General features: G+C 45.7%; 1 protein-coding gene across 1 annotated transcript; it reads left to right on the top strand.

Annotated features, from left to right (window-relative positions):
- Positions 1-19,792: 19,792 nt before the first annotated feature.
- LOC146203007 (nose resistant to fluoxetine protein 6-like) lies at positions 19,793-85,237 on the top strand. The gene is made up of 14 exons (XM_084585282.1): positions 19,793-19,852; positions 27,511-27,622; positions 28,432-28,516; positions 28,610-28,701; positions 29,611-29,790; positions 33,996-34,089; positions 35,308-35,394; positions 41,970-42,141; positions 46,508-46,590; positions 49,862-49,984; positions 51,110-51,230; positions 59,777-59,966; positions 60,463-60,605; positions 84,726-85,237. Exons 1-14 carry the CDS (start codon positions 19,808-19,810, stop codon positions 85,017-85,019), a joined length of 1,821 nt encoding a protein of 606 aa, XP_084441408.1. The 5' UTR covers positions 19,793-19,807; the 3' UTR covers positions 85,020-85,237.
- The last annotated feature ends 58,942 nt before the right edge of the window (positions 85,238-144,179 follow it).

The following is a 144,179-nucleotide window of genomic DNA, read 5'->3' on the forward strand; positions in this document are numbered from 1 at the left end:
AGAAGAAGAAGAAGAAGAAGAAGAAGAAGAAGAAGAAGAAGAAGAGAAGAAGAAGTAGAAGAAGAAGAAGAAGAAGAAGAAGAAGAAGAAGAAGAAGAAGAAGAAGAAGAAGAAGAAGAAGAAGAAGAAGAAGAAGAAGAAGAAGAAGAAGAAGAAGAAGAAGAAGAAGAAGAAGAAGAAGAAGAAGAAGAAAACATAACCACCGGCAACTATAGTGGGAACAGAACCTATAGTGCCCACGTTCCGCGTGTAGGGCTCTATGATCAGAACAACGAATGCAGGTGTTTCCTTATCAGTAGTTCTGAAAGACGGGGGACCTTATTCACTCTGGCACGTTGTATGTCGACGCCACAGGGCCTAGCTGTCACAGGCAGAATGTCTAGACCGCCGTCTGCACTCGTTTGGGTGAACCGCAAAGAGCACATAACTATTCGAGTTAAAAATCCAACATATATACTCTAGGAGAGCGCCTATCGCACTGACAGTTGCTATCAATCTTGAGCCGGGATCTTCACGGACTCTCAAGATGTCTGCCTCAAAATCATACAGTGTTGCATAGGCCCTCAGGGCCACTCGATCGTCCTAAAACACCCAGTCAGTTGAGCCTTTATGATCTGGTTTCCTGACCACCAGTATATAACCGGATTGAACGACGCATTGCACCAGAACTCCCCCTCCCCTCCCCCTCGTGTTCCATAACAGTTTGCTACTCACAAATTCCGACCCACTGCCACCTCACCGGAAGAATACTGCCGCGACTGACTGTAACCTTTATTTGTGTGCAGCCTTATCAGTTTCCTTGTAGAGCGTGGGACAGTCCTATGCTCTGTTTGTTAACGCTCAGTTTTGCTGAGTCATGGGTTTATCGTTTTCTTTGTCACGCAAGAAGCGCCGACATGTGTCCTCAAAAGGTTGTATCCTCTCGCGTCTGCTCCCACATTGTTCGAGATTGTTTTCGTCACCAATAACCAGGTTATATAGATGTTTCTTCGCCGAGTTTAAGTGGGAGCGCTGCCGAACGCAGCGAGGAATCGTAGCTCGATGGCCGTCGAGCACGCTGGCTACTATTGCCGCCACCGATTTGCTTGGTTCGCTTGCGGGCCAGGGTTAGCCCAATAACCAGTTCATTTAGGCGCAATTCCAGTCTCTTTGTTTGCTGCCTTCACTATTGTCACGACCACGTGACAGCATATCCCCTACGTGCCAAATCTCCCTCTAAATCCGAGGAATGCACATCCCAACGACTCCAAACCATTGCCTTTCCCACCGCTTCCAAAAGTCAACACTGGTAACTATAACCCTATACTCCCCCCGTTACCCAAACAGCGGTGAAATAGCCAACTTATCTGATGTGTGCTTCCCAACAGGATACCACTTCTCCTCCTCCCTTGCCGATACGTTTCCCTCGAGCAGTGGGAGGGCCACCTTGCCCTGCGACGAACTTAATATATGGTTGAACGCCCTGGTCCCACCATTTTCGCTCTAAGATTCAAAATAATCGCTTTCTTGTTCCTCCTCTAAGTGTTGCATGCATACTTTGAACTAAAGGAGAAAGAAGTTTGACTGCAGTCAAGATGAAGTAGGTCATAGGAAGCAGTTGGTTTGATTTGGTCTGGCTTATGGGGTATACCGTCCCAAATTGACTCAGGCTATGAGAGACGCGCAGTGGGGGACTCCGTAAATTTCGACCACCTGAGGTTCTTTAACGTGCACTGACATCGCACAGCACACGGGCGCTTTGCTTTTCACCTTAATAGAAAAACGGCCGCCATGGCCCGGATTAGATCCCGCAGACTTGGGCACAGCAGTCGAATGCCCTAACCACTGCACCACTGCGGCGGGCGCAGGAAGCTCTTGATAGGTAAGAAGGAGTGGACTACTAACCCAACTCCGAGGTTTGAGAGTTAGCGTTTCTCGTACGATGGGCTCTTTTACATCCTCTTCAATATCTTTCCATCACTTGTGTCATCACCTCAAGGAACAAAACCGCAGAAACGGCTGCAGGATAGAGGCAGTACCACCCCGTGTTGTCGCCTTTCCTCTTTCCTGTCATTTCTTCGGTTTCTGGCGTGTACATTACTTTTAATTTCTGCCAGTGCGCTTTTACGCTGGTCAAGATGTATGAAAGCATTAACCTCCTGTCGTAATTAAAAGTCTTGTCTGCGGTTATTACTCGGTTGAGTGCTGGCAAAGAAGCGGGCTTCGTGAATGCGGATCTCATTATCAACGAGAGGCTGCGTTTTCTTCTGCTTTATTAAGCTATCTGCTTTATAGAATGGTCGCGCGCTGATATTTTCTTTTAATCGAACTCACCATAAAAAGGAGTACAACTCGTCTATGTTATCCTTAGTTTCCATGCATGCTCGCTTTTAATCTAGCAGTATTCATGCGTGCTATAACGCGTCCTTCACTTCTCTCAACTCGTCTGCTAAATATTTAGGAAGTTGATGAGCATTTGATATTTTCCGTATAAATTCAGAAAAAATTTTGAATGTGAATCGCTTATAGTTTCCGCTGTTGGCGCCTCATCAAAGAACTTGCCTCCAAAGCAAAGAAAAACACAAAAGCGAACCTAAAAAAAAGTTTCGAAGCTTCCTAGATCACCCCTTGAACCTGCATGTTGCGCCGCCGCGGAATCAGCGCATGTGGGAGCAAGTGTTTTCATAGCCCAGTGGTGAGCGAAGCCAGAGCGAAGCACGGAGGAGTCCACGCTCTGTCCTGGCACACGCGAGTGGCGCACGCGCTGTCCTCGTGACGTGTGAGCGAATCGGTAGCGGCCTGCTTGCTTCCGCAGGAATGCACGCTGGGAACAGGGCTCGTGCTGCTATCCTTCGAGTTCAAGGCGGAACCCGCTGTAAACAGAGTGGGTAGCGGTGGGTGAAGTGGATGGTAGTAGTCCTAGGCGTTCTACTCTGCCCCCTGAGTGACGCTGCGGACGATTGGTTGTTCTTGACTGAGTCGAGATCTTGCCTTCCAACGAGGTTCAGTTTCTGAAATATACAACGCCGGTACTAAAAACCATTTACTTACTCCTGCTCTCTGCCGCGGGAGTGCATTTTTTCTTCAACGGTTTCGAAAGAAGCTGTCTCAGGTAGCATGAGCCATGACTTAAGAAAGTGGTGCGTTGACGGTAATAAAACATTCAGCATCATATTCGCAGCCTCCAAGCGCGATCAGAAGCCTTCTCTATTGCTCTGTAAGTTAAGAAAAATTCCCCAGATTTTAACAAGCCTAGAGGAATGTCAGGAGAAGCGACAGACCGCGCCACTTAAAATGTAGAGCCTTGCCTTCTAAGTAGCTTTAGAGCACCGAGCGACACGTAGAAAATATCACAAGCCTGATAGATTCTTGACTGTTACACGCCGCACGAAAGTTACCCCAGCGCGCAAGTTTCTTTCTCCCTGTTGAGCACATTTTCAGCTCGAATCAATATATATATATATATATATATATATATATATATATATATATATATATATATATATATATTATAAAGAAGATAAAAAAACCGTGTAATAGAAGAAAAAAGAGTACCAAAAAAAAAGACGAAAGAAAACAAAAAAAAAAGATATAAAACCTTCGTATTTAAGCTATTCCTATTCAAGGTTGATTCGGATGCTCTCAACGTTTCAGACTCAAAATACATTCCTTCTCTCCAGTAATAAATTTAAAGGCTCACTTACCAGAGAAAGACGATGTGTAACCTTGGACCAAGGTCTTCCAGCTACAGAGCTTCACTTTGAGTTCTGCAGTGGGGCCCACACGGAAAAGCTAAATTCGAAACTGTCTTGAAAGGTGAGCACGAGGGTTTACCTTGCCTTGAACAGATTTTGAGCTTAAAAGGCGCCCAAGGCTTTAATGTGAACCATGTTACCTGAACACTCTAATATTGATTAAGCATAGTTCTGTAATCTCAGTATTGAAGCAAGATAAGACATTCCTTTCCAACAGACCAGCGTACCTTGAGTGGATATAAACAGTTCGCATAAAGGGTACACAAAAAATAGAAACAAATTTCAGTGTGTACAGGCAGCAAACCTGATGTAAATATGCACAAAAACGCTGAAATGTATGATTACGCCTGACGGGCTAAAAGGAAAAAAGAAGGGAAAAGAAAGATACGAATCTCTTCGGACAATTATTTCCTCGTTGCGTTTGCTACTTCGGCGTGTGGGTGCGTGTGTATGTGTGTGTGTGTGTGTGTGCTGCGGCTATGATGGACTTCAGGCGTTATTACAACACGTCGCGGAATGCCGATTCACCGCCAGCTGAGCTCGGATGCAGCCACGGCGGTAAAGTAACGTGAACGGCCTTGAGTGTTGGCTGCAGGGAGCTACTTTGAATGGACTCTTGCATCACTCTTGAATCTTGCAAATTTGCGTCAGAACCACAGTACAGTCAAAGTCACGTAAAATACGCAACCGCTCGTGTGGCACGTGCGCCGGTTAACTAAAGCCGCCTACATGGTACAGGAACCCCCTACGGCTGGCGAGCTGTATTTCTATACAGCTCTGGTACCATGTGTCACATAAACATATATTAAATCAATACGTGCCTCGCATTACTTGCTTTTGAGACCAAAGCGATACTTCATTGTGTCGTGTGACGTAGTAACATAGAGAAATTATTTCTGGTACCGTAGCTTGCCAGAATAAATTTTATTCACCCCCCCCCCCCCCCCCCCCATCCACATACACACTCGTTAATACTTCAGGCTGCTAGTTAGCGAGCTATATATGTCGCTTTCTCTGGAATCATATGAGGCCCTTACCACTTGTGAAGAAGCAAAACACTGACACGGAAAGAAATGGTAGAAAAATATATCCACTTCTTTTCAAGCAAATTCTGAACACGAAAGAAGCCCTCTGATTGCTGAAAAAAATAAATGAAAGGTAAAGGTATCGACTCTTCTGCAACCTTCTCTCTTCAAAGGAGAAGCTGCTTGAGGAGCAAGGAGCTCTGCTTGGACGTGATGATGGTAGGCTGATAAAGTGTGGTGTGCCAAATTTACACCCTCACCACACGCCAGTCCCTCTCCTTTCGGGCACCGCGTCGTCGATTACATTTAGCTGCTCAGTTCTTGGCATCGAAACATATGTCAGTCGTCTCGGGGAGTGAAGGGGCCAACATGAAACTGAGGTAATCTAAGAAGAAAATTGGCTGCGGCGTGAACAAATATCCGCCTTCCGAAGAAAAGAAATTCGTTCATCGCCGCATATTGGACCCAATCAAGACGGTGTTTCAAGGCCTCTACCATGAAATCGTTAGTGAGGACGAACTCGCTATCATTCACACTGTTCTTCTTTCTGGCGCTTTTTCTGTTCGCGCCACCATGCATTGCCGATGGCAGCGTCAGCTCCGATGCATCGACCGAGCAGCCCCAAGTAAACTACGTGGTTAAAGTCAAGGAATGGATCGCTAACGCTATGGACAGCGCTCCGAAGTCCTTGAAGCGCCAACTTCTGTCAGTGGAGCTGTCGACGCAGTGCAGCGTCGGACTTCTCATGTTTATGCGCGGGATCCGCAACCTGGAACCATGGGCCGTTAGACGTGAGTCCTTCTGCGTGCAGATTTCTTGTATCGGGCATGCGGTTTGTCGGCCACCCCACGCAGGGCTGTTTGAACTCGATGAATTCTTTCGCGGTTCACTCAATATATAATGGAATTCGGGCATTTGAATAAGAACTGGCACGCACATAAACCGCAATGAGATCCCTAATTTTGAATATTCCTATAGACGGTACTTCTCTTTCGGCACTTTCACTAACGGTGGGCTAGTTTTGCAGAGTGGGCGGATGAAGTTAAGAAGTTCGCAGGGGTCGAATGGATGTAGCTAGCACAAAATTGGGTTAATCGAAGGAACATGGGAGAGGCCTTCGCCCTGCAGTGGGTATAGTCCGGCTGACGGTGATGATGACGAGGATGATGATGACGTTTTTTTGCAGTGGTTGCTCTGTGTAGTACAGTGCGGGTTCAAGCTCATAGCTGTAACGTAAATCGCAATGTTATGCGAAATGAAAAAAAAAAAAAAAGTTGCATGCCAGACGAATATAAACCTCCGTTGGCGCACTGCATTGGGCCCAAACACGAAACATTGCCCGTCATTAATTATAACGTGGCGCTACTTTTGAGCATGTCCTTCGTTTTGCGTAATAAGGTAAGCCTAAAAATAAGAAGTGCTTGAGACTGGGCTAGTTAGAACATCTTCTCATAAATGCTGCGCTGCTTAGTTGTACACGGACAAAGGAACTGGACAAACGGTTTGTCCGTGTACACCTAAGCAGCGCAGCATTTATGAGAAGCCTAAAGAATCAACGTAAGGCTAAAAGACAAGAAAACTTCAACCACTTATAGAATTTGAATAAAAGTTTTATCATTGATGTATATTTACGTAATATGTATAGCTGAAAGGATATTTTTTTCTCGCGTGGTTTCATAAAAAGATAAATATAATTAAATAAAAGTGTAGATGCACTCCCTTAAAAGTGTTTAGCGGGAGAATAGGAGCGCGTGGCCTCATTGAATATCAGCGCATTCTGACGGTGCCGCGAGGAACCAGCGCATATGCGCAGTGCGCGTCTGACACGCGCTGCTCTAGGCGTCGGCACAAGCACTCGGGTTCCCGCTAGCAATGATTAAGTCGGTATTTAAGTAGAGAAACTCTGTTCCTAAAACTAGAAGGTATGCTCATATTTGTGTTCTAATAGATGAGTCTAGGAAGGCCTCAATATTCAACCGCAGAAAGAATTTACCCATTGTAATTAAACAAAACGTCCTATGAAATGTCCGGTTTGTTTTTGTTGTGTAACATCATTCTTTAAACGTAATTTTTAGTGACAAAAAAAAACAAACTGGAACTTACAGCAAGCTAGCTGCACAATTAATTCCCTCACGTAATTTGGTTGCACCCAGTAATCGCCCAAGAAACATGAAAGTTCCCCCAAGAACATGTTCCTTGTGTTGTATCAAGATGACAGATATCCTTTAAGACGATTCCGCGAAAACTGTGAGAAAGGATAAAAAAAAAAAGGACCTAATTTTCATATCAGGAAAGTGGATGTTCGAAAAAGCAGAATTTGATGGGCTAAACAATTTACATAGAGAAAATCTACTTTCGCGTATGCTTGATTCTTCGGAAGCGAGAAATGTGCTCTCCAGATCATCTGTTCATGTTGTAGGCTGTACGTGAAAATTGCGCTCGCGGGCAGTTTTCCGAAAGATGCTCAGCTCGTTATGGGGATTATTCACAACGTCGTAAAACTACTCGGCGTCTACTTTTGCAGGAGTATCCTTTAAGAAACATAAGCCGCTTATTTTTTAATTTTGCCCGAATATAAGACGCGTTGTTGCCGGCGCCGCTCTCGCCGTTGCTGCGCGCCTTTCGTCTTGCGACGTTGCTCAATCTTTATGCTCCGCAGACCGGCTTCTGGTTCGGCGACGAGCACAACGGAGTACTGAGGCCTTTCTACGCCGACGTCGAGCTTCGCGAGCGCGACTGTATAGCACGACACCTACTGCACCATCCGCTTGCGCTGATTGTTCAGTTCGTTATTTCGTTTCCCCGTCCGCACACAAAACGTGCATGGCTGAACTCCTTCCACGATGCACTTTCGCTTCCGCGCTGCGGCCGCTCGGCGGGAGAAAAATCACAGAACCAGTTACATTGGCTAACGCATCCGATCACCTTCGCGTCTCCGACTGCAAGCGTCCAGCGGCAGGCGCGGGGGCAGCTCGCAATCACTACTAGCGCGTGGAAGCTTTCACAGCCAGCCCAGCAGCTTCAGATCCAGATCACCTTTTGTTCCTCTTTTTAATAGATCTCCCACAGAAAAAGCGTCCCTTCATTTTCCCCCTTTATTGCTTTCTTTCTTCATTGGTCACCTTTCTTGCTTTCTTGTTTCTCTGCAGTTCTTTTCCTCCAGGGCCGAGTTTCCGCGACAGCATCCCTCATATCTTTATTTTTTTTTTTTTCACCCAAACTCTTTCCAGCGCATTGCAGCGAGGTGTCCCCTTCAATAGAAAGTTGCAAGCGCTGCGCAGAACTCTTTTTTAGCAAAAGAACTACTTACCTGTTTCTGTCTTCCCATCTATCTCGCCTCACCGCCGATCTCTTCGTTCTTTAATATTTCCTTATAGCTGCTTCGATCGCAGCCGTTGAAAGGACCTCATCCACGCGACGCCTCAGGGTCGGCTCCATATAACGGCTCACGCCGTAGAACTGTATATGATCAGTTAATTTAATGGGGCAAAGTATGCGCAACATTAGTGTCTCCCTCTACCCTCCTTCCTCACGGAGCAGCCGCTGTCGATGACGGGATAAGACATTAGAGAGATTTAGATTACCGTGATCCGCTATCCGCCACCGTGACCCTCTATCGCGCGTGGGCAGGTCTATGTGCCGACATCCTGTATGTGGCTCAATTTGTCCGGGTAAAAGGGGTTTGGGCATGCGTAGTGGAACGTGCGGTGGCGGATCACGGAAACTGTCACGGAAACAGTGAGCGGGTGGCGAGATCCGCTATGCTCTTCAGTCGCGATGTTATAGACCCTATTCGCTATCAAGTCTAGAAGGCGGCAGTTGTGGGAACCCTGTATTGCGGAGCCGCCATAACGTTGAGCGGTTGAAAACTCATCATCATCATCATCACCAGCCTGATTATACCCACTGCAGGGCGAAGGCCTCTCCCATATCTCTCCACTCAACCCGGTTCTGTGCTAGCTGCATCCACTTGACCCCTGCGAACTTCTTAATCTCATCCGCCCACCTAACTTTCTGCCGCCCCCTGCTACGCTTTCCTTCCCTTGGAATCCAGTTTGTTACCCTCAGCGACCATCGGTTATCCTCTCTTCGCACTACATGTCCTGCCCATGTCCATTTCTTCTTCTTAATTTCCACTAGAATGTCGTTAACTTGAGTTATTTCTCTGACCCACTCTGCACGCTTTCTATCTCTTAATGTTACCCCTACCATTTTTCGTTCCATAGCCCTCTGGGTTGTCCTCAACTTAAGTAGAACTCTCTTGGTTAGCCTCCACGTTTCAGCCCCATAGGTGAGTACAGGCAAGATGCAACTGTTGTATACCTTCCTCTTGAGCGATACCGGTAAGCTGCTAGTCATAATCTGCGAGTGCTTGCCAAATGCGCTCCATCCCAATCTTATTCTTCTTGTTATTTCCTTTTCATGGTCCAGATCTGCGGTTACTACCTGTCCTAAGTAGATATATTCGCCTACTACTTCCAGGATTTCGCTACCTAATGTAAACTCCTGTTCCTTCCCGAGGCTGTTAAACATTACCTTAGTCTTCTGCATATTGATTTTCAAGCCTACCTTTCTACTTTTCCTGTCTAGGTCATCAATCATTATTTGCAGTTCATCTCCCGAGTTGCTTAGCAAGGCAATGTCATCAGCAAATCGCAGATTACTGAGGTATTCTCCATCTAGCCTTATCCCTAACTGCTCCCATTCCAAGTCTCTGAATACTTCCTCTAAACAAGCTGTGAATAGTACTGGGGAGATTGTGTCTCCTTGCCTAACACCTTTCTTTATGGGAATTTTGTTACTTTCTTTATGCAGAACTATGGTTGCTGTGCAACCACTATATATATCTTCCAGCACTTTCACGTACGGCTCGTCTACCCCCTGATTTCGCAATGCCTGCATCACCGCCGAGGTTTCAACTGAGTCAAATGCTTTTTCGTAATCGATGAATGCTATGTATAAGGGCTGGTTATATTCCGCGCATTTTTCTATCACCTGATTGATGGTATGGATATGATCGATAGTAGAGTACCGTTTCCGAAACCCTGCTTGATCCTTTGCTTGATTGCAGTCTAAGGTTGTCCTGATTCTATTAGCGATTACCTTAGTAAATACCTTATACGTAACAGACAGTAAGCTGATTGGTCGGTAATTTTTAAGGTCCTTAGAGTCCCCTTTCTTGTGAACGAGGATAATGTTTGCATTCTTCCATGCTTCCGGTACCGTCGATGACACCAGGCACTGCGTATACAGGGTGGCCAGTTTTTCTAGCACGATATACCCCCCGTCCTTCAGCAAATCTGTAGTTATCTGATCCTCTCCAGCTGATTTCCCCCTTTTCATAGTTTCTAGTGCTTTCTTCACCTCGTCCTTCGTCACTGGTGGAACGTCTGGCTGTTTTTCCCTGACGCCAATCTCATTACGGTCCTGACTACTTTGGCTACTGTAGAGATCTGTATAGAACTCCTCGGCTACTTTGACTATCTTGTCCATATTAGTGATGACGTTGCCCGCCTTGTCCCTTATCGCATACATCTGGTTTTTGCCTATGCCCAATTTCTTCTTTACCGCTTTAAGGCTTCCCCCGTTCTTTACAGCATGCTCAATTTTCTCCATGTTATACTTCCTTATATCGGCCACCTTGCGCTTATTGATTAGCTTTGATATCTCGGCCAATTCGATCTGGTCTGTTGGATTGGAAGCTTTCATACTCTGCCGTTTCTTAATCAAATCTTTCGTCTCCTTAGACAGCTTAGCGGTATCCTCTCTAACTATCCTACCGCCTACTTCTACCGCGCACTCAGTAATGATATCTCTGAAATTATTATTCCTTGCCTCTAGGGTAATGTCGCCATCCTCAGTTAGAGCTGAATACCTATTCTGTAGCGAGATCCTGAACTCTTCTGCCCTCCCCCTCACCGCTAATTCGTTGATGGGTTTCTTTCTTACTAATCTATTGCGTTCCTTCTTCAGATTTAGGCTAATTCGGGACCTCACCATCCTGTGGTCACTGCATCGCACTTTCCCGATTACCTCTACATCTTGTATAATGGCGGGGGTTGAACACATTATGAAGTCGATTTCATTTTTAGTCTCTCCGTTAGGACTTTTCCATGTCCATTTTCGGTTCTTCCGTTTGCTGAAGAAGGTATTCATGATTCGTAAGTTATTGCGCTCTGCAAACTCAACTAGTAACTCCCCCCTGCTATTCCTAGAACCAATGCCATAGTCACCTACTGCCTTGCCTCCTGCCTGTTTTTTCCCTACCTTGGCATTGAAGTCACCCATTAGTACAGTATACTGCGTCTTTACTTTTCGCATTGCCGATTCTACATCTTCATAGAAGCTTTCAACTGCCTGGTCATCATAACTACATGTAGGTGCATAGGCCTGTACAACCTTCAGTTTATACCGCTTATTAAGCCTAATTACGATGCCTGCAACCCTCTCATTAATACTATAGAATTCATCTATATTACCCGCTATATACTTATTGACAAGGAAACCTACTCCTAGTTGTCGCCTCTCTGGTAAACCTCGATAACACAGTACATGCCCATCCTTCAGTACAGTATATGCCTCATTCGGCCTCCTAACCTCACTAAGCCCTATGACATCCCATTTCATGCCCTCTAGTTCCTCTAACAGCACTGCTAAATTAGCTTCACTAGCTAGGGTTCTAGCATTAAACGTTGCCAGGGTCAGTTTCCAATGGCGGCCTGTCCAGCGGAGCCAGGCTTTCTTAGCACCCCCTGCTGCGTCACAGGTCTGACCGCCGCCATGGTCAGTTGTTCCGCAGCCGCTGGTGACTGAGGGCCGAGGTTTTATGGAGCTTATCATAGGAGGTTGTGGCCAATTACTGCACCAGGGTGGCCAACTCCTGTTCTGGTGAGGGAGTGCGTTGCCGGAGGTGTTCACCGGCATCAGGTCGCACCCCAAACCTGTATTGCAATTCCATCGACACGCGGATTTTTTTTTTTTTTTTTTTTTTTTTTTTTTTGTCATCTGGTGGAGAATTGTGCGGCACCGGGATTTGAACCCCGGTCCTCTTGCATGCGAGGCGGATGTTCTACCGCTACGCCACCGCTGCTGAAAACTAAAACCACATAAAAACATCGTCGGCGCCGGTCTACTGGCCTTCTCCTTGCTGCGCGTCGCTCATTTGTCGGACACTTGAGACGCTATGCAACGCCGTCCAACCAGAGCTCGGATTTAACCGACGCCGTGTCATGATTCGCCATAGGCCCTCTCTCTCTCTCTCTCTCTCTCTCTCTCTCGCTCTCTCTCTCTCTCTCTCTTTCTTTCTCCTTCTCCGATGTTGCGTTGTTCGTTTCATGGTTGCCAGTAAAGCTGCAATGACGTCACGTGAATAAGCTCTACAGGGTCCTCCCCCTCTTCCTACCCTCGATTTCCCTACCCGATTCAACCCCTACAGTGTGACCCGCCGTAACAACTATCCTTTGCTTCCCCCTACCCCCCCCCCCCCCCAACCTGTTGTTGCCCGCCCTCTTTTTGTCGTCCGTATCCCTACTCTTCTCTTTCTCTCCTCTAACAGTACAGAAGAGAATTCTCTCTGTACTTTGCATCTGCCAACATAGGCGTCACACAGATGTGAGGAAGGTCAGATGATTAGGAAGGTTTTTCCAAGAGGGGGGTTCCAATATTGACGCATTAAAAGTTGCATATCGTAAGTTTCTTTGAACACGTGCGTCACATACCTAGCTAGCTTACCAGAATATGTTGACTGCAGTGTCGTAGTATAGCCTGGGTAGCGGACTGGGTAACCCAGACGGACGCTCGATTATTCAAACTTGCGACACGTGTGCGGTGCGTGCAGAATATACTCACTTCAACAAAGAAAAACGTTAAGATTCCATAGCGGTCACCAGCCTTTTTCGAGTATGTGTGTGGGATCGCTATGGCGCATTTGCTTGTGCCAAAAAAAAATATTTAATCCAATATAAAGACAACTATTTGTATTATTGGACGGAAGAATGCGTTATTAATAACAATTAATAAGTTTCTGAGATGTCGAGGCAAGTCGTCATAGCTATCGGGAAGACGAAGCTATGCGCTACTGCCCCCGGTGACTTACAAAACATGGGGTCCAAGCCGCTTATTGCAGTCCAAGTAACATGCTAGGTACGACAAAAAACTCAAAATATTAGTAATGCGAAAGCATTACTTAGCTATGTTCACAAATTACTGTCCGCAGACGGCGTCCGCAGAACGTGTCCGCAAATTCGTGCCCGCAAAATCATGCCCGCAGCAGTTAAGAGTAATCGAGAAGCGGTAGAGTTTGATGAGTGGTTTCAATCGATAGAGGGTGACATAATGTTGTGTCAAAAATAATTAGGACAATAAGTTAATTAGGTAATCGATTAGAGGCAAAAAATGTAAACATAAAGGCGAAAATGGTCTCACTAGCCAATGACGATGCCACATTTGAATGTATCAAATACTAAAATAGTTACTTAAATCAGTCAATTAAGGTGAATCACGCAACCTGAAGTCGAGCCAAAAAAGCGCATAGGAAAGGATTGGAGCGCAGTTTGAACTACCGAAGACTAAATTAGTTACTTAAGTCAGTCAATTAGGGTGAGGTAGAGGATGTGACGTCATGCAACTGGAAGTAAAGCCGGAAAAGGGCATAGGAAGTGATTGGCGCGCAATTTGAAAGTACCAAGGACTAAAATGGGTAAACAGGAAGTGAACTAAGCAACTAACTAGAAGCAACCAAAAGCAACCAACAGCAGCATCCGTGCTTTCGCATTGCTCCAATGCAGATTCTGGAGTGCTCTTTTACTTCTTTTTAACGCCTAGTATTGTCCTGCCAACAAAACCTTCGCACAGCTTTGCACTTCAAGATGCACGGCAAGCGGTCCCTCCAAGCTCTGGCGTTGCAGTTAGCTTGTATAAATTTTCAAAGCCTCTGAGCGGGCTGCTATACGCAGGCGATGCAGCCTGGTTGACGGCATTCTGTAGAGAGGAAAAAGGACGAAATTTAAAACTCGAAGGCGCGCATTTCCCCATCTGATTACAGTAGACATTTTTTTCTGGTTTCAAACAAAACACGGCAGATAATGACAATAGCAGCTTCCCGACATTCTTCCGGTAGAAGAACTTCCCATATCTTCGCAGCAGTGTTACAATGGGTGCAGGTGGAGAGGCTACAGCGTTTACGGAGTTCGTTTTTCCAAAGTTTAATTACCAGCATGAAACGCTGATTGAATGCTTCAAGGAGCCGGACGGCGCCAAACTCACCTCAGAGGCAGTAGCCAGACTATAAACAGAGTCATGTGATGTTCCTCGGCACAAATAAGATATTTCAACAAGCACGGAATACAGGCGACCGGTTTCCGTTTTTTGCAACTGCGCGCACTTGATGTCTATTCAAGAGAAGGCGAGGCTACATCCTTACGCGTTTAATTGCTCCCTGAAAAGACCTCCAGAGAAATCAACTGAGAGTGCAGCGCCTGACAGGGCATACAAGACTAAAACCAATAACAAGGTTACATTAGTAGCCTGCCGCAATGACAAAAAGGTGAATGAGATCAGGAAGTTTAAAGCGGACTTTTAAAGCATTTAAAGCATACAACTGGGCTAGTTGATGATCTTTACATTCAAGGCACATTCATTATGGAGGTTTATGGAAGGCACATTCATTATAGAAGTATGGAATTCATTAGGGAGTTTACGAGGATAAGGTTTTTCGCAGCTGCATAGAATCAGGTTAATTAGTAAAATATGGAGGAGGCCTTTGTCCTGCAGTGGGCGTAGTCAGTCTGATGATTATTATTATGATGATTATCAGTAGCCGTATTTATTCTATGAAACACACGCTACTTGCATGCAGCGTGGTTGTGTCCTCGCAAAAGAAGCGAATACAACATGCGTTCTTAATCCAGCCAATGGAATGAGCCCAAAGCAAGCCGGCCACCCAAAAACAGGAGTGCCTAAGACCTTTTCAGCCTGTTCAATGAAACATTGATCGCTGGACTGCTTTTCTCACCTTTTGCACTACCAATCGACTGCTGGCTTGGAGAAAAGGCCAATAATAGCAATGCGTATCTCTGACAACTTTCAGAGAAAGCAAAAAGAGACAGGCGGGCATACTTTAGCGGATGCTCGCACTGCGTATACTACGGGAGTTAGGATGTGGCAACGCCTTCGGACCTCGCAGCTGCGGCTAAGTCGTGTCTTTTACTTCCCGGAACGGATGCCAAGCGGCAGCCGTTACAATTGCGCTGATGTTTTCCTTTTCTTTTTGCGTATGCGATGCATTGATGGACGACGGTCGTAAAAAATTATGTAATAAGAGCCATGCAACAATTCAGCAACCACGCAGAGCTGCGAAAGGCTCTGCAGTTCGAGTGCTGTGCTGCATCTATAATCCTTATTTGTCAGAAACTCACGGAGCTCGCTATTGCGAAGAACATATTAGGCAAGAGATTTAAGAAGGTCGCTTGCCTAATATGTGGTCTCAGTTTTCTGACATAACAGCCTGTGGCCATGTGCCAGAAGATTCCGCTCTAACGATCCAAAAGCCGCCCAGTTTCGAGCGTGCCAGCGAGCTATTACGGAACCTTGCAAAATATGGTATCGTCTTTCACACTAAACATCCTGACCAGTAAGGGAAGCACGTCGGGAAAATTTTGAGCGTAGACCATTGATTAAGAATGGAACTAAGAGTATTAATATCTAGCAGCACGTGAAGACTGTTAGAAGCGCTAGTCGATATTCTGCACGGATATCCTTCATGAACACAGAATTGATCTTACGTTACCATTTAATTCCTTCAAAGCAGCATATAAAGCATTCCCAAAGACCACAGAATATATTTATTGAATACAGGTGCGCCAATCCGAATCCAAATTATCAGTTTTCGTTTTTCTTCATAATTTTTTTTCTTTCAGTCTATGTCGTCATGTTATTCCTGTCAAACACAGATCCATATTTTTATTGAATTTTGTTTCTCATCTTTGTGCTGTCACATATTCTTTTATATGTTTGTTTCACCGCAAAGCGGTGTTAATCTGTTCTCTGCATTGTGCGTTGATATGTATCCTATATATATATATATATATATATATATATATATATATATATATTTGAAGCTTATCGCTTCAAAAATCGAAGGAGCATAATGTTCCAAACTGCCCGTATGCATTGCACTTTTTAACATCGAAACAGCGTGAAGAAAGTGCGCACGTCGGGACATATAGGCAAGCCAAACTTGCCTTATATAAGCGAAATGTCTTTAATGCACAACCATTGTCATTATATTTTTACTATATATATATATATCATTGGCTGTTTTGTTAATCAGGAGAATTCCCTTTTTACTCATCTAAACGTGTTGCCTGCTGCGAGCTGCACATGGGAGACGAGGCCTTGTCAGGTTACATGCCTTTTGCCTCGTCTTCCATTTTCGCTTGAAAGGAAATAAAGTGAACTGAACTGAAGTTTACTGCCTTGATAGAGAGAGAGAGAGAAAAAAAAGAAAAGTGCTCAATATGTCTTGAAGAAGTTGCATGCGCTGAATGCAGTCGCAGTTTATATAAAAAAGAAAAAAACGATCTTGCAAATAGAATTGCTTAAACAGTGTGTTGCATAACGCGGTCACAGTTACTGATAACGAGAAGGAGAGGTTCCACTGCGCTAACAAAGATTAATTCACGAATAGACACGGACAGGAAAGGAGCTGCAACTCCAACCGGTCACATTTCGTCGAAAGAAAAAAGAATGAAACATTTTTTTTTTTTTTACAATATACATACTGTGGGCGATTCCTCTGCCCGAGGCATGCGCACGACAAAACACACAGTGGGCCGTGTAACAAACATTCTTTATCTCACGTTACGCGCGGGGGTCGTCGAGGCCGTCCGGGGTCGTCGTCCGGGTGGCTGCGGGTCGTTCTCGTGGAGAGACGGGAGGGAAGCGGGAGCGACGAGCCAGGGACCAGGAAGCGCCAGGGATCAAGAAGAGAGCGCGACGGCGGCGCGTGCCTTCTTTTATAGCCCCCTCGCGCGGGACCGGTTATCCCCGCGCGAGTGGGGAGAGGGAAACAGGCACGCGCGCAGGGAGCATTGGGAAGTGGCGCGGCCTTCGAATGCGCGGCGCGCCACGAGCCCAGCCAGGGACCAGGAAGCGCCAGGGATCAAGAAGAGAGCGCGACGGCGGCGCGTGCCTTCTTTTATAGCCCCCTCGCGCGGGACCGGTTATCCCCGCGCGAGTGGGGAGAGGGAAACAGGCACGCGCGCAGGGAGCATTGGGAAGTGGCGCGGCCTTCGAATGCGCGGCGCGCCACGAGCCCTACAATACAATACTGCAATACAAACATTTACAATATACTGCAGGACCTTTGGTGGGCCCGAGCAGGAGTGGCAACAATAATATTAATACATCATATATAAAGAAAAAATTATAGACAGCTAGAACACAATAATCATGGCAGCCAGGGGTAGAAAAATCGAACATTTGGTACAATAATCAAATGAAAAACGTCAGTGAAATCGGCAGTACAAGAGAAAACATTTTTTTTGTTATTTAAAGCACACACAAATATTTAAAGCAGCAACACAACAACAGGTTAGTTAAGGTAGTCAAGACTCAATTAGGTCAATCGAGTCGATGCTATTTGTTAGGTACAGAAAGATACAGAATACGCACAGAAAGTTGCGAAGTGAACGCCCACGAATGCCTCAACACCACCGGCAAGGACATGAATATCACGTTAGGCCATTCCTACCTAATTAAATTAAGAAGACGCCTTTCGCCACAAAAAAAAAAGTGATACCGAATGTGTCACTGATGCAGTATGATCCCAGCCTTTTGATATGAGACGCTTCGAGCAACTCACGGGCGAGTAGATGTAAATTTGGATTGTTTATTTCATAGAACGCTAATGTTCTGCAGCCTGATTATTCACACATCGGCCAGTTTGGCCGACGTATACCTTTCCTACCCTGTCATTTTAATTAAAAATGCACCAACTAGCCCAACAATCGGTTTTACTTTACAGTGCAAACTGAAAAGCGCTCTTCCTTTCCTTACCGCGGGCCACATATAGCTACCATATTCAAATACATGCAATATTTAGAGATGATTGCATAAAATTAGGCCAGAAGTCAATGGAGAATGCCCGTTTTGTGGGAATAAAAAGAAAATCTAGCAGCTTAAATTACGCATAATTTTCAATTATGAACCTGGCGCTGTAGAAAAGATGACAAAAAATGAAAATGGTTTAGCTCTGCATGCCTGGATATACGTAGCGAAAGCAGTGACTACCTCGGGATCAGAAGAAGTTAATTTCTCTAGTCGTCTGCGCCGTTCGCCAGCTGCTCAACTTTCCTTGGCTTCCATGTCGAGTGCGTCAAGTTCACCGGCGTTCTATAATTGTGTATAAAAGAAGGAAAGGCGCGGCATCTGTTACTCGTGGAAGGCAAGAAGCGCCGCACGGCGGCGTTGGAACGCACTCGTTCCCGCTTAGTCCTCATAGCTGACGGCAGATGGGTGACGTCACATCCTTGAGGTCACCCTAATTGAGTGACCTATTTTAGTCTTAGGTACTTTCAAATTGCGCGCCAATCGCAGTATCTATCACTCGCGAAATCTTGCTATCATCCTCACGGTAGACAAGCGGAATTATGAACCGTTTCATGACCCGGGGCGTGGCATAGGTGAAGCGCTCGACTGGGTATGCAAGGGATGGAGATTCGATACCCGGATGGAGACTAATTTTTGCTTTTTGTTTTAACGAGGAGGTGTCGCACACCTCTTCAACGCCGGCGGAGCTTTGCGAGGGGGCTGCGCAGCTGGCCTTGGCTGTGACGTCACTCGGTCGCGGCATACGGCATACGCGAAGCTCGGCTCCGACCCTTGCAGTGAAGCTTTTCGCTTCAAAAATCGAAGGAGCATAATGTTCCAAACTGCCCGTATGCATTGCACTTTTTAACATCGAAACAGCGTGAAGAAAGTGCGCACGTCGGGACATATAGGCAAACCAAACTTGCCTTATATTATTATAAGCGAAATGTCTTTAATGCACAACCATTGTCAATATATTTTTACTACTGTAGCCGCAGATGTCACAAGACAACGAAGATGTTTTGGGCGCTGGGTGGAAGAACGACGACGCTGAAGCGATTGTGTTGCTGTGCACAGGTGTCCCTGAGGCGCTCCTGACTTTTAAGGGAGACTCTTCGCTCGGGGACGCCCCGTATGAATATTACAATATGGAGCATCAAGTTTATTTTGTATTCCTTAATGCTCTAAGACATGCACTTGCTGCGAGGAGCTTTGTGCTTGCCTTTTTTTTTTTGCATTACTGATGTAAATGTGAACTCGTCTTGTCAAATTGTATAGCTTTTGGCTACCTATTATTGAAGTATTTTAACCCCATGGATAACTATTTTACTTGTCGGTGGCTTTTAAGTAAGCAGACTTGTGTGGGCCTTGAAATTTAAGTGCACATCCTGAACTTAATTTTCATTTTAAGATCGACAGGAGCTTAATTTTACTCTCTATAGATTCCACGTTTTCTTCACATCGTTTGGTGGATATGACGTGAAGCGTTAGCAAGATTTGTCCATCACGCCACAACCACGAATATGCAGTCCGTTGAGAAGGGAAGCCCTACTTCACTGGAGTAGCAACAGCTTACATATCCATTTATTCGTCTTCAAAAACACAAATTAGAAACTTGAAAATGTATCTGACATGCTGCACCTTCCCAACCACTAACCCTTTTCCAGGGGTGGATAAAGGACGGCTATAGATGCACCGGGATTGTAGCTCTAGGCCTTGCGTACGCTAGTAACGTAAGCCTTATGTCCGGCCTGGAGAAATCATTTGAACTTTAAAAGTTTATCTCACGCAGTGTTGGACGCTACCGGCAAGTTCCCCACCGGAGCTCTCCAGATGTCACGAGCAGACCTGGGTGCATTCGACGAGTGCGTCGAGACCGTGGTGCTGGACAGCTTCGGTCGCGAAAGTGCGCGCGGGCAGTACTGTAACTTGCACGTTTACGCCGGCAACGTCAGCAACATGGAAGAGTTCATCTCCGCCGCCATGGCTTTTACGCATCCTCGGGTAAAGTGACGCTTGCCCTCCCTCCAACGCCAATGCGTACAGTCGTGGTCTCGTTTAGAGAGAACATGGGTGCGTGTGGCTTTGCCCACAGTCAGCACATTCCGAGCGAAAGCATGTGACTCTAAGAAAAGGACCGGAGTATGGTTGATGATTTAAGTTTTTTGCAGTGTTTTCTAACTGTCTTTCTGTAGTGGCCATCGCTCGTTCCTATGTTGAAGGGCTTGGCCAAGATATCGCAGGAGCCCTGCAATCTCTTCAGCCCTGTGAACTCTTTGCAGTTTCATTCCCTCCCCCCTCCCATTTTTTTTTTTTTTTTGGCACTCGTATACGACGTTGCATCGACTATGCCCGCAGCCACGTTTATTGAAATTTGCGATGTAGGTACAAAGTTAAAAAAAGTTATGGGTGCGTATTTTATTTGTTTGCCTCTCTCTCAGTGTTCGGTCGGTTCTTTGTCTGGCAACCTTTTTCTTGGAATTACTGAGGTCGTGATTTGAACGCGTTTTACCAGGTATTTCAAAGAAGACTGCCTCTAACATCTAAATATAGGACTTTTGTGATATGAGGGCTTCTGCGGTACAACTGTAGCAGGGTTGGCGAACGTCACAATATAAAGAAAGAAATTTAGCTATTACACTTAGACTTCCAGTAGCAATTAGGAGCAGGAGGAAACACTTTTATTAGAAGAACGCCCAGACGGACCATGGCTCGCTGTACTTTCCCGTTGGCATTCGCCAACTAGGTGGGTCACGTGGGGAGAGGAGGTTGGGACAGTGTTAGGAGGTGAGGGAGACGGGGCAAAAGTAGAGACGGAGAGAGACTGTCCAATGCTGTACAAGCTTGCATTGGCACAGCCTAGCTGGGGCTAAGAGTAAGTTGAACTGAATTCTGCGGTATAAGCTAGTTTTTCGCGATCGTAAGGCACGGATGTAGTGGAGTAAGACTGAACAGGCGGGATGACATGATGCGCGGGTAGAGCACCTTGATGGCTTTCTTGATGACCACCCACTCGTCCACTGCCGATGGGCTTTAACATGAGACCACTGGCGTCTGGTGAAAAATTTCGCTAACGAGGGGAATAGCCAGCTGATTACCAGTGATCCCCATATGGGGCTCCCAACCTCAAGTTTCGAGACGCGGGAACAGCGCCACAGTAGCCCGAGGCGTAATTGCCGGGAGCCGACCGGCTACAAAATCGCGGAGTGCCGCAGGCGCGGCAACACGTTGAGCAACGCCGAAACGTGCGTCACTAATAATATTATTCAAATGTTCGCAATAACATATGTCCCCTTTTCTTCGCGAAAAACAGGAAGCCATTGCTGTTGTGTTTTGTATGGTCACAACAGTCTGCGCAACTCAAATAACCGGGATCGGCCTATGAAAATTACCGCTTCCCGGGCAAGTGGTATGAGTAGCAGAGGCACGAAGGCTTGATAGCTGCGCTCCACAGAACTAAGGAAGTGTCTCCTTTGCTATAGTGTCATTTTAATTCATATCGCTTAGCAGTACCATCGCTGCTGTGCCTCGGACTGATTCGAAGACTGGCTTAAAAAAAAATAATGTTTGCATGCCCTACATAAAAGCGACTCGCCCGCTGCTTTTCGCACGTTAGAAGGCTGCGCGCTTTGCCGGCAATGTTAAATGAATTCAACAGTGCCGCATGCAATTAGCAGGATGGAATTTTGGCCAATTTGCTTTGGCCCACTCTGAACTGGCGCCATAATAACGCGAAACGCTGATTGACAAGGGGCACTCTTCCGGCGCTTGTGTGCATCGCTTCCCATGTTTTCCGCCGTGGTTTTACTCATTAAGACTCTTAGCGACTGTTTTCGGCTATAGTTAGAGGGCGTAGCATCCCCGGTTTCTGGTTTGCTTGAGAAATTCACAGACAAAACGACGGTTTTTGTGCAAACTATTGCATAGTTTGCAGGTGCGATGACTCTAAACTTACAATTTACCATTAAGAGCAGTTGATCTATATTTGACAGTTTAAAAATAAATTTCACTAAACGTGCGTCTATCCAAGCGCGCATATGTACACGTGCGGACAAAAATAGAGCGGCCGGCGTCTTACATCTGCGCGGTGCATTCGTGTGTAATCTATATTAGGAATCGACTCTGGGATACAATGTCAGTGATTTGCAGCGCGTTTACACATGTACGTGTGAACTGGAATGTCACAGCGAGCTGAACCGCGCGCATATATGATCACGAGCCAAACGTAAACGTATGTAATAGGTCCGGAACCACATGCGCGAGAAACGGGTACTTAGGCGATTAATCCTCGTGCCGAGCCTACAAAATTCGAGAAAGCATCATGCGAAGGAACCTGAACAGTTTCCCACTAGCCATGCGAGTCTGTCTGTAACGTTAAAAATGCTGAGAATTGTGTACTGACCTAGAGATGTACGTTGTAGGTGTCGTTGTCGCTCACCTGTGACACACACTTCGTTTCCGCAAAAGCATTGCTGCCTTGTATGACTTGTTCCACACTGTACACGTTAGAAAGCAGTCTTTCCCCTTTTCTAAGATTTCCACACCGAAAATGTCCTTCAACCCGGTCGGAAAAAACTACAGAAAATTTATTGATATTACGAGAGAATTTCTGTGCGGTTTTTAACTGGAAACCTGTTGTGACGACAGAACATTCTGTAGTAACATCAGAAATTTCTGTAGTTACAACAGAAAAGTATAACAGAACTACAGACAACAGAAATATACTACAGAAAAACTACAGAACTACAGAAATATTTGATGGCAACGACAGAACTACAGTATATTTTGTCGTATTTTCGACACAGTTCTGTAGTTTTTTTCGACTAGGAAGGTTTCGTATTTTTTAAAAACCGCACTTAAGCCGACACATTTTTAAAAGAGGCGCGCGAGCTGCCCGCCTCCCGCGTAATGAAATTCCCGCCGAAGAGGGCGCTGATCGCTGGCTCTTGGTAGCTCTTGGTAGAGTCACTGGAAAATTTTCATAGTACCGCAAAGGTGTCCGCGGGCGCCATGTTCCTTTCAGATCGCCGGACCTAGCCACCGTCTGAACGGCGAGTGACCGTATTCGTAGACTTCTAACATGTTTTGAAGGTAGCAAAACTGAAATATTTTGGTATGTTTATTCAGAACAGTACCACCAGGGATTGTGTGGTCAATAACTTTATTACTTTAGTCCGCAATCGATGGGAAAAGATGAAGGATGTGGGTGAACCGGCGAACACTTCAGGACGCCTGCTCTTGTAAATCGCCGACCATTTGCATCAACTCGTGTTGTAGGCGTAGTGCAGTGGTATTACAACATTATCATGTGAAATAGCATATCTGCGAAGATAAGATCGCAGGAACGTGTGCATATATTATAAAGTAGTTGAGAATGCCCTTCGCTGGCGACGCTGTGCCAGACGCGGTAAAGACACGGAGGGCGAGGTGCAGAGTTTATTACGCTCTGACATGATGAATCATTTGTATAAGCAACACAAAGTGAAGCAGCAGGCTCGCTGAGACAGCGTGACAGACTAACATGCAATTTAGTATCGCCGTCGCTGCTCCAAGAACGCCAAGCAGGCTTTGTTGAAGCATATTGTTTTGCGTGAACTTAATTCTTTTGCGGCGCCGTCATTAAGTGAAGGAAAAGTAACGCGCTGGTAGCACAGATTTTCACCCTGAAAAAAAAAAAAAAAAAAAAAAAAAACATGGCGTACTATATCATGGCTATCACCGCGCGGTTGTGGATATTTACTTTTCATTGTGTAATGGCATCTCTTTATGTTGTTCCATCGGCATACGCCTCGTGCTGTCAATTTGCTAGAACGGCGCTCATTAACTGCCGTCAAAATTTCAAATGACATCGCACGTTGATGACATATCTGGTTGACACACATTTGCCAAATGTTTCCAGCTGCAAACACACAACTATGGTTGGCTGGTTTAGTTAATGGGGTTTAACATGCCGGGGCGGCTCATACATACAATGAGATACCGTAGGGGATAGCTCCGGAAATTTTCAACACCTGAGTTTATTTAACGTACAACTAAGAATATATAACTAATAAATTTGTGCATAGAGTTTTGGACGTTGCATATTGCTGCGCATGTGAGGCACGCGGCGTTGGAAGGTAAACACATGCTGCCATTAGGCGAACCATGTTCACGCTGAATATTTCGTGCACTTCTTTCGCGGCTAAACTAACAAAATTTCAAACCAATGAACCAGTATATTTCGCGCAAGGTGTTCCTTGATGGCACGAGTTTTTCCTGGTCGGTTCTGTGAGGCCACACCTACCGCTGCTGCAGATCACTCATTTCATTCAGGCAAAGAAAAAAACACATTTCTAGACTCAGGTCTAGCGTCACGTAGGAGGCACAGCAGAATCTCTCGCGTGTACTCTACGAGAAACGACCGGAAAAAGAGGAGCTGCAGAGCAAGACACATATTCCACGCACGCGCTTGGAAGGGATATGGCGACGTGAAGTCACGTGACGCGGATCAGCCAGTAGGCGAGTAGGTGGCGCGGGGAAAAGGAATGCAGTACTCTGAAATTTTTCTAGTTGCTCTAGCTCTTGGAGCGCCGCCTGGCCCCGGCCTATGGCCAAGAATCCACCTAATTACTGCAGAGTAGAATTGCAATTGCATTAGTGTATCATATAGGGCTGTGCGGAGATAAAACGGAAGGGTTCTGCGATGGAAAGTTCTGAGGGGCCCCTGAGAGTCCTTGTAAGCTACATAAGTACAGGAAGGAAGAAATGGTAGAAAATATAAAATACCATGAATAAATGTCAAAGTGTTTCAGGTAGAGGATACCAGGAGTTTCTGAGAACGGGCCACTAGTGAAGTTGATAGATTCAGGTGATAATGGGTGGAATAAATGATTGCTGCCGCAGATTCGCTGGATTTTGCGTGGAATGCATTATTGTAAGCCACCAATGGTTTTCCCAGCGACCTGCGAAGATTGTATGCCGCCCGATGACAGTTAAGGGTGGTCGAAGACGTGTTACGCGGAATCGAGGCAAAGCGCTAGTTGGATGTATGTCGGAAGAAGGGGAACTGCATGGGAAGGTCGATTGGTTTATGAGAGGCGTGCGGTAGTATTCACCTGCCTTGATAGGCGGTGAAAGTCGACCTGTCGGGCTGTCTATATGTACTATCGCGATGAAAAACAATGGGAACAATGGAGCGCCATTTACCTTGCACAGTCATCACAGCGAAGCGTCTGCCAGCCACTTTTACTTCAGTAAGCTCTGGCTGTAGCTATGCAAACTGCTGCTTTCTGTGGGAGCCGCCGTAGCGGCTCATGCTGGCTTGCGCTATCTCTCCGCGCACGTGTTCAAAGCGTCACAATTGGCCAATGTAGTACGATAAGCGTCCTCACACTGGCAGCATAATTTTCACTCCGAACTAAAACAAAATCTGAGCCGATAGCTCCGCTCTTATACCATGGGCGAATAAACAACACACGCTGAACGCCCGTTCTAATCACCTATATTTCTTTAATCTCTTGTTTTTCTTTCTTATGCATGCCTACAAACTCGCGACGACCGGACACGAACTAACTTAACGCGGTCGTCCCATAATACAAGCAGATCACGGCGCTGTTTCCAAGCGACCCGAACTGCTTATCTTGCGCTGGCTAGAGCTAAATCTTAGAATACGTACCTGATGGAATAGTGCCAGCCAGAACTGAAGCCCTTCGTAGCCAGGACGAGATTTCAGCGCCATCGGAGGCGACACGGGTCCGCGGACTGGCACACGCTAGACTAAGCTGACTGAGCGGAAAACTGCGCACTCCGCTGTTTGCTTTTCTTTTCATCGCGATAGTACATTCAGAAGTGTGGTCAAAGAATGAGAGACCGGCGTAGAATAAAGGTTGAGTAGACGATTGTAGATCGAGAGGAGATTGTACAAAGTGTGCAGAGAGGACCTGCTTTTAATGTTGGATTCGGTATGTAACACATGTAGTAGATAAACTTATTCAAACCGAGAGCCTGAGCGAGTTGTCCGGCGTGATTTTCAGTCTCGATCGAGTGTTTGGACACTACTCTGCGCATTAGGAGACTAGCTGAGTGGAAGATTGATATTTCAAATGAACGGCCAGTGCCGATGTGGAGGAACGGAGGAACAGACCAGCGATATTGCAGGAGGTAACTGCAGGTATAGGATGGTTGTCCAGAGTGAACGTAACGTAATCATTGCGCAAACATTGGTATGGTGTTTTCGTTAGCAGTAACAGTTACAAGTTTTCTGGCGCTGAGGAGATGTTTGCTTGTCGAACATGCACATGTGGACCGCCTTCATGGCTACCCGAAGAGCCGCAGCTACCTACGTCCGCAGGCAGGTGAACCTTGCGTCTTTGTATATGGTGCAATGAAGGTTGGATATCGAATCCATGGCCTGTGCTAAAAGAGACCACGCCCGAAAGCTACGGTACTCGTTGATGCTGACTGCCCCTGCCCGAACGAAACGGGGGAGGCGACGTCGCACTTGTAGCTATGATTGATGGCGGCAAGGGCTCAGAGAGCTGCTTTTTTTTTAAAGCGCGCGTTTCTTTGGGGTGGCCGCGCTAAAATTTGTTGAATCACATTTCCAAGGTTAATCGCGTTTGCGAACTCTTTTTAAGAAAATTTTAATGAACTGATGCGGTTATAGCAATGACCAGCATCAAATTGTAATGGCAACTAGAGGCCTGACTGTTATAACAAAATGATAATTATAAGAAACTATCTAACCAGCTCCCTAGTTAAAATATTAAATTAAATTGGTTTATAAGGAAGGATATGCACAGTATCTGTCACACTTGAGAATGAACACTTCAACTACGCCATAAGAGAAGGGAGGAAGATTTGATTGAAAGAAATAAGAGAGAAAGAGGTGTCCGATAGTGAAGAGCCTTACGTGATAATTTCCACCACCAGAGGATCTTTAACGTGCACTCACATCGCACAGCACACATTCTCTTTTGTGTTTCGCCTCCATCAAAACACAACCGTCGCGTTCAGGTTCGAACATTTTCTTTTTATTTTTTGATTTCCGTCAAAACTAGTACAATTGTGCCACAGAATCCTATTCATATTTCAAAAAGCCTATTTTTAGTCATTTATCGTGGGCTTCCTTTAAACACCTGGAGAAACACATTGTGTCAGGGTGACAAGGCAGTCGTTCCCATTGCCACGGCACCTCATAGCGTAAATGCTTGAGGAGTCCACTACCCTTTTCCCTTTTTGAAAGTAGACAGCAGTGTTCCAATCCTGCGCGCAGAACGATATGAATAGGTCTTTGTTCTGCACTAAGCAGCTCGACAACAAGGGAATATTTGTCTAAGAAGGCATCGATAATAAATGTTTCTTTGCGAAAACCGGTTGCTCTGAAATATTAAACAGCTAGCTGTGAGATGAGCCGCTACCAGCCACTACCAGCCGCTACCAGTATTCTAACAGCGCACTCACGCTGGAGAGTTGCGGACTTTGAGCGACAGTTGTAATTGATTCTTCGCGTTCTCGCAGACTCAGATAAGCCGCGAGCGACCCAATCGAATGAATTAGCTTTTTTCGCACAACCTCGTTGACTTGCTGCACAAAACAAAGTTTTCGATTCTACCGAAAGCCATGCAGGATGGAGAATACGAGCCTTCGGCTGGAATATAAAAGCAATTTGTGTCTTCACACAGATAAAAAAATTCAGCGATCATATTAAGGAGCCAGGAATGCCATTCCTACGCATCGGAATCTGTGGGCTGGATGCCTGCAGTGGGCAGGAAATTCAATCGCTGATAAAGGCGGGTAAGTTATTTATTTACTTGCATATTTATTTATTGGATGAGTATTATTTTTGTATTCGACTGTTTTGGGTTAAACCAATGATCAGTGTTGGTTTGTACCCAAATGGGTCAGCAGCTGTGGGCTAAAGGCGGGTACGACGAGTACATGACAATAAATGTGCGCGCATATGTTACCCACCTATTAATAGTTCATCGCTTCGAACTGGCGCTTTAGTTGAAATATTTAGGGCGGGCTTTCATTCCTTTCAATTTACTTTCCTTTCTTGAAAATTTTCATGTTTGCTGATCATCCACCCCTTTGCCAACAGAAAAATTTCCTAAATCGACTCGGACAAGGAAGGACCGTGAAAAATCGTAGTTTGGCCCCTCAGAACTAATTCTTTCCTTACATATTATTCAGCTTTATTTTGGGATCTTGTTTGTTTTCGTATGTTAGCCTAATTTAAATATGTTTCTACGATTTCAACAGCTTCATGAAAGAGGCCTTTCTGTTTTACTTTAGCTTTGACTCGCTAGTATACTCACAATGCTGTTAGTGACAATAATCGCATAGAATGATAATGCTAGGAGAGAGAGAGAGAGAGAGTCTGTGTAGAACTTATATTCACACAAGCGGATGAAGGAGAAACAGGAAATTCGTTTTCCCGGAACGGCAAGTCCAGGCAGGCGTCATATCTAGCTGTTTACGGCCTTTGCGAATAAATGCCTCTGCTGGTATTTATATGTTTAAATTAAATATTTTTTTTATTTAATGACACAAAATATTTAAGCTCTTCCTTTACGCAACTCATGTTTCGGCTTTCTTTCCAGTGCTTCCACCTATTGTAGATATCACTGTCTCGAACTGTGTCACCGGGATTCCTCCTGGATGGACAAAGGCACAGCTCCTCATTGCGTGAGTTCGCACAATATAGCATGCAAAAATAAATTCATAAAACTAGAATTGCGCCGTTCGAAACACTCCTTATATATCTTTGTTTCTTTGCAGTGCTTTTATAGCCACCCTGACCATCATGATTGCGCTCGGCACTTACGTGGATGTTAGACATTCACGAGCGGATTGCAAAAGCAGTAATAATGGTAAGTCGTCACGCAATTCGCCTTAGCAAGATTTACAACTTTCGTATATAATAATTTTCCGCAAAAACTCCTTCAATCTTCAACATACGTTTTTCTTACATTACGAAAACCGTGAACAATAAGATGTGGGTGAGTTGGGTGAAAGAAGTTTTTACCACGCAAAATGGCCTTTTGTCGCGAGCATTGACAATGCATCTAATTAAGAAGCCGTCTAAATATAGGCGATGCTAGTATATCTGACACAGAACAATTAATGAAGCTAGACGAAGAAATCTAAAAGGGTCGAAAAGCAATATAAGAGAAAAAGCTTTTTCTGTGAGCAGAACATACAAATTAAAATGGTATTCAAAGTATACATCGTTTCGCGGTATTTTCGGTGTTTCATATTTGGGAAAAAAAAAAAAGAAAAGGAATACTTTCGATATCTTCGTTTATAAAATAAAATTGTTTTTATTCAGGTAAAAGTAATTTTATGGTCATGAGCGAAATATTTGTTTAAAAATTATTTGTAGTGTAGGCTTTGTCGCATTGGTGAAGTACGACATGAAAAATAGGTTTGATCAAAAACCGTCTGCCAGCGTCTTCAAAGTGCTGGAATTTTTTTCACAGAAAACGAAGTTGATCGAGTGCAAATTCTGGGTCCTTCGTGACCCTTCTGTGTCTTTCTTGAGTCCGTGGTGTTCTTAGTGAGCCATTTCAAGATTAGAGACTGGTCTTGCAAACATTTCTAACGACATGTGTCCCCAATCTTCACAACTGCTTTCTCATCCAGCTTCAGCAGTAGCTCAGGCTGGTTTTGATTGCGGGGGCAACTGCTTGACAGAGCAACCGACACTTGAAGCAGTGCGGCTCAACGCAAAGTTGGCTTCTCATTCTTTTCTGTTGTTCCTCTTTTCCTTTCTCTTTTAGGTGGCCTGTTACCCTTCTTGGCTTTATTTTCTGTGGTTTCAAATACCAAGATGATTCTACACTCGTCGATAGACGACAGCACTGAAGCCCACGGCCTGAGGTTTCTGCACGGTATCCGATTCTTGAGCCTCACCTGGATAGTCATCGGGGGATGCTACGTCTCGACCTCGGATGTATGGTGTACGCATTTTGCCGTCCTCGCTTTCTGCAAAAGCAAACAACACAGCTACTCAAGCTGGATGAGGAATAAGAGGACCCGCAGCAACCGGTGCAGGGCCTATAACACTATATGCAGCTAGAGGCGAGTAATCCGCGTAGTTTATGTGTGATGCACGGCAATATATAGTGACCACGTAGGCAGCGTTTACTGCTCTGCTCGCATCTAAGTTGCCTCAATCACCGGCTGCTCTTTGGCTCGGAGTGCCTCGAGTGGCGCTATCATTCGCCACTTGTTGACTACCCGACCAGAGGGCTGGCACGCTTCCTGCCCGACCTGATCGTATAGCGCATTAAGTCGGCTCAGAATGACGCCAGGGGCCACGACTTCGAGCCGCTGCATGTTGCGAACCGTACGAAAGGCGCTTATTTATAGTCCCGTCTTTCCTCTACGCGCGTCGGTTTTTGCGGCATTTGCAATTCTTTTTGTTCCCGACTATTTTTACTTGGAGTGTGACAGAGTGCTGCCTTATTACTTAGGAGTTTGGATCTATGCCACGTTCTTAAATTACGCTGCACCAAAAGATAAGGAAAAAGAGCCGCGGTGCATACTGGACGGCTGTAAAAAATTCAAAAACGACTTATAAAAAATACCGCTATCTAGGGCCAAGTGCATCAGGTATATGCAGCAAGCAAAAATATTCTTCTTTTTATTCTTTTCGGAAGAGCATAATCCTCTTTCTACGCGTTACATATACTTTAATGTTTCAGAAGCTATTTTTTTTTTTTACGATACGATTCCAACTTGGTGCCGCATAAATGAAAGATTCATTTCATCGTGTTTTTTTGTTGTTGTTTTTTTATTCTCACGGGGGCTGTTACTGGTGCGAATTTGGCCCAGCCATTAAAAAACAGCAAACGGGTTTATCGATTACCCTGGTGCTTAACAGCTTGTATACCCCCTGACGTGCTGTAATAGCAAGCATTAGCCATTTCGATGGCAGGGAATTAATGAGTTCTGCGGCCTCTCAGGTGCACCAGTGGCGTCGCTTTTTTTTTTTTTTTTTTGCCTAAGCAGGAAATTAGAGCGTAAATATCGGCGAGGAAATTTAGCCCTAGAGAAGGCAAGAAAGTTCGAATATGACGCACAATAAGTTCACAAATAAATATCATATAATACGTGGCGGCCCGAAGGCTACGGTGTTTGACTGCTGAGCACGAGTTTATGGATTCGACACTCCGTCCCTAAAATTACAATTCTCCAAGCGTGAGACAGAGAAGTACTTTCCTACGAATATTACGGCATACGTATATTACGGATGGATGCCACTTTCTCAACTACGGCACCCCACAGTTAGGCCCATTTTAGTCTCGAAAAGTAAGTGTACTTTTATTGCTCGAAGGTGTAAAAATTTAAAAATCGTTTTTCTACGCTGAACACAAGGACGCCCACGAGGTCGTAAACAGAACCACAAGTGATGAGGTGCACACAGCATCGCTCGTGGCTACGGCTATCTACCTTACGCTGTTTTCTCGAATACGCGGCACACTGCCCTTTTCACTGGCGTGAGTCCTGTGCCAGAGTACTTAGTCAAACATGTTTAGGCGAATTCCCCAAGGTGAAGCTGTTTTTTAATGAGGGAGGAATTCATCATTAGCGTCTACACAAGCGCAGTCATGGTGTAATAAATTGCAGCGACCTCTACAGTTGGGCACAGCTTTCGTAAGAGGTCCTTGAAGATTGAGAGTAGCTATAAACAACGCCCGAGTAAGAATTAGCCCCTCATTAGTGTGATGCAAACAAAGCTGTTCACTTCCCTGAGGTTTACTGAAGGTTCACTGTCCGACAAAAAAGCAGCACTTTCCCTCACCGGTTCCTATAGTGTGACCGATTTGTCGCCATGAATAGGGAAAATTATTTTGTAAAATCTTCGATACATATCATTACATCTGGATTATGTTCCCCCCCTACGTAACGCCCCCCGCGGGCCTTTAGGGTATCTGAATAAATAAAACAAATAAAAATAAATAAATTGCTTGCAGCCAACGATAACAATAAATCTGTTGCAGTGCATTATGGTTAGCAAAGACGGCTCCCGGGAAAACGTGACGCACGAAAACAAGATAGGCAGTGAATGATTTGAAATACGTGTAGTGAATTTCTCAAAAGCATTTTATCGTCATTATTATGGCTCGCGCGCCAGAGCGACGCGCGGCTTTTAGGGCGTTCAGAGACGGAGATCTCCGAAGCTATTTTGACCGCCTGCCACTTTTAAGTGGGTATTGCGCCAAAATGGTGGCGCATCAGTTATTGATCTCTGAGAAAGTTGCACCTTACACAGTTCCATAATAACACAGAGAGAAAGCGCAAAGTAATTTATAGTCCCCTTTTTCTTCAACCTGTTTACCTGTTTAAATCTTTACGCTTTTCTTTGGGGGCTCCGACGTCACTCATACCAGAAGCCTGCTTGCGTCAGTGCCACACGACATGCAGTATTCAGACATCAGTGAAGCTTGATTTTATCACTAGCTGCTCGAGTGTTTACGTCAATTCTAATACGGCTATATATAGCGGGCTGTAAAGAAGGGTGCCCAAATACTTTTCGATTCAAGGCTGTAAAAGCAATGCAGCCCCGAGTGACACATTTCGTCATACTGTTTCACTACCCAACCGCATCGTTTTTTTTTTTTCTTTTTTCTTTTTTTGTAGTCTTCTCCGATTCACCCCCTTTCATTATTTCAGTAGCACATCTAACTTTTGCACGTGCTAAACTAGAATAGAAAAACTATCACGTGCACATGAATCGAGCATTCTCGTGCCATGATTGTGATATTCTCAAGCGTGGCTTGAGGAAACAATATTGCAGCTGCGTCTGTGGCACGACGGCCCAGTTCCAGCGGTATACCGATAAGTTGATGGTTGCAGCGAGCTCGCCGCGCTCGCTGCAACTTGCACCGTCATATGCGCCGACTGGCTCACGGGGGCGTAGAAAGAGTCGCAAACATATCGGCCTGCCGCTTCAACGGTGCATACGGCCACGGCCGCAGCTGATTTCGTTCACTCAAACCACGGTTGAAAGCAGTGCAATCGTTGAGCGCGAATGCGCTATTCCCGGGATTATTTTTTATTTCGCGGTTTTCATTGAACCTCGGAAATAAGATACCCGTGAGGCTTTCTTTATTTCAAATAAATAGAATGGGTGCGCTCCAACTTTGCAAATGACATTTATTGTCGAAAGTGAATATTGAGTAATTTATAAAGATACGTTAATGACTAATTAATTGCAAAATAAAATACGCCTTTGGTGCACAGAACAGCTGACAGCTCTATGCAGCTCGTTTCACTGGCCTAAATGTTTCATCCTTTAACCCTTGGCTAAAGATTAGCTGGGACATCCTACACGCAGAAATGCGGCCTCATTGGCCAGGCCACCCTTGAATCGCGCTGTGCACAGGAACGCCACTGAGCCGCCACGACAGATATTTCCGAAATAGTATGAAAGATCCAGCCTACTTGCAAGCCACATGCGCCGTGTAGATGCAAATAACAAATGAAAACAAGAAACTAATTCCCAGACTTACGAAACGTGGACACCAGTCGTCGAGCCTCGATTTGGTGGTCGAAGTGGACGCATCGGAGAAGGACTAACGATGAGCAGACAGTACTGGTTTGGTTTAACTTTTGTGGGGGGGTTTAACGTCCCAAAGCGTCTCATGCTATGAGACGCCGTAGTGGAGGGCTCCTGAGATTTCGACTATCTGGGGATCTTTAACGTGCACTGGAATCGCAAAGCACACGGACGGCTCGCTTTTTGCCTCCGGCAGGCCGTACTGACACCGCCGTTGCTTCCTTGCTTTCGTGACTAGTGCGCTTCTTCCTTCACAGCCTTCGTAGGCGGCGTTTTCCCACGCCGTCAATGCGTGCACGTTCGTTTTTTGTTTTTGTGTTTTACCTCACGCTTTGTCGTTATTTTTTCTCCCCATTGCTTCCAGCATTATTGGTGAAAAAATTACCTACTTTACAAACCAGGAAAGCAATTGAGAAAGCTATACAACCTGACTTATTTGCCTCTAACAGTGTGTGAAGGGAAGAGAGCAAACTCAGTGCTTCACATATTTGTCTGTCTTTCTGCAGCTCAGAATATTGTGTACGAACAAAATAGACGCAAAGAACCAACATAGAACCTAATAGAAACCATTTGAGCTGTATTTTCCTTTTGTGCTTGCAGCTCGCATGGTGAACACAATAATATATGCTGACAAGTGGGAAAACATACTCGCAGGACTGGGATACGCTGGCTTGGACACGTTCTTCTTTCTGAGGTGCGTACGAGTATTGATTGTGAATTAGAACTCTAGAAGCAAGCCGCAAATTCCTGCTCAAATAAGGCTCTCCTCTCAATGAGGCCTGCCGATATTCGCCTCGTCGTGATACCGTGACGTCCCAGGAGACTAACAAGTGGAAAGGGATTGACCTGGGAATAATACGATAGAAGCTTCATGACTGTTGATCGAGCCCAATGGCTGGGGTTCCTGCTCTGAGGGAGATATATGCCCTTTCTTTCTCGAGTTGTATCCGGCTATAGGAGCATTACCATGAACTAGCAGAAACGGCAGAACTTATGGGGCGCCAAAATTACGGACAGCAATAAGTTAGCCCTCGACAAAACTGCATAGGCTTAACGTTGCTTCTTCGCGGCAACCTCTGTACATGCTCAGTACTTCGCATTTCACAATCCTGAAAATACGTCAAGTTTCTCACCGTTTACAGTGGCGAGCCCGCATAAGATCCCGCCGCCAAACGAAAGACAACGGAAGAGAGGGATGCTTTTTTGTTTGATAGAGCTTGCAAAGGCCTGCCAATCGAGCTCATAATAGATCACTAGACGACAGCGTACCCATCGGTCCACAAGAAAAGGAAGTTTCAACGAGATTCCTGAGACAAGCATTCTATTATGCGAAGCGTACTGGCACAGGCCCAAGGTGGGGACATCCTGTCAAAGGGTCGTTTAATACGTGCCCGATGATTACCCTTTTCAGAGGGGTGAAACGAAGCATGCACGCTAGGCGCCTTAAGAAAATGCTGGGCGCTTTGGTTGAGGCGCTGCCTTTAGCAACACGCCTTGCTGCAAGCACGAGGGTTCTGCGCTGCACCTCACAATATGGCATTTTTGACGTCGGCGGTGGACATTTTGCTTCTTCGCGGTGAGCCTTTCCTCACCGGTCAGCTTAATGCGGCGATGTGTGGCGGAACGTTCGTTCATGCCCAGAATGAAGGCTTCCAACGCGTCGTAATGAGGGTTCTGAAGACTATCGTGCCTTTTTTTTTTTTCTCTCTCTCTCTTTGTCCTTCGACCGCATCGGAAAGCAGGGTGCAAGCACAAGGGTTAGAAGTAAGAGCACCATTTGATTGGCAATTTGGCCACCATGACTGGCAGGCCAGTCATGGTGGCCAAATTGTTTCCGGCTAACCAAGCTCTAGTCTTAGGCCTATAGCTAATCTTTATAGTTACGATATTCCCTTTGACGCTTTCATTGCAGCGGATTCCTCCTGGCTGTCTCTGTGTGCAACCAAAAAGGGGCCAGTGGTTATGCCTTTCTTGCTGCGGTGGTGAAAAGATATATCAGGTTCGTTGTTCGTTAACATAATGCTTCCAAGTCCCAAGTTTTGGGGTTAACAGTGTCTATTAGCATTGCCAATGTTTATAAAGTTTGCGTTATTTACATGAGTAAAAGTGACCGTGTGATATAGGAGGGAACGCGTGGTTCTCAAGCCCGTAAGATGTGGGAATACCGTCGTTCGTCCCCAAAAAAAGAAAGAAAATGCGTGATATTAAAACAAAGGTTTAAAGCGTGCGGCTCGTTCTAATTTGGAATGGCGATGAAATAGCTGCTTGTTTAAGAATTGTGTTAGCAATAAGAAGAGTCTAAAAGAAAGAACGTGGAAAAGGATTACGCGCACGGGGACGTACACGCGCTCATAAAATATTTTCGAAACTTGGAAACCACAAAAAGAATGCCTAATTTCCTGACAGCTTTACTGGCAGCTTAAGAAAACCCGTTGGATGTGCATTTGACTTTCCAACGCAAATTGCGCAGTGTACTTCTCCTTGTTAGGCTGTACCACTAGGCAGCTGGCGATATTCGAATTTTCCTCGGTCACCTTGTTCCGAACATTTTTGTGGGCCTCGGTACATCAAATAGTTGCTGCGAACGTCGGGTGCCGAAAAAAAAAAACACAATTGGAGTTTTGTATGCTATCATAAGGCTATTCATTGTTCCTCTTCCGGCTGCAGCGCTTGAGAAATGAACTGAGCTAAGTCATGATTAATCAGTTGGTGTGTGCTATTCGATGATTCATTGTAGAAAGAGGCAGCGCAAAAGAAACGGGGACCCAGCAATAGACAGATAGACGACAGGATAAACGCTTGTTCTGTCGTCTATGTGTCTTCTCTTGTGTCTTCGTTTCTTTCGCGCTGCCCCTTTCTGGACAGCTATGTCTGACCGCATCCCCGGGCATTGAGCCACGGTTTCAGTTGTGAACATAAGAGAGAATTCAGCATAGCCAGGTGTGTTTGATGCCTTCATTTGCTTTCCAAAATGTTTTCTGCATAGACACTTTCTTGACAGTGGCAATCATGATGATAAACACGTTTATTTTCGAAGGTTACGACCGTTTTCGTTCATCCCAAAGCTTCGGTCACTTATGTGAAGAACGGAGCAGTGGAAGGCTATGATTAACCCCAACCACGAAAATCTCCGGCGCATAAAAAACTCTATTCATTTCGCGCCTTTCCCTCTCCACTCTTTTTTTTTTTTCTTTTTGGACGCCGCAGCCACCTGCTGCCCAGCTGGGGAGTAAAACACGAAACATTATTTTGGATTATTCCTACAAGAAAGTGCGAATGTTCATGTTATTTGCGTGAATAAGTCACTACACATACTGCCATCATATTGAGTTCCGTGAACTTGAAGTACACCTGAAGAATTTCAATTATATCGAAATAAACGCTAAATGATCATATTTATGCAGTATATTTGAAATTTCTCTGATGGATAAAGCGAGAACCGTAATTGATACCGTATTCACTTATCGCAGTAAGGTGAAGGCGGAGACCAAACTGCATTTACACGTCGTGATTTCAAAAAGAACTAAATGAGGCAGCCTACATGGATGTTTAAAGTGAATCCTTTCCATGGGCGCCTGAAACGTGACAAGCCTCTCTTTATTTTCGTCGTTTTTTTTCTTCTTTATGTCTTAATATTTTATTTGCCTGGAGCCAAGTTCTCATCGATAACATCTCCCATCACTCGGCGCGTGCCTTGTATACCTCTAAACTTTTTAGTTAGAGACAAACAACTCTAACATTGGTTAAGAACGGCAAATCGCCCTGGCTATATATGGTAGCAGGTAGCATGCAGAGCTCGCAGCTTAACAAGGTTTCTGGAATACATCAAACATTCCCTGGCAAGGTAGAAAACAGAGCAAGCTACGAGGACAAGAAGACAAAGACGAGACACGTACAGCGCTGACTAACTACTGATGATCTATATTTCTGACAGTTAGGTAAATATACAGAAGCATTAAGAAAACAAGGAGAACAACAAAACCTGATAAACACTCATCGGCAGCAGAAATCTCACAGGAGAACCAAGATCACACAGCTCTCGATAAGAATCGTAATTGTTTGTCTGTAAGGGAGGCGTGCCGACACAAAGCTCTTCAAGGCTCGCAATGTTTTCGATTTCTGAGATCTTTTGCGGGATTTTATCAAGACGTACCTGCGCAGCACGCTCGTGTTACTCGACTCAGGAGTGTATTTACAATCTCGGCTGAAGGTCAAGACGGCCTCAAATCCTTTGTGTCACACTGTAGCTGTGTTCAGATTATCTCTTATTAAGGCATCTGGCGGTTCGGCTGGCGTATGCATGGCCACAAGACAAGGGAATCGAATACACGATGCCCTCAGCACAGGAAGCGAAACGGCCGCGATTATTTAACGTACATCCGACGAGCCTGCGACCCGATTTACGCGTTTGCAGAGACATGACAAGTGATCCAGATCTGAAAATATAACGCCTATTCCAAATCGTCCTACTATTTTCCTCAAGTTCAGTGAAATCTCGTCTGCTTAAGTATTGACCGCTATTTTCTTATTTCTGTCACTTCTTCTGATGCTCTTATAATGTTCTTAGTAATTTTTCAAGCATTATGAACTTTTTGGTTACCACGCGCGAACTTCCCACTATTGGCTTCATGTGGTTTTTAAACTTAGGACTATATATTGAGCAGACTCATGCGTGTTGGGCCTTTGAGCCTAGGGCCAACAAACATCTACGTTCTGCTTCAGCGCACTCGAAACTGGTTAAGCGTAGCATCATCAATTCATGGTTCAAATGCACTCCAGAAATCCTGCAACCACAATCTGAAAGGGATCTTTTTGATCCATATGTACTGACAAGTGCAGGATGGATACTCGCTCACGCTCTATCTTCAGTGGCTGCGGCCTCATTTAGAAAAAAAGAGAAGAGAAAAAGCGATAACGATAACAGGATAGCAGTCAGCACGCACGCACGCGCAACCCACACACACACGCACACTCAAAGCGTTGATTATAAACTGAATTTTAAGGCGGAAGCCTTTAATGCCTCATCGTTGCCACAGAAGGTTGTCAGTGGAGGTGTTACACTTTCGAGAGCGAGAGTTAGAAATAAATTAAACCTTGTCTCCAACGGAAATCGAACCTCCATCCCTTGGATCTCCAGCCCAAAGCTTTACCAACTGCGCCACGCCCCGGATCGTGAAATGCTCTTCATAATTCCCCTCGTCTACCGTGAGGATGATAGCGGGATTCTACGAGTGATAGATACTGCGCCTTTAATTTCCTATAAACGAATTATAAAACACCGGTGTACTTTGGTGCCTTCAATGAAATGCTGGTCGTGTTCGACAAGGGGCGCGCGATGTACCGTCACGACAGGTCATGACGTCACCGGGCGATTCATGCATATACGAAGCTGACCCCGCTGGCGTCCGATCGAGGCGTCCGTGCGGCGCCTTTCATTTGCCGCTTATTGGAACGCCACACCACACAGTAAACAGAAGGAGACCCAAATGTCTAGGAGGCGTTAGTAGAGCAGGTATCAGCAGCCTATGAAATTAATGTACAGGACAGCAAAAGCGCAGTATCTGCCACAATTCTTCGCGGACACGTGTACCACGCCGTAAAGTAAGAAAGGAAGGTGGGGGTGAAAGAGAGGGAGATATAGGTGCCATAGTGGAGGGCTGCGACCCACTTCGCTATAATGGCTTTCGCCTCATCGCACTTCAATGGTCCTAAGTGCCCTCTAGAATTTTTATTATTAAATACTCGTGCTTTAAAAAAACTTCAAACGCAGCCTCGTGCAGCCTCACAAAGCAAGAAAAAGTAAAAAAGTGATAAACAAAATTGGAACTACTAAATCACTACCTCATTGCATTGGTAGGGAACCGTGAAGATAATCCACTTCTATCTACTGTAACGACGACGAAGGTTCTGCAACGCATTAGCTGCGGGATATAGTCATCAGATTTGCTTCCCTTATTTCGCGGCACAATTGATCCCTGGGTCAGAAGACGTTGGTACGTCCAAAATCCGGTGCACATACGATATAATTTTTTTTTTTTTTGCTGCAGTCCCGATAATATCTACGTATAGCAAGATTTGAAGAGGTGGCCGGGGCCCCCAGTGACAGGACACTGAGGCCCTTTTCAGTCTGCCATAATAAACTTTTCCGCGCGAGGCAGCCTATACACAACCCGCTGTTGCGCAGCACGTATCTTTTGGCGTATCAGACAACGCAGGCCCTGCAATGGCCCTCCACGGATCGAGATTCTACTTAACCGCACCGCAAACCTCGTAGACGTTGTTCTCGACAGCAAAGGCCGCCTGTATACCTAACCTACCAGCAAATTTTGTGAGACGGTGGGAGACGCCATGTAGGCCCACAACTTTGTCCAGCTGCACTTTGTTGAGCTTTCGGGCGACCCCCTTCATTTTTACCAACAGCCTCTCCGTCAGACGGGGAAGGCTCTGTTAGAGCAATCCAGCTCCTTAGGCCTTTTAGCCTGTGCGTAGAAGCTGTCCTCTACCAAGTGCAGGCACGAATTACTCTGTGACGACCCAATGCATGGCATGGGTCGTCACTGCCATCTTTAAAAAGCCTCGATTGACCAGAACTATGGCTCAAAAGGGGTTTCTGCGATCGTGGTGCACAATTCCAACGCACGCGATCTTCTTTAATTAACAATTTTTAATGCCTAGGCACTGGATTTGACGATTATCGGCCGACTCAATATAAATTTCAAGCCATTTCTCTTTTCCTTGAAAAGTTTCAACAGGTCTACCGGGGTCCTCACGTTACTTCCTGCTCTAGTGAACACCAGCCTAGTCGTCTACATACCGGAACACTCTAGTTGCTAGAATCTTGATGTCGACTTCGAGCGCCTTGCCCATCATCCCAAGGAATATGTCGCTGAGGATTGTGACCACCATTGTACCTATACACACCCCTGACCGTTGAACGTAGGACAGGTCGCCCTATTTCATGAAGGGTGAAGCACAGTGACACCACTGGCATTCACAAACGCAGATTCGTCGTTGTCTTCGGTTCTGTAATGGCAGCGTTTGGGCGAGTTGGTTAGACATGTTAAACCTGGAAAGCGCATAAAAAACACACGGACAACAGCAAGAGACTCGTGTGTCTGTCTCTTGCTGTTGCCCGTGTGTTTTTTATGCGCTTTTCAGGTTTAAAAATTCGGTTCTGTACTGTTTCACTGTCCTCTGCCCTCTTTTAGCTGCCCCATTTCACTAGATTGCTTGCCAAGTCTGTGCAAGCACGTAAATAGAATGGGTCGAAGGCACGTCGGATGTACTAAAAATAAGCGCGGCCGGTTTGATTCCTGTGCTGAGGGCGTCGTGTATTCAATTCCCTTCTCTAGTGACCATGCATACGTAGGACGAACCGGCAGATGTCCTAATAAGAAATTGTTTGAACACCAATTTTACATTGTGACAAAGCGGATTTCAGGCCATCTTGGCCTTGATCACTGCTAAGATTGTGAATACACATCTGAGTTGAGCAACACGAGCGGGCTGCGCAGGTACGCGGCGGAAAGACCACGCGAGAGATCACTGAAGCCGAAAGCATCGTGAGTTAAAAGAGCTTTTCGTTGGCACACCTTCCATAGCCCTTATAGATAAACAGTTGCGCTTCTTATCGGAAGCTGGGTGATCTTGGTTCTCCTGCGAGATTTCTTCTGCCGACGAGTGTTTGTCAGGTTTTGTTGTTGACCTTGCTTTTTTGTTGCGTCACTGTCATAAATATAAATCGTCGGTTGTTAGTAAGCGATGTACGGGTGTCTCGTCTTAGTTTTCCTGTCCTTGTGTAGCTTGCACTTTTTCAGTCATAATGAGCCAAATAGCTCGAGATGGGTTGAAGTTTAAAGTTTATAAGGGAGTCGAAAGTTGTAAGCATATACAGCGAGAGCTCCCATGGTACAAGACCGCAGGTGGTACCCCCCAGAAAAATAAACTTCAATAAGCAACAGCGTATTATTAAGCCACACAGGGAATAAATAGATACATAGTGCAATACGAGTTGCAGAAAGGTTTAAATACAAACAATATAATGCAGGAGAATTTAAAATAAAACGCTTACGGATGTCGCGATACATAGAATCAGTAACATGAAAATCCCATATTAAGAAGGAAAACCTTTAACTTCAACTGGAACAAAGAAAGTGCATTAGATTACTTGATGCCTAAGTTTAAAGAATTCCAAAGTTATATGGAAGAAAAATGAAGACATTGTTTCCCGTAGTTAGTTCTGACCTTAGGTAGTAAAACGTTATTGTATAGCGCAAAGCAAGTGACCCTGTTGCTTATGATCGTGCCGGGAGCAAATAGGCATAGCTGGAGCAGATGATGAAGAATCTTAAAAATCTTATTCATCCTTTGTCGTCACAACTACCCTACTCGGGGTCAGAGGCACTACTTCAGTGGACTTGAGGGGGACTAAAGGCTGAGCCTGCAACTTTTGCTCGCGCGCACTGAAGCCCCACGGCGAATTCGGAATTTGCAGTTAACTTGAATTTACCCTGTTACATATGTGAGTCTTCGCATACACTATAGCACGTATCACTGAAAGACGCATCGTTTCAGGACCACGGTGCCGCTGTTCTTCGTTATAATGTGCCTGTACCTGCTGCCTCTTCTCACTTCCGGACCGGACGCAATGGGCTACTTCGTGAAGCTCCATAACGACTTCTTATCGCAGTGGCCGCTGCTACTCTTTCAAGTCCAAAATTATGGCCTCACCGTGAACGTGAGAACCGTAAGCATTCCGTCGCATCTTCCTGCATGAGGTTTCTACAGTTTACTTCTGACCAAGGGTACTGACTTATGAAGTACACACCGGAAGGGCAACTAGCCTGCACGACATTCTGTGCGCCCACAATATTCGCTCTTCCTGCGGAACAACGTGTGCGCCGCAATTTTGATATGCGTAATGTGTTTGCAATTCCGGAGTTATTTAAGTCAGCTGCTCAGTCATCAGGGAAGAACAGTGCGTAATGCTGCCTAAAGAAATGTTAGTGGAGTGCATAAGCTCCACCTTAATGGTATATGAAGCAACAACGGCCTGTGGTCCACTTTAATTACTCAAATACTTAGAAGACCACATGACATTTGCGTAAGCCCCGCTTGTCCCGCAGCAGGACAGGCGTGCCTTGCGCAGCTTACTCGGTAGCGTATGTGGCTGGCAGCACGAAGGTGGTGGGTTCGAATCCCACCCGCAACCAAAAAGTCCGTCATTTATAAAGTTCAATAACTTCAGACGTGCGGCGACGTTTAATTCGCATTATATACCGTGTTTCAATCATTTTCTTTCCACGTATGACGCCACGCTTAATACAAGCGTCATGAGGTGTTTCGAAATCCTGCGCCAGGTGAAGTGGTTGGGACGTCAGCACCCTGTCGCCCAAACAGGTGTTTGTTCAGTCACGGCCACCGACGCCGATGCAGACGATGGGGACGCCGGCTGTTGTGAGCCACGGCAAGATCGTCGTTATTCTCAAGGCCCAATTCACCACCAACCTCAATACCTGTTTTTCAGAAGAGAAGCTGCAGCCACTGGGAGTAAAGAACAAAAAATCTTAGCAAGGAATAACAACATAGGCTGACATTTCATAGTATTATGCCGAATAATTACGTGTCAAATGAGGCGTTTTCTTCCACATCCGCCCTGTTGTACGTATCTCTTGGACAAGCGCTATAAATATAGTTCGGAGCAGTCCAAATGAAAATGAGAGAATTGCGTTGACTGCTTAGGTCTAGACCTGTTAATCCTTTCCTTATCTTCTTTTTTTTCTCTGTTTAGAAATATTGCATACTTTAAAAAAAAAAAATTGCAATACAGGGATATTGATGTATATAGCTTCGTTCTACAATTCTTATATCAAATTAGGTCACGCATTAAATACATGTGATGCGCAAACTGTTTGCAATAATACCATAGGGTGCTTGTAAGTTGCTGGCGCTAAATGATTCCTGCCCTTGTCACCTGATCGGTAGAATAATGGGTTTGGCTTAGGCACGACCATATTATTGAGTGTTTCGCCTCAAATATCAGACCAGTTGCCTGCAAGAAATGTCAGACATGATATGCCTTTCTTGAAGCTACCCCCACCTGATGCTTCACTCAAGTGTACCGCGAGTTAAGCAAAGGTGCACTCAGAATATGTCCAGCAGCTTTTGCCGAAGCAGCGTCAATTCGGTTTTGCCGAACTGAAGCTATACGGTTGACGAAAGACGCAACAATGTTTGTTTTCTTCGATAATTTCTCTTGTTGTTCGCCTCTGTAAGGTACAAATTCCCTTGTCTTGCTTTACTGCGGCGATAAATAATGCTAAGTATGGCGCTTGTTTCCCTGACTTAATTTTCCCTAATAGCCAACCTCTCTTACACAGCATACGCATTGTGAAATCTGCCAAAATAGAAGTCTGGGCGAGTTGGTATGTATACATTCTAAAACAGCGCAAAAGAACAGGGACGAGAGAACGAAACGTACAACACGAGCGCTCACTTACAACTGATTTATTGAAAATAGGTGAGCAATATATAAGAAGAAAACTGGGTGATAAAACCAGAAGTAGTCGACGTCAAACATGGTGTAGGGGGCCGTAAAAGCGATAAGAGCGTGGTAGGTTGATGAGGGTAAAACACGATATAATCTAAAAAGAGATGATTGAAGTGAACAGATACATTCGAAAGATGGGAAGCAGTTAATGTGACAAGGTGTAAAGAGCCATAAAAACGATAAAAGCGAAGCATCGAAACATGATAAAATTGATAAAATGTACAAAAGGAGTGGAATGTGCAAAAGGAGTACAGAATCTTATGAATCTTATGAATCTTTCACTTCAGCTATGTTTCCTCTTGTCTTGACACATGAGTTGCCTGAGGAACATACTATCAGATTTCTTGACATCAAGCTGGATTTCCAAGACCACCACATATGTTGGACCTATGAGCCACGCAATAAGAAACCAGTTGTCCCTTACCATTCAGCTCATTCAAAATTGGTGAAGCGAGCCATTGCTGGCCTGTGCTTGTCTAATGCGCTCAAAAAATCATGCCCACACAGCATGCTTTCAAGTTATGAAAAACAATGCAGTAGATTATCTCAGGCAGGCTATCCCACGCACCTTATTATATCTGTCTCCCAGAAGCTTCTAAAGCAGATAAATATACAAGGCAGGCAATGTGAAGGAGTTCGTGATAATAAGGATAATCAGAAACAGAAGGTCGCAGTCATTCCGTACTGCCACGCCTTGCCCCATAAGCTCAAAAGGATTATGAATCGGGCTAAAGTAAAAGTAGTGTTTTCTGCACCAGAAAAGTTGGCTAACATTTGCCATCGTGTCAACCATCCTACCAAGACCCTAAGAACCTGCAGGACCAATCATAAAAAGCAATTCATCCCATGTGAAAACGAAGTCATCTATTCAATCCCCTTAACATGTGGTGACAAATACATCGGACAGACAGGAAGATGCATCAATGATCGTTTGCGAGAACACAACATAGATGTGCAAAAAGGTGACAAAGGACATATCGCAGACCATATCAAAAACTGCAGCGAATGTCTAACAGAATTTCAACAATGCAGAATCATAGGACATCACGCTGATCAACTGACTAGGGAAGTGATTGAGGCTTTTAACATAAAAACTAATAAATACACCTGTGTCAGTGCTCCGTCTGTGCTTCTGTCCGACAAAGAAATAAGGTTTCTATCTGCAGAACATTGACCGTCATCGTTTAACTCGCCGTTAAAGTTTAAGCAGTTTTTAGCAGTAACCTGTCAGTTTTATGCATTCCACTCCTTATGTACATTTTATCAATTTTATCATGTTTCGATGCTTCGCTTTTATTGTTTTTATGGCTCTTTACACCTTGTCACATTAACTGCTTCCCATCTTTCGAATGTATCTGTTCACTTCAATCATCTCTTTTTAGATTATATCGTCTTTTACCCTTATCAACCTACCACGCTCTTATCGCTTTTACGGCCCCCTACACCACGTTTGAAGTCGACTACTTCTGGTTTTATCACCCAGTTTTCTTCTTATATATTGCTCACCTATGTTCAATAAATCAGTTGTAAGTCAGCGCTCGTGTTGTACGTTTCGTTCTCTCGTCCCTGTTCTTTTGCGCTGTTTTAGAATGCATTGTGAAAGCGTCGCAATGGGAAATTTATGACAAACGTTCTTGCATACTTCTCGCTTTTTTCTAGGGGCCATTTCACATACAGAAAAGTGCTTCCGGACGGGAAGCCACAGGCGAAGCATTGTCGCCGCTTGAAACAACCTTCACCGCTAGCCAACTTTCATGCATTACGAGCACGCTCTTTCGTGTGTTTGCTTTGTCAGAGCGCACATGGAAACACTGCGCAGCACAGCTCCACCCAATTTGTCTTCTTAGTGCACATGCATGCCGCAACGTACATATCGACCAAGAAGGCAAGAGTTGTTCTCAGCGTCCATTTAAGGGTTGCGAGTGCAATAGGTCTTAATGCGTCCAAGCATGTCAGCTTTGACCGGAACAGAGCGTAAGCTAGCGAAAGGCGCTTGGTTGACAGTGCAACGTATTTGATAATGGATAATGATAGCCATAACTTTATTTGTGCAAACGTTTAGATGACGCAGCCTGAGTGGCGTTCTCCATTGGAAGCTGCTTATATTTTAGTCCGGACGACCAGGTTCCTCTGGTGGCCGAGATTCGGGTAGATAGCGCCTCCTCCAACTGCTCGTTTTGGTATTTTCGGTATTGCTGTACATTTTTTTCTGGAGTGCCCAACCCGTGTATGTAAAAGAATGGTTCGATTAAAATTTACCCGCTTTCCTCAAATTACTGTTCTTGGCAGTAAAAGAAATATCAACACTCTTTCAGCTATGCCCTATAATATGATTAACTGCCAACTTTTTAACTAAGAAAAACGACGAATAAAATGGGAGAAATGTATACGGCTTAGAATCGCAGGCATGTCCAATTTATTTTGTCTGCAGTTCGAACTGATCGTTATTGGTAAACCAGCTCCAAAAACATATTTTCAACACCCGTTGCAATCGCTCGACAGCAGTATAGGAATAAATAGCAATCTGGTCCAATTAGTTATTCATTTTCCTTTTCTGTCACAGTCAGCCTTAGCCCACGTCTGGTACCTGTCCCTGGATTTCCAGTTCTTCCTTCTGTGCTTGCCGATGCTCATCCTCTTGAAAAAGTAAGTGACATTCAGGTCTGAGGGATGAGGCGAAGTACACAACTCTAACTGGCATTTTATCTGGTTGCTCTGATATCTTATTCACACGGACAAACAATTTATCGCGTTAACTGCAATATTACGCAACATTTATGCACGATTCTCGGGATAACTGAAATGCGAGCCGCGTGTAGCCCGCTCGGAGAGCTCATGAATCCGTTTGCAATGGCGAACAACCTCATACTGCTTTGTTTTCATAAACAGCTTGCGAGAATTATAAACCCTGAGTAGCTTTCGGACGCTAAACCCCATAAATCAAACCAACACCAAACCAATTATAAACCAGGATCCTTATTTCGTAGCCTTTCAATTTTTTCGTCTGTCATTAGTCGCTACAGCCGATGACTTCGGTCGCAGCTGAAACATCGCCAATTTCTTACATAAACGACTGTCCGGCCATACCCTTCAGGCGGAACGGCTGCCACGCCGACGAACGGCGACGCACAACGACAGCGTTCGACACGGCTGGCGAGCTTTTACGGAATGCTTTCGTCTCGGAAAGAAAATCACGCGGTGGTTGTACGCCGAAACACAAAGCATGGTCCTTGTGATTCGGCCAGACCAGATGTAGCGGGAGTAGATTCGCTAGCAGCTGCGTCGCATCCAAGCAAGCCGTGCCCGTGATTGGTCGTTTGCTTCCCAGCCTATCGCTGCTATAACGTCATGGCCGACTGCAACATGAATGAAATGAAACGCTACAAACTACTGTCCAAAGAGAAATTTATTTTTGCTAAAACAGTCATCGAGGATTTCAGAGTAATGCAAAGAATAGAAGAAAATGGCAAAATATTGCAAGCGGCTTGCAGCCGACAGACGTCTGTGGTCGATATGAAGAACGAAGGCAAGCCCCCTTCACAGGAACGCCTCTGATGTCACACTAAGGGATTAACCGCGACGTCATGGCAAACGGTCGAGGCCATTGGCTGGAGGGCCTCCTCTGAGGGGTATTTGTGGCTGCATTTTTAACTCATATCCGACTGCAGCCATTTACACGCGTGTTTTGCTACAGAATCCTGAAATTACATTAATTAGGGTGGAAATTTCTTTTTTCCATTACACTGTCATTATTACTAATTGTTGTATTCATTTCCAAGTAGCCCGGGCAACATTCTTTTCTAAAATCACTCCTTTGCATTTTTTTTATTGCACTTTTAAAATGAAAACTGTTTGGCGTTTGCATTTCGCTCAACAGGTTTCGGCCGATTGGTTTTGGTTCCTCGTGTCTTCCCTACTGCTCCGGAACTCTAACTGTTCGACTGAAATCGGTTACGCAACGACCGATACTCGCAGGTGTGAATGCGACCTTATAGAGAGATTCCTGTCTAAAAGAAATTTTGGAAGAATTTTTAAAACGCGCTGTGGTTAATCCAGGCTTTGTACCCCATGTTTTGCCAACTCAAGAACAAAACAGAGAGAAAGAAAGAGAGACATATATCTAGATGAGGAGAGAGAGGGAGAGAAATAGAATTAGGAAATTGGCATGTACTGCCAAACTTTTAAAGGAAAGGCGAAAAAATACCTCTAAAATGTATTATTGGAGAGAATACCATGATATGTAACCAGTTATAAATCATAGTAACTTTTTTTTTCTCAAGGAGGATAATCCAGCCGCAGGAGGTTCTGCTGAGCACGAACGTAATTTGAAATTAGCTGTGCTCTCTTTGCTAGTATAACGTTAGTTTGCTTGATGGTTAGTTAGTGCACTAATTCATATATCTTCTTTCTCAATTATCAATAATTTATTTACTACTAAATTATTCGCTTTGGAACGGCTCGAGATAGGCCGAACGTAATAATCGGGCATATTTAGCGGAAGAAGAAAACTAAATGGAGACATTTCGAAAATAATTAGGCAGCTACCTTTCTGGGGTCTTTTTTTTCGGTACATTCAACTAAGCCTGTGAAACTCACCGTTTAAGAGCGCAGTAAATTTTCGTCGCGCGTTGCGGGAGCGCCAGGGGGCGGTTACGCATGATATTGTGAGATTTGCGCTTGTACTTCTAATTGTTTTGGGAAGATTTGAAATAAGCTGCATTTGCCAAAATGAACCAATTGGAGATTTCTTGCGAGGCTCTAGAGTTTAAAATTTCTTCTTGAAGTCTTTGCACACAGAAATCATTCAATTTTTCAAAATGAAAAGCTTTTAAGATATGTTTAAAAAGCATGACTGAAAACAGATCGACATTTATTTCAAGGCTTCTAAGAATTTGGTAGTATGCTATTTCGTAACCGCGAAAAATGTTCGTTGTTTTAACTGCTTCCACTAAATGATGGCAGCTGTGTCGTTTTTTTTATATTGCTGTAACTTGCAAGAGTTTCAGCTGCATTTACATCCTTGCATTGTACAAGTACGTGATGCATGAGCTTCACTTTACTCGGAACGGTTATTGTTACCAAAGGTGATGCATTGAAAATAACAGCTTTGAAAAATGCTGCTTTCATTTTTGCGGACGATAGTATCACGAAAGCAGACTAATGACAGTTTAATCATAGTTTTGCAACCGCATTTATATAAGTTTATAAGTAATAGTAAGGATAGGGACAATTTGCTTATTTATTTGCGCATCGATTTCTAGGGTGCACTAGACGGCAAGGGTTATTGTTCAAAGGTTATTGTGAGGGTAGATTGATATACTGTCCGCATGAAACCCGTAAGCACATCTATGAGCGAAAATGAGTATTGTAAGGGGATAGTACAGCAATTGAGGGCTGAATTTTCCTTTCGAAACTTTTCTTCGAGCGTAAACTGTAGTGAATTTGAGCGGCTGTCGGAGTGCGAAAGGCAACCAGTCTTTCGGCATCGCAGTGACAACTGGAGAACAGGTGAACAATGTCGCTAAATGCGCAACGTTATTGCAGGTAAGAGCGCAGAGAGCTTTGGACAGAGGCGTCAAAAATCCCGTATACTGCCGTCAAGTGAGCCTCTCAATTAAGGAATACCATTGAAGACATCGGGTCCGTTTAAATAGAAACTTTGCCGTGCACATGCGCTGCAGCCCCCAGATAGTGTCATGCATATAATTTACGAAGCAAAAAAAAAAAAAAACTTTCTCAGTTTTTTTGCGCAAAAAGCAAGTGTAGTACTTGCTAAATGACGAACTTGAATTTTGAGCCCATTTTGACTCGTTTTATCAAAAGTTCACGAGGTCGGATGACGGTTGGATGACGTTTGTCTATCTGCGCTTCACCCAACATCCATAATTAACGCGGAAACTTGTTTGTTTTTTTACAGGCGTCCAAGGCTTGCCGTTTCCATGTTCCTTCTTCTGTCTGTTGTCGGCTGTTCCGTGGCAGCGTGGCAGGTGGCCAGTCATGATATGACACCCTTCCTTGTGCCTCTGACCGAATCACCATTGTAAGCGAAATCATTTCACTCTATGAGGTCCGTCTGTAGTAGTAGTAGTAGTAGTAATAGCAGTGATGCCAGTAGTGGATGTGGTGGTGGTGATTGTAGTAAGAGTAGTAAGTAGTCTGAGTAGTAGGGGTGTTAGCGGAAATAAGAAGATACTTTATTCGCTCAGTATAATTTTAGCGTCTAGCAGGTTGGTGGCTTGACGGACCAAGGGCAATTTACTTTTCAGTGCGGAATATTCCAGCCATTCCAAGAGACAAGGAATGACAGGTGCATGTGCTGAAACGACAGCAACGTGTTTTGATGGCTCCAGCTCTCTTTTTTAACATTTCCACACTTTGTGATAAGGGCCACCGTGACGTAGTTCAACAGCGAGAGGAACGCTTCTGCCTAGCTACGTTTTCCAAAAAGGTAAAAACGGTATAAACGTATAGCTACAGCTGACTTGCAGTGATTCGCGCAAATTTGGACATGCAAAGTTGAAAAATTTTGCAAGCTCGCGCCACAATATGCACTCGAAATCCGCGCCAAAGTAAACTTTTTCTTCGTGAAGCATCTTGCGATAATGGTTCGGTCTCACGCTGGGAAAGACGAATTTCGCTGCGCCAATAATTGCTCTAAAATATCGCTGGCACGGCCATCTTGTGCGAAGAGCTGCTCAGCGGAGCTGCTTCCTCACAGCAGCTGTTAGTCACGGCTCATAGAAAATGAATCACTTAGTGGTTGTGCGCATAGACGGTGTTTTTTTGTTTTGTTTTTTTTTTTCGTACCTTTTGTTTCGTATGTTCTTGCATTTCAGAACAGGCTTTCTAAATTTGTTTTGTGCTCAATTATTATTCATTGCCTGTGTAGAAGCTTCTATGACACCCTAAAAGATAAACAATGTTCTGTCAATCAAGGTCGCGCAACTGCATCGATGGGAAAAGCGTATTCGGCACTATAAATGTATACATAATATAAAGCATTTGTGTCATAATATAGTAATATGTAATTACACTACAGGTGCACACACCCTTTAAATGAATGCTGCCCACAATTGTTTAACACTTCTTCAGTGAATAGAACCAGCATGGTGACAAAAAGTGTCAGCGCGTTTTACTTGTGTATTTATTATTTTTTTTTTTTCAGCACGTTCCTGGCCACTCGTTCCTACTACTTCTTTTACCCCCACTATCACGCCGTTTGCTACTTCGCGGGATGCATTACATTTTTCTTCGCCAGGAGGTACAAAGAAAGAAAGATATCTGAGGTGAGTACATTTGCTGTTTACATTCGCACTACTTGAACTGACGAATTGTTTCAAATAAATGAAGACACATGCAGTGTGTCCGAATTTTGTTTCGAATTGAATATATCGTGCTCCGAAATATTTTGGTAATATTAGGCCAGTTTATAGCTCTTGTGTAATAAATAATAGAGAAAATAAACTTTTCTCCATTCCTTGCATGAAGGACTGCTGCCGTTTGATTAGAAAATTCACCTTTCAGAAGCTCTATCTTTAATCACCTCAGAACGACCCCTAATACTTCAGCCTACACATATTAGAGAAATCACTTGAAAAGCACGCGGCGGCAGTGCTTCTCGAATGACCTACTCGAAATTCACAAGGTTTTATTTTCTACTTTCTTCGTTGACTCCTTACAACCTCTCCCAGGAAAGGCCAGCAAACCGCATATTATGCTTGGGCAACCTTCCTGAAGTTCTCCTGCTTTTTTCTCACCTTCTCTCCCTCAGTGCGGAATGCAGACTAGTTTTCGAAGTTCGAAGTGAGGAGAGGCTCAGGCTAATGTCATGAATAAATGAACGGATTTCTCTGCAAAAAAAGAAAAAAAATGGTTAACAGGAAAAGTGCTCCTTTAAAAAGTATAGCACGACCTGTGAAGGACACATATGTGGCATGCTCTTTAGCATGCAACATGGAGGCCTGCAATATCTGCCGCTCTTCGTCGATGTGTCGGCAAACGTTTTGCGCCTATTACGAGATGTGTTCAGAAATAACACGGCGTATGCAGAAATCTAGGTAGCAACAGTAAATTGTTACATTTCTCAGTACGGCCAGCCGCGGTGTCATAGTTGTTAGGGCGCTCTACTGCCGAGCCCGCGGACTCGGGTTTGATCCCCACCTCAGCGGCCAGGCTTCGCTGGAGGCGGAACGCAAGGCACCCGTGCACTTTGCAATATTATTGCATGGTAAAGATCCTCAGAAGGCTGCGATTAATTCGCACCCCTTCACTACGGAGCCCTTCGCTGCCTATGTCGCGTTGGGAAGTTAAGACCTAGATGCCATTCCCAACCATATCATTTTTCAGCTCATAAATTAACAGATTTGCCTAGGAATGTTTTAGACTACTATTGCTTCTGCCAGCAGCACCTTATTTTTTTTTACCCGAGGTATTAAGGGCTTCCTGGCTTAGCACTGACAAATAAAGGTAGCATTTATTTGTGCTTTATTTTACTCTGTAGTGACACGTGATCAGCATATACTAGGTGTTATTTTTTAGGAAGGTCCAAAATATTAAGACAAAAGTAACTGGCATTAGATTTACTTAAGCCCTGGGGGTATGTTGGAGACTAAAGTAGGCACCAAGTAAGAGGCAGACTGCTTCAATTGTTTCGTCGAATAATTTGGCGTTAATTAGCATTACTAATTTTGATCCTAGGGGGTATTTTGCATTTCCAGAATTGGAGCTCGCCCTCCAATAGTATACCGGTGAAAAAGAGATTTTCTTAAATAAATCGTAGCGGGCGTTACAAGACTCACCAATGTCACCCTGATAGGCGGCTTCACTCAGTAACACAACGCCAGCGGCGCGTACGGCGTTGATCGATCGGCCAGTGCGCGCTAAGTCAATGAAACTAATTATTTGCGCATGCAGTAATTGCGCGAGCACTTTTATGACGACTCCGAGTCGACTGCGAAACCTGCCTTCCCGTATTCCTGAAACCTTTCCTCGCCGTCGTTACGCAAGGGAATAATTAGCTACTTAGTCTTGCGCTCGTCGCGACAAGGTTGTTTTCAACGGCTTCCTTGCACTGCTTGTACGCTCTTGCAAAATATACCGCAAGCTTTTGTTTCATAGTCTGCGGTCGGTAGCTATGGCAGTGTACATGCGAAAAAAACAACCAGGTTTTTTCACCCCTGCAATTCCATGAAGTCCAAAAGTCAGCGCAAGTAAACACAACAGAGCGCAGAGCGCTGACCGCCAACTTGTCCGACCGAAAATCACTAAAATCATCGTTCAGAAGAGAAAACCCCCGCACAAAATGAATCTAGCGAGGTGGCACTAGAAGCGCCATCCGGCTTTTTTTTTTTATTATTGTTGCTTCTTTTAGAGCATAAGATCTGTATGCAGAAGTCGACCTTCAGAATGCGCATAAGTTTCGCCTTCATCTGCCTTTGCGAAGCTGCTTAGTAAAAGACCGAATTAGCAAACGCATATAATCAACAGCTCAGTGCGCACGCGCACCTTTTGGTGTGCCTGAACCAAGCTCCGCACGAGAAAGTGGACAACGATTGCATAGCGAACACGGTGTTAACGGCTGAGCACTTGCTATATAGCTGCATCACAACTGCTCTCGGGCTGAGCCTATAATGCCGTCGCAACGGACGATGGTGAACGCAAAGCGAATTATGCTGTTCGGTTGCATCGGATGCTGCGCCAGTGGCAAACAAAGCTTGCGCACGATAAAGTGGTTCAACCGTGGTTAAACATTTCCTTTCTCTTTTCGCGGCTCTTAACGCACGCAAGTGTTTGATTATCTTTTTGTAGATTTTGATGAAAACAGTGGCGCCTTCGTCTTTTCTAATTGATGCGGGAGCCGTTATTTGTCCTTTCAATACGTCGACTTTGCATGAATTGCTCTCAAACTAAAACTGCAGTCTCCTTTTTTTTTTTTCTTCCTGCTCTCGACGTGACTTACGACGATGGCACCTAGGCAAACGACTAGGCCTACTCATGTCCTCCTCTCCACACGACTGATGTGACAGAGGCGGCCAGTGCCTTCCCTGTGGTGGCTGTGGCTCGAGCGTGATCCGCAATTTCAAATCACCTTTCTTGCGATTGGGCATAGGTCTCAGAAGATAAAATTATCAGTAGTTAGCAGTTTCTTTCCACTTTTCATGCTAAACGCCTTTGCCTTTACGGTTACTCGTCGCTGCTCTAAAAAATAATATGCAACCATGATCGTTCTGTCTCCTGATGACCCTCGCCGGCCACAAAAAAAAAAAAAAACATTGACTCGCACTTTTTTCCCGGCACGTTCAACAATGTTGAAGCTCCTGAAGGACAACAGAGAGTGTTAGGCCACTGTCCTGTTCTTACCAAGCGAATTACCCTGACGGCCCCAAAGTGAGGGCATCATTTATGATGAACCAAAGCAGCAGGACGTGAACAAAAGAGGGACAACAAAACATCCAACAAGGCGCTCGTTTCCAAACGAGAGTTTATTCCAATCACCACTCGTAAATCCATTCCGGCATCTACCATGCAAACCAGGAGAACAAAGGTAATCAACAAACGTAAATTCCGGCAACAAAGTACGCCAGCGAATTGACCGTCGCGTAACATCGCCAACAAGGCAAGCTTAGGTTAAACTAAAAAGCAGTTTTTTTTTTTTTTCTGATCAAATAAAGATTTATGGCACTCTATAAGGCGACTACATGTATGGGTCGATCATGAAATGAAATAAGCAGGCTAGTTTTTGTAGGCACAAGGGCACACAAAACGATATTAATCGGAATGCTTCGAAGCTTGAACGGCACTGGCTTCAAGAATATCAAGTTACTGTTCCCACTAAACGGCTGCAGGAAATTATTGCCCTGACTGTGCGTGCATAATTCACCATCCATGTCTTCTCTACTGCTACGAAGTTATGCAGAACCAACCGGTCCAGTCATCTAGGCTCACGAATTCTACATATCACTGGCCTTTAGTGCAAATTTTAAAGTCAGGAAAAAGTTCATTCGTGACTAATTCAAACAACACAGCGACAGGGCACATAGCTTTTAGCCCAGGGGGCCGTTCGGGTTTTTCTGGAAAAAAATAATGAATGAATGAATGAATGAATGAATGAATGAATGAATGAATGAATGAATGAATGAATGAATGAATGAATGAATGAATGAATGAATGAATGAATGAATGTAGTTAGGGGAATTCACAAACCACGCTTCGTTGCATCTTTAATCATTCAAAAAGCCCGCACACACCCAGAGCTTTGCAAACTAACTACAACTAATTAGGTGCATGACTATAGCTGAAGTGTCTTTAGAATGCTAGTAGAAAAAGTATAAGGGTTGCGAGCGCTGTTTCTGAGGAACCACTAATCCATATATTAATGAAGAGTGTTTTCGTTATCTGCCGCTGTGCATGTTGCCTTCGCAAATATCTCTAACGTGCGAGACATGGAAAACTAAAGAAGAAATTATTAATGACCACCAACATGCAAACTAGATTGTAAGCAAATCTGATGAGTGCTCAACATTATCTTTACTCAGACAACAAACGAATACATGCAAGTAAATATGCGTATTTCAGCTATCGCAGCGACAAAATATATTCGCAAATTTTTCACACAGGTGAGAGAAAATGTACTCATGGGTATCGCATAACCCAACGCAACACATCGCCATAATACCTATATTGGGCCACGAACGGGTCAACACAACGCACGCTGTTCTATTTCATCGCGAGGTTCACGAGTAGCCCAGAGCGATTTCGAGGCCTCCAGCACTACGCACAATGCACGCTAAATGGGAAGGTATCTAACAAAATTCACACCCTCAGTAATCCGTGAATACACTTGATTTTGAATATTATAGTGAGTTACGCTGTCGGCTCCAGCCGAGGTCAGAGAGTTGAGCTTGTGCAGGCAGGCTGTTTCTCTTCACTGCGTATATCCCTTCCACCGTAGCGCCTTCGGTGCAAAAGAAAAAAAAAGTGGAATAAACGTGTTTTCAATCAATCAATCACTAAGTATACTGCACGGACACTACTTGCCAGAAAAGTGACATGCGCTTTCTTTACTGTGTAGGCGGGTCATAATGCACTCAAGCACATCTCCGCTTCGTTTCTTCACTTCCGTAACCACTCACTAGCACAAAGTCCAAAGCTGTTTATACCATATCGGCTTGAATTGGGCCTAAAGGCTGATCGCTACGTTGCTTCGTCGCTTTTCGGAAGGTGTGCGGGGTAAAATATCCAAGCAAGTGATCGTCCATCCATGATAACGAGCGCAGTTTCGGTACACAGAACTTTACGGTGTGAGAAAAGCCATGAGAGCTTACTGACACGAAACGACACAGTCCACAGCAGAGAGATGCTGGCAAGCTCGGCCGCCAGGTCGTGACGTCATTCCCTAGATGTAGCTCGAATTTTCCCGACCACTCTCCTTTCGTCACCTAGGCACAGACAAGGCCTTATCATTTAGGTGACATATTGCTTAGGCGCAGTTGTAATTTTATCACTTTCGAATGGAATTATTTTTCCATACCAAACATATATCCATTGGACAATGTCTCATGGCGCACACGTTGGCTGCTGCTTGACACTAGAAGAGCAGTATCGCATCGCTTTCTGCATTTTCTACATTGACTTTACATTGTCCTCATGACAAATTTAACAACATAGTCATCAATGAAAAAAAAATAACATTGAAGTTGTCCGAATTCCCCCCTGATGGAAATAGTTGTCCGTGTCTTGAAGATCTTGTCACGACCCTCGCGCTCACTTGTAAACTTTTGTTAAACAATTCAGCCGTGCACTGCATCACCTACTTCGGGTCGCATTTTGTGCACGAATTTTTTCTTTTCTCATTTCTTTTATTTTTCACTTCTTTGCGATCGATCAGGCCGAGGTCTGACAACGGAGCCGGCGAGCGGCGTTGCTTGCCGACTACACATCGTGATGCCAGAGGAGGGAACTACCAATGAGGGGAAAAAAGGGCAGAAAATGCAAGAGACGGCCTGGTAGCTTGCTTCGCAGTCTATAAGTCTGTGCAATGTGTTCGCCGAAGTAAGTCGTAAAAGCACAGGGCTTCCTTCGTCTAAGGTACCAGGGAGAATAGGTCGGAATACACGTATTTCGAATCATACCCGGTAGCCTTGAATAGGACAATGGAGCCAAGACAGCTGACAGAGATTTGAGTTCATCTCTGCCGTGTGATACGCAACATGGTGGCGGAGACAGCCACGGTCAGTCGGCCGAGGCGCATCTAAACATAGCTTGGACTGGTACTGTGGTGCAGTGTGTAGCTTTATGAATTAGCAGTCCAAAGTTAAGAATTTTTTTGGCTCACACCAAGGTGGTAGCGCTGTTTTATGCTTAATGAAGCACTATGCGTGAAGGTACCTTCTACGGTGCGGTTTATTATGTGCATTTGGATGCTTGAGCGTTAGTACGTTATTCTCTACCCGCTCCTACTCTTAATTATTTTGCTCTAACGTCCTCGAGGAGAGGCAATTTTATAAGAAAGTAAACAAATAAATAAGGTATATCCGATTTGATACAATGGGGAAGACAGCGTTCGCGTGTTGCAGGAATTATAGCTAAACAAAAGGGAAGGCCACCGCGCTACAAGGGCATAAAAATGTAGCGTGAATGGTTCAAATAGAGACGAAAAATGGGCACCAGCAGACGCTCTTTTCTTTGCATACAGATGAGGCCAACAAACGTCGATTCCGAAAGCTGCTGTAAAAAGAAAAAAAAAAGTGAAACTAGATTTTTTTTTTTTCGATAGTCTTAACATTATGTACAACGCCGCATGGCGCTGCAAATGCCACCGCCAAGGAGTACCAGTGGCATTTAGACGAGATGCTTCCAGACAAGATGAGGTCCAATAAACAATTTATAGCATTTCAAGGTTCAAGCTTGTTTTGATATTTCCGCATAGGGGCGGAAGCGTTCGGAAGCGACCCGCCACTGGCATCTGAAGAAATTGACACGACCTCGACTTTTCACACAGAGTGACACCCATCAGTCATTGAGGGCAAGCTTAGCATTTTTATATTTAATAGCGCTATCAGCATTCAAATCCCATCCGAACATGGCTCAAACATGAACTTTATAACTGGGCCGTCTCGCGGACACTCTCAGAAGATACTGCCATATTTCTTCCTTTCGCTTTTGTCATCGTCGCAACTTCTGACCTTGGAGTTCAGCCTTGAGATCAGCCTTGCGTTGCTGCGTTTATATCAGTAGCTGACATTGTTCGGGCGCAGCTCTGGCTCGTTCACACTCAACCGACGTCAGCAGTGCGGCCAACAACTTGTGACGCACACTATAGAGGGAGGCTAATACCCCAAAACAGTTTATATGATCCGTATTGTTCATGAGACAAGTCTGATATATGTTCGCTCGTAGATGCGAAGTAAAATTCTAGAGGGCACTTTAGACCACTAAATTGCGATGAGGCGAAAGCCATTATAGCGCGGTGGATCGTAGCCCTTTTGCGGCCTTGCGTTCTAGGGGCGAAGTCTCACAGTCATCGGGGAAGAAAATATTTTCGACCGGAGGGTGGACAGTGGGCCTTTAAAGAAACGCGCTCTCCCTCGAGGTCGGCCGTGACTTGAGGCGCGAAGAAGCCGGTGGCGACGGCGCGAGCCTTGGTAGCGTAGATGGTGCGGCGCCGCGTCGCACGTCTTAGCCAATGAGAAGGCGGAGCGGCCTCACAGCTGCAGCCAATGAGAGAGTAGCGAGTATCACAGTTGCAGCCGTTACGGTGGCCCTCACCGGGCAACGTTGTACAATACTCCGGGCTGAGCAGCGGCGTGTAGCTCGCACACCCTCAAATTCGGACTCTCACCGCTGGTGCCAGTCGGTCTTCGATCTGCACGGAGAGCAGACGTGTCGTACGCGCGGTGCTCCCTCGACCTCGGCTCCGAGCCGTTCACCGGGCCGGTCTCACACTCTCCTGTGCTCTACACACACACTCTTCCTCCTCACACTCTCCTGTGTACCGGGCCGCTCTCCTGTGCTGTCTACACTGCAGATAGTGTGAAGAGAGCCCATTAAGCTCTTGATTGGCTCGATATATGGATGAAACCCGGCCGTCTGGTACTGCGGCGTAAGCAGTGCCACGCACCTATACTTCGCGCTTGATTAACTATGGAAATCGGCTGCAATTTTGTCGATCGTGTTATAAGGCTTAATGAGAAAAGGGCAAGGAGGTACCAGTTCGGCTATTCATCGAGAGACAATCGACTCTCGAATAAAAAGAAAAAGACAACCAGATAGGACGCATAGCTTGAGTACGTTGCTGCTGTGATGGTCAAGGCATCGGAAAACTAATCTGCGCATTCTGCACCGGTGACAGTTCATATCTCTGTACCGCCTGGTTTCTTACTGCTTGGCGCCTTTTAGACGTTTATGTCCGGCTTCATGTATGGCCTAATGTTCACCGAAGTTTTGGACGACACTCGTCTAAGTATGCCTAAGACACATGCAAGGCAGTGCGAGCTGCGCTCGCATGCGTCACGGCTGTCCTTGCACATTTAATAAAATAATCCAATAGATAACGTTCTGGTCACATACAGCATCTTTTTTTTTTTTTTTGCTTCCTCCTTTATGCATGCATGATGGCGGGCAAACGCATGCCTGCGCATGTGCATGACGGCGTCGGGGTTTTTGCGGCCGATCTCCTTTGTTTCATAGGGCAGGAGGCCGATTATCAAGGGCTGCTTTTAAAATCACTCTTACTGCGCTGACAATAATGTGACACGGTAAACTTCCGCACATATGTGGAAAACTACCAAAAGCGTTTCAAAGCAGTTACCGACTCGTATCAATCTCCATCAAGGTGCTGCAGCGGGCGGCTTGGTGTACAGCCGTTGCCTGTGGGCTGTGCTGTATCTGCATGAAGGGGCCTTGGTACCGGACCAAGGAGCCGACCACCGCGTTCGGCAACCTGTGCACGGCGTTCTCTGACCGCATCCTGTGGTCCGTATTCTTGGCCTGGCTCACCTTCGCTTCTGCCACTGGACGAGGAGGTATGCGTTGGCACTGTGCATGCGTGGGTCACAAGCTTAAACGAAAAGAAAAAAAAATACAAGGGTTCAACGCTGCTGAACCAAATATTGAGCGAAAGCATTAGCTGCGGGTGACCGAGCGTTTTTCTCTTTTTCTTGTTCCTCAGCCCACATATAAAGCCCCGCTTTAACCAAGCCGTATGAACGTGTCTTAGTACCCTATAGAGGTAACGTGAATGCCAGGGTCCTAGCAGGCTGATTCTGACATAACCGTCCCATGTGAAACGAGAGACCAAAGTTGGCAGCCCATCTCTCACCCTAGTGTCAAGTGGGGTGTGACGTCACAGCGTCACGTGGGTAAGACAGGCTACCAGCCGCGCTACGCTATAGTATTGTTTTCGCAATAAAAGTGACTCTGTCGGTTGACAAATGACAATGTCTTCATGTTGGCTGTCGTTGGCGGAGAAATCCTACATTATCGTTTCTTCCTCTCTTCTTTCTTTTTTTTTTCACGCAGGCTTCGCGAGCACCTTTCTGTCATGGAGCGCTTTTGCACCTCTGAGCAGGCTCACCTTCGGCGTATACATCATCCACGCATTTTTTATCGGCATCACAGTGCACATTTCCAGGGAGAGGATGTTCTTTTCTCATTTCTTTGTGGTAAGTGCATGCTTACCTTAAGCGACCAAATCTTGCACGATGTGGTATCGTAGTGAACATATCCACTATGAAATACCTAACTACCATCCGCTCTTGCTTTGTCAGATGGTATCGCTGCAGGTACGATGACGAAAAGAAAATATATTGTAGATCAACTTCAAGCGTATACAGGTGGGAGGAAGAAGAGAGGCGAGTGCTTGTACAAAAAGAAAAGCGCAAATGAGCGCACGTCAGGCCTTCAGGTCGTGTTTCTTGGTTCCACCTTCCCTAAGTAATTGGCGCCCATACAGGCGTGAAATAGTTTATCACTTTTCCGCGCTGCGGCGCTTCCAGTTTCAGTACTGGCTTGTTTTGAGCGCATTATTATGCGTTCAATATCGCTAATCGCTGTAACGATTCAAAAATTTATTCGCGCTCCTAAAATCGAAATATTAAAATTGATTCGCTAATTTTCTCTTATTTAGATGACTTAAGGGCGCCAAGGGCACGTCGCTGATTTCCTCCTTGCCCGTGAAAATGGTCTATATAGAGCCTCAGTATCTCCCTGCATTTCTGTTACGACCGCAACGAGAGCATTTTCATGTCTTAAGAGCATGGAAGAACGCAAACATTATCGTCATTCGTAAGTCAGTAGTTTTTAAATCCGAGTCAAAGCTGTCCGCTTTTTGATAATTTTGAATTCTAGCCTATTTCTAAATAATGTGGAGACAGAACAAACAATTCTAGAGCTTCCAATTTTTGTAGAAGTAAAGAACTAGTCCGGATAATATAGAGAAAAAGTTTGAGCTGCAACACTTTATTAGGTTATGCGAGAATGTAGGGCTGAATATTGACAACTTTCAAATCCAGCCCTCAGTTTCATAGTTATTTTATCATTTTTAAACAGTATAATGCAACACTTTTTCAAGCCGTAATGATTCTGGGGTAATGAGAAGTCTTGAGAGGGATTTTCATAAAAATAGATGATGATGTCTTTTCTTTTTTTTTTTTTTTGAATCAATGTTGCGCCTTTTTTGCTGTTTTATTTTTCAAGCCGTAATGATTCTGGGGTAATGAGAAGTCTTGAAAGGGATTTTCATAAAAATAGATGATGATGTCTTTTCTTTTTTTTTTTTTGTTTTTTGAATCAATGTTGCGCCTTTTTTGCTGTTTTCGAACCTTGAGCCAATTTGATGCCTGGGGAGAACACACCTAGCAGTCTAGAGCTCCAACTTTTGTCTAAAATTAAAGAAATTATCTGAAAAATAAACTCAAAAAGATTTAACGCTAAAAACATAAAGCATCATTCCCGTATTTCAGGTTGAAAATGGACTTTTTTGTAGTTTGTTGCTTCTCTAGCAATGTTGGCGATTTTTTTATAAATCAAGTGAAACAACAAAACAGGTTTTTATTAACTCCCATAGAAGTAAACGTTGCATAGATTTAGTGAGTAGAAAATAATAGTTATTAATAGTTTAGTACGCTAGCAACAGGTCTCCAAACCTGAAACTTTTTGAATTGGCAAAAACGGCGTTATCCATTTGTACTGATATACGATTTTTTCCCTAGAAAACTACGGCGTATCTTGCAAAACTAAAGCCCATTTATTTGTGTTGAGACATTTTCCCACAAGACATAAAAATTTCATTGAAATGGTCATAGGACCTCGTTTACCGGTTCTAATCTGCACACCCATATCTATCAGTATTGTGCGAAGCAAATCAAGCTTGTGGAGAGTTTCTTTTTTATATTCCAATGCTGCAGCTGATGCACTAAAGTATCTTCACTTAACGGGGCGTCGCAAATAACGCCGGTCTAACGATTGTGACGCAGAAGATGTCACAAATCTGTCAATATGACCTCCTCCTATCGGTCAACCCTGAGCGCAGGACATATCGACCAATAAGGACGGTACTAATTAACAGGTTTGTGATAGTTTTTGCGATGTGATTATTGCGTAATTCCATCCACTGTGATCTCCCACTTCGCCCGTTAATACTTTTTGCCGTGGACGAATATGATGATAGAAAAATAACATTGCGCTAATGTAAATTGAGGAGGAAATCTAAAACACGTTTAAAATATAACCGGAAAACCAAAATCTTAAAACATGCGCGAAGTAAACAAAATTAGGAAAACTGCTGAAATAAACGCACAAAAAAGACCATTGAATTCATGAAAATAATCTCACCTAAACCATAGCAATGACAACCAAATGGTGCTTACAATTTTTTGCAAGAACAACAATGCGCTGAATATCCCACTTTTTAACAGACTTGGGGAAAATGTCCTTCTCGGTTTAACGAATGTCCAAAAGGGCGTGTATTATGTGGTACTGTCACGCCCGTAACGTGACCACTGAGACCTTCTGAGGAGTTTGACAAGCGAGGTTCATACAGCCAGCAGACAGTGACGCAGGAAATACAAACCAAGGTTGAACGGGGCGTGCACACTTCGATCTCCACTTCCTTCTTTCTTTTTCTCGCCCTGATCGAGTCGTCTTCATCTCCGTAACACTTCCCTCGTCGCAGACAAAGCCGCCGGTTGAGTCTGTCGTCAGCGCGATGATGGGAAGCTTTCAGTCTGGCGACGTGCGTTACTTCGGTGCGTGCCTAATATTCGCCACTTTTAATGAGGCGCGCAATTCGTTAAGATCCCTAATTTTTTTCCCAAATCACACAGGGACCGATATAGCGCACGAGCATTTTCTGGCTTAAACCACGCTTCCGCGTTGGACGCTAAAGCCAGACCAACTCGCCAGGGAGATCGGTGACGTGGCGATGATGGTAGTCGTAGCGGGATTTTGAACGCTGTTGTGAGGCGAGAGTTCTCAGGCGTGCTATCCGTCGGGGTGTTTCAGCCCGGCAGAGGATCTCGGAAACCCCGGAATCGGACTCTGTGAAGAATGGGAGGATATGCTGTCGAGGGTGTATCGAGGAGAGCGGGCATGAAGAAAAAAAGGACTGTAACGTGTTGTTTCCTGCTGAGCGGTACACTGTAAAAAATATTTGTTGAAAAATACAGAAATTTTCTGTTCTGCTATGTTTTATATTTCTTCATTTTTCTGTAATTTTACAGTTTTTTTCTGTTTACAACTTTCAATTTCGTTCTTTCTTTCCGCATGTAGTCACCGGAAGAAAAAACACGAAACGACACAGCTAGTGCACTCGTCATAGCGGTCGGTGTCCGCGGCGCGGCACGTTGCCCATGCACCTCTTGTTGAGGGCACGGTCGGCGACTTGAAGCACTCGGCGCAATTAATGACATCCATCTCCGACGCACAACACTCCGTCTAAGATAATTGTACTGTCAACTGCTAATTTCCCATCTGTGACAGCTTCACGCGGGCACGCAGCGACCCGAGTAAGCAAAGCTCAATTGCTATCCGAAGTTGTGACACGTGTTACATTTTGTAAGCTCTTACCTGTCGCGTGCTGCGTTCCTGAAAGCCATGTCGAATAAAGAAAATTTTCGCAGGTCTAAAAAATAATTTGACAGCGCTCAAGTGTCGTTCGTATCCACTGCGCTACTGGGCAACAAGCCCCATGACCAGCTATCTCACTTGCGAGTGTCAGTGCCTAAATTAATGAGACATCCAGAAACCATTCAGTTCAGTTCAGTCGTTCAGTCGTGTCCGACTCTTCGTGACCCTATGGACCATGTCACGCCACGCTTTCCGGTCTCTCACTATCTTCCTAACATCACATAACTTCATCTGCAGTGCCTCGAGGATGCCATCTAACTATCACGTTCGCTGCCTACCCCTTCTCCGGCGACCCTCAACCTTTCCCAACATCAAATCTTTCTCCAGCGACTCCTCTCTTCTCATCAGATGACCAAAGTAGCTGAGCTTTAACTTTAGAATTTGACCCTCCAATGAGTAGTCAGGGTTTATGGTCGACAATATCGACTGATTTGATCTTCTGGCAGTCCAAGGAACTCTCAAGAGTCTTCGCCAGCACCACAATTCAAACGCATCAATTCTTCGGCGGTCAGCATTTTCCCCAGTCCAACTCTCGCATCCATACATCACAACAGGAAAGACCATATCACGAGTTATACGGATCTTGGTTGGCAGACTAATGTCTTGGCTCTTTACTAGGCGGTCAAGGCTAACCATTGCTGTCTTTCCCAGAAGCAGGCGTCTCCTAATTTCATGGCTGCAGTCTCCTTCCGAGGTAATCTTGGAGCCCAAGAACAGAAAATCAGTCACAGCTTCCACTTCTTGTCCATTGAGGCTCCAGGACTTGATAGGGTAAGACGCCATGATCTTTGTCTTTTTAATGTTTAGTTTAAGCCCAAACTTCTCACTCTGTTCTTGTACGCGCATCAGAAGTCTCTTGAGTTCTACTTCACTTTCTGCCTTTAAAGTGGTATCATCCGCATATCTAAGGTTGTTGATACGTTTTCCAGCAATCTTCACTCCTATTGAAGACTCGTCCACACCGGCCTTCCTCATGATGCACTCTGCATATAGGTTAAATAGGCAGGGCGACAGTATGCAGCCTTGCCTCACTCCTTTCTCGATCGGAAACCAATCAGTAAGACCATGCCCAGTTCTGACTGCGGCCTCTTGCCCTTCATACAGGTTCCTGAGGAGATAGATGAGGTGAATTGGAACTCCCATCTCTTGGAGAGCTTGCCACAATCTGCTGTGATCTACGCAGTCAAACGCTTTCGCATAATCAATAAAGCAGAAGTAGATGGGTTTCTGGAACTCTCGTGCTTTTTCCATGATCCAGCGAAGGTTAGAAATTTGGTCTGTAGTTCCTCTGCCCTTGCGAAACCCAGCTTGCACGTCCGGAAGCTCCCGATCCACATGTTGCTGCAGCCTACCTTGGAGGATTTTCAACATCACCTTGCTAGCATGCGAAATAAGCGCGATCGTGCGGTAGTTGGAACAATCTTTGGCACTGCCTTTCTTTGGAATGGGGATGTAAACTGACCTCCTCCAATCCTGTGGCCACTGCAGGGTTGTTCAAATCTTCTGACATAATGTATGCAGAATGTTAACAGCGTCATGGTTGAGGTTTTGAAGCAACTCAGCTGGAATGCCATCAATTCCGCTAGCTTTGTTCTTAGCAAGGCTGGCTAAGGTCCATTCAACTTCACTCTTCAGGATGCCCGGCTTGAGATCAGTAATTACAGCCGTCTTATGTTGGGTTTGCACATTCGGCTCCTTCTTGTACAGTTCTTCTGTGTATTCCTGCCACCTCCTTTTTATCTCTGAGGCTTCAGTGAGGTCCTTGCCTCGTTTGTCCTTTATCACGCCCAGCTTAGCACAGAAGCTTCCTTTGATATCTTTGATTGTCTTATACAGAGCTCTTGTGTTCCTTAATTGCCTGTTGTCCTCAACTGCTTGGCACTGTATGTTCAGGGAGGCATTCTTATCTCTCCTTGCTATTTTCTGGAAAGTGATAGAAAACTCCTCTTCCTGTCTTCTTAGTGGATGGTCCTGGGAATGTTCTTAAGCTTGAGTAGCAAGGTTCCACCCCCGGGGACACAAACGGTTCGCTCCACTTTCTTTCAGCAGGCAAAAGACGCTTGCTATTTTCTGAAAATCCGCATTGAGAACCTTGTATCTTTCTCTTTCCCCCATAACTTTTGCCATCCTCCTTTCCTCAGCTATTTGCAAAGCCTCTTCAGATAACCAGTTTGCTTTCTTGCATTTCTTTTGCTTTGAAACTACCTTACTAGCAACTTCTTGTATTATATCGCGAACATCAGTCCACATCTCTTCGGGCTCTCTGTCTTCTAGATCTAATTCTTGAAATCGATTCCTCACTTCCACAGCATATTCTAATGGAATTGGATCCAGGTCATACCTGAAAGGCCTTCTAGTTTTCTGCGTTTTCCTCAATCGAAGCTTAATTTTGGCAACAAGAAGCTGATGATCGGTGCCACAATCGGCCCCAGGCCTTGTTTTTACTGCTTGTATAGCGCTTCTCCATCTCTGCCGGCAAAGAATATAATCGATCTGATTCCTGTACAGACCGTCCGGTGAAGTCCATGTGTGCAGGCGCCTCTTGTGCTGTTGAAAATGAGTATTCGCTATGGTCAGGTTGTTTTTTTTGACAAAACTTTACTAGCCTCTGCCCAGCTTCATTTGGCTCGCCAGAAACCATTACTTTTCAAATTTTCACAAACATAAGCCGACTTCATTACGCGATTAGTATGTGACAAAAAGAGGACATAATATAGGTATGCTAGGTATGTAATGTGCAGGGACATTGCACTGTACATAGGACATTGCATTTTGCCTCGATCAGAATGTGGCTGATGTGGTTAGTATTGAATCCACACCCTCGGGATCAGCATCCAAGTGTCCTAACCACAGCTGCAGGGTGGTATGAAAATTACAGTTTTTTTGTAAGAAAAAAAAAAACACTTATCATGAACGAATTTTTCCTGTCAGTTATGAAATATAAAACGCACGAATAATGCTTGTCTAACCTCTAGCGACCACGTATTAATTCAAAGTTGGACAGTGTAATTACAGCAGAGAAAAGTTTAGTTTATAGGGTTTAACGTTCCAAAGCGACTCAGACTATGAGAGACGCCATTGTAAAGGACTCCGGAAATCTTGACCACTTGGGGTTCTGTAACGTGCACTGACATCACACAGCACACGGGTGCATTGCTTTTCGCCTCTATCAAAAAGCGGCCGCTGAGCCAGGATCCGATCCCACAGCCTTGGACACCGTAGCCCAGCGCCCTAACCACTGCGCCACCCCAGCGGGGCTGTAGTAGGGAAAGATTGACACAGAAACAAAAATATTTATGGCTCATAAAAATTGTTTGGCACCTAACAAATATAAAGATAACAAAAATATAAACGAACTATCTGTTAGCTAAAGTTAAAAGGTGGTAAAGAACACAAGGAAGGAGATGAAGTCGCAGTAAAACCAAAGCTCTCATTTATAAGTGTATGAGAGCTGCAGGTTAAACAATGCCTACACCAAGTTATGTAATGCAAAATTCAAAGAGGCACAGGCTGGCAGAACCATTACAAGATACAGGTTAAGGTAACGAACCATACACTGAAGTTGGTAAAATAAAGCTCAGTAGCAATTTGTCTATGCCTCGTACAGCTTCAATTACATTGCTACAACCAGTGGGAAACAAAGTGCAGCAAAATTTCTCGGCATCAAGTGTGAGTCCAGGAGGCTAGTAGCATTTCAAAATTGATAACAACAACAGTATAAGCAATGATCAATTCAAACAGAAAGCAATGATTTTGCCGAAGCATGAAATTGTAACTGCATTACGACAGTGAGACTGATGGCGATGAACTGTAGGAAGCAAGATCATGGTGGAAGGGGCCAGTAGAGCCATACAACTACATGACCCCACCGTCCTCGGTCGGTGTTTGGGACAAACAGGAATGATGGGGACCTTTTTATCTGCCAGCCAGCATGTCACCTTTCTACATATAAAAAGAGCTCCCCAACAGTTATCTCATTCCAGATGCTACTGGAAGACGGCACGGCAATACAGCTTTGTATGGCTCTGTCGGCCCCTGCGTGGTACACACTACTTTTGCTATTGACAGTACGTTAAAATGTTTAATGTGCAGTCATCAAACAAAAGTAATATTTAAACTGCCCAAGTTGCTAAACAAGCAGTGTTCACCTTTCTTATTCAGACAGCATTAAAACAGGAGCAAGTATGGTGATTACAACAGCGAAATATCAATTCGCCGCGAGATTGACCTAGAGGTGGCGCCACCGTCGCTCCGATAGTGTAGATCGGCAGCCGGCGGCGCTCGCTGAAACGCACGCGGCGTGTGTCTGCTTGCGAGTTTGCGGCGGGTTTGTTGGCGATGAAAACGTGCCTTATGCAATGCATAAGCGATTTACTATTCAGAGTGTTCCAATATTGCTGAAAAAAATCCAATGCAGAACAAAAAAAAAAACGATGAGCGGATTTTAGGAAAACAAGGCACGCAACCACCCTAGATTTATTAGCATCGGTTTGCGCGCTTTTTACGTTATACGGCGCTCACAGGCCTGATACTTGGGCCTGAACATGGCACATCTTATCGCTTTTTTGACAGTGTGCGCGTGTCTTGTACGAGTGAGAGAGGGAAACTGAGTATCAAACCTACGGAGATACAAGGTTCTTGCTCTGACCTGCAGTATACTTTAGAATGAATCGAGGCAGCCTGGTTCATCATTCATATCGTAAATGGCTCAATGATTAAGCAAGTAAATGTAGCACTGACAGCGTACTGCCCGGCGGGTTGCCGTAGACTGAACGGACATCAACTCTGGCAAGATAACCAGACACAAGTATTCCACAAAAAATGAGATTGCGCCGTACTGTACAGGAAACCTCGCCGCACAAGGAAGCTGACTGCTAACGTGTAGAGCGGTGGGTGGATTGAATTTGCCTAGCTCCCAACAAAACGGATGCTTCTTGAGCCACATAACCTGATAGTGTTGCACTGTGCAATTACTCTACATGATTTCCTGAAACCGAGGGAAGTATAAGGAATCTCCGATGTGTGTGATGTTGATAAATGGTAAATTAGTAGTGTAATTATTTTTCTTTCAATGACAATGAAGTTCACCATGTGACAGAACTTTTACGCACTTGACAAAATTCAGGACTATCAGCAATTAGTTTTCATTAACGTTAAAGTGAAAGCTACGAATCAATGGCTGCGAGGACATCGTAAAAACTTCGCTTGGTCGCTGTCATGTTCTGGCAAGGAATTTTGAAGGCTGAAGATTTTTTTGTTGAGCAATGACTCAATCTTATGCGAAGCAAAATATTAGGGTTCCTTCCAAAACAGGTGCCGGGTATAAAACTATCCTGAAAGAAATGGAGTTCGTCTTATCATGCGACTATAAACGTGTATTTATTCCCGAACTAAACATTTATGGCTAAGCCCGTATGAAGTTATTTTACTCCCCTTGTCATAAACAACGAATGTGCTCGAAAGACAGAACAGACGATAAGGAATTCTAATGATTCTATTACACTACCAATGCACATTGATCTATGTGTATTATGTAATACTTAGTGTAACAGGTGCTGGAATATTTGTTTCTCTTACGTTCGAGCATTTCTCTAAAGCGAAATGTGCTCACTGTTACGGAGGCGCAGAAGACTTCAACAGATAAAAAAAGGAGAAAAGAAATGCATATATGGGTTTAACGCGCCATGCGACATCGGCTATTGAAGGATGCTGTAGGGGCGGGCTTATGTCGCTGACCACGTGAGATTGTTTAACGTGCAGTCAAATCCCACAGCCGAGAAGCGCCTTTCGAAAAGGCCGGGATCGGACCCCCCGTTCTCGAAATAAATAGTCGAGTGCCCTACGGCTGAGATACCGCGACAGAGGTTTAAAAGCAAAAACACAATAAACAAAAGGCACTCAAGACAACTCTATTGTGGGTACAGAAGGCAGAGTGTGGTTTTTTCAAACTGGATTTTTCTATGCAGCAGTCTGCGATCGCATGTTTCAGTAGCTGCGGTATTCCAAACAGAAACGGGAATATACGATTTTTGAGTGTTTGCATTAAGTTGTATTGACGGCAGCAACCTGTTTTGCTTTTACACGGCGCCTAACGACATCACCGCTTCGTTTGAGACACCGCTTGTCAAAGAATCTCAAGCGCCGAAGACCGCGACTGATGATGTCCTTTCCAGCATGACATACTCGATATTGACAAGCATTATTTTTTTTTTTTTTTTTGTAATGAAGCGTGGGGTGATAGCCTGTTCATGTTTCTTTTGCACGAGGCAGATAGGTAAGCAAAAGCGCACAGGAACTGCGAAACAAACAAAAAGCACTCTTATGCATGCTGCACGTACGCACGTAAATCACTGCACGCTGGCACGCGACGCGAACACGCATCCACTCTGGGTAGGGTTCGCCGCTATGCCGCTAGGTGGCGGCTCTGCTCGATCTCGAGGCCCATACGAATAATAAAACGTCTTAAAATCATAAGCTGCAAAAAAAATTAAAATAAAAGAGAAATAGCGAGTACTCGCAACCAGGATGTACACTGAAAAATACATGTAACTATTATTTCATAAAATGCAGGCATTCCTGCTTGCACAAAGCACAGTACAGCAAAGAAGCAATGGATGGCATAAAAGCAGGATAGTGTGAATGAGTAATAATAAAACTTGGCTGCAATGATACCGATTCACCTCACCAGTTAAATACTGCCGCTAGGGACTAGAGGCAGTGTTAAGCAGCAGATTTACTGAGAAAATTTCAGATTACTCTTTTATGAACGAAAAATATCTTGCTTGTCTACAAAGCGGAGCAGACAGAAATAATGGACAGTGTGTAAACGGCATAGTATGAAATGGTAGGAATAAATACGTTCTGCAATGATACTGATTCACTAAAATTCAAGACTTCTGCTAAGGACTAGAGGTAGCAATAACAAGTAGGTACACTGAAGAAACTTCGCAACACTCTTTTGTGAAAAAATAAGGATACAAGCTTGCTTAAAAGAGACCCAATGAAAAGCAAAAACAGCATAGCATGAAGTGGTAATAATAAATAAACGTTGTAGTGTACCAGTTCACCACACAGGTTAAATATTGCTTCTAGGGATTAGAAGCAGGACTAGCAGCAGGTACACCAAGAAAATTAAGATAATTATTTTATGAAAAAATACGAGCTTGCTTGCGCGTAGCAGAGCAGACAGAAACAATGGATAGTATGAGAATAATGCAGCATGAAACAGTAATAAGAAACATTCGCTGCAACAATACTGATTCACCACAACAATTAAATATTGCTGCTAGGAACTAGAGTTAGTGACCGCAAATAGGCACACTGATAAAAAATAAACACACTAGTGAAAAAAAGAAATACATTCTTGCTTAAACAATGAACAGCACACAGACAGCACAGCATGAAGTGGTAATAATAAATAAAGTTTGCACATTGTCACATAATTGATAAATAATGACGGCAGCACTCACGGCTTCTGTGTAATTTGCCTTGCTGGTGTGCTTGACTGTCTTCGGTAGGTTGCTGCAAGATGGTCGCAGGAGACTGTCGAATTGAAGAAGCTGTAGTCACTACTGAAGATAAGGCTTGCTCCTTGGATTTAGCTATTTTTGGAGGCGGTGGCTGCGGAAGAAATTGGGCGTTGCACTGGCCTCCTATTCCTTTTCCGCCGCACATTGAAAACCCATGTCAGATGTCAGGATAGGTTGTAGTGCTTTCTTTCTTGCTGGATCGTAGTTATCTAGTGAACATTAAACAGTGCAAAATGAATGTGTCACCAAAGTCTTTGTCAGAAGAAAAATCTTGCAAAGAATACAAAAAACCTAGACACTAAAAAATACTGGCTGAAATGTCAAAACAGTAAGTAGCCTATACATGTCAACTTTCGGAGTAATACAAAATGAAATAGCTAAATGATGTAAATACCAAAGCCCATAATATAGGAAAAAAGCAGGTAACCTAGAATCAGGTTTACACACGCTTTTAACAGGGAACTGAAAGAGAAATGAGCGGCTCGTTAGGGAACATGAATGAAATATGCCAACAGTCGGCCAGGCCAAGGAAAGCTTGGGGGATTTTCTTTGCTGGTGTTTGCTATGGACCAGAATTACAGCTGAAATCTTTTTGGAAAGAAAGGTAATTCACTACAAAGTAGAAGGAAAACAATGTGCAGATGGTGGGAACTGAACCCACGACCTCCAATTATCGCGTCCGGTGCTCTTAACTGAAATACATCAACGGCTGTCCAACCTTCTACTTGTTGGTTATCAATGTTACCTGTAAACAAACCTTGAGAGTGTTCACCAGCGCCATCGTTCTTTCAGTTCCCTACTAATAGCTTATGAGGGTCTCGGTTCTGGCAGTCTTCAAGCCATAGGCAGCATAAGAGGGTTCTTGCACAGCTTTTGCCCTCTCAGCCGATCAAGTTCGATCTGAAGCTGGCAGTAACACAGGACATTCCACGTCCGCCGCTAAGGAGAAGGTTGGCGCTGGTGAACACTTTCAGGGTCTGTTAGCAGGCAACATTAATACCCAAACAAGTAGCAGGTTGGACAGCCGTCGATGTAGCTCAGTTGGAAAGAGCACCGAACACTATATTCGGAGGTCGTGGGTTTGGTTCGTACCATCGGCGCATTGTTTTTTCTTCTACTTTGCAGTTAATTACCTTAATTTCCAAAATGATTACATCATTCATTCAGGTCTATACAAAAAACCAGGATTTAAAAAAATCCCCTACGCTTTCCTTGGCCTTGTCGGCTGGTAAGGCTTCTTTCATTCTGCACATGCTGGCCCACATAGCTATGTACAAGCTATAGAATTGTGACACTACAGTCTCTGCTACCCAGATTTGCACTGATTACCACCTGTGCACACAGAATTACTAAAATATTATATTTATGTGAAGCCTATCTGAGAATATTCCAGGCTAGGCTGCAGGCATAAAAAGAATCCCATTTTAAATGTAGAACTATAATGATGCTTACAAGTATTTCAAATAGTGCTTAGCACAAGTCCACAACACTCTACATCTGTATTTCTTCCAATGATCAGATGATTTCTCATTATTCTATACTGCCTCATTATTCCTCTCAAAATTTCGTACTGGAGCCAAATAACAGTATTTTTTTCTTGCAGTTATCCACGTAGACGAAACAGCGGAAACTTCAGCCCCATCTTGAAAATGCACAATGCTGAACATTTTAGAACCTGAAAGCGCATATTAACAAACACAAATTTTGAAACTCCAACACCAGAATTACACCAAAAGCACAGTTTCACTTCAAACTCAGGTTCTACAAATCCTTCTGTAATGTTGCTGGCTGACCCGCTACTATCCGTAACCTTCACCCTGATCATTCTCTTCGACAACATCATCCAGCTTTCTCGACGGCACTAGCAATTCTCCTTCGCCTCTGTCGGTTGCTGACCTCGCTGAATGAGTTATTAACTCTCTTCATTTTGCCAGTGAATAATATTCTCGACAATTACGCGTTAGTACAAAAAATTAGTGCACGCTATTTCGCGACACCAAAACATCGACGTATACCATAACACGTTAAGCCGGAACCACATGGAGCGTTTTTCGCGAGCGAAAAACGTGACGCGCGGCATACGGCCGCGTTGCCGCCGACGCGCGAGCACCCGCACGAGAAAAATTGAGCGGCGGTGTCGCGCCGCGTTTTCCGGTTTGCCGGACCACATAACTCCCAACGAGATGAGTTATCTCTGTTACCGCATATATAATATGCCCTTTAAATTACAGGACACTACAATAAAAACAATTATCATGTAATTAAACAGCGACATTTCCTCCAAAGTGTATTTATCAAACTTAATTTCGAACAGCAACATTGCATGCGAAACACTACGCGCAAACGAACACGATACGTGAAGCACGTGGCTCCTTGGAAGCGCGCACCAGCTTTCCCGAGGAAACGAAGTTCCGCCGAAAAGGTTCCAGTTCCGCCGAGATGTGCGGAGAGCAGAGCCATCTGTTGGCAAACCAAAAAACCAAAATGACACGTGACTGCACGCTGATTGGTGGACGCCGGCCCTGACGTCAGTGGACGCGCCGCGCAAGGCGTTTCTTTCTACGAAGCGTAGAACCACGCGGCGGCGCGATTTGGTAGTGGGAACTAGTGGGAACGCGTCAGAAAACCAGCATGGTTTCCGGTACAAAAGATCATGTCAAACGCAGTTATTTGAATTAGTTACTGACCTACATCATGCGCTACATATGCCCCTTGACACAGACGCAATTTTTGTCGATTTTTCAAAAGCCTTTGATCGTGTTGCTCACAAACGTTTACGGTTAAAGACTAAAAATCTGCAGCTTGATGATAACACGGCCAGATGGATCGCTGAATTCTTGACTAATCGTTTCCAATCAGTTAAGATAAATGATTGCATCTCTAACCCTGCACGTGTATAATCAGGTGTCCCACAAGGGACAGTTCTCGGGCCTTTGCTCTTTTTAATTTACATAAATGACATAGCAAGTAACATCAACTCATCAATTCGCCTTTTTGCAGACGACTGTGTAATCTATAAAACAATATCTAACGCGGAAGATGCACATACGCTCCAGTCCGATCTAAACAGGCTAACTGAAAGGTGCCGTACTTGGCAAATGGAAATTAATGAAGAAAAAACTAAACATATAAGATATTCTTCTGTTCCAGGGCCGTTACTTAGCGTGTACACAATCAACGGTAAAGCTGTTGAATCTGTTTCTTCTATAAAATATCTGGGTGTTCATTTGCATTTTAATCTCTCTTGGAATACTCATATAGACTTCATCACCGGCAAAGCTTTCAGAAAACTTGGCATGCTAAGGCGCCGTTTACACCTCGCAAATTCTACCACAAGACATCAAGCTTACACTACACTAATAAGGCCCACCTTAGAATATGCTTCCGTTATATGGCATCCCCACCAGGACTCCCTTTCGAATGTTCTTGAATCCGTCCAGAATAAAGCAGCAAGATTCATTACATCATCCTACTCAAGATTTCAGAGCGTATCATCAATTAAAGAAGTTTTAAACCTACCATCGCTCGCTTTCAGAAGGAAGTTTGCAAGATTATCATTTCTTCACACATTATACTATAGCAATTCGAAATTTGTTCGCTCCCATCTTCTTTCTGCTCCTCACGTCTCATCCCGGCTTGACCATGCGAACAAAATCCTCCCACTGTTCGCACGAACAAAAAAATACCAATATTCACCACTCTCTTTAGCAATAAATGAATGGAATGAGTTGGCGTCAAATATCGCTGTTTTGACTGATTTATCAGAGTTTCCAGCAGCATTGCTAGCTTCTTCAGACGCATCGTAGTCAATTTGCGCGGTTTTGTCGTTCCCTGTACAGAGCCTCCTTTCCTTGATTCTTTCGGTGTAATCTGTGTGTCTGAGTCAGTGAGATCTCATATGTTTCATTTGTTATCTTTTTCTGGTTTTAGTTTCAGCTTTGTAGTGTCTGTCATGCGCGATGTGCAAGTTTTTCCCTTTGCTGAAATCGCTGCACATTTTTATCTTTTTACAGTTCTCTTATTATGTTGAAATATTGCTTGCCCGACTATTTTTTTATTATTTTTTTTTCTTTTATTTTTTTTCTAGTTTTGTATAAAGATTACTATGACTAGTTATATACCTCCCTCACATACCACCATAACATCATCTGTTATTCTGTTTTTGTTCTACACTGATTTGCTTCCACATCCCCCCCCCCCCCCCCCTATGTAATGCCCTATCGGGCCTTTAGGGTATTTCAAATAAATAAATGACGCGCGCGTCCCACCATCCGCGCGGCAATCGCGCCCTAAATCGCGCCATGCGGTTCCGGCTTTAGCGTTAAAAAATGAATGCCGCTGCTTTGCTACAGCGCAACAATGAAAGTTCCCACCACTAGCACAGTGCAGGTGCATAAATATCTGCAAAGGCACTCACCGTCACAGATATTCGCCGGCAGCGTGGATGATGTCGTTGGGCGCAAATGGTGCCATGGGAATGACCGAAAGCCAGGCAATATAGTCAAAGGGAGATTCTTAACGGAGGTTCTACCGTGCGAACCACGTGACCTTACAATTTATTTTATTTGTTTTTATTTGCTTCTGATCGCGTAACGCCATCTGGTTGTGTAACGTTGTACTATGTGTCTAAAAAGTTTTTTTTTTTTACTTCAGAACTCGTCGCCGCCTCTTTTTTTATTTGCTTTTGAGTGCGCAGCGCAATTTTCAGGGCTGTACTATAGGCTTAAAAACAATGACATTTTAATGTGGATGCTTGGGCGAGTTGGTGTTCCATTCTTGATCCGTCGCGCCCATGTGTGCTTTGTGTCCCCTTCTAACGTCCGCGGCCATTGCGCTGTATCGACATTTTTTTTACCTCAAAACTCGTCGCGGCAACTCGTCTAGGCTAAGGGGAAGGAGAAATGCCACTTGGGCCACTGCAGCCATGACCGTGGCAGGGGAAGCTTCACAGCCGGAGTACACCTCCGCAATCAACGCAAGAAGGAGGAGAAATAAACTTTTATTTTCCAACAGAAATGGTGCGCGGCTAGTTGCACATGCCCACATGACAAGAAATGTAAGCACATCAAATATGATTTTGACGAAGTGACTTCATTTGGACAAACTGTTCATTCAGAAATTGCAGCAAAAATTCATCAGCTTGTGAGAGAAGGCACACCAGTGCAGGAAGTAAGGAAATGCCTGAGGTACTATGTAGAAGGTGTGATGTTTGCAGAAAAAGCAAAACCTGATATCACCTGCCGAGCATTCTATCCGACAAACAAAGATCTATTAACTCACATTCATTATGCACTTAAAAAACAAAGGTCAAGTAACATTGATCAAGATGTGGAAGCAGTGATTGAGGCTCCTCAGAGCAGTAGCACAAGTGACAATGTCGAGTTCCGACCATACCACAAAAGAGTTCACTCCGAAACTGAAGAGGGAAAGAATAAGTAGGAGGCAGTTGCAAAGGAATATGAGCAGGCATTATTATTTGCTACCAGCAGAGGTGGGCATTTGACCTCAAAAACCGCAACCTCACCTCAACCTCAATAAAAATTTCCTGACCTCACTCAACCTCAACCTCACGCTTTGAGTAGAGGTTTGACCAGGTGAACTCACCTCAATTTTTTCTGATGCCACCACCGACCTCACTCAATCTCACCTCATACTCAAACTATGAATTTGAGGTCGGTCGCTCGACCTAAAAAAAAATAAATAAATAAACGGTTTTTCACTTCAGAACACTAACTATAAAATGTCATGGCACAAGTCCTGTGCGGTGACACGCCAGAATGACGACATAAATTTTAAGCAACATTGAATATGATGAGGCTTACTTGTAAAGTAAAAAAATTTAAATGAGCATTTGCCAGCGGGGCTACTGATTCATAGCAGGCTGACCTAATAACAGCAGTATAATTGGGCAGTTTCAACTCTTCAAATTTTATTTTTATTTGTTTTGATATGGTGACTTTAGACCTAATTCCCGCTGTAATGCTTATGTGTCCTTGGTGCTGCTGGATGCGAACTCCCGAAGGTCTGCAGTGAAACGTCGCACATATCTGTGACCGTCAAATAGTGTTTCCTCATGACAAGCAAGTCATAATTTCTTTGTGAAGATATTTTCCTGCGATTTGAAATCGAATCAGATGACAAAATCACAAACAATCTAATGTTTCTTCAGTGTAACGTCTCTGTTACAAAAAAAAAGATCGACCACTTGCGTATATATGGAAGTTGTAGTACCATAACATTCTTTTATCAAACTGACTTCTGACGTGGGACGTATCACAAGAGGCGGACAGAATAAAATGTTGCCATATGCAGAGACGCTTAGTTACGAAAAGGTAAAGCGTGCTTAACTTTTGACATTGCGCTACTTTCGATAATCCTGACGAGTGGGTTGTGCTGTATAGAACAAACGCCGTGACAAATTATTGGAAAGATTACCCTCCCTTCTACTTATACTAACTAACAGTGAATTTGCAGCCCCAAAACATTCCTTTTATCATTGATGTAAGTTAAAGAAATAATACGTTGGATTAGGGATAATTCGCACATTACCTTGAGATGCCGAGAGAAGCTCAAAAGCTGGTTTCCTTGTCCACACAGTTTCTTGTCGCAGTGAATGCATTCCAAGTTTACAGTGCTTTTCGTTTCTTTTGCGTGGCTATTGTAACGGAAATGGCCTTCGATGTCTTCGTCAATTCGACAACTGCGCGCGCACGCATCATCGTCGGTATATTTAGATTTTTTCGCTATATCTGCCATAACCACACCAGCCATAACCGCAACCATGTCATGCACCCTCGACGCCGAACGCAACAATGCGATAGACCTCGAAGAAGAAGGGCAGACCTCAGCTGGAAAGGGCGGAAACTTCCGTCATAAATTACAGCAAGTCGCCGACCACGGCATGGCTGAGTGTCTTCGCTTGAAAAAGACGGCCACGGTAAATGGCGAAGAACACAGCATGTCGTTTAGATGCTGCCTTTTTTTTTTTCTTTTGCCGATTTCGGGCGGCTCACCGACGCGGTTTGGGGCGACTTCCAAGCAAATGTTCCAGGAACGATTGGTGTCGATGAGAACGTGGGGCTGAGACACCAGCTTCTAGTCGCGACGAGAGAACCACGCCCACTGGGAGAAGGAAGCTCGAACACTTAACCCATGCTACGGGAGTTGTTTCGTTTTTCTTCGACTGCACAATATTCGTCAAGAGAGGAAGACTAGCGGGTGGTGAGTAGGGTGGCAACGCGTCTACAGGGAGGAAGAGCAGAGTTTGAACACTGACTAGCGTTTCCCTCCTGCGAAACGATGAGATGCCTGCTTGGTCGACAAGCGACAGAAGTCCGCGCAGCCTCCGCGGCGTTCCGAGAAGCGAGAAGGGCCTGTCTTTATATTTATTTAGACCAACAGGAATACGCCAGTCGGAGGTATAGCGCACAACCAAAAGCTAAAGAAGCAAAAAAAAAAAAAAAGAAAGAAAAGAATGTTGCGAGAAGAAGAATCTGAGAATTGTCTTTTCTGAATTTTTTTTTCTTAGGAGGAGGGGGGGGGGGGGGGGGGCGGGGAGGGTGACGACTGGCCATACCGCAGAAAAGCGGCCGGTTGTGAGTAAACGCGGGTGCACAAACGCGAGAGGGGGCACTGGTAAGTGACTATACAAAACGAAAACAAGAAGTGAGGAAAAATAGGGGTGGTGCAAGTATACTGAAAAACTAAAGAGAAGAGGAGACGCAGAACTTCACTCGCGCATTCACACGCTCGAGCACCGCGCACACAACTCGCTCTCTCGCCCACACTGTCACTGTCCTTGTAACTCTCGGCCCCGTTGACAGAAACGCACTTAAAAAAAACCTAAAACTCACAAACTCCCAGAGGCGCGCGTATGTGCAGTGGCTTACTTTCCAAGAAATGCCGAGGGGTTCCCGGGTCCGCGCTTTGTCCGCTAGTTGAGATCGGACACCGGCTGCGGAGCCGAAAGAGCAGAAGCCAGCTTACGAACAAAAGGCGCGCCCGCCACTTTGGCTGCAAGCTGTAAAACGGAGGGGAGGCCCTCGATAAACAAACAAGTAAATGAAAAAGGCTCAAGCTCACGTAGGGTATGAGAATGACTGCAAGCAGTCGTCAGTCACCTGTCTGTTCTTCAATGATTCTTCGGGAAGGGCAGATTAAATTTATATTTTTATGTAAGGGTTAATTTAATGTCTAGTGACTAATAATAATAATAATAATAATAATAATAATAATAAAAGAGTGGATTGCACTGATACAACTACGATCTACCGTCCTGTTGCTTTCTTTCGTTTTAACTCGTACCATATACAATAGCAAAAGCAGATTTTATTTACTAAAATACAGTCTTCGTGGGGTGACTTCTCGTCAAGCCATTTTTCTCTCGTCTCTTCTGCATCCTTATTCTTTCCATATGCCTCTTTGAAACCTCCTCTCTCGTGCCATCCTCCCCAAGCAATTCCTTGGTTGCTGGATCTTGCGCTTCGCTCTTTTCTACTATTCTAGATTTTTTTCTTTTTTTTCTGAGAAGTCGACATACTCACGTAGGTCTGGAAATCCTTCGAGTTTGCGCAGACTTTCTTCACTTCCCAAACTCGCTCGGAATGGTGGCGGGATCTTGTTTCACCTTCTTTCGAGTCTGCAGCCACCCCACTCGTTTGCCGCGCTGCGCTTTACGCCCCCCCCCCCCCTCCTTTTTTTTCGTGTCGAACGCCCCGCCGGGATGGTGCAGTGGTAAGACGACCGACTACTGTGCCGGAGTTCCCGGGTGCGAACCCGACCATGGCGGCTGCGTTTCGATGGAGGCGAAACGAAATGGCGTCCGTGTGCTGTGCGATGTCAGCGCACGTTAAAGATACCCAGGTGGTCGAAATTACTCCGTAGTCCTCCACTACGGCTCCCCTTTCTCTCTTTCCACTTTCACGCCCACCTTCATCCCTTCCCTTGCGGCGCGGTTCAGGTGTCCACATAGCAAGTGTGACAGACACTGCGCCTTTCCCTTCCTGTGAACGAATTATATAACGCAAACGCACAGACGCAAACTGTTCGTTACGTGCGCGTTGGTAGCCAAAAGAGTGTACACGACAGGCATTATGAAAGGTGTTTTTCCGGCTATTTTATCGCTGTGGGAAACAATAATTTCGACCTCACAAGCCGACCTCACTAAGTTACGACCTCACTCAACCTCAAACTCACGCATGAGGTTGAGGTCTCATTTGCTGACCTCACTCAAAAATATTTCAGGTGTTGCCGACCTCATCTCAACCTCACCTCACTCCGGGAGGTTGAGGTCATTTTGAGGTTGAGGTTGACCTCATGAGGTCGAAACCTCATGAGGTTGCCCACCTCTGGCTACCAGTCGTGTTTTATGAAGGATTTGCTTTTAAAATATGGGCAGAGCGTTGTTTGTTTAGATGCCACCAAGAAGACAACAGACTATTTGCTTCCTCTTTTTTTCATAGTAGTGAAAACACCGACTGGCTACATTGCTGCCGGAGCTTTCATAGTTGAGTTCGAGACAGCATCTTGCATAGCAGAGGCACTTTGTTTTTAGGTGTTGGTGCCCAGAGCTAGAACCCTAGTACTGGATGGCGGACTGTTGCTCAGCAGAAATGAGAGCAATTGAAGAAATTTTCCCATAGAGTGCAGTGATGCTTTGCGAGTTCCACAGGTAACAGGTGTGTGACCGATGGCAAAGGGAAAAGGAGACTAGAGTAGCTGATCGTGAGGGTGCACTTTCCCTATTGAGGAGGCTGGCCCATGCTATGTCCCAGGAGGAATACGACGATGCATTAAAATAGCTGATCTATTATGACCCTTGGAAAAACACTAAACTGAGGAGTTATATGTCTTGCCAATGGTTGCCACTAGCAGACAAATAGACCATGCTCAACAGAACAAAATTCTCAGTTGCGATAACCACCAACAATGGCATTGAATCACAGAACAAATTGTTGAAAGAACATTATTTGAAATCCACGCATGGCAAACAAAGCTTATCATTCCTAATATGGACATTAACCAGCCAGTTTCAGTTTTTGCCAGAGCGAAAGACACAATTCTACCAGGAACAGATGAGGAGGTCCTCGAAGTACCGGGGTATCATGATACTGAACCCATTTACCCACGCAATAGACCTACACAAGTCATATAAGCACATCATGCAAAAGTTGGACACTGCCCTGCAGTGCACCCAAACTGATGTACATAATTCCCCTGAAAATGGTGTGTTTAAGACAGCTCCAGCACACCTGGTCAGTATCACACAACACACCAACCGGCACATGTGCAGACTTCAAGAAGTATAAACTGCCATGTAAACACTTCTGCACAGTTTTACAACTGATTGAAGGCTGGAGCTTTGACAGGCTTCCTAAGCATTACACCAGCAATGTTCAACTGAGCCTTGAAGCTGGTTCAGAAGAGTGGAATAAGGTGCCTCAGCTCTCTCCACCATAAATATCAAGCAGGATTGAAATAGGTATTTTTCCAAAACCTTAAAAAAATGGGCTCGGAGCCTCGAGAGCAAGGCTGCAAAATGCGACCGACAGGCTGAGCAATATGGCTGTATACTGGATTGGGACCAGGAAGCACTTGATGCTACTTATAAGCATATTTCAGCAGCACTCAATGCACTATCACAGGGGACAGCGTCCACCACGAATGGTCTCGTAGTCAGGGAATTCCCAATAAAAAGGTGTTGTGGACCGAGAAAAAGACAAACACCAACTCGACCACGCCTAGACAAAATTAAAGTGCAGCAGAGCTTGGCTTATAGAATCCTGGAAGACACATGAAAGAGTAAGGAAAAAGATATATGCACTGAGAAAGCACATAGAAGTACACGACATACAGATTTGAAGAGTAAATCAGCACTAGAATGCCCCGTCGTTTCCAGCTCCAAAAATGGGCTATTTCTTTCATTTCATTTTGTAGCTTGAAGCTCCCCTGAGGTGGCATTTCATAAAGGATAGCGTAATAAGAAGCTAAAAGCAAAGCCCAAGATTAGCAGCAACACTTTCACAGAATGTACAGGCTGATCCACAATTAGCGTGAACATGCAAGAATGGGAGCGCCCTCTTCAAAGTGCCAGTGAATCTGTCCTGGCCGCGCATAAACGTCAATTGGCACAGGATGCAAAGCACCCCCTCCCGATCATCCTGCACGCACACCACTTTGGTTTGATGTGCAGCCATGTTAAAAGCATGTGTGCTCTAAAGAGTGCGGTTGCACACTCGCACGTTCACCCTAGAGTGGATCACCCTGCCTATACAATAACAGATTACAGCTGTGATGTGACGGACAGTTTTGGTTCAGTTAAGTGCCATATCCTACGAAAAAATAGCATAAAAAATATCATGATGTGGGCGCGCTTTTGTGATATTTGGAGTGTGTTTGACATGAAGGAAGGTTGTGCCAGTGATATTAACGCTTTGTTGTGATCCCTGCATTTTATTGACTGTCTCCTGCTTGCTGTATCTTACATTACTTTTGACAAGTGTGCAAAAACTAGGAAGAGATGCCAAATTCTGTGTAAGCCATGTAATTCACTGTGCCGTGTTTTATAAGTGATATGCTTACGACCACTGATATGTCTCAGGTCAGCAATAAAATACTCAATACTTAAAATATGCGTTTTGCGTCCAACCGGACGGGAAACGGCAAGATAATTCAGGTGCACCCTCTCTTTCATATATCTGTGTGCAACGAATCCGCACGCTTCAACATACTGAAAATCCCACTGGGGTGTTCGAAACACGACATTTCTCCCGGTGTTCTCTTGTAACTACTGATCACGTTGAAATATATGCCAGCGACCTGAAATAGCTGCAAGGTCCACACAAGCGGCATTCTTTTATTTGTGTTTTCAATTAAACTACTGCACATATGAGGGTAGCTGTTGCGAAGCAATGAACACAAGGTTGGCATCAAAATGAAAGAAACACAATTTCTCACACGCTCACCGTTTCACTAGATTCCAAAGGACGAACGAAAGCAGCAAAACTGCGACGATGGAGAGAGAAGCAACAGTACGACCAATCCTAAATGCGTATGACCACTGCGATGTCTATATGACCTAATTACATTCACGTTCTTGACATTGCACGCGAACATGGATCTCTTTGCGCTTATTTGAATTCCAGCCAACGGTCACCAAATGCATTCTCGAAACTGAAAGAAAAACAAGCGCCCCAGTACCGCAACTTGCAGCCCTACGACACCCTATGACATGTGTCGTCGCGACTCGCGACTTGGGTCTTTATAAAACACACACACACACACACACACACACACACACACACACACACACACACACACACACACACACACGCACACACACACACACACACACACACACACACACACACACACACACACACACACACGCACACACACGCACACACACACACACACACACACACACACACACACACACACACACACACACACACACACACATAAAAACGTTAAACCTTTTTTTCCCCAAGAGATACACTATAGCTGTTCATGTGAGGAGAAAATTGCCCATGCCGCGGTCACGGCCTCGGCCAGAATGGTCCAAGCGGTATTTCTCCCTACCCTTTCGCCTAGACGAGATGCTGCGACTGCAACGAGTTTTGAAGTAAAAAGAATTTTTTAAACACATAGTACAATGTTACACAACAAGATGGCGCTGCGCGCTCAAAAGCAAATAAAAGAAATTGTAAGGTCATGTGGGTCGCACGGTATAACCTCCATTAGAAATCTCTCATAGCCAAGCCAAACAGAGGCATTGACGATGCCTCTGGCGATTAGGCTGACTAGCTAGCAGTTTTTTTTTGTGCGAACTTAGAAACTAAATCCTAAACACATGGCACAATTAAATCTAGGTGCTCAAAAAGGCATTGAAGTAACAAAAAACAATTTGTCGAGTTAGCGAACCTTTAGAAAAAAAAATAAGAACAGGTTTCAATTTCTACAGTTAAGCAGTTAAGAGAAAACAACTCTCATACGAGCACACGGGCTCATATTATCTTGCTTCTCGTCGAGTAGAAACATAATTGTGTTGGTATAGGCGATAAGCTGTAAACCACCTGCGGTATAATCCACAATTTTTACCTCCAACTATCCCCCTGTTGTTCTTCGCAGGTCTCCTTCTCTTTCACCGTACTCGTATGGAGCTACCTGCTTGCTTACCTGCTGTTCGTTTTCTGCGAAGCGCCGACGGATAGACTCCGAAAGTTGCTCTTCGAGCCACGACTCAGGAGGACGGATAGCGAAAGAGGCGATGAAGTGCTGAATGCTAGCGGACCCGAAGAAAAATTAATACGCGTCATTACCACGCTTGGAAACTCAGAAATTAACACAGGAAGCAGCAAGGGCAAGAGCATATTCAGTGATTTTCACTACGGCAGCGCCAGCATGGCAAGCTGCCATCTTTAGGTGTTTATTTGAAGCTTTAGTTCCTGATGGCACATACTGTCTGAGGTCAGAAGTAAGCATATAATGCGCTCAGGTAAAACCAAACGTCGGGGACAACGATACCGCGAGCACCTTCTTAGTATAAAGCATGACATAAAGGGCATTAAGTCTACATCAGAAACACGACACAAGATGATCGGAACATTGTCCTTGCTCTGGCTGGAATGTTGTATGTGGTCAAAGCGAGATGAATAAATCCTATTCATGGATGTCCTATTTTTTATGCTCTTGAAACTAGCGAACGTAGAATGCCGCTTTTATTTTGCACTCATTTCAGCTAAACATCCGCAAGTACTTTGCATTGATGACGTTTGAGAACGCGTTTCTTTTTTTTTTTTTTTTGCCAGGATTAGTTGGAGGCCTCTTCTGGAAGCTGGCTCGCTGTAGCTACTGAGGCCGCAGTTCGTTATTATCGGGCAGCAGTCCACACAGAGGTTCCGCAGAGATCACATAATTGTATCAGCAGAGGTGATGAGAATGGTAATAGAAGCAAGGATAGCAGGAGCAGAAGGACCAGCAACATTGCTGATAACTAAAACTCAATAATAACAACATTAGTAGCACCACATCACTAGTTACCGCAGCAGCAGTATGAGTAACACCACGAATAAGAGCAGTGATAGGTGTAGTAAGCAATGCCTCCCGTCACCAAACGTCGCGGCTTGGTGACTGCGTGATCCGTTCCTACGACTACTGCGATCGAGATTTCTGGCAGTAGCGGCTTCTAAGCAGGAATAGGCCAGCCAGAGAAGGTCACGGCCAGATAAACGAAAACATATATAGTTACGGAGGAAGGAGAAGCGGGCAGTGGCGCGGGCCGGAGCGCTCGCGCTAGGCCCTCCGCAATTCATTAAATCATCTCTCGGTTATCGACCATCTGCTCTCTCTGTTCTCTTTTCTCAGTGTGCATCGGCTTACCGCCCCCTAACATTTGGTTGAGGGGGGGGGGGGGGGGGGGGGCTAATTCCTTTCTCCTCATCCTGGCCCGGACCTTCGGCGCCCTGCGTCTTCTTGTGCTGTCGGCAGGAGGTCTGGGAGGCATTGCTTGGCTGGTCCCCAGCCTGCCGGACCCGATGCGATGGCGCCGTTCCACCGCCCCATCCCACAGCCTCGACCACAAGACACGACGAAAGAGAGACTGACACGAGACGCCATTCACAAGACCACAAGACACAATGAGAGAACCGAACGACCATGTGACCCGACTGCCCCGATGTGCCGACCAGAGGCCCCGCCGACCCAAGACTCCGCTACAGTCGAAGACATTACTCCTGCCCATACTATGCGGTGCGTGCCTGGGCCTCCGCCATCGGGTCTTGGCAACCTGTGGCCCGAAAGCGTCCTGGACCAGGCTTCATTGGGAATCATTGTGTTGGCAAGCCGTTGTTGTTGTTGATGGCCTCTAGAAAAATGGCACGTACCCACCATGGGGGATTAGCCAAGATGTGGTGTTGTCCACAAACTCAATTACGAGCACAAGCTTATCGCGAATCAAGATTGTACAGAATTATATGAATGCAGCTATGAATTGTGAATCGAAAATCTAACAATGAAGAATTTTGATGATAAAAACCTGAAAGAGTTTCGAAACGTTAACTGGTTAACTTACTAGTTGCTATACCATAGTCGTGTATAATTCCACAAATAGTGTTCAACGGAACTCTCTTGGCACTTGCATCAATCGACAATAAAACAGGTAGGAACAAGACGAGTCCTAACCTAGAGATGAGGATCTCTAGGTACGTCCTTCTCTGACAAGCCGTTGTCTTCTTCCTTCTTCCTCTTCTTCTTCAGCCATCTAGCCACGCTCATCGTCATGCAACGGATGACGTCGACATCGGCAAACTTCCTCGTCCATGATCAGGACGATCTCTCGGTGGCCCCGGGTAATGTTACAGACGAGGAAAGTGGGCAATGGCGCCGGCAGGAGCGCTCGCGCTGGCCCGTCGCGATTCATTAAATCATCTCTCAGTCATCGACCATCTTTTCTCTTTATTCTCTATGGGCATCGGCTTGCGGCCCAGTAACTATGTGTACACTATCTAAAACGGAATTTTGCAAAGGTTTGGCAGGGTGGCCGGCAGCATTAGAGGATTTTGAGACAAGGCTCGCTTGATGACCGTCGGCGATGAACATGCAGCTCCACAGCGTCTCTATCTCTTTGATTTACTCGCCCGTAGTAGACACAGCTCACTCTTGTATCCAACATGCCCCCAGTCTCTTCCTGGATTGCTCAATAAATGACGTTACACCATCGCATCAGCTTGCACTGCAGCTGCAGCGAGCCCTGTCCGGAACGTCCACTCAGCGATGCTAAAATGGCTCCGCGGCGGTTCGCCTCCACAGTGCACCCTTGCAATAGACGCCTGTACAAACAGTCAGATTAGTTACACCGCGCTGGTTAGCACGGCGCCTGGCTTCAGTAAGCGGCCAGCTACGGGAAGTTTCGTTGTAACAATTCTTGAGGCACTAAGGACACTTAAGAGCGATAAGACGAAAGCCTTCGGGGCTGGTTCTACTATAGTGTTTATTTGACAGAACCCCGCCGATCACGTAGTCCAGAACAGCGGCTTCCTCCGTGCTAGACTCATAGAGTCAGTGGAAAATTTTCAGAGTACCGCATTCGTTTTCCCCGCGCCGCCGGCTCGCCTACTGGCTGATGCGCGTCACGTGACTTAACGCTACATCCCTTCCAAGCTCGTGCGCAGAATACATGGCTTGCGCGGGAGTTCCTCTTTTTCCGATTGTTTCTCGCAGTTTACCCGTGAGAAATTCTGCTGTGCCTCTGGTGCGGCATCATGCCTGAGTCTGAAAATGCGTTTTCTCAGTACCTGAACGAAAATTCGAGCGATCTGCATCAGTGGTTGGTGTGACTTCACAGAACCGACCAGGAAAAATTTGTGCCATCAAGGAGCACCTTCTCTGGCGAAATACGCTGGTTCATTGGTTTGAAATTTTGTTTGCTTAGCCGCGAAAGAAGCGCATGAACATGGTTCACCTAGTGGCAACATGTGTTTACCTTCCAACGCTGTATTTCGCACTTGCGCAGCAATATGCGGCGTCCATTAAGCGCTAACTGCATCAGGCGACAATTCGCGGCGACGGGCTGAGGGCCGCCAAAGCATTGCCGCTCGTCGCTGTCGCTAGGTTTCTGGGTTTTTAGAAAATTTCGCGTGTCGCCCGGAAGCAGCTCGTGAGGCAGCCAATCGCAGAGGGCTTTAGGGTGCTCAACTTCCGTTCTGGCTTTTTTTCTTTTTATTGCGTGTGAAGTTTGTTTTCCTAGTCCGGTTTGGGCGAAGAACCTGGTGCCTTCACGCGCTCACTTCGTCTGATCCGTGTATATATGAGTGCATCGAGATAATTCAGTAAAAGCTTGCAAGGGTAATAAAAGAAAGAAATAGGTTAGCGTTGCTAGATATTGTTAATTTTAGAAAGGAGCAAGAGAAGGTCACTGCTTGCAATGCAAGTCGGCATCGCAGTGTATAGCGCACCACTGCGCTGTGACCCTTTAAAATGCGATGCGTTACAAGAAATTTCATCAGTGTTTTATCGCACTTCATGCTGTTTAGTGTTAGAAATGGGATATAGCGTGATTGCACTCCCCTTGACCGAATGACGAGGCGGCGGTAACAGAGCAACGCTGAAAACGTGCCTCTCTGTCGCTGAGCCCCGTCGCTGCGTGCGGTATGCACCAGCGACAACGACAGGCGTTAGCGGCGGCGTCGCGCGACGGATCGCTAGGGGTTGTCGCCTCATGCGGTTACCGCTTCAATCTTGCGGAATTTTGGAAAAGCTACTCTCCCATTAAGGTAAATATCCAGCCAGCCGGCACCAGATACATTTGCATTCAGTTCTGCGAAATCACACACACTCTGCTCGTGCATGCATGCGTACGGACGAGTGTTCGTGTGCGCATCGATGACCGCCCGCAGCTCTTCCTTTTTTTTTTTTATTTTTATTGTTAATGTAAATGTAGATAAAACTCTATGCAGAGATTTATTAGTAATTTATTTCTAGTTGTACGTTAAAGAAACCAGATGTTGGGAATTTCCGGAGCTCTCCACAACGGTGTCTCATTGTATGAGCTGCTTCGGGATGTTAAACCCCATAAACTAAACCAACCAACCATAGTTGTGTGTTCGCAGCTAGAAACTTTTGGCAAATGTGTGTCAACCAGAGATGCCATCAATGTGTGATGTCATTTTAATTTTTGACGGTAGTTAATGAGCCACGTTCTAGCAAATTGGCGGCACGAGGCGTATGGCGATGAAACAACATAAAGAGATACCATTACACAATGAAAAGTACTATATTCACCGTACGGTGACAGCGATGATATAGCAGGCCATGCTTCTTTTTTTTTTTTTTTCAGGGGGAAAGTGGGCGCGACCAGCGCGTTATTTTTCCTTCACTTAATAAAGGCGCCGCAAAGGATTAAGTTCACGCAAAACAATATGCTTCAACAAAGCCTGCTCGGCGTTCTTGGCGCAGCGACGGCGATACTAAACTGTATGTTAGTTTGTTTACGCTGTCTCAGCGAACCTGCTGCTTCACTTTGTGTTGCTTATACAAAGCGATTCATCGTGTCAGAGTGTAATAAACTCTGCACCTCGCCCTCCGTGTCTTTAACACGTCTGGCACAGCGGCGCCAGCGGACGGCATTCTCGACGACCTAACAATATACGCACACGTTCCTGCGATATTCGCAGACATGCTATTTCACACTTGGTCCTTCATAATCTCGTAACACCACTGCACTGCGCGTAGAACACGAGTTGATCCAAATGGCTGGCGATTTACAAGAGTAGGCGTCGTGAAGTGTTCGCTGGCTCACCCACGCACTTCATCTTTTCCCATCGATAGCGGACTAGAGTAATAAAGTTAGTGACCAAATAATCACTGGTGGTACTGTTCTGAATAAACATACTAAAATCTTTCAGTTTTACTAGCTTCAAAACATTATAGAAGTCTACGAATGCGGTCACTCGCCATTCAGACGGCGGCTGGGTCCGGCGGTCTGGAAGGAACATGGCGCCCGCGGGCCCCTTTGCGGTACTCTGAAAATTTTCCAGTGATTCTACAGACTCAAGGTGAGTAGCTCTACTCGGCGGTGATGGCGCGCACTCGTCGGTGCTTAGTCTCCATAGCTGGCGGCAGATAGCGTGCGCCAGGCTTCCTCTCAGAGATCAGGGCTAAAGATTCGTTGTCGCGTCCCTACGCTCCCATGGAAACTAAGATATTTTTACGGGGGTAGGTTTATTAATGCGAAAGCATTACTTCGCTATGTTCACTGCTTTCTGTCCGCAGACCATGTCCGTAAAATCGTGTCCGCAGCAGCTGTGAGTAATTGAGAAATGGTAGAGGTTAATGAGTGGTGTCAATCGATAGAGGGCGACGTAATGTTGTGCCCACAAAAATAATTAGACCTATAAGTTAATAAGATAATTAGTTATAACAACTGGTTCACAAGAAAGGAAAGGCGCAGTACCTGCCACACTTGTTCTGTGCACCCCTGAACCGCGCCGTACGGGAAAGAAGGAAGGAAGGTGGGAGTGAAAGCGGAAAGAGAGAAAGGGGTGCCGTACGTAGTGGATATGACGTCAAGGATGGCATGTCACGCAACCGGAAAAGCCGAAAAAAAGGCATAGGAAGGGATTGGCGCGCAATTTGAAAGTACCGACGACTAAAATGGCAAACAAGTGAATTTAGCAACTAGAAGCGACCAACAGCAGCATCCGTACTTTTGCATTACTCCAATGCAGATTCTGGAGTGCTCTTTAAAGTTTATTTACAAAATAAGCAGGAACGCATGAAAGTCACGAATAGTCGGAGTCAGGCTTGTTGTTGTACTCATTAAAATGGCGTATACCCATGAGGGGGATCGGCCACGACCAGGCGGTGATTACAGTTTCTGAGGTTCCATTCTACAGAACTGAGGGTAGACATTTGAGCAAATTCGGTTCACTGACAGTGATGGTTGAGGGTGGCGCATGTGCTTGCTGAAATTTAAATTTGTGAGATTAAAAATAATAATGATAATAAATAAATAAGGAAAACATAATTAGGTATAAAAAATAATATTAAAAGTACAGGACAAAGAAATAACAAAAAGTTATGATAGAAAACGCTTTGATTTTCGAAAAAAAAAAAAATTGGACAACCGAGCCTGCATTCCCATCGCCACGTCCCAGCATATAAGCGCCGAAAAACATAGCCGCTGACGACAAGCGTAAGCTAAGTTCCTGTAATGGCGTTGCTAACAACGTCCTCCTTAGCGATGTATATCGATGACAAAAGAGGAAAAAATGTCCAGTTGTTCCTGGCTCAGCACAATATTGGCACAAAGGAGAGGAAGGCATCCTGTAAAGGTAAAAATTTAACTGAGGAACACGACAACAAAGTCGCGTGAAGGAAACCTCAAGTTTGCGTAACAGCCTAGCTTTACTCCTCCAAGGGAATCCTCATCCAGGGAAGTAAGCGCAGAGGTGCCAAATTCTCGCATTAAAATATAAGTGCGAAAACGTGCTGCTGTGACACAGGTTGGAAGGAGGTCGAAGGTCGGACCACTCAATGCTGATTTCGCTAAAGCATCACAACTCTTTGAAATGAAGACCGCTGCGACAAGGAACCCAAACAATCCTGATCGATTGGACTTGAAGAGGGATGAGAAATTTAAATGTACTAAATAACTGGCGACTCATAGACGCAGATAGGGAAGTCCACAAGGATACTTAGTCTGTAAGTATTAAAGCCATTGCAAAAGAATTTGGGATATTTCGCAGGGCAAGAACTACTGCTAAGAACTCCGCAAATATATAGGGGGGAAGTCTACAAGACGGAAAGAAAAGGACTAGTCAAGAGACTAAGAGAAAATGTCTGCACCTGCCTTTTTTCACACACCGAGGCACCAATCGCAATTTAACATGTAAGCGAAAGGTCCTCAAGTAGTCCTGTAGTCCGTTTATCGAGAGAAAATATATTAATTTAGCAATGCATGGATAAATGTTCATCGAATATTATATTCACAAATGATGTTATTGAACCCACCGGGACAATTACAGAAATTAGCACATTTAGAGGCCCTAGCAAATATTCAATCAAACAAATTTAAGGAGACTGAAATCGAGTCTACCTTACACTAAAGAATTCCCCTAGATGACTAAAGAAAATTTACTTGGTCAGATTCCGCTCCGAATCGCATAATTTTAAGAATGCTTGGAACGTCAGAAGAAGAAAGAACACTGACGTACGCTTTATTGATGTTCTGAATAATAATTTCAGCATATTGGTGATGACGGCGGGCTAATCGGACACGACTTTCTTGATGCGCACACCATATTGAGCAGTCCGGCCTAAAAGCAATTTGACAGTAACTCAGCATTTTCTTTCTGGTGATGAGGAGCATGACTCGGCCATACAGCACACGTTGCAAAAATTTCACTAGATATGATGTTAAAGAAATTGGTCTAATACTATCTAATACTAACCCTTCACTTCGCTTTTTAAGCACAAGGACAACTTTCGATAGACGCCAGACATCCGGAATGGGGTCCTAATAGAGTAATTGTTTTAATTAGTTGAATATTCCCAAATGTGACCCAGTCAGGGCTGCATGAGTTGCAGCAGGTAATTAATTTTCAATTTGGGAGAGCTCAGAAATTGAGACGTTAACAAAGTCGTCATCGAAGTCGTCGAAGTAGCATTTCGTCTACATAATGCGCACATTTCATGGCCACTTTCTAAACCCCCTTTTCAGGGACCCTTTAAGTTCGACCACATGATATTCTTTAGCGTGCACTGGCATCGCACAGCACATAGGAGTGTCGTCTTTCACGTCTACCCAAGGCTGCGGCCGTTGCGGCCGGGATCGAACACACGCGCCCTCATGCTCAGGAGCCAAGCAGCACCTCCTTAAGCATCTGTGGTGAGAAAAATTCTGAATGAAAACGTGTTATCTGTGGACATGGGACACTTTAGTCTAGTCCTTCACACCATAGACGCAAATTGTATGTGATAAGAAGGCTGTGATGAGAGCCTAATCTATATGTGAGGATAAAAGAAAAAAAAAATGTTTGTTTTTTTCATCGATGAGCATGTCATTCGATGAGAAACGTCTAAGTAGGTCGCATTCTCTCTGTGCAGATTGATGGACGGCACAGTGGTCGCGAATTTTCTCATAGCAAAGCGCCGCTTCATCAAAAGAGATACTTGCTCTGCGCACCGGTGAAATTGAAAAATCCCGAAGGAGACCGAACTCCGCACCCTTTGGGTATGAAACGAATGCTCAAACGACTGAGTAACCACTGCGAGCATGCTGCTAAGATGACCTTATCTCAATCGTTAGGCATTTAACGCATAACGCAAAGTCGTTACCAATTACCCCAACTAGTATTTGAAGCAAGACAGAAACCGAGTAAGAAGCGTATGACGATCGTTTTTTTGAAGCACTCGTTACTGTGTAGTCGCACTTGCACACACATTGGCCATTCGCTTAAGGGTTGTTATGGTACGCGCGCGAAGGCGCACGGAGGTGCTCGTTATTTTGAACTCCCAGTTGAACCTGCCAGTGCTCTTTGACACTTTGGCGACGCGCGGCCAGCGCAGTACCGAGCAAACGGCCATCATTTACCCCCCCACCCCACCCCCCCACCTTTAACATGTACACAATTACCAAAATAATTCAACTCGCCATATTTTCAGAACTTCGTTAAATACGTGTCCCAGCTTCTGGAAGGCTGCGGCCGGAGCCGCAGAACGCTTTCTTACATTTCTTCTTCTTTCTTTTCCTTTTTTTTTTTCTTTTCTCTGTCTTTCTTTTTTTTTTTTTGTGGTAATCGCACCGAAAGCATTGCAGAGACTTCTCCAGCGTCACAAACAGTGCTGGAATAGTTTCGGCTATCGAGGGTTTTTTCAGGTGATGTGGAGGAAAAGTTAGGACCGGCCTGTAAGGATAGACTATGCCGCTTTCTAATGGCCCCCTACATTGACTAAATGGAGTTTAACCGTTAGAAAAGAAAAAAAAAATGAAATACAGGTATTACCGCCATCATAAATCGCTTTCGCATCCTTACTGGGCTGAAGTGGAGGCATTCTTTCTCAAAGCGAAAGTGTGTTCATACCTCCACGCAAAAAAATTACAAGGGTTCAACGCTGCTGAAACAAACATTGAGCGAAAGCATTAGCTGCGGGTGACCGAGCGTTCTTCTTCTCTTTTTCTTCTTCCTCAGCCCACTTATAAAGCCTCGCTTTAACCAACCCATATGAACCTGCCTTGGGGGCCTGTAGGGTAAAGTGAATGCCAGGGTCCTAGCAAGCTGATTCTGACATAACCGTCCCATGTGAAACGACAGACCCAAGTTGGCAGCTTCTGCCAGCCCGTGTGTCAAGTGGGGTGTGACGTCACAGCGTCACGTGGGTAAGACGTAACTGCGGCCGTGTCACGCGGAGGCTTGAAAGTGCGAGTAGTATTGCTTCCCCCCCCCCCCCCCCAAAAAAAAAAAAAAAAAAAAAAACGGGAGGGACACTTATAGGTTTGACGCGAAAGCATTAACGGTTCCTCTTTGCCGCCCACGCAGCCTTTGGTTCGCGTACATGCGCTTTGCCAATTGCTATTAACTAATCTCTTAGTTAGGGCCTCTATTATATCATAAATACTATTTCGTGCATCGTCGTAAGCTAGAAAATTATGTGGAAGACCATTTGACTAAATGCATGGCCCCAGTTAACCACGCCGTACCAAGGCGCCGGCCTGGAGCACGTCTGCCTGGGAATGCAAGGACCCTGTAGGGTTTCATTCCCCGAAGCCAGAGTTGCAGCTCCTTTATCACGTATCACATGATATCACGTGGTCGCATTACGTCACACAACTCGACGACCAATCAGTGCACGGCCATGTCACTTGCCAAGTACCGCCTGGCAGAGCGATGCCCGTGAATTTTCGCTCACAACACCGACGCCGACGACGCCGGATTTTTTAAAAACTAGGCATTGTCCAGCAGCGTCGGCGGCGTCGACAGTTGGAAGCCTCGCGGTCTTGAGAAATCGTGAGCATACCGAGTGCCGGACAGGAGAGTGTCCAAGTCTCTGACCATAATGCTACGGTCATTGCGCTGATTTGAAAACATTCACCTATGTCGAATACATCCCGTACGATATAATTCACCAAAAAGCTAATCGCTCCCGCACAATGAATGATTCAGAAATACGCATTAAAATGACAGTCATTTGTTTGCACGGGGATCAACGTACGAAGCTGTACAAAAGCAATGCTCTCGCGTATATGCTGCAAGAATCTCATCGATCATCTGTGAATGTTTTAGTGCGCAGCTCTCCTCTTCGCACTGAAAATCCCAAGGTCGTTTGGCGCGTCATACCACGTGACGCGTTGTGGAAGGGCGCACTGGTTCACGGCCGGTCTCGAGGGAGAACGAAGAGAAGCGCGCTCTCCCTCGACACCGGCCGTGGCTGGGTCACCTTGCTTCCTCGCCGTGACACCACGTAGCGTCAGGCTGCGCCTGACAATCCAAACGATATAGGTCGCCGGGAAGAAGCGCTAGGGAGGAAGCGGGCTAATTGGCAGCTGAAACCAACGAACAGCGAAGAGGTTGGTTGGCGAGACAACGGAAGTATGATCGAAAGACTGCCGCTTCTTCGATCTTGTCTTCGATGACGGCTTCGTCTGCCGAAGATACTGAAATAATGGACTGTGAGTATGACCAGCAACGCAGACACGGACGAGTTCACGGTTGAGTAATAAAGGTTTAATACCAGCAAAACAACTGCGCAGCCATACTTAAGAGAGCTTACGCTAGTATAACTATAGGTTTAACTTGAATAAATCTCTACAGTCTTTTTGTTGTTGTTGTTGTTGTTGTTGTTGTTGCTGCAGATCCCTGATGCTAGGCTGCGGGGGTAGTGCAGTACAAGCAGGGAGCACATAATCATTTACGGTCTTGGCGTCGAGGGTTTCCACTGAGCAGAGGGAAAGAAAGTTTCATTTTAGAGGCCAATTTTTGACGGCAACAGATGAGGCTTTCGCTGCCAAAGAAACGTCCAACCCAGCCAGGTACAACCATAGATTTTTACTGCGAATATAAAGCGAGTGAAGTTATCAGTGGCATTTAACGTGTACTAATACCGCACACCACGGAGGCGTCTTTCGGCATTCGCCCTGAATATGCGGCTGCTTCGGCTGGGATTCGGCTCTGCGATACATACTGAAATTACCAACGCCGCAATCTTAATGTGTCTTGTGGTGATGAGCGTTAATGACACGGTTTTCGAAATTGGTTTCGGTGCTTAGAAAAATTATGAATAGCATCCGAAAAATTGTTGTTACGTGTAGTGAACATGTACCGTCTTTGCCAAAAGTAACCAGGCTCCATGTTTTGATTTTCGCTTGAATTCCAGAGTCAACATGGAATCCCACAATATCGAAACTTGTTAAAAACTGAGGACAGGAGCCCGTTTTTACTTTCCATATGTTTAGAGCTTCAGAAGTTGTACGAATTCTCTGCTACCGGACTGAGAAGTGGAGCACGTAGCCTGGTTACTTTTGGCAGAGACGCGGTACGACCAGGCGTGCGGATAATTCTCCCCTTCAACTAGTGATTCTTATACCAATCTAGGGTACAAATAGAGGAAGAAAATGGTTCCACAGTATGAAAAAGCACTGAACAAGGCTTGAGGGGGAGTCTCAGTTCGCTAGCTGAGCCAACGTTTCGACAAGTGGACTTGTCATAGTCTGGGCAGCGCGGCCATCACTGGCGGGGGTATAAATACGCTTTTGCTTCCGAAGAAAAGCCATGGAATCAAATCTAAAAACTTTTTAATCGCCGCAGTTAATATTAATGTCGGTAACAGGAGCCCAGAGGTGCGCGGCCGCATTCCTCGACTAATCCATTTTGTCTCATCCTCGTAGCCTGTCTGTGTCCCGTATGCTTGCCCTTAAATTTCCGACTCTGTCCGTGCAGCTGCCCACGCAAAGCAGCGATGACCCGCGAGTAACTTCTCACGTTTGACGCATATCTGCCAGCTTAGACCTCCGAAAAAGGTGGATGAAGATAATCCGAACAAGAAAAGAAACTGGCAGTCAAACACTGCATCAAGTTCTTCTGTAGTTTGCAGCTTCAATTTCTAACAAAATGTCTTCCGCAAGGCCGATGTGTAAAATGGTCTTGTGCCAATCATTTTTAATCGGCCCCGCCGGGGTGGCGCAGTGATTACGGCGCTCGATTACTGTACCCAAGGCAGCGGGATCGAATCCCGGCCTCGGCGGCTGCGTTTCGATGGAGGCGAAACGGAGTGGCGCTCGTGTGCTGTGCGATGTCAGTGCACGTTAAAGAACCCCAGGTGGTCGAAATTTTCGGGGTCCTCCACTACGGCGTCTCTCATAGCCTGAGTAGCTTTGGGACGTTAAACCCCACAAACCAACCAACCAGCCATTTTTATACGGTGCCCGTTCTATCAAACGCGGAACCGCCAAAATTTCTTTACGACAGCAGTATAAAGAAGAGAAAAGGTGAAAATGATTCACCGGTGGGCATCGTCTATATACTCCTCACCTGGGCCATCGGGCACGAACGAATGGCCCTAGAAGTTTGCGTGGGTGGCTTGCATCAAGTGCATGAGGCAGCCGACCATGTAAATCATGTTCCCGTCCATCAAACCATGTCGGCCTTACTCTCGTGCGGCAGACAAAATTAAGATCGCCAGCAGCTTTTCTTGGCCAAAAATGTGGTGGGATGAGGAATTGCTCCCTTTGAATTCACGAATATGAATTTATAAGGCAGAAGCGCACCGCGTACAAAAAAAAAAAAAAACATACGGAGAGAGCTGCAACCCACACCTCAAATTGTGGCCCACTCCGAGCACAATTAGGTCAGGAACATCTTCACAAGTTGTTCCTCCTGTTTGTTACTTATCAAAACGCTTGCTTGTAAGCTTCTTTGTTAAGCGGAAAAACTTGATCAATATATGCCTGATGTGTCCTAACCTCGTTTCGTTCTACGAGTGTGCGTCTCGTAGGGAAAGGAACCACATGATTTGCGTTTATCGCGAAAGTAATAAAGCACATGCAAATGACTTTATTTTAGGTATGTAAACGTTCTATTTATTGAGGAGGTACCGTCCGGGGAAATCTCGCCAGAAAAGGAACCTGGAATACGCCATAGGCTAGCTGAACTTCAAGATCTTCTTCACCCGATAGAAACACCTCTGATAACGCTCCGCCGCGTGATTGTAATTAACGTACACCAGTTTCACGAACTTATAAGAACATGATGTGCACCCTGCGGGCCTACCGTGCGCTCTCAATGCAGTCAGTTTACCTGTTGTGATGTCCCAGGCTTCCATCGATTGCGCGCCGTGAAGCGCTTCTTTTCCACGGGTCACCTAGCTGAACTTGAAGCTCAGGTAATTCCTGATTATGGCATAGATTTTTCGAATTTTATACTATGTCATGGATTATTTTTCGTTTTTAACTGCTTCTCCGAATTAACTGATGTCTAGTAATTGGCAAAATTACCACACATTTCCAGCCTTTTAACTCATTTCCTATAATATAAGACGTTCCTAATGTGTTTCCGTCGTAAACTGCCCATACAATTCTGCCCAGGCCGCAGGCAAAAGGTGCCAACGACATGGGCGAACCAGTCAAATATCGCCCGATACACGCTTTTAAACTCCCAAACGAAACTGATAGCCATTTTTAGCAAGGTGTGAAAGAAGCACTTGATGCACATTGAGATATGCAAAACACATTTTCTGTCACCAAAAACCGAAACTTTGTGCCTCAAAATCTTCAAAAAGGGATAAAACGGCAGGATTGAGCGATACGCACCATAGTCTTCCAGTCATTGCAATCGAAATGGGATGGATGGACTAGATGGACGCACGGATGAACGAATGGATGGATGGACAGACGGATGGATGGAATACAGGAGCGCCCCTTTGAAACGGGGTGGTAGCAGTTGCTATCATGCTCATTTTCCCCCTATATCTTAATTATTGTTTTAGATCGATTAACTATACTCTCATTCTATTTATTGAATTTTTGTTTCTACATTACTAACATTATGTTATTTTTCTGCTTTTAAGCCACCAATCTTCCAATCGTATTTTTTCTAGCTTCCACCGCAGGTTCATTCACTCGGCCACTGATATCTCCAAACTCCAGGGCTTCAGGAAAAGTGACTGCGCCTGCATCGACTTCCTGATGGATACCATCATATTCGAGTATAAGATATGGTTAACTGTTTTTATGGATTTACCACATACTGCACATGTGTCATCTTCTTGGTTAAATTTCTTTTTGTAGCTGCGTGTTCTAAGGCGCCCTGATCTAACTTCAAAAAGTAGGGCCCTGCCTCCTGAGTTATCGAAGAAGCTTCCTTTCTGATCTACCTTTTCCAATTTCTGTTCGTGCGAGGGTTTCGCTAGCTCAAGGGGGCGCTGTAGAATCCCAAGTGATTCTATAGCTGGTCGACTGAGCAGCGGTTCTTTTGATCCTTTGATGATGAAGACTGCTTCTTGGACTTCAGTGTTGCGCCAGGTGACTGTTGCATCGATGTAGCCAACAGTGGCTATCGCTGTCTGGCCTGGGCCTATCAACAGCTGTTGCGTTGACTTGATGGATCCCATGACGGTTCTGTCGTACTGGTCGATTGCGATTGCAGTCACATCCGCGCCGGTGTCGACCTTGAAGGTAAAAGGCAAGTTGTTCACAGTAGCAGTAATCCTCCACGGCGTGTTCACTCCCACTTTGATATGGCCTAGATATAGCTCTCCGAGATCTTTTGGTCGTTGTCGGATACTCGAGATCTCGTCCTTAGGCTTAGACATGCAGACGCGGGCGTAATGGCCTTTTTTCCCACACTGGTTGCACGTCTTGTCTATCGCGGGACACTGTGTCTTCGTGTGGTCACGCACACCGCCACACCACTTGCAGGGTTCGTCTCCCGTCTTGTGTGTACGTTGAGGGCGCGACTTGAAAGGCACCTTCGCTTCGATCCGGCGAGTTTTGACGTTTGTCTGCCCGCGAACTTCTCCCATGTCGAGAGCTGGCTGTTCGATGGAGCGAATTTCCTTGTGTTGAAGTTTCACGCTCTCTGAATTGCGGGCAGCTGTGATTGCTTTTTCGAGAGAGTTCTGCGTCAAGCTGCAGGCTCTCGCTGAGTTTTACGTCTCGCAAGCCGACCACGAGCCTGTCCCGAATCAGTTCGTCTTTGAAAGTTCCGTAATCGCATTTTTCGGCCATCTTGAACAGTTCAGTCGCAAATGCGCCGATGTTTTCATGCTGCTCTTGTTTCCGAGAGTTAAATCGCGCTCTCTCATAGATTACATTCTTTCGTGGTAGGAAATGCTTTTCAAAAGCACTCACCACGGCGGAGTATGATGCCATCTGTTCGTCGGTCAGTTTCAAAGCAGCGAGCACGTCCTCCGCTTCTTCGCCCATGGCGTAGAGCAATGTGTTATTTGCGTCGTCTCGTCCTGTCCTGTCAGACCGGAGATGAGTCGGTAGCGTTCCCACCTGCGGTGCCATCATATCCAATCTTCGGGCTTGCGGAAATCGAGCTTTGTTGGCAGTTCGAAGGCGAGCGGGTTGAACGTCTTTCTCGGAGTGCCGCTCGCGCGCTCTTCGTTCGTGCCGCCAGTGTCTGGCATGAGGTTGCGGCCGCTTACGTTGGGCTCGCTGTCCTTCCTAGTGTCACGCTGCGTTGGTTATCCCGCCGCTGCCTCCATGTGGTAGACGTAGCCGGTATAACAAGCAAAACTGTTTATTTATACATCAGGTAATGGCGCCCGTTTTCGCTCTGCTTGGCGCGCTCGCCTATGCCGGGGTTTCCCGGCGGTCCGCCTGGTTAGCTTGCCGCTGGGGGCGCTGTCGTCAGTGGCGCCCACAACAGCAAGAATACGGGCAAGTGTATACTTAGACTTATTTGCTCATGGGAGGAACTTAAGCATCAAGAAAACAAAATATGTACTTAAATATAAAACAAAACAACAAACGCGAATAAATATACCATAAAACAAAAATAAACAACAAACGCAGTGAAATATTTCTCCCCACAGGACAAGTTCCCATGCTATCTTCTAAACAGAACAACTAAACAAACCAGTTTTTTATTCCATTTCGTTATGCACAAAAAATACCTTCTGTGCTTCTGCCTACTTCCAGGCCGCAAGGTTTAACCTTGTGTGGCTAACCACCCTGTGTTATGCCATATTTGGTTATACTTTGTGTGGCTAACCACCCTGTGTTATGCCATATTTGGTTATACTTAAGGTTTACAGCTGGCGTGGCCAGGATTTGCTTGCATTTCCTGCCCCGTCCCCTCGTAGGGCTCCATAGTGGGTGGCTGGCACCACGGCCGAACCCATACAATCTTTATGGCTTTACACCTCCTTAACTCCGATTTCCTTCGAAACACAGTGTGCACCGAAGCAGCAGCACAACTTAAAAAAAAATCTGACCAGTTTTCAAAGGTGCCACATTGTAGACAGCGAACACGCTGAAATGACTGCTCGTCTTGTCGCCCCATTCTTGGTTACCAGAACACTCACAAACATGATAGGAGAAGGCTATAAAGTAAAAAGACTGGCCAAGGGCGACCTTCTTTTGGAAGTCCTATATAATAACCAACAAGAGAAACTGTCAGAAGTGAAAGCTTTCAGAGACATATCAGTCACAATAAGCCCACACCATTCTTTGAACACCATCCATGGTGTTGTCTCTAGTGATAACCTGAAATATATAACTGAAAAATAAATTCTGGAAGGCCTGAAGGATGAAAATCTTACGAATGTCTATAGAATAAAAATGAGACACGATGGTAAGGAGATACCCACCAAGCGCATTGTCTTGACCTTTGCCTAAAGCATACTACTGGAATCCATAGATGTAGGCTACATAAAGCTCCAAGCCACGCAATACATACCAACTCCTGATGCTGTTTTCAGTACCAGTGGTACGGTCACGGCTCTCAGAGCTGCCAGATCGAGCCAGCTATCATGTGCAAAATGCTCCTTCTATGAACATGAGTCAGAAAATTGGGAAGCTGAAACAGATCTGTGGGCAAATTGTAAAGGAAAATATCCTGCATATTACCGTTCCTACCCTACATGGAAACAAGAGAAAGAAATTTTGACAATCAAAGCAAAAGAAAAGTTGGCTTGCAAGGAAGCACGACAACGGGTTTCATTTAAAAAACCTTCCTACTCTGTTGTGGCTCAAGAGGGCACGGCACCACAACAGCCTCTGGCACCTGCCCAGCAGTGAACCGGGAGAAGGGCTATGTGTGTGCATGGCGGCAGCAGTTGGCATCGCGCCGCTACCCACAAAACAGGCCACATAGACCGCCAGGTCAGTGGGCTCCAAGGCCTTTTACGACACGGCGAGGTCGAACACTAGCACTCACACGTAATTTACGCGAACATCCAGTGCATCTGAAGGTGCAATAGACACTAGTCAAAACAGTCCTGCACCGTCAACATCAGACAAATGGTGGGGCTCCTTAGATAGACAAAAATGAGAGAAGCCCCAAATCAAGGGGCCTGAAAAAAAACTTAACCTCACCTTACTCGTTACATAGAACACAAAATGGCTTTTATTCAGTGGAATTGCAGAGGTCTTTTACATAACTTAAATGACATAAAAGACGTATTAGCCATATACTCACCTATAGCCTTGTGACAGGAAACAATCTTAGGATCCAAACACAAGGCCATACTCAAAAATTATACAGCCTTCCGCCGTGACCGTGAGCAGACAGACAGACTCTCCGGTGGCATCGCTATAACTGTGAAAAATGGAATAGCATTGCGAATTTCCACTTCAAACTAAACTAGAAGCCGTATCATACACACATTTAAAACAATTACGCTCTGCAGCGTCTGAGCCACATCTTAATGTCACAATTCATAAACTAGAAGATCTATTAGACCAGCTGCCATAGCCATATTTAGTAGTAGATGATTTTAATGCATACTCTAGTTTTCGGGGTAATGACCGAACTAATAATAGAGGCCAAGTTATTGAGGATTTTATACTATGTAATTTGTCTTCTAAACAATTGAAAACCCACCTATTGTTCCCCTAGCTCAAGGAAAATATTGTATAGATTTACCTTTTAGCTGACCCTCTGTTTTTATGAATTTTAAATGGGACGTCCTAGTCAATCTATATAGAAGCGACCACTTGTCAGTACTAATCAACGTAATATCTTCACCTGAAACCCTCACAACAAAGCCACGACGCTGGAAACTAAATTTAGCTGACTGGGCAATATTCAAAGAAAAGACCAGCCTTGACAAGATAGTCTACGACAAGCTCAGTATAGGCGAAATAAATGAAGCTATCAAAAACTGCATTGTTACAGCAGCACACCTAGCAGTCCCTCAATCTTCTGGATGCATAAAACAAAACCACAATGTTTGCTACACAGCAGAATCTAAAGCAGCAAAAAAGAAACAAAATAGGGCCTGGGTAATTTTTCGTAGATATATCCAACACAAGCAAATCTGATCCATTTTACGAAAGCAAAAGCCGAAGCTCATTATATTCATCGCAGTGCCGAAAAATTCTCGTGGCAGAAACACATATTCTCTATAAATAGCTCAACTCCATCGAAAGAAATGCAGCAGAAGGTTCAGCAGCTAAAAGGAAACTTCACCATTCACAATTCCTTTACTTACAGCTCAGACAGTGTGCAGACAACTATACAAGAGCAGCAAATATCTTGGATGAATTTTTTTCGGCGGTATTTAATTCATCACACTACACAGAAACCTTCATAAAGTACAAAGACAGCAAAGAAACAAAGACTACTGACAAATGGAAGTACAAATGAGACCTTCAACAAACTATTTACACTTCAAAAACTGCCTGCAGTAGTGTATGCTGGTAAACAGACTGCGCCTATTAAAGCACTATTAACTTTCTTTAAGAAATTCTGGGTGTCAGGTAAATTACCTGAGGCCCGGAAGAAAGCCGTTGTCATTCCATTTTTAAAACATGGTAAACCAAACTCTTCTCCCCGCATCTACAGACCCATAGCCCTCACCAGCTGCCTTGTGAAATGCTTTGAAAGTATGGTGAACATTAGATTAACCTACATCCTGGAGACCTTCCATATTCTCGATGTGCATCAGTGTGGTTTCAAAAAGACACGCTCAACAACCGATCACTTAATCCGTCTTGAGAATATTGTAATAGAAGGTTTTATGCACAAGAAACACTGCCTTGCTATGTTTTTTGATTTAGAAAAAGCATGCGACACAACCTGGAAATTCGAGATTCTTCAAGACCAAGCTGAGCTTCGCATGCGTGGCAGGTTGTTAAACTACATCAAAGACTTCCTGTCTGACAATTCATTCTGTGTGCATCTGGGCTCAACTCTTTCAAATAATTTCGTTTAGGAAAATGGTGTACCTCAAAAATGTATATTAAGCACTACAATTTGTTGTAAAAATGAATTCTATAAAGAAATTTATCCCGCAGTCCACTACTTAATCAATCTAGTTGATGATCTTCAAATAGCTTCTACATCTTCAAACTTATCAACCTGTGAAAGACAAATACAGTTAACAATAAACAGTCAACGTGGACAGACATGATAACCATGAATATTCAGAGGATGTCCACAAATGGTCCTTATGTCCAATATCACTTGTCGATATTGTGTGGATATTGAGAGGATTATTCGATGAAGATAATCATTTAGTGGATATTCTGAAGATATTATTTCGTGGATGTTTTTTCAGTGTATAGAAATCTGGGTAAACTGCCTAAATCTGGGTAAACTGGGCCTTGTGGTGCCGAAGGCCCAGTCAGGTGACTTGTACGTCACCTTTAGCCTCGGTCCCACGGCAAAAATTGTATTTTTTGCTACAAACTGCAATAAACAATAAACAAATGCTTTGAGTGGATGCATATTTAACTTGAAGTTATAAACACAAACATATTGCGCATGTGTCGTCTCATACAGGGGAGAGATGTTTACTTAATTTTTTGTCCTCTTTTTTTTCTGAAGGAATTATTTAGGCTATCGACTGGCACATTTCTTCTTTTTTTATCATGCATGCCAACACGTGCGGAAGACTAAATTTTGTAGAGACTCCTCACGTTGTGCTCACAGTCACAAACGCCATAGTTTCGATAACGAGCACAGTCACAAAGGCCAGTGTTCCAAAACAAGAACTAACAAAAAACTCTATCAGCTGGCAGCCTAGTAGACACGGTCATCGGCATACTGTCTTTCGAAGTTCAAGGGGCCTGGTGGCGACATGTACTCAATCACAAGTGTAAACGTGACGGCGCAGTTCAATATGGCAAGCAAATGTACTGGTTGTCGCTGTTGAGGAGAACTGGGCATAGTATGTGAGTTCATGTCGGTTGTAGGCGATGAATTTACTGTTAAAAGTGCACGTGGATAATGGAAACGCCTCATAGCTGGAGAATCTCAAGATCTTTGGTACATTTAGATGATATTTGACGCCCAGAAGAAAAGGATTTTTATAAGCATATTCTCGAATATCTGGTATCCGGGTCTGTAGACCACGTGAATTACATTGAAAAATAAAGGCTTTCTTTACTTTTTTGAGATGTTAATTCTAGAGGAGCCACGGCGTCTGCAAGTGTAGAGTTTCAAGAACCGGATGTAACGATTTCACTACTTGTAGAGCATTGCATGCTGCTCATGTGCGCAGGCTAAAAATCAAAGCACGCAACAAACTCATTATAGACGGGAGTATTGCAGCCACTTACAAGTCTTTGTCCCTACTCTGATCGTGGCCTTCGTCTGGATCTGGCCGCGCCGCTAGCGCCACCCCCAGCATTGCCGTGGCAGCTGCCTCGGCTTGCTGCGTTGTTTTGGTGGTTCGTTCGTTTGTGTTTTTTTTTTCGCGTGTTTGTGTTTTCCTCGCAACGGCTGCCTTTTTGTTGTGTGCTTCAAGTAGTCCCGAGCCCAAATTCAGCCAAGCTTCAGACGACTGTGCGGGAGAACAGCTAAAATGGTGAGTGTTGATTTTACTGTTTTGCAAACATAGTGTTAGTGTTCGTTTCTGGTATTGTGCCATTTTAGTGGCGGTGATTTTACCAGTCGGTTATCATTTCGTTTAGGGGCATACATCGCTAAAAGTACACGACGTTTAGTTCGAGCAAGGATGATTGAACCGTCCGTGCGGGCAAAATAATCAGTGACGCTTTTCTTTGCCTCTAGAAAGCAACATGCGTGTGGGACTTGTTCAATAAGGAGGACAGCCAAGCTAGAGGCAATCAGATGCGATTTTGGGTGTCTAGAACAGCCTGAACTTGAATAAAACTCTTCGCAGGGCAGTCCCGCCGCATACCATATACATTACCTCTTATTAGTAAAGTGGACAGCTTCCTAGCGCAGCTCTAGAAGGCAGTTCTGGCCTTGTCTTGTGATGGTGAAAAACTGCAAAGAGTCACTCATTCATTGTTACTCTCGAATACATTATAGCAGGCATTCAACGGCTTGGATTTTGATAGCTGTTAAAGTTCTTATATTTAAATTTGCTATGCTTTTACTCTTGTTTGGGAGTCATCAGCGTTTTTCTCAATTTAATCATTTTTTAACATCGTCTAAATTTTTCTGGTGTTCCTTTGAAATTTCCTTTTATGTAAGTCGTGTCATACTTATTGATATCCTAGTGGCCTTGTACGTTTTTTCTCACACATGTTGCTTTTTAATTTAAGCTGAATGTTGCCCTGGGAACATTGGAAGATTGCATCAAAATCCTTTCCACTGTTTGCAAGGCCCAGCATATGTTTACGTTGTATGTGTATATTGTCGGTGTAATTACACAAATGAATAGTTTCCTTCCAGGATACCCAACATTTCACTTTTTTTTCCGGTTTATATTAAAAGGGCTGTCGTTACACTTCTTGCAGTGTGTTTACAATAGAAGTTTTTGCCACGGCTCCTCAAAATATTTTGTGAAGAATGGAGTGCTGTCTCCACAGGTGTGCTTGTTTAGGATATACTGCCAGTGCATTCCGACTGCTGCTGAGTTCATTTTTCCAAGCTCAGATTGCATCAATGAACATGCTTCATTCGCATCATACCCACCATTCTACTTTTTTTATGTTTGTATTAAATGTGCTGCCGTTAGTATTGATCATATATTTATATATGTGCACTTGTATATTTACAGGTCATCAATGTGCCCCCCGGACCTGATATCACAGAGGCAAAATAAAACATAAATGACCAAATAAACATGACTACAACAACAATTTTTCTCGGTGATTTTCAGCAGTTGCTGATAAGTATGAAATCAATTAAGCTGAGTGTACTCGAAATGTATTTAGGGAATTACCCCCAAGGAGAAGTTTTGTAGGATGGTAGTAGCTGCACAGTAACGTCCACCCACCCTACTTTATAATAAGCGAGTAATTGCTCATTAATATCCACCCAGGTGGAGCCATATGGTGCTTGGGTGGACATTATTGAGCAATTACTCACTTATTATAAACTAGGGTACTCCTAATGCACAACTCACAGCACCAAAAAAATATATTGGTTAATATCCACACAATATCATTTAAAGTCTCATCAATATTGTGTGTGGACATGCTGTGGGCATTATATGGGAGTCCACAAGTGTCAAAATGGGCATTCCATGGATGTTATGTCAACATAATATCAACTTTTGTAAACATCATATGGACATCAGATATCTATTGGTGGATGTTCATTGAATGTCCATTGAATATGATATGGTTTGCTGGGCAGAAATGGCTTCCGCTTCTCCCCTCAAAAACAGTAGCTGTTTTCACTAAAACGAGGCTTACAGGCAGATCCTAAGCTATACCTGAACGAAGTCCAGTTACCTGTTAAACAAGAACACGAATTTCTAGGCTTGACATTTGACAAAAACCTCACATTCATGCTTCATATAAACACTCTGAAAAAGAAAACTACATGGTCTTTGAACATACTCTGAGTCATTTCACGGAAACACTGGGGTTCAGACAAAGCATGCCTTCTGAAAATTTACCATTCTGTTGGGCGTGCATCCCTGGACTATGGCTGCATTATATATGGATCAGCAAGACAGTCATATTTAAAATGACAAGACCCAGTTCACAATTCAGGCCTATGTCTTGCAACAGGTACATACAAAGCATCACCCATAAATAGTCTGTACGTAGAAACAAATGAGCCATCCCAGGTAGAACTATGCTCACATGCACATACATTCTGAGGACCCGTTCACTCCCAAAACTTATCTGTTACCCCATAGTCACTAAAGTGTCCACCTCGAATACTGTTTACCAACAAACCCCAAGCAATCAGGCCACTCCTCCTCGGCTTCGAAGAAAAATGCCAAGCATTACACGTAACAGACTTCTTGCCGAATATTGCCCTGAGACCTGACCCACTATCACCAAGGTACAGCCTCCCCTCTGTATGCGACATTACACTGACACAGTTTAGAAAAGGACAAATACCACATAGACACATACTACAAGAGTTCCTGTCTTTAGAAGAAAAATATAAAGAACACAAAGCCTTTTATACAGACGACTTTAAAACAGCTTCACATATAGGTAGCAGTGTAGTAGAAGAAAAATACAAAAGTTGGGTTACCTCAGCCCGCATCAGTCTTCATTACAGAATGCTATGCCATCCTCCTAGCTGTAAAAAAATAATAAAAAGTAACTGAAAAAAGAGTGTAATCTACAGTGACACTCCCTCAGCGCAATCGCAACACTACAGTGTAAAAATGCTAAGAACCCTTAGTAATAAATATAATTCATTGCGTAAAAACAGCCGACACTCAAGGTCATGACATTAAATTTTGCTGGATGCCTAGCCATATTGGAATCAGCGGTAACGAGACAGCTGATACGCGTGCAACACCTGCCCACAGTGCTAAAATAGAAAATTTAAACATACCTGATAAAGATATCATAAAGTTTTCACAAAAAAAAACTGAGAGCAAAATAGCAGTGTTTTTGGGACTGAAATAAACAACAAACTCCCCCATGTGAAACCAGTCATTGAAGAATGGAAATAATGCAGTCATCAAAAAGGCTTCATTGAAGTAGTATTATGTCACATTCACATCGAACACACAATGTTACTCAGGAAAGCAGAAAAGCCAAATTGCGAACACTGGTGATGAGCTTACAATAAACCACATTTTATAATAAACCACACGTCCGCCGCTATGGTTGAGGGTGGCGCTGGTGAACACTCTCAAGGTTCGTTACAGGCAACATAAATACCCGAGCAAGTAGCAGCCGAGCAAAGCCGGTGTACCTCAGTTGGAAGAGCACCGGACGCGATATTCGGAGGTCGTGGGTTCGGTTCCCACCATCGGCACGTTGTTTTTTCTTCTACTTTGTGTTTAATTATCTTTCCCCTCAACAGATTACATTACTAATTTCTGTGATTATCCAAGTAAACATTAAAAAAAGAACATAAAGTACCATCCCCAACGCTTTCCTTGGCCTCGCCGACTGTTGGCTTCTTTCCTTCATGTATTATAACGAGCACCCTCATTTCCCCTTAATGGATATGCTTGTAGCTTACGGGGGTCTCGGTTCTGGCAGTATTGAAGCCATAGGTAGCGTAAGAGGGTTCTAGCACAGCTTTCGCCCTCGCTCTTGATCACGTTCTACGTGACGCTGGCGGTAACAAAGGACGTTCCACGTCCGCCGCTATGGTTGAGGGTGGCGCTGGTGAACACTCTCAAGGTTCGTATATAGACAACATTAATATCCGAGCAAGTAGCAGGGGGGACAGCGGCCGATGTAGCTCAGTTAGAAAAGCACCGGACGCGATATTCGGAGGTGGTGGGTTCGGTTCCCACCATCGGCACGTTGTTTTTTCTTCCACTTTGTGTTTAATTATCTTTCCCCTAAACAGATTACTAATTTCTGTGATTACCAAGTAAACATTAAAAAAATACATAAAGTACCATCCCCAACGCTTTCCTTAGCCTCGCCGACTGTTGGCTTCTTTCCTTCATGTATTATAACGAGAACCCTCATTTCCCCTTAATTGATCTGCTTGTAGCTTACGGGGGTCTCGGTTCTAGCAGTCTTGAAGCCATAGGTAACGTAAGAGGGTTCTAGCACAGCTTTCACCCTCGCTCTTGATCACGTTCTACGTGACGCTGGCGGTAACAAAGGACGTTCCACGTCCACCGCTATGGTTGGCGGTGGCGCTGGTGAGCACTCTCAACGTTCGTATACAGACAACATAAATACCCGAACAAGTAGCAGGGGGGACAGCGGCCGATGTAAGTCAGTTGGAAGAGCACCGGACGCGATATTCGGAGGTCGTGGCTTCGGTTCCCACCACCGGCACGTTGTGTTTTCTTCTACTTTGTGTTTAATTATCTTTCCCCTAAAAAGATTAGATTACTAATTTCTGTGATTATCCAAGTAAACATTAAAAAATACATAAAGTACCATCCCCAACGCTTTCCTTGGCCTCGCCGACTGTTGGCTTCTTTCCTTCATGTATTATAACGAGCACCCTCATTCCCTCCTATATATATATTGTCACGGACAACAGGGCTAGACGTGACTAAGACGACGGGACGAAGCTGAACCAGCAGGCAAAGTTCCGCGCACAGCACGCGATACAACTTCGGCGTCCTTTTCTTCCAGGTGCCACCTAAAAACATCAGGGACACCAGGTGGCATTACTCCCCCTCCTAAAAAAAACGAAAGCACAGACTGGGCACGAGCGATGGGCGACGCAAGTCAGTACAGAAAACGAATATAAAACGGAGGCGGTGCCCTACACAACTAAACGAGTGCATAGTACACTGCACATTACTGCGTGAAATACGGTTTCATGCGGACAACGTGCACCACCTCGGAGCGTGGTTGCCGACGCGAGGTCTGCACAGTACCCGCTGGAAGGACTTCGTATGTCACTTCTGTGACACGGCGCAGAACCTTGTAAGGTCCAAAGTATCGAGACATCAGTTTTTCAGACAAGCCGGGCCGGCGCACCGGTGTCCACACCCAAACTTGCTCTCCTAGTTGGTATGTGACGTGTCGATGACGGAGGTTGTAGCGACGCGTATCCTTTCCCTGCTGTTGCTGAATGTGGATGCGGGCAAGTTGACGTGCTTCCTCGGCGCGCTGAGCAAACTGCTCAGCGTCTGGGATGAGAGGATTATCCGTGCAGCACGGAAGCATGGCATCTAACATCGTCTGAACGTCGCGTCCATAGAGCAGGCGAAATGGCGTAAAACGCGTAGTCTCTTGAATGGCAGTGTTGTAGGCATATGTGACGTACGGGAGAATCTCGTCCCAGGTCTTGTGCTGGGAGTCTATGTACATTGCAATCATGTCGGCGATCGTTTTATTGAGTCTCTCCGTGAGGCCATTCGTCTGTGGGTGATAAGCAGTGGTTTTGCGATGGCTCGTGTGACTCAGCTCAAATACATCGTGCATACGTTGTTCCGTAAACGCCGTGCCTCCATCGGTGATTACTTGGGACGGTGCGCCATGGCGCAACACGATCTGCTGCATAAAAAACTGGGCGATCTCAGATGACGTGCCACGCTTCACCGCCTTGGTTTCAGCATACCGCGTGAGATAGTCGGTCGCGACTATAATCCATTTGTTACCGACCGATGTCAGCGGAAATGGGCCCAGAAGGTCGATGCCGATTTGGTCAAACGGTGTTCGGGGAGGCGCAATAGGTTGGAGCAAACCAGCTGGCTTGAGAGGTGGCGCCTTTCGACGTTGGCACTCACGACAGCCTCTGACGTAGCGATGAACGGCGTCAGCGAGTTTAGGCCAATAATAGGATTGACGAACTCGGGCGAGTGTGCGTGCAAAGCCCAAGTGGCCAGATGTGGGCTCATCGTGGCAAGCAAAAAGGATATCGGCACGGAGATCGGCTGGCACTACGAGGAGGAACGCTCGGTCAACAGTGCTGGAGGTCTGTTTGTATAGAACGCCATTCCGGACAAAGAAAGCAGACAGGTTCCGAGCAAATTGCCGAGGGATATCAGCAGCGCGACCCTGCAGGTGGTCAATGACAGGTCGAAGGTCCGGGTCAGCTCGCTGTTGGGTCATTATGTCTGAAGCACTCACCAGTCCAAGAAAACCGCTCTCATTGTCCGTGGTCTCATCGACTAAACCGACGGGTGCACGCGACAGCGCGTCAGCATCTTCGTGCTTCTGGCCAGATTTATACACAATGGTGTACTCAAATTCTTGGAGGCGAAGACTCCATCGTGCTAGGCGCCCCGATGGGTCGCGGAGGTTAGCCAGCCAGCACAAGGAATGATGATCGGTGACAACTTTAAACTGGCGTCCGTAGAGGTAAGGCCTAAATTTCATGGTTGCCCACACAACCGCAAGGCATTCCTTTTCCGTAGTGGAGTAGTTTGTCTCGGCGCGGGAGAGGGTGCGGCTGGCATACGCTATTACCTTTTCGACGCCAGCTTGGTGTTGAACGAGTACAGCGCCAAAGCCGATATTGCTGGCGTCGGTGTGGACTTCGGTGTCAGCGTCTTCATGAAAGTGCGCAAGAACAGGGCTTGTTTGCAGTCGGCTGCGCAGCTCCGCAAAAGCCTCTTGTTGGTCGGCGCCCCACACGAACTGTGTATCATCGCGCGTGAGGCGAGTCAGGGGGGCGGCAACTTTGGAAAAATCGGCGATGAAGCGGCGGTAGTACGTGCAGAGACCCAGGAAGCGTTTCAAACTTCTCTTGTTTGCAAGAACGGGAAATTTGGCGACAGCAGAAGTCTTGTCGGGGTCTGGCCTAACGCCTGCGGCACTCACAAGGTGACCAAGAAACTTCAACTCTTTGTAGCCAAAGTGGCACTTCTCGGGCTTGAGCGTCAAGTCAGCTGACCGGAGGGCATCTAATACTGCGCGCAGGCGTTCGAGGTGTTCTTCAAAGGTTTCAGAGAATACGACAACGTCGTCGAGAAAGACTAAGCAGATTTGCCATTTGAGGCCGGCGAGGACGGTGTCCATCATGCGCTGAAAAGTTGCCGGCGCTGAACATAGGCCAAAAGGCAGCACTTTGAACTCGTACAGTCCATCTGGGGTGACAAAAGCTGTTTTTTCGCGGTCCCGCTCATCAACCTCAATCTGCCAGTACCCACTCTTCAAGTCAATGGAGGAGAAGTACTGGGCGCGACGAAGCTTGTCGAGCGAATCGTCGATACGGGGCAGCGGGTAGACGTCTTTTTTAGTGATGGCATTTAGCTTTCGATAATCGACACAGAAGCGAAGGGTCCCATCTTTTTTCTTTACCAGCACGACAGGGGATGACCACGGGCTGTTGGATGGTTGAACTACACCATCACAAAGCATCTCCTGAACATGTGTCTGAATCGCGTCACGTTCCGTCGTTGAGATACGGTACGGCTGCTGGCGGACAGGGCGGGCGTCGTCAGGAGTAATGATGCGGTGCTTCACGAGAGGCGTTTGCCGTACTTTCGATGAGGACGCAAAGCAAGAGCTGAACTGTAGTAGGAGGGCACGTAGCTCACGATTCTGTGTGTCCGAGAGATCCGGACTAATATCAAGACGGTCAAGTGGGGGCTGCACAGTGCTAACAGCCCCAAACGTAAAACATTCAGAAACATCCGCTAAGGAGTCAGCAAACGCGATGGCAGTAGCACGAAAAAGATTCCGGGGTTCGTTGGTGAAGTTAGTCACCAGGAGGTCAGACCGGCCGTCGCGGAGGTGGATGAGGCTGCGCGCTGTACAGATGCCGTGGGTGAGCAAAAGTGACTGGTTGCCTTCCGCGACCGCATGCCCGTCACGCAGTTCATCGCAAGTAACAGTCACAAAAACACTGGCGCGTGGCGGAATCGAAACGCTCTCGGCGGAAATTCGAAGGACGGCGCGGCGTTGGCGATTCTTGGCGTCAGTATCAGTAGCTTTCTCGGTTGAAAATGTCACTGTGCGCTTCCGGAGATCGGTAATAGCTCCATACTCCCGGAGAAAATCAACCCCAAGGATAACGTCACGGGAGCAGTCAGGTATAACGAGGCAGCTTACAATAAACGTGGAGCTGCGAATTTGAACTCGTGCCGTTCACAGGCCACTAGGAGTTACGACATGTCCACCAGCGGTGCGAATCTGCGTGCCCGACCATGGTGTCATGACTTTTTTTAGAAGCGCTGCTAGCTTCCCGCTTATAATCGAAAAATCCGCGCCAGTGTCCACCATTGCGCTAACCTTATGGCCGTCGAGAAGCACGGGTATGTCCAGCGAGAGTCGATGTTCATGCGTAGGAACTGTCGTCGGTGCCGTAAAATCCAGATCGCTCACAGGTCTCCTTGTCAGGGGGTCTTCGTCACGTCGATTGCAAGCGGCCTCGCCCCCGGAGGTCGCTGTCTTTAGTTCTCCCGGTGGGGACTTGGCGAACGTCGCTGCGCCGTCCAGGATGACCCGCGCTGCGGCGATGGTCAGCGTGGGGACGTGGATCGTGACTGCCGCTGAGAAGTTGGCGCCATGCGCTGCTGCGCTAAGTAGTCTTCAATCTCCCGGGGTCTTTGGCCTATTGGAGGGCGACGCATGTCGATGGGAAATCCGTGAAGTCCAAGGTGTCGATAGGGGCACTGGCGATAGACATGGCCTGGCTCCCCGCAATGGAAGCACAGGCGCTAGCGATTTGGGGCGCGCCACAGGTCCGCCTTCCGCTGGGGTGGTCGTCGGTTGTCGACGAACGGCTCAGTGTGTGCGGAATACAGTGAGCCTTGATCGGGTGGCGGTAATGGCGCCGAAGCAGGGTCAGGGCGTCGCGCCATATCTGCATAAGTTGGACGCAGGTACTCCGTGGGGAAAGGTTGTGGATCAGCGGACGCTACCGAGGGCTGTAACGCCTGAAGCTCTTCGCGGACAATGCTAGCTACAGAGCCGACCATCGGCTGTGGAGCACCGAAAAGCTTCTGGAGCTCTTCGCGTACAAATGAGCGGATGATGTCGCGTAGTTTCGGGGTAGCTCCGAAGGCCGAAAACGGCTCCACAACCGAAGCGGCGACCACCGGCCTGTCGTAAGTGGTAGACCGCTGCTGGAGCATCCTCTCTATTGTGACAGCTTCCGAAAGAAACTCGGCAACCGTCCTTGGTGGATTACGCACGAGGCCAGCGAACAGTTGCTCTTTAATACCATGCATAAGGTGGCGCACCTTTTTGTCTTCGGTCATTGCCGGGTCAGAACGTCAGAAGAGCCGGGTCATGCCCTCCACATACATGGTCAGTCTCATTTGGCATCTGTATACGAGACTGTAGAGCCCTTTCTGCGCGTTCTCGCCGATCCGCGCTGGTATTCGTCGGCAGAACTCACGTCATGATGTTAGGGCGTCTTCTCGGTTCTCGTACCAAGTACGAGCGCCATCTTCCAGGCTGAAGAAGACATTTCGAAGCTTGGCGGCGTCGTCCCACTGATTAAACGAGGCGACCCGTTCAAATTGGATAAGCCAGTCTTCGACGCCTTCGCTCTGACTGCCGTGGAAGGGCTGAGGCAGTCGTGGATTTTGCAGTGTGTAGTAAGTTGGAGCTCCTTGCATAGCCGGTCGAGGGGCGCCTGCGGTGTTGAACTCCAACGGCCCGTGCTCAGGGGGCAGGCCTTGATTCCTTCGGCTAGTACGGTGCACAGGGGTGTCGACTGGCACAGGAGTTGAGTCCTGGGTATGCGGTGGTGTACGAGACATGTACTGGGATCGAAACCTAGCGCCGACACCAAAATATGTCACGGACAACAGGGCTAGACGTGACTAAGACGACGGGACGAAGCTGAACCACCAGGCGAAGTTCCGCGCACAGCACGCGATACAACTTCGGCGTCCTTTTCTTCCAGGTTCCACCTAAAAACATCAGGGACACCAGGTGGCAATATATATATATATATATATATAATATAAAGATGTGGCTTAGACACAGCAGAGCGTAATTGTGTATGATACAGCTTATGGTTTAGTTTGAAGTGGAAATTCGTGATGCTATTCCATTTTTTACAGTTATAGCGATGCCACCGGAGAGTCTGTTTGCCTGCTCACGGTCACGGCGGAACGCTGTATAATTTTTGAGTACGGCCTTGTGTTTGGATCCTAAGTTTGTTTCTTGTCACAAGGCTATAGGTGAGTATGTGGCTAATACGTCTTTTATGTCATTTAAGTTATGTAAAAGACCTCTGCAATTCCACTGAATAAAAGCCATTTTGTGTTGTATGTAATATTAAGGTGAGGTTAAGTTTTATTTTCAAGCCCCCTGATTTGGGGCTTCTCTCATTTTTGTCTATCTAAGGAGCCCCACCATTTCTCTGACGTTGACGGTGCAGGACTGTTTTGACTAGTGTCTATTGCACCTTCAGATGCACTGGATGTTCGCGTAAAATACGTGTGAGTGCTAGTGTTCGACCTCGCCGTGTCGTCAGAGGCCTTGGAGCCCACTGACCTGGCGGACTATGTGGCCTGTTTTGTGGGTAGCGGCGCGATGCCAATTGCTGCCACCATGCACACACATAGCCCTTCTCCCGGTTCACTGCTGGGCAGGTGCCAGAGGCTGTTGTGGTGCCGTGCCCTCTTGAGCCACAACAGAGTAGGAAGGTTTCTTAAATGAAACCCGTTGTCGTGCTTCCTTGCAAGCCAACTTTTCTTTTGCTTTGATTGTCAAAATTTCTTTCTCTTGTTTCCATGTAGGGTAGGAACGGTAATATGCAGGATATTTTCCTTTACAATTTGCCCACAGATCTGTTTCAGCTTCCCAATTTTCTGACTCATGTTCATAGAAGGAGCATTTTGCACATGATAGCTGGTTCTGACAGCTCTGAGAGCCGTAACCGTACCACTGGTACTGAAAACAGCACCAGGAGTTGGTATGTATTGCGTGACTTGGAGCTTTATGTAGCCTACATCTATGGATTCCAGTAGTATGCTTAAGGCAAAGGTCAAGACAATGCACTTGGTGGGTATCTCCTTACCATCGTGTCTCATTTTTATTCTATAGACATTCGTAACATTTTCATCCTTCAGGCCTTCCAGAATTTCTTTTTCAGTTATATATTTCAGGTTATCATTAGAGGCAACACCATGGATGGTGTTCAAAGAATAGTGTGGGCTTATTGTGGCTGGTATGTCTCCGCGAGCTTTCACTTCCGACAGTTTCTCTTGTTGGTTGTTATATAGGACTTCCAAAAGAAGGTCGCCATTTGCCAGTCTTTTTACTTTATAGCCTTCTCCTATCATGTTTGTGAGTGTTCTGGTAACCAGGAATGGGGCAACAAGACGAGCAGTCTTTTCAGCGTGCTCGCTGTCTACAATGTGGGACCTTTGAAAACTGGCCAAAATTATTTTTTTTTAAATTGTGCTGCTGCTTCGGTGCACACTGTTTTTCGAAGGAAATCGGAGTTAAGGAGGTGTAAAGCCATAAAGATTGTATGGGTTCGGCCGTGGTGCCAGCCACCACTATGGAGCCCTATGAGGGGACGGGGCAGGAAATGCCAGCAAATCCTGCCCACGCCAGCTGTAAACCTTGACTATAACCAAATATGGCATAACACAGGGTGGTTAGCCACACAAGGTTAACCCTTGCTGCCTGGAACTAGGCAGAAGCACAGAAGGTATTTGTTGTGCATAAAGAAATGGAATAAAAAACGGGTTTGTTCAGTTGTTCTGTTTAAAAGATAGCATGGAACTTGTCCTATGGGGAGAAATATTTCACTGCGTTTATTGTTTATTTTTCTTTTATGGTATATTTATTCGCGTTTGCTGTTTTGTTTTTATTTAAATACATATTTTGTTTTCTTGATACTTAAGTTCCTCCCATGAGCAAAGAAGTCTAAGTTTACACTTGCCCGTATTCTTGCTGTTGTGGCCGCCACTGACGACAGCGCCCCAAGCGGCAAGCTAACCAGACGGCCCGCCGGGAGACCTCGGCATAGGCGACCGCGCTAAAGTGAGCTAGAATTGGGTAGTGGGCTCACTCTTCAGCCGGCGCCATACATTGCGATGACGCCGCCTGTCAGCAGATTCTAGTTCTGCGCGCCTCCGCAGAGGGCCGCCACCGCCGCCTTCAATGTAGCAGCGCGTGGTACCGCGCGCTGCGCGCCGTTTGCTTTCGCCTGCCTTCGCCTTTGCTGCTCTGTATTCTCGCCATTGCGGAGGTTTTGTTTTGCAGTGGGCAATGCGACCCAACGAATTGTGACTTCTGATGCGAAAATGCCCCCCCCCCCCCCCCCCCCCGATGACAAAACCATTGTGCTAGGCTGCCGGACACGCTTTCAGGAAAGGCGCCACGGAACGCGGGTTTCCGATCCCGCGTTCCGGCTTCTCAGCCAATCTCCCGTTCCTATCCGACCTATTCAGCTTCTCTGGGTCCAAGCCCATGCCGGCCACCCAGGTAACGAGGCGGCTCATTCTTTTGCTCCAGGTTTCGTCAGCCGAGCAGGAGCCGCCGACGCCTGGGTTGACGCTCGAGATCGTATGGTCACATACCACGAGATCACTGTGCACTACCGCGAACAACGTCTTGCCTATCCACCTCCACACAAGTCTCTCACTAAATTACAGCAGGTGACGTGGCGCCAGCTACAATCCCGCACTTTCCTCTCCCCTGCCTACCTCACCCTTGTTCACCCGGGACTGTTCACGCCAGAATGCACCCTCTGTGGTGCTCCAAAAGCGGATTTTGCTCACATTCTTTATTCTTGAACTGAGCATCTTCCACCTGCCGAATGGCAACTCACAAACCTCGAGCGATGGGAGGCTGCGGTGTCCAGTTCTGAGCCGGTTGCCCAACGGCAGCTGGTGGACTGGGCTTTGGAAGTCGCCGGGAAACGTCACCTTCCGGCCACGACACGCACCCAAGAGCCATTCCATCCCTAGGATGTCACAGCTAAGGCTCATCTTAATAAAGTTTGTCACCACCACCACCACGCACTAATCGAAATATATATGTGACTCTTGGAAAATAATGGGAGTAAATATAAATTCTCCCTAATGGATATAAATACACGATGACCTGATCACATCAATTACACGTATACCATCCTAGTTTTTCATTTGTATTTTATTCTATGGCCTTGTGTAAACAATAAGCCAGGGGAATTCGTACAAGCAGGGCCAGCTAGCCGGATTGTCGACATGCTGCATCAAGGAGAAGCACAAAGCCAAATACGAATGTGAATAAAAAGGAGGACCAGTAGTTAGAAAATAACTTTATTCAACGCATTACTAAGCGTCAAGAATACGCTGGTATATATATATTGACCACAGCCAGCATATTATAGCAGAAGTGATTATATGCTAATATTTTACAGGTGTGTTGCAAAATAGAGTCTAATGAAATTGAATTGCGAAGCTTGTACAAACCTGCTAACGCGGAGTCGCAGGGAGCAAACAGCTTACTCGGCACAAACTTTCGCGACAATGGAGACTCAGCTATTGTCAGTTGAGCTTTACTGCTTCTTGAGCAAGCTCGAAATATGACGGCCTGTGGGGCGATCATTCTTGGCTTGAAAACTATACTGTACACGGCGCAAAGATGACAACACAAGAAAACAAAAAACGGACACGACACATGTTGTGTCCTTTTCTTTTTTGTGTTCGTAATGCAGTTAATGGCACGAAAGAAAAACACTCCGTGAACATATTTTCGAGAAACACTGTATACGGCGCAAAGAAGACAACACAAGAAATAAAAGGATACCATGTGAGCATGTGCTCTCCTTTTCTTTCTTGTGTTGTCTTAAATTTGCTCCGTATACAGTCGTTCTCGAAAATATAGGTTCACTGAGTTTTTTTTTTTTTCATGCCATGAACTGTATTCGGGCAGCAAATAAACTGATGCACTCGGAGTAGTATAAGACACGCTCCAGCGAGAAATCGGATGCTTAAAACATATATACGCCTCGCCTCTCTCAGTTAAGATTAACACGTACGGGTGTACTTTTTGTCAAGGAAGCAGTGGAGTCGCCGTTCACAAACCCGAGATGCCTACTAAATGCTTGTTTTCACACTCCTAGAGCTCCTGTCAGGTCCTTCTCTATCGATAAGAACACTGTCTACACGAATACAGCTAATTCGCAATTGTGCATGTTATCTGAAAATTCTCAGATATTAAACTGCTGATAATGGACGGAGGATGCGCTACTGCAAGCTTTCAAGGTGTGTTCAATAATGACTTGTGGCTATTTTTATGCACCTTTCTTTCATAAACAGCGTCGACAGTAAATTCACGATCCAGAAGGCAGGCGCGACAAAAAGATGCTGACAGCTGCGGCCTATTAGGAATACGAATACAGCTTTACACATTACGCGCGCAAACCTATGTGTCTCTGTACTCTTTATCATCGCGGCCGTGAATCACAAACGTCAGAAAATGGGGCTATCGAGCGCCGCAGTCATTTTCATACAAGCGCCTTAATTCACTTTTCGCCAAGGACGCCGGAGAGAAATCGGACACGCGTTTGCAGTTAGAAACCTCTTAGCTTATCGTATAGCACCAGTAGTAGCACAACTTGCTAATATATCCAACCTCTGCATAGCTGCCACACGCAAATCTAAAACGTGTGGACGAAGACGCTGCATTTTTCTAAAGTGAGAAGGCCGCGGTCGCACGAACGCAACCCCTCAACCAGCAGAGCGCTACATTGAAGTCTCCGGTGGCGCCACCTAGTGCATATAACATACACTGGGTCAGGGAAGGAGCCCCCGTGAGCCCTATATATACCCCATTCCAGCTCATTTTAACTGCTTTAACCGCCCCAAGCAGAGCGAAAACGGGCGCCATTACCTGATGTATAAATAAACAGTTTTGCTTGTTACACCGGCTACGTCGACCACATGGAGGCAGCGGCGGGATAACCAACGCAGCGTGACACCCAGAAGGACAGCGAGCCCAACGTAAGTGGCCGCAACGTCATGCCAGACACTCGCGGCGCGAACTAAGAGCGCGCGAGCGGCACTCCGAGAATTATGTTCAACACGCTGGCCGTGGAACTGCCGACAAAGTTCGATTTCCGCAAGCCCGAAGGTTGGACATGATTGCACCGCAGGTGGGAACGCTACCGACTCATCTCAGGTCTGACAGGACAGGACGAGACGACGCAAATCAACACATTACTCTACGCCATGGGCGAAGAAGCGGAGGACGTGCTCGCTGCTTTGAAACTGACAGACGAACAGATGGCATCATACTCCGCCGTGGTGAGTGCTTTTTGAAAAGCATTTCCTACCTCGGAAGAATGTCATCTATGAGAGAGCGCGATTTAACTCTCGGAAACAAGAGCAGCATGAAAACGTCGGCGCATTTGCGACTGAACTGTTCAAGATGGCCGAAAGATGCGATTACGGAGCTCTCAAAGACGAACTGAATCGGGACGGGATCGTGGTCGGCTTGCGAGACGTAAAACTCAGCGAGAGTCTGCAGCTTGACGCAGAACGCACTCTCGAAAAAGCAATCACAGCTGCCCGCAATTGAGAGAGCGGGAAACTTCAACACCAGGGAATTCGCTCCATCGCCCAGCCAACTCTGGACATGGGAGACGTTCGCGGCTACACAAACGTCAAAACTCGCCGGAACGAAGCGAAGGTGCCTTTCAAGTCGCGCCCTCAACGTACACACAAGACGGGAGACGAACGCTGCAAGTGGTGTGGTGGTGTCCGTGACCACACGAAGACACAGTGTCCCGCGATAGACAAGACGTGCAACCAGTGTGAGAAAAAAGGCCATTACGCCCGCGTCTGCATGTCTAAGTCGAAAAACGAGACCTCGAGTATCCGACAACGACCAAAATATCTCGGAGAGCTATATCTAGGCGAAATCGAAGTGGGAATGAACACGCCGTGGAGGATTACTGCTATTGTGAACAACTTGCCTTTTACCTTCAAGGTCGACACCGGCGCGAATGTGACTGCAATCGCAATCGACCAGTACGACAGAACCGCCATGGGACCCATCAAGTCAACGCAGCAGCTGTTGATAGGCCCAGGCCAGACAGCGATAGCCACTGTTGGCTACATCGATGCAACAGTCACCTGGCGCAACACTGAAGTCCAAGACGTAGTCTTCATCATCAAAGGATTAAAAGAACCGCTGCTCAGTCGACCAGCTATAGAATTACTTGGAATTCTACAGCACCCTCTTGAGCTAGACGAAACCCTCGCACAATCAACTGATGTCCCCAACTTCTTGGCGTCATACCCAAAGCTAACGTCTGGGCTTGGAGTCATGAAAACTGAGTACCGCATCAAAGTCAGAAAGGATGCTGAGCCATACGCAGTCAGTTATCCTAGGTGCGTACTTCTTCCACTGCTTCCACTTGTGAAGAAAGAACTAGAAAGGATGGAAGACTTGGGAGTCATCCAGAAGATCGAGCGAGCAACCGAGTGGTGTTTTCCAATGGTTGTCGCACGAAAAAAGAACAATGAGCTGCGCATCGGCGTGCACTATGGTCAACTCAACCAACAAATAATACGCGAACGTGTGCTCATACCTATGGTGGACGAGTGTCTTGCAAAATTAGCAGGTGCAACAGTTTTCAGCCGCCTATATGCACGAGCCGGTACCACTATCCAAGGACTCACGCGAATACACGACCTTCATCACACCAGCTGGCAGGTTCCAGTTAATGAGGCTTCCCTTCGGATTCTCCACAGCGCCAGAGTTCTACCAACAAGAAATGCTCCGTGTGCTCGAAGGACAAGATGGTGTGAGTTGTCTACAAGATGACATCATTGTCTCAGGGAAGACAACGGAGGAACACGACACCAACCTACTGCTGGTGCTGAGGAAGCTGTAAGATGCAGGTGTTACCCTCAACATCGACAAGTGCTCCTTTCAACAAACAGAAGTAACATTCTTAGGACACGTCGTAAACTCAACAGGAGTCAGCGCCGACCCGGAAAAGGTCAGGGCCATAGTCCGGCTCGACCCACCATGTGATGTGTCAGAAGTCAGGTCTTTGTTGGGCTCTGCAAACCACCTAGCGAAATTTCTTCCAGAGCAAGCAGACATTAAGAAGCCTCTCAGAGACTTGCTCCACCAAGACGCCGACTGGCACCGGGGCCCAGCTCAGCAGCAGAGTTTTGACAAACTCAAGCAAGCTTGAAGCAGGACGCCGATTCTCACTCACTACGATGCTCAGTCGCCTCACACAGTGTCTGTAGATGCTTCCTCATACGGTCTTGGGGCTGTACTTCTACAGCAGTCGCACGAAAAGCTCCTACCTGTGGCATATGCATCACGCTCCCTTACAGATACGGAAGAAAGATATGCCCAAATCGAAAAGGAGGCACTGGCAATCACAAGGGCTTGCGAACATTTCCGCAAATACCTGCTGGGATCAACCTTTCACGTGGAAACGGACCACAAGCCGTTAATACCGTTGCTGAAGACTAAACGACTTGACGAGCTGAGTCCTTGCCTTCAACGTTTCAGGATGCGCCCTTTGGAGTACAACTACACCATGTCCCACACCCCCGGCAAAACGCTGTACACAGCTGACCTTCTGTCCCGAAAGCCATCTGGGAAACCAGCAGACAAAGAAAGAACTCTCGAGAGTGCAGTGCGCGAGTTTAAAGAATTAGCACTTGAACAGCTCCCTGCTTCAAACCAAATGCTGGACATAATCAGGGCAACCATAGAGTAAAACGAAACACTTTCCAGGGTGGCTACCTTCCGCACTACATCATGGCCAACTGTGCATGGGCTGTCACCTGACCTGAAAAGGTACGTCGAAGTGGCTAGTGAGATTTCGCTCGTTGATGGTCTGCTACAAAGGCGACAGAATAATCATCTCGCCAGACATCAGAGTAGAGGTTCTGGAAAAACTCCATGCAGGCCACTTGGGCACAACGAGGTGCCGAGCGAGGGCAAGAGAATGCATATGGTGGCCAGGCATAGGCAGGCACATTGAAGACTACATTGAAAAGTGCCCAACTTGCAGAGAGCACAGAAAGCCAGAAACAGAACCCCTGCTTCTAACCCCATTGCCAGCACACCCTTGGGACACAGTCGGCATGGATCTCTTCACGCTGGAAGGGAAAGCGTATGTTGTAGTAGTAGACTACTACTCCCGATTTTGCACGGTACTGTGTTCCACGGACAATACGCACAGACACGGGCCGCAGTTCACTTCCACAGAGTTCAAAGAATTAGTGCTTCACTGGGGAGCCTCACACACAACCTCAAGCCCTTACTACCCGCAGAGCAACGGTATGGCTGAGAGGGCTGTGCAGACAGCAAAGCAGCTTTTGAGGAAGTCTTCCAACATACACGAAGCGCTGCTTGCCTACAGAGCCACACCCAGCGTGGAAGGGTTTTCACCAGAACTCTTAATGGGTCGTCATCTGATCACCACAGTACCAACCACTTCGAAGCTGCTAGCCCCGAAGTGGGACGACAGCGAATTCAGACAAAATAATGAGCCTACAGAGCTCGTGCAAAACGATCAGACGACACCCGGCACAAGGTACGGAGCCGAGAGCGCTTACCACCAGGCACAGCGGTGCGCATCCTCGCTGGAGCTGCATCACACGGCGTGGTAACACAGCCAACATCAGAACCAAGGTCCTACGTTGTACAAACCAACAGAGGACAAGCAAGACGTACAGCAAGACACCTGCAACCGTTGCAGGACACGAGCACCACAAGAAGTGAACGTGTTTGTAAGCAACCAGAACGCCTAGACCTGTAAGATCAAACCTTTCAAGAAAGGGGGGTGTTGTGGGCGCCACTGACGACAGCGCCCCAAGCGGCAAGCTAACCAGGCGGACCGCCGGGAGACCCCGGCATGGGCGACCGCGCTAAGCAGAGCGAAAACGGGCGCCATTACCTGATGTATAAATAGTTTTGCTTGTTATACCGGCTACGTCTACCACACTTTCCCTGGTCCATTGCACTGTTATGTTCACTGGAAACACAGGGCCTGCTAGAAAGCGTGACAAGACAGGAATAAATGATAAATACATCAAGAAACAGAAGAGGGGTCAAGAGCTGCAGCAACTAGCTAGGCCACTGAAAAATGCTTCTCAATGAAAGAAATATGGTCAGCGGCTTCATTCAGGTGGGCTTGTAAGGGTACTAGGACCTATCCCTAGCAAAAATTCCAATACACATTTGTATGAGTCCAATACAGAACATTTATTGGTTTTATGGGATTTCTGTTTGGGTTTATTTGGTCTTATTTGACTTTGTATAGGACTATTACGAATACGAATTGGTCCAATTGACCATAGGTATTGGTCCGATACATGGATATATTGGTCATATTGGTTAACTACACCAATGGTTGCTGGTCGAATTTGTGCGACACAAATATACCAATTGTACATGGGCAACCAGTACAACCATCTATATTGGTTTGGCATGTATGTCTTAATAGTATTACTATACGAAATGAATCGTATATCGTTTTTGCTTTTTCCTGGCTGCTTTGTACACGCGATCGCCATTTTTATCAGCGTTCTAAAAGTCCAGCTCCGCTTACCGCGAGCTGATCTATTTGCAACACCAGCTGGCTGCCGCTGAGGTATTGCAAGCAACACGGATGCGGGAAATTTTATCTTTTGCGGTGATAGTTCTATCCCACGGGCATATGCACGAGACTCCTTCAGCTGCTGCCTGCTAGCGCAGCAGACGACACGCGTTCCGATGATCGCCTACATTACTCGAAGCGAAGTGGTGTGAACAAGTATATTCAAGAAAACATAAAAATGATGTAGCAGTAATTTTAAATATATCACTTATTACTTGCATTATAATTTGACTAATGCACATTTTCCCCACTGAGAGCTGCCGTTGTCGTGTCTACGGCTTCAGGCTTCAGAAGCCAAAAATAGCCATTCCGAAGTCTAGACTAGACGACTAGCGAGTGACAACATGGCGGTGACGTTTCGTGCTAACACGTGTTTGCAAATATTCTGTGTGGCTAGAATTCTGCGCTAATTTTCTGTTCCCATAATTTAAAAGTAGCCGTCATTATGAGCGATTTTTCGGCATTTCATTAGACTGACTAAATGGTATCACAGCTAGCAAAACTCAAAAATGTGAAGCGACTTCTACAAAGCCTATGACATGCTACTCACCTTGCCATGCTACTCTTCGGTAAGTATAAAAAGTTTCTCTTCTATGGTGGTCATCCCGCCCTCTATAAGTCTTCAAAAGTTGCGTTGGAGTTCAGCTCATTTTTGAGAGCTTATTTAGGCACTGACAAAGACCAACAATGACGGAAACGGGTCCGATGGCTGCCAGCACAGTCTGGCAGCGATGACCGCTGTTGATCTCTTTCACGCGAACTGTAGAAATGAGGTGATAGCCAGCCTACCATGAGTAAGCTGTCTTTCAGGGCTCATTAAGTTTGGGGGGTCTTGTTACTATAACTACTGCAGGTTGGTGTGTCTCAAGTAGCATCCCAGCTAATACAAAGGTGCGTGTCACAAAGCAGCCAGGCCTCGCTCGCACATTTTACTTGCAACCTTACTGGTTACACCAGTAGTTACGAGGCATTGCTCTTAAGACCATGCACTCACGCTGTTCCTAGGACCGCCTTTTTCATTTTTTATTGAATGAAACAGTGGGTGTATGTGGTCTTTCGTGCAGTGTGCATGTGCTCACTGAGCATGTAAGTGCCTACAACCTTTCACTTGTTCCATTTGGAGGCACCGTTCAGGGAAAATGTTCGTTAGAGACTACATGCTTATACAACACTTAATTGACCTGTCCCTATGTGGAATCCGGCCATGTGTTGTTCTTGAGTGGCTGCTTTGAAAACTGTTCATTATTAGAGTACAGCCGTGGAATGTTGCATGTCTAAACAAGGCTTTTTTTCCATGCAGCTATCTTCATGGCATCACCTGATCTGGAGCTGAAACACACCTGCAGCATTACCCAGCGTTCAAGACTAAAGCGCAGCCATGCAAGTTGCAGAATGTATGTAAGCATGGAAAATAAAATATGGTTTGTGATTTAAAAGCTTTGTCCTCGTCTTTGTTTTTGTTGTGTGGTCCAAGGCAGCCGCTGCAATTCGATTCGCATAGAACCAATGCACTCGTAGACCAATACCCTAATGGTGCCAATATCCCATCACCATTACGACAATAGAACCAATAACCATATAAGACTAATAGGCCTATTGGCGACAATAACCCAATCAGGTATTGGGTTTTCAATTGGAATTTTTGCTAGGGATGGCTAGATGCCACAGTCATATTTGTTTTAATAATGGTGCAGGGGTGGAAGCGGGCTTGAGCATTTTGGAGCAGCTTTGGAGCAACTAAATGAGTTTTGGAGCATGTTTCTAAGGTCAAACGCCTTTTATAATTGTCGTTTTCTTTTTTATGGAATATAAAATCCAACCTGATTCCTTTTCATGCAAGTCTAACGCCTTTCCGACTTCGCACTCATCTCTGACAAGACAAATGGTCAAAGCATGTAAAGATATACAATATAACAGAGGCCGACCTTAGCAACAACTTGGAACAGACTATCAGCAAATGGAACGCTTACTGGTGCACTTCATAACTGAACACCTAGTCTGACCTAATGTGTTTACCTATTTTGACTTGATGGATTCAAATGTCGAGTCTACCACTTCAATGTGCTTTAGCAGCGATACTAATTTGGAGTCCAGATTAATGGGCATGGCATTTCTGCTCACTACCTAGTGCATATTTATTTAGAATACACTTCAAAGTCCCTATATATGGGGTATTACATGATCCTTTTGATTATATGTCTGGGCTTGTCCGATAAATTCCTGAGCAATGGTTATTTTGTCTGCCAAAAAGGCACCTTCAGACCACAATAACACACCTTGATAAGCTTGGCACCAGTGCTGCTCCCATACCTTTTGCCTACCTTGGGATCGCAGACGACTGTAGCGCCACCTCGATTGCCTTGTTTGTTTGTAAATATGGAAGCAGTCTACAGGAGTGGAAGCAGGCTTGAGCATTTTGGAGCAGCTTTGGGATACAAACAGATGGTATTGAAGGGTTACCATCCTTCAGCTTTACTTCACTGCTGCCTACCAATAGTTCATCATTCTTTGCTTGAGCAATGCTGGGGTTCATTTCTAATATCTTGGCAGTAGGCCATATGCCCTTCCAACACTCTTGAGAAGCTTCCTAGTGGTTGACAGTTTTGGCATACCAACCCATAATGTTTTAATTATGATTTTGTTTGACGTAGGCCTGACGTGCTTCTCAGGGACAAAGGGGCTCAATGGTACTGGCTTGTTTTCATAGTAAAAGCGTTACAAAAACTTGTGTATTTTTAGCAGCCAGACAAGTTTCCTACCGGCTCGCAGTACTTTACTCTATCTTCTTTGTTTGCTACTGTCTCCACTGGTGATTAAAAAGGCTAGAAGGAGGTACTACGTCATATCCATAGTACATTTTTTTCGCAACTATCTCCAATCACCTGCGGCTCATACTAAATTTACTTGCAAGCAGATATTTACTATGCTCGATGATTCTTTTCATTACAAAACTTTCATTTATATTAAGCCCAGTGCAAGATACGTTGTATCTTTGCCCTTGACGCTGTGAGATTGTTCCTGCGTTCAGCTAAATTTGATGGCAGAACATCAATGCAGCCAATTCGGAGCAATTTTGGAGTAATATTGGATTTTGGAGCAGGATGGAGCAGGGAAAGCAGTTTGGAGCAGAATCGAACAATTGAGCAGCGCTTCCACCGCTTATGGTGCTTAGTGCCTTTGCCACATTTTCCACATGCTAGATGACCATGGTGGTCACGCGTAGCACAAGTGATAATTGTGCATAAGGATATGGAATAAGAAATTGGTTGTAGAGTTGTTATTTTTTGAAGACAACTTGGGGGGGGGGGGGGGGGGAGCTTGTCCCATGGTGAGAAGATATTTTACTGGGTTTGTTGTTTATATTGCCATTATGGTAATTTCTTTGTGTTTTTGCTTTGTTTTTATTTTCATACATATTTGCTTTTGCAATTTTTTAGTTTCTTTCTGGAGTAAAGAAGCCGAAGGTTACACTTGCAAGTATACTTTCCCTGGCCCATCATTGGCATTGCACTGTTATGATAATTGGAAAGATAGCTTGTTAGAAAGTGTAATGCGACAGGTACAAACGGTCGACGCAGGAAGAAACAGAAGAGGGGAGAAGAGCTGCAGCAACTAGGCTGCTGGAGAATGCTCACAATGAAATCCAGGTGGCAAATTATTTCAGGAGGGCTTGTAAGAGCATTAGGGGCATAGACACCATGATCATATTTTTAGCTATTGTGGTTTGTGCCTTTGCCACATTTGTCACATCCTAGATGGCCATGATGGCCACGCGTAGTGCAATGAATAATTGGCATATTGATATGAAATAAGGAAATGGGTAGTTGTTTTTTGAAGACAGCATGAGCTTGTCTTATGACGAGTGGAATTTTCATTAGGTTTGTTGTGTTTATTTTTCATTCTTCAGTGTGGATGCTCTTACGACATTCCTTCAAAACTCCAAAAATGCAGAGAATACTGTTCGGAGCAGAGCAAAACCAAGAACATATTCGACCTCTGTCACTGCCATTGATTCATACCAACACGTATGCAAAGAATGCGTGCTGCTGACATTGCTCCAAAGGTCCAGAAATGCAGTGAATTCTGGGAAAGGCAGAGTGGAAGCAATCCAAGCACAGCGAAATCTGCTGCTTCTATACATTTCTCTATATGAATGTCGCCATGGATTTGCTCCAAAACTGCAGAAAGGCAGAGAATACAGAGCAAGACAGAGCGGAAGCAACAAGAACGCACCAGACATCTGCTGCAATTCCACGCATTTCAAAAGCTTCAACATTCCGAGACAGGCATGGTGCATAAAGGGGGCTTTTTAGAGCAGAGTGGCTTGTCTCTCAGTTGGATTGCCCCCTTAGCGACGTCGATATGCCCACTGCTAAAGGCGTGCTGTCTCATGTTAGCATTCAATTTCTGGCTCTCATAAAGCAGAAAATTGAAACCCGATAAATAATGCTGTGCAAAGGAGTAAGGCCTGTAGCTCGTGATCGAGAGTTGTCTGCTCCCTTGCCAGTAGTGCCAGTCTGTTCATAATCCGATGGAGATATGACAATGTTGTGGAAGCATGTAATGCACGGCGCTCACGAGTTAGGTTGGGGTTTACTGGTGCAAGGGCAGCTAAGTCAGTTATATGGAGTTATATGGCGCAAAAGCAACTGGGGCTATGATGCACCAAAAACATGGTTAAATAATTTGTTACGTGAGGTGCCTAGGGTTAATGATACTCATATTTAATATAAATCTTAGCCTTCTTAAAAAACATACAAACGAAAGAAAAAGCAACGAATGCTTGTTCGCCTAAAAACAATGCAGGATGAAATGGAAGGTGCTCATTATAAAATGCAGTAAAATACATTTTCCTAAGATCCTGAAGTCGCGGTCATGAGATTAAAATACGATTATTATGAGCTCATCATCGGACATGTCACACAGCGGTTTGTCTTTCTTTGTCAAGAGGAAATTGTGTGATGTGTGTGTGTGGCCTATGCGTTATCGTGATTCACGGGTAGCGTGGTGTCGGGGTGAGAACAGCAATGACGCGAACGATACGAGACGGAGTTGAGAAGAACAAATGATAAAAGCTTTATACAGCTATATAAGCAGTAACAAAGAACTTGGAGAGCAGAATGGCAGCCTGCCTCCGTTGAGAGCCTCTCGAGCAATCTCTCTCTTCGCAACACACTCGTGTCCCAAAACACTCTCGCGTCTTCCTTTCGTCCGACCCCGCCCACGCAGTCACAAATCACTGTCAGGCAGTAGGCGGCCGATACGCAGCTGGAGGTCCCAAGGTCGCAGGGACGGGGCCGCAGGTTCCGGGGCCCAGCTCGGAGCCGATTGGCAACCAGGCCTGCAAATGCAGCACGCTGGTTCCTTCTCTCCCGCTTGCTGAGATCGTGTTCCTCCCGAAACCGCAAACGGGAGAACAAAGTTCATCCCGCGACAAGGCGGCGCCATTCAACCCGGTGATGCGGTGAAGCTTGGCCGGCCTGGCACAACATCACCCCAGCCGCCAGACAATGCGCCGGAAAATGCTCTGCTCACATGCAGCTCAGCTGGTCGGGCGCGCCAAAAAAATCCTCTCTTTTGCAGTGTTCCACTCTCGTAACGACGATGAAGCGCAGCCACTGGTCACCAATGGGAGACGTTCGGCCTCCGATTTTTCTTTGAGGCTAGCTTGACGGGAAAACAGGTCTCAAGCCACTCAACAAGAACAAGCGCCATTCGAAAACCACTCATCCCGCCAGACCAAGATATGCAAAACTGCGAGTGTATACAAAAACCCGCGTACATCTGATATGAAAATAAAATTTTCCAAGCAAAACACAAGGTGCACACCAAGTAAAATGTTCTGGTCCGGACCCTCTGGCCACGCTTGTTGTTCACTAAGAGCTAAGAATGCGCTGCTCTCTGCTTCTCGGAAGGTATCGGGTAAGGGAGGGACGACTGATATCTTGCCGAAGCAGGCTTTGAATTTGGCCCCAATAATAACCCAAACGAACCAATATACCGTCAAGACGCGCCATTCTGTCTCCTTGGCCAAAATGAACTACACTGTGGTTAAGCGGCTCAGACACAGAAGTCACTCAAAAGAATAAAACGTGGTAAAGATCCTCCCCCCCCCCCCCCATCTTGAGGAAAACAAACATTCACGCTCTAAAGCAATGCAAAAGAAATTAAAGCAGCCTTTCGATGAAGCACTTTTATTCCCAAAACAAATTCAGCCGGTTTCTTCAAAAGTGCTAAGGTAATATCAACAAAATACAACTCCACTCTATTGTTTTATTTTTTGTTTTTTTTCCTCTTTTGTAAGCTGCAAATACAACTGCAAGGTAAAATACAACTAAATTTACATTGACTCTCTCGCAGAGAAAAACTTGCAACTTTTGTGGACTTGGCATTGCACTTCGCTTAGCTTTTCTTCAGTCGCGCCGTCTCAGTCGCGGCCCACGCGCTTCTACTACGTTCCTGAGATAGCAACAGGCAATGGAGCTAATCCTGCCCTCGCCCTTCGGAGACTCTCGGCTCTTCGCTGAAACGTCGCGACAGCCTAGGCTGGACAGGTGCTGACAGTGTCCGCCACATGAAAACGAGCCTTGAATTAAGCGACAAGCTGTTCTTTGCTCTTGTCCCAATTCAATTGCTTTTCCAGCCCGCTCCGAAACGAACGTATCCCGAAAGATAACCCCTTTAGTCCTGGGCGTACCTTTCTTTTCCACAGTCGGCGAGCAATCTGCCTAGATGACCGGCCCCTAACGGATCTCCGCGCACTCGTAGCACGCAAAACGTAGCGTGATCTTGCGCTTCCTGATCTCTGAGGCTACCCTTCCCTTTCTTCTGGACATTGTGCCAAAACGGCGCTCTCTGCCTTTATCTGCAGGATGGTCCTCGTTTAAGAATTTTGCGCCTCCTCTGCTTAGCAAAATTCCCTTTTCTTGCCCATCGTGGTCAATAACTGAGCCATCCGCGTAAGTCATCAGAGCAGAAACTGCGTCCTCTTGTTTTCGAAGCTCTTCGCGGTAACGCTTTTCCTTTGGCACGTTATTCATCACTTTATTATCTCTATAGTGAACTAGAAGTTATCTCCGAAAAACGACCGTTCCCCATCTCCAATGTTAACCGACTCAATTACCTTAACAGTTGGCACCTGCCCTCGAGCGTTCCCATTAGGCCGCCTTCCTCCTCAATCCGTTGCTCTAGCCAGTGCGGACTAACATTCTTTGGCTTCACGCCCTCCGCATCTGCGAGGCTAAGCAGCAGCTCGCTGTAAATTTCTACATCTTTGGCAGTGTCAGACTGACGATGTTCAACCTCTGCAAACTCAGTGCCTTTCATGCCGCTTTTATAGTTCTCGCAGCCGATTAAGCTTTCCCGAATCGAGGCATGGAACTTCTGCAGACTCAGTTTGCACGTTATGCTGCTGCCTATTCTCGTCCGTTTGCGCTCGGTCTTTTACCACAGTAAATTGCTCTAGCTCCGGAAGCCGCTCGTGTGAGCATTCCTTTGCGTCACAGTGCTTCAAGCAAGCTAAAATATGAGTTAGAAAAAAGGTAGGGCAAATGTAATGCGCCGTGTCCGTACGGCTCGAAGCGTTTTCAAGCGGCTTCATTTTTAGAGCATGCTCACGGGCCTCCCGTTTTTCCTGTGCCTCGCGCTGCTCTTGTCTTTTCTGCATCCTCACAGAGCTCGTGCTTTTCCTGCTCCTTTTTCTCTCTTCGTTCTACAATTGTTTCCCAAGCCTCTCCGGCCTCCTCAATCGTCACTGCTTCCCGACTAGTAACCTCCAGAATATCTTTCTTTCGCTTTGCAGAACCCAGCTGTCACTTCCTAGTCCTGAACGGGAGTCGAGAAACCCAGAGAGGTGTACATCTCAAAAACCAACATTTAATCCAATAATAAACAATAAAAGAATCAAGACTAAGGGCGTTACAATTCAACAATACTCATGCACATGCGCAGTAATTCCACACGCAGGTGGGCTTTAGCAAATGAAAAACAATTCTAATTTAGAGTCCTTATAGTAGTGACTAATCAGAAAAAAATAGAGTGTTCCAATTGGCACTTGTCTTAACGGTGCTGAAGTGTCACTCGAAGTTGTTTTGTTGGGACCTCCGATGCATATTCGAAGGGGCGACTCGACCATCTGAAGCACAGGTCGCGATACGTCAGCCCAGGAGGGCAACCTCTTGCGTCTTGCCCGCACCAGTTCCAAAGCTCGAGTCCCCCTTTGTCTATCCCCGTGGCAGCCGCGCGGCGCAGGCGTCGTCGCCCATAACGTCCTCCTCGCCTCGAGGTGCGTTGCGCCCATCTATCTTCAAGGCCGCGGGCCCATGACTTGCGTGAACACCTGGTCCCCGAAACCGCGAGACACGGCGTCTGGTTTTCGTATGTTTCCGCCGTCTCAATGGTTATTGCTTCCGAGCAGACGCGCGCACTTTATGCCGCCTGCCCCGCTCCGTTCCCACGGACGGTTGTGTCTGCTTCGAATACTGCGTGCCGACAGTCTCTTGGTTCAGTTCGGGATGGTTCCTGATTTGTCTTCCTTAAGCGGCGGTTTTCACTCACACGTGACAATTACCCCCACACTTAAGAGTTTTTCCTCGCGGAAAACTGCTCACTGGCGTAACAAGCACGAACACGCACGTACACAACTCACACTCGACTGCATTGTGCACACAAAACAAACCGCAAAGGGCATGCGTGTACACAAGGATATATATGCTTTTCGCGAATGATGCTCTAAGTATACAGAAATGCATTTCGCTTTAGTTCAGCCTGCTAAGGAAGTCCGCTCCTACGTTTTCTTTCCCTTTTATGTATTCGACGTGGAAGATTTTTTTTTTTTTGCTTCCATTCACGAGCAGCTCGTAGTCTACTTCATTCTTCTTCCCTGTTACTGGAAACGGACCTTTCCACTCCTTAGTGAGCTTGCTCCTTTCACTTGGCAGCAGGATTAGGGATCTCTCTCCCGGTTTCAGCTGTCGACTCACTTCCTTTCGGTCATAAAATGCCTTATACTTCTTCTTTTCCGCGTTAAGATTGTAATGAGCGATTCTTGCAAGTTTCGTCCAGCCTCTCTCTAAGTTTTAGAACGTACGTATACGTGGTCTTCTAATCTGTTTCCAATTCCTCACTCGACCAGAGCTCTCGGAGGATGGTCAGTGGTCTTCGGGCGGCTCTACCGTATAGCATTTCAAACGGTGAGAACTCCAAGCTTGACTGCGGGTCCTCTAGATATGCAAATAGCAGTGCCGGAAGGTATCGATCCCAGTCAGCAGGTCTTTCTTGGCACATTTTTCGCATCATGTGCTTGATTGTTCCGTTGAAGCTTTCCACCAGGCCATTACACAGCGGGTGGTAGGGGGTCGTAAGCAGCTGCTTCAGTGACAGGAGTCGGCTGACCTCCTTCATAAGGTCTGATGTGAAATTGGAGCCCCGGTCTGTGAGCATCTCCCTCGGCACTCCATACCGTGAAAACATCTCGAGTAGTGCTTCTGCCACCTCGACTGTGTCGATAGTTTTGAGCGCAACGGCATCCGGATATCTCGTCGCCATGTCAACAAGGGTGATGATGTAGCGATTTCCTCTTCTCGAGCAAGGAGTAATAGGTCCGATGATGTCGACTGCTACCCTCTGAAACGGCAGTTCGATGGTAGGCATAGTTTCAAGCGGCGCTTTTCCGACTTTTCCTTTCGGCACCGTTCTTTGGCATATGTCGCAAGATCTGACATACCTCTTCACGTCACTCTGGATTCCGGACCAATAGAATTCCTCCGTTATTCTGTTTACTGTGTAAGAACCTTGGTGTCCAGCCATATTTGAGTCGTGGCCTAGACACATGACGGATGGTCTCAATTCTTTTGGTATCAATAGTTGTAGGACTTCTCTTCCTGAGCTGAAAGTACATTTTCGGTACAGGAGCCCATCTCGTATAAGAAACTGAAATGTCGTCCTGGACTTCTTCCTTTTCAGCACTTCCCCAACTTTCCGGAAACAGTCTGCCAGCGACGTGTCGTCTCTGCTCCTGCGCTACTTTCTCGGGAGTTACCTTCAGCAGTTCCGTCGTGGGGACCTGAAGTTTCGGCATCTTTCATTGCGCGGCTTTTGCTGCCCTAGTCTGTACGGCCGATGATATCATGGGTGTTTAGACTTCTCCTTCAGAAGGCTCCGAGTTTCGACTGCGTTGGCTTGATATCCCATTAAAAGGAGTCTTCGCAACGGTTTCTTCATCTTTTTCTTCCTTTTCTGGGTAATGTTCCATACAGGGGGTCCAGTCGGAGTCAGGATCGTCTACCTTTCTTACGCCTGTGATATTTCCCAACACCAAGTCGTATAGCGGTGCATCCAAACACTTTGCTATGACCGGTCCCGAATAATGCGGTGTAGAAATGCAAATCCTTGCTTCGGGGAGGTGGCGAACTGTGCTATCCACCAGCAGAACTGACGCGAGTTGACCCGTAAGCTCGTCATCTTTAACGAGGCTCCTTCTTACTAGGACAGTGTTTGTTCCACTGTCCCTCATTATGCTGACGCGCTGTCCGTGAATTTCACCGTCAACCATTGGCATCGACAGAAAGTTGCGTGCCTGGCTGTTTCATCTTCCGATCTCTCACGGTCTGCAGTGCACCGAGCTTGCTCAGCGGGACTGTCCGTCTGTGTGGGATGCACTATACACGCAGCCTTTTCTTGCGTCTGCAATCTGCATGCTTCGGTTCTGTGACTTCTTACGTTGCATTGCTGGCAGAATGCCTGCGTCTGGTTTCTATTTCCTCCCTGCCTACAGTCCGCGGCGCGATGTCCGACGCGATTGCACAAGAAACACCTAGGGGGATGCCTAAATGTGCCACTTTGGATTCCTCGCTCTCCCGCCGAAACGAAGAGGCATCCGTGTGCTGTGCGATGTCAGCGCACGTTAAAGATCCCCAGGTGGTCGAAATTACTCCGTAGCCCTCCACTACGGCTCCTCTTTCTCTCTTTCCACTTTCACTCCCACCTTTTTCCCTTCGCTTACGGCGCAGTTGAGGTGTCCACAGAAAACAAGTGAGACAGTTACCGCGCCTTTCCCTTCCTATAAATCAATCAAATCAATCAATGGCTCTCCCGCGTCCGCATCCGACAATCTCGGTGCATCTTCCTTAATCTTTCCCAGGTTTCTTTGGCCTTGGGCTTCAATAAACTGATCTGCATATTCTGTGAATTCTTCTACTGTCTTTAACTTCCGCTCTTTCAGAAATAGAGCCAACTTCGGGTGACAGCAAGATAAAAACTGCTCTGCCAACATCAAATCTCTCACCTATTCGTAGGTTTTTCAACCTCTGCCATTTCTAGCCATCGCTCAAAGTAGTTCAGCAACCACGATGCGAACTGTTTTGCGGTTTCCGCGTCATTTGGCTTACTGCTTCGAAACCGTTCTCGGAAGCCTTCTGCGGTTAATCGGAACCCCTGCAGAAGTGTCTTCTCATAATCAGTCGACTCTGATGCGGGCATCCTCCCAGAAACTGTCAATGCCTCGCCCACCAAACAAAGGCTCAAGGCCCATTCGCTTTTATTCCATCCTTGCCCTGTTGCGATTCTCTCAAACCGATGCAAATACGCATCCAAATCATTCCGCTTATCATCGAAAGGAGCCATCAGCTTTCTCGGACAGACCGCTGTTGGGCGTGTCGCTCTAACACCTGACGAAAGTTTTGTCGCCTCTGACGCAGCTTCAACATTAATAATGGCAAGGCGTAACTTGCGTTCTAGCATTTCTTTCTGTTGTGCCGTTCTCTTTTCTTCTAACTCTGCCATCCGCTTAGCTCTCTCTTCTGCTTCACGTGCTTGCTCGCGAGCCCTGTTGCCTTCAAACTCTGCCATCCGCTTAGCTCTCTCTTCTGCTTCACGTGCTTGCTCGCTAACTCTGTCGCTCTCTTCAAGCGCCCGCTTGTGCGCTAACTCGTTTTCCTCTCTCTGCCTCATTTTCTCTTCCTCACAAAGAGCCATCGTTTCTTCTTTCGTGAACCCGAGCTTTTCGGCCCTCAACATAAGCTTTTGGAGGTACATCTCTACATCTCTCTGGTTTCAGCACGGACACAAGCGTGATGACCTAACGTTCAGACGAAATGTCTTAAAAGAATCCTGGCAGGCTCGCCAATATATTTTGTCACTTCCTAGTCTTGAACGTGAGTCGAGAAACCCAGAGAGGTCTACATCTCAAAAACCAACATTTAATACAATAATAAACAATAAAAGAATCAAGACTAAGGGCGTTACAATTCAACAATACTCATACACATGCGCAGTAATTCCACACGCAGGTGGGCTTTAGCAAATGAAAAACAATTCTAATTTAGAGTCATTAGTGGTGACTAATTAGAGAAAATAGTGTTCCAATTGGCACTTGTCTTAACGGTGCTGGTGAAGTGTCACTCGAAGTTGTTTCGCTGGGACCTCCGATGCATAGTCGAAGGGGCGACTCGACGATCTGAAGCACAGGTCGCGATACGTCGGCCCAGGAGGGCAACCTCTTGCGTCTTGCTCGCACCAGTTCCAAAGTTCGAGTCCCCTATGTCTATCTATACTCGTGGCAGCCGCGCGGCGCAGGCGTCGTCGCCCATAACATCCTCCTCGCCTCGAGGTGCGTTGAGCCCATCTATCTTCAAGGCCGCGGGCCCTTGACTTGCGTGAACACGTGGTCCCCGAAACCGCGGAGACACGGCGTCTGGTTTTCGTCGGTTGCGTCTGCTTCGAATGCTGCTGCCGACAGTCTCTTGGTTCAGTTCGGGTTGGTTCCTGATTTGTCTCCCTTAAGCGGCGGTTTTCACTCACACGTGACACCAGCGAAATTCCCAACTCATCGCAAACTTCTAGAAGTTGCCGTACCTTGAACTTCTCCATCCTGGTTTTACACCGTATGTTGTCAAACCGCCTGTGCACTTTGGCTAAAACACAACAAACTAAAAATCCCCTGATACTCTTTTCCCCGAAAATCAAAATCCCTCCTAACGATTTCCTTTTCTAGGGAGGTCTGGTGAAATGCGAGGTGAATCTTAGGCACTTACCCTGTCGATGTAGCTAGTGGCCGTCAGTCCCGTTGCTGCCGATGTCCTTTGGAGCCGGTGACTCACTTCTCCATCCCATAGCTGCCATTAAGTTATCGTGATTCACGGGTAGCGTGGTGTCGGGGTGAAAACAGCAATGACGCGAGCGATAAGAGACGGAGTTGAGAAGAACAAACTAAAAGAGCTTTATACAGCTATTTACAACAGTAACAAAGAACTTGGAGAGCAAATTTTGCAAGAGCTGAGATCCTTCAGAGAAGAATTCCGAGCCTATCAACAGTATGTAGAACATCAAACGGCTGAAACACGCGAAAGCATAGTAAACACCAAACACTACATGGAAACCGCAATTGCAGCCATCCGTGACGAACTGCCCGAAAAAATGCACAAATCTCGACTCATTAGACCTGTGATCTTGGACGATCCATCAAACAGTGCGGACATATCACATTGCTACATCACTCTACTGCCGCTAAGGAAAGGTGAGGAAGGCATACACATTAAACGTCTACAGCCCACCTAAAGACCGACACCCTAGGCTAGGCCATCTCGTTAAAAGGTTCCTAGCACTGGCGGGCAAAGCTCCGTGCGTGATTGGGGGGGGGGGGGGAACTTCAACGTCCCGCACCCTTTGTGGGGATACCCGAAGGCAACACCCAAGGGTCGAAAATTGGCCGAAATAATTACCCAAGAGAGACTCACGCTCCTAAAAGAACCTGCGTTCCCAACCAGATTGGGCAACAGCGTCTCCCGAGATACCTGCCCAGGCCTCGTGCTTGTAAAAAACGCAGCTAATCCAAATTTGAGTAATACAGATCAGCACCTGGGTAGCGACCACTATATCCTCGCCACCAGCCTGACTACCGGCAGATACAAAAAGAAGATCGGAACTGCGCGACTCACGAACTGGGACAAATGGAGGGAATCCCCCTTCGAGCAGTCCGATCGCCGACATAGACGACTGGACTCGGGACATCAGGAACAGCTAGCTTAACTAAGTTCACAAAAAAGGTCCAAACAACCGAAGACTGTCCAGCGGTCGACCCACATCTACATCTGTGGCAGGCGCGGCGCTCTCTCACTAAGAGATGGAGAAAACAGCGACATAATCGCAATTAGAAGTACGCGTGTACCCTTGCCCGACAGAACTGGAATTCGCTCTGCGATATCCAAGGCAATCTCGGAGTGTCTAAAACGTGGCACTTATTAATGTCACTCATCGACCCTAGCAAAAGCAATTCCGAAACTTCCCAGTCAAAAAAATTCAATGGGTCCAATCGGGAATTTTCCAATTTAAATGAATTGGTCAAAAACCAATTGTTTTTTCGCCACCCATTGGGCCTGACCGTTTGATATGAATTGGTGCTCCCAATTGAAAATTATTGGTCACCCATGAAGACCAATGGTTCACCAATGAACTCAAATGGCATACCCATTGAGCCCAAATGGTTTGAACTCACATAGCTTGAAAAAAATAAGAATGGAGATGCAATTCCAATGTGTTCTGTCCAGAAGTTATAGGGGAGCCAATTTTTATACAAGTGGAATGAAATTACAATTTTTTACAGAAATCATGAGAGACAAGCAAGCATTACACACACGGAACTAACCCAGATTCAATGTATAGACCTTTTCAAAATTAGCCAAAGGGCGCTGCCATATTGGAGACTGGGCTGTGCTCATAGCATAGGAAAAAGCTGCGGATTCTTCCCCCACGCCTGCTTCACAGCCCAGTCAAACCGGTTTTTCCCAGGGTCGTGAAAAGGTCTATATGTCAACAGGTTGCAGACTTATATACTCCATTCTTTGAACAGTGCTGCTGGGACCAGTGACACATCTTTGTTATTCAGAGTTAACTTATTTAATTATGCCTGCACGTACAGTGAAAATGATATAATCAATTAATAAGATTAAGCGGCATATACTTTTTATAAGAACTTAAAATTTTCACTGTTGTCTCTTTATAGAGATATGTATATCTGTGCACATCTCAGTCAAGGATATCACTGACTTGACTTTCCAATTGGGAATGTTTGCTTAGGACCAATTAGAACCAATGGGAAGCCCAGTTGGAAGCCCAATTCGTTGCAAATGGGTGTCCCAATTGGGAGCGAAGGAATCCCAATTGGGATTGAAGTAACCCATTGGGCTTCCCATTAGCCCGATGGGTTTATTCAATCCCCATCGGGATGCCCCGTTGGTTTCTTCAGTCCCAATTGGGACGCCCAAATGGTTTCTTCATTCCCAATTGGGAGTCAAAAAACCAACTGGGCGTCCCAATTGGGCATGAAGAAACCAGCGGGGAATCCCAATTGGGAGTGAAGAAACCAGTTGGGTTGGACAGTATTCTTTGGGCAAACCATTTGGGATTGGCAGAACCAATTCAATCTGACTGTTCTTCCCAATTGGACCCATTGAATTTTTTTACTGGTTTGTGATCGGATAAACAAGATAATTCCCTCTACACAGGGCACCAACGAAGAAACCGGTACTTATGCGTAAGCCCACACATTCCCCATGAGTATACTGGCCTACCGAACGATGCCCTTGACGCCCCAGCTACGGAGGCAGAGGTCAGGGCCGAACTCGCTGGGATGAGGAAAAACACCGCTGCAGGGCCAGACAAGGTGACGGCCCAGCTTCTATACAATCTCCCCGACGACCAGATTACATCATTAGTCCAATATTTCAACGAGAAGCACTGGGATACAGGACAACTGCCATCATCCTGGAAGATGGCTGGCATACGCTTCATACCAAAACCCAACAAACCCTGCTATTAGACAACCTCCGCCCTATTTCCCTAACGTCATGCTTGGGAAAACTCTGAAAGGGTCATCATCACCCGACTTACCCGGTACTTGGAGAGCAATAACCTGCTGCGCCAACGCAGTTCGGATTCCGGCCGCATCTGTCAACGCAAGACGTTCTACTAAACATATACAAAGACCATCTCGAGAAACCTCCAAAAACCCAAACCAGGGCCATTTAAGCACTTGATTTAAAAGGCGCATTTGACCACTTCCACTCCAGCTTTCTGCGCGGCCTAGCAGATGTCAACAGCGGTCCCACGACCTACAACTACATCAAAGATTTCCTTACATCGAGATAGGCTATCCTCAATCTGGGATCCTTCCAATCACAGCCCATCACACTTGGCCCGCGAGGAACCCCACAGGTGGCGGTCCTTTCACCCCATGCTATTCAACCTGGCGATGAAGGACCTACCATCCCAGCTTCAGAAAATTCAAGGCATACAACACGCCATCTACGCAGATGACATTACGATCTGGTGCCGCACTGGGAACGACACAGAGGTGGAACAACGTCTTCAGGCTGCAGCCGATGTGGCCCACCAGTACGCAAAATCTCTAGGTCTACAATGCGCCCCAGAAAAGTCGGAACTGCTTATACTCAAGAACCCAAGACAACCTCTAGCTCAAAACATCTGTCAGCATCGATCGACATGAAATCCCCAAGCCATCCGAAATTAAAATCCTTGGCCAGTACATACCACAAGGCCACGAAAACACCACGACCGTCAAAAAACTCGCAACAACGCAGCAGATAACAAGGTTGATCAGCCGCATTTGCAACAAGCACCACGGCTTAAAAGAAAGGGACGCAATTCTCCTTGTACAAGCGTTTGTTGTCTCACGAATAATGTACGGGACTGCCTACCTCCACCTCACCTCGCAAGAAATCGCAAAGCTAGAGTCACTAATACGGGCGGCCTATAAAACGGCACTGGGTCTGCCGAAGACCATATCAACATCGCGACTCATGTCTCTCGGCATCCACAACACACTCCAAGAAATCTGGGATGCGCAACGACTGTCACAGCTCAACTGCCTATAGCCATCACTCGAACAGGCCAAATCCTTCTTAACAAGACACACCTCAAAGTACCCTACACAGTGGACCAAAGGACAGAACTTCCTCGATCAATCCGCAAGAACATCTATGTCCATCAAATACCCAAAAACATGCATCCGACATTTAACGCGGAGCGAAGAAACGCCAGAGCTGAAAGCCTTCGCAAGAAATGGGATGGCCACCCGGACACGCTCTACGTGGATGCAGCCGGTCCATTCCAAGGGCGGATGACCATCGCCATAATGAATCCCGAGGGCAAATTAGTCAACTGCGCATCAGTCCGCACATCCAACCCCACTCACGCAGAGGAGGCAGCCATTCCACTAGCGCTGGCTACCAACCCAAACGCTATTGTACTCACCGACTCCCAAAATTCGTGCAGGAATATTACCAGCGGTCTCATCCATCAATCATGTCTGAAACTATTAGCAAAACACCCTCCTAATCGGGCCTCAATCATATGGTTTCCGGGACACACGGAGCACACAGGAGGGAATGACGCCGCCCACCGGCACGCCCGAGCTCTCTTACACCGGGATCCCCCTTAGCCGATGAGGAAAAAGAGCATATCACACAGCCTATAATCACCGTTACTGAAGTCCTACAGGCCTACAGACAGGCCAGACAGACATACCCCACACCTCACAAAACTCTACACAAGGCAAAAGAACACACCCCCCGCCGGCTACAAACAGACGCTCTCGTTACACCATTTAAACTCCACCAATGGTACCCCTCACTTTACACACCAGAGTGCCCACACTGTGGAGAAATAACTACTGCTTTTCACATGGTGTGGGCATGCCAATTAAATCCCTTTATCGATAAACTTCCTAATCCCAATTTGGAGCAGTGGGAGGCCATTCTGCACAGCGAGGACCCCGACCAACAACGAGGACTGGTTCGCAGGGCCCACGCTGCGGCGCAGGCCACTGGGCTGCCGGAATAGGCGGACCACCCACAACTCCGAGAACTCCCATGCACTCAATAGTTTTCAATCAATCAATCAAGATGGCAGCCTGCCTCCATTGAGAGCCTCTCGCAACACTATCGCGTCTTCCTCTTGACCGGCCCCGCCCACGCAGTCACAAATCATTGTCAGGCAGTAGGCGGCCGATATGCAGCTGCAGGTCCCAAGGTCGCAGGAACGGGGCCGCAGGTCCCGGGAGCTTATTAGCAAACCATATCCCGTAGGAGCACTCGAGCAGACGACGCCCGTAGGAGCACTCGAGCAGACGACGCTCTGGCGCGTGATTCTAAAACCCCTCTATCTGGAAAGTAGCGAAACTCTCCTCCCTTCGGCTGCTTTCCTCCTCAATTCTCCTCTGATTTCACTCTCCCACCGGCGGGACCGCTGCGCACGGCACGCTGAACCTGCCTGCGCTCGAGGGGCGCCGCGGAAGGGTCAATGATAGCTATAAATACCTGGGCATATGGATCAACGAAGGAAAAAATTACCTAGAAAAGCATGAAAGAATTACGTTAGACAAAGGGAAAAGGAGTTCGGATATTATGAAACACAGGGCCCTCTGGAATTATAACAGGTATGAGGGTGAATGGCGGGGGCTTTTTGTGCAGCCTTTTAAAGCGTTCTTTTAAATCTGCTTTGCACAGGTAACTACTAATCGATTTGAAAATGTTATGTTTGGTTTTAGCGGCACATATTGTTCGCAATAACAAAGAAGGAAGAAGACACGCTCAAAACGGCAAGA

Source organism: Amblyomma maculatum, chromosome 1 (assembly GCF_055883805.1).
Source record: "Amblyomma maculatum isolate TAMU_Amacu chromosome 1, ASM5588380v1, whole genome shotgun sequence".
NCBI classification, from domain to species: Eukaryota; Metazoa; Arthropoda; class Arachnida; order Ixodida; family Ixodidae; genus Amblyomma; species Amblyomma maculatum.

Excerpts from the sequence above, each read along its gene's own strand:
- LOC146203007 (XM_084585282.1), top strand. The coding sequence starts at position 19,808 with ATGGAAGAGTTCATCTCCGCCGCCATGGCTTTTACGCATCCTCGG. Across the intron at positions 51,231-59,776 it reads AAGAAAGAAAGATATCTGAG|GTGCTGCAGCGGGCGGCTTG; the intron begins GTGAGTACATTT and ends ATCTCCATCAAG. Across the intron at positions 60,606-84,725 it reads TCTTTTCTCATTTCTTTGTG|GTCTCCTTCTCTTTCACCGT; the intron begins GTAAGTGCATGC and ends TGTTCTTCGCAG.